Source organism: Chelonoidis abingdonii, chromosome 3 (assembly GCF_003597395.2).
Source record: "Chelonoidis abingdonii isolate Lonesome George chromosome 3, CheloAbing_2.0, whole genome shotgun sequence".
Lineage (NCBI taxonomy): Eukaryota > Metazoa > Chordata > Testudines > Testudinidae > Chelonoidis > Chelonoidis abingdonii.
In genome coordinates this window covers 175,285,301-175,407,542 of record NC_133771.1, presented here as the reverse complement: position 1 = coordinate 175,407,542, position 122,242 = coordinate 175,285,301, and the positions used below count along the sequence as shown (strand labels likewise).

Genomic DNA, 122,242 nt, shown 5'->3' with positions numbered 1-122,242 from the left:
CCCTCCCGGGACCCGGGCTCATGCCTGGCTCTCCCGGCTTCAAACAGTGCTCGGCCTGCCACCGGCCGATGCCAACGGGAGACCCCCACAATCGTTGCCTGAAGTGCCTGGGGGAGTCTTGCAAGGCAGAGAGCTGAGAACAGTGTCAGCTCCAAAAATCCACTCTCTCTATCACCCACACGCTCCCTGTCACACTCCACTCCACCCCTGTTTTGAAAAGCACGTTGCAGCCACTTGAACGCTGGGATAGCTGCCCACAATGCACCACTCCCAACAGCGCTGCAAATGCTGCAAATGTGGCCACACTGCAGCGGTGGTCGCTGTCAGTGTGGCCACACTGCAGCGCTTTCCCTACACAGCTGTATGAAGCCAGCTGTAACTCCCAGTGCTATACAAATGTAAATGTAGCCATACCCTAGGATATGACTAAGTTGGGAGGACACTGGCAGCATGATTTAGTGGCCAGCACACTAGCCTAAGATTCAAAAGACCTGGGTTCTCTTCCCCACTCAGCAGCTAGGTGATGCTGTTTCCACTCTCTGCACCTCCGTTTCCTGGTTGTAAAATAAGGATAACAATGCTAACCTCCTTTGTAAAACTCTTTGAGATCCACTGATGAAACATGCTATAAGAGAGCAAAGTATCATTATTACTGCCAGATTCTGACACCTTCCTCTGAAGCACCTGGTTCTCACTACTGTCAGAGACAGGATACTAGATGGGATGGACTTTGGGTCTGATTCAGCAAATATAGGAACTATCATAGTGTGTTACAGTGCAGGAAGTGATTTTGACAAGTTTACCTTTCCAAGGTATAATATTTTACTATAATACACAATTATTGTATGCCTGCTTCACATATGTACTAGCTTGTGCACCACATAGGTGGTCAATGCAAGTACATTCAGCAATGGTCTTTTTAGTCACCTGCAATCTTTAGCTAAAACAGATTTTGATCAGTTGGGAGCAGGTATTTAAAAAAAAAACAAAAAAATGTGCTCTCTGGGTTACTATACCCAGGGGTCTGTGAAGACAGGCTGGTCAGTTATGAAAAAGCTGGCTTCAAAAAAACCACACTGACACTCCCCTGTGCCTAATGTAAAGCTGTCAGCTGGCTTCGCACAGGTTCAGTTGAGTTCTAGGATTCTGAGAAAAGAATTTTGGCCAGCTTCAGAAGGCAGGCAGTGTTAGAGGGCCTGTATTAATTAAAATATAGCACCTTTAAAACAACTAGCATTCTTACCCAGCGGACATAAATGAATTACGAGCATTTCAGTCAGATGAAGTTTAGCAAGTTGGGGTTGTACAATCCCAGCAATTCTGGCAAAGAACAGAAATTAGATTCTATTGGCTGATTTCTGCATGAACAAAACAATTAAACCAACGTTTTCAGAAATGCCTATTAAGATTGACCCGTTAGAGCTGAAGACCCCTAACCTCTATTGACTTCAGTTGCAGATGTGGATGCTCTGCATTTAAAAAAAACACAAAACAATAAAAATCAGCCTTTAGATGTCTAAAGTTGAGCACTCAAGAACTGGGTCACCCAAAATTAGTTGCCACTTAAGATGTTTCAGCCAAAAATTTCTCAAGAGTTGTTTCTTGTTCTGCTCTTCTATAGCAATATTTCCCCATTTTGCTTAGAAGAGTGTTTTGAAAAGTCCATATGGGGAGAAGCCCTTCTGAATATGCATAAAGACTGAAGTTCACTCCTATGCTCTGGCTTGGAGTTTCATTTTGATCATCCTGAAATTTGCAAACATCCACATGGAATGGAAGGTAGCAACAGAGCATTTGGGAGCAGTAGCTCTGCATAACAGAAAACATGCAGAGCTTGGAAAGAAAAATAAAGCAATACTGCATACGCAAAGTGTATTTCATTTGGACCTATTGGTCTGCTAACTCATTTTCATGATGCTGCTTTGGTTCTGCTCATCAGCTCACCCATGCTTAACAAAACTTTTCAGGGCTCTGCTTTTCCAGAGTTGCAACTTCTGTAGTTATTTACATCTGGTCAACGTGAATGTAAAATTCTACTATATCAAAAGAAATGAGTTATGAGAAAAAGCTCCCCACCTCCATTATCGGTTCTTAAGATTAGCATTGTAAATGTAGGCCTTGTCTACACTGGCAAGTTTCTGCGCAGTAAAGCAGCTTTCTGCATTGTAACTCCTGAGGTGTACACACACTGCCAAGCCACTTAGTGCGCAGAAACTGTGCACTTGTAGTGCTGTAAAAAAAAAAAACAGCCCGAGAGGCGTACAGCTTTCTGCACCAGGGCTACAGCGCTGTGGTGCCAGGGTAGACATCCTGGTCGATTACAGCGCTGCAATTGGCCTCCTGGAGGTGTCCNAGCCACTTGAACGCTGGGATAGCTGCCCACAATGCACCACTCCCAACAGCGCTGCAAATGCTGCAAATGTGGCCACACTGCAGCGGTGGTCGCTGTCAGTGTGGCCACACTGCAGCGCTTTCCCTACACAGCTGTATGAAGCCAGCTGTAACTCCCAGTGCTATACAAATGTAAATGTAGCCATACCCTAGGATATGACTAAGTTGGGAGGACACTGGCAGCATGATTTAGTGGCCAGCACACTAGCCTAAGATTCAAAAGACCTGGGTTCTCTTCCCCACTCAGCAGCTAGGTGATGCTGTTTCCACTCTCTGCACCTCCGTTTCCTGGTTGTAAAATAAGGATAACAATGCTAACCTCCTTTGTAAAACTCTTTGAGATCCACTGATGAAACATGCTATAAGAGAGCAAAGTATCATTATTACTGCCAGATTCTGACACCTTCCTCTGAAGCACCTGGTTCTCACTACTGTCAGAGACAGGATACTAGATGGGATGGACTTTGGGTCTGATTCAGCAAATATAGGAACTATCATAGTGTGTTACAGTGCAGGAAGTGATTTTGACAAGTTTACCTTTCCAAGGTATAATATTTTACTATAATACACAATTATTGTATGCCTGCTTCACATATGTACTAGCTTGTGCACCACATAGGTGGTCAATGCAAGTACATTCAGCAATGGTCTTTTTAGTCACCTGCAATCTTTAGCTAAAACAGATTTTGATCAGTTGGGAGCAGGTATTTAAAAAAAAAACAAAAAAATGTGCTCTCTGGGTTACTATACCCAGGGGTCTGTGAAGACAGGCTGGTCAGTTATGAAAAAGCTGGCTTCAAAAAAACCACACTGACACTCCCCTGTGCCTAATGTAAAGCTGTCAGCTGGCTTCGCACAGGTTCAGTTGAGTTCTAGGATTCTGAGAAAAGAATTTTGGCCAGCTTCAGAAGGCAGGCAGTGTTAGAGGGCCTGTATTAATTAAAATATAGCACCTTTAAAACAACTAGCATTCTTACCCAGCGGACATAAATGAATTACGAGCATTTCAGTCAGATGAAGTTTAGCAAGTTGGGGTTGTACAATCCCAGCAATTCTGGCATAGAACAGAAATTAGATTCTATTGGCTGATTTCTGCATGAACAAAACAATTAAACCAACGTTTTCAGAAATGCCTATTAAGATTGACCCGTTAGAGCTGAAGACCCCTAACCTCTATTGACTTCAGTTGCAGATGTGGATGCTCTGCATTTAAAAAAAACACAAAACAATAAAAATCAGCCTTTAGATGTCTAAAGTTGAGCACTCAAGAACTGGGTCACCCAAAATTAGTTGCCACTTAAGATGTTTCAGCCAAAAATTTCTCAAGAGTTGTTTCTTGTTCTGCTCTTCTATAGCAATATTTCCCCATTTTGCTTAGAAGAGTGTTTTGAAAAGTCCATATGGGGAGAAGCCCTTCTGAATATGCATAAAGACTGAAGTTCACTCCTATGCTCTGGCTTGGAGTTTCATTTTGATCATCCTGAAATTTGCAAACATCCACATGGAATGGAAGGTAGCAACAGAGCATTTGGGAGCAGTAGCTCTGCATAACAGAAAACATGCAGAGCTTGGAAAGAAAAATAAAGCAATACTGCATACGCAAAGTGTATTTCATTTGGACCTATTGGTCTGCTAACTCATTTTCATGATGCTGCTTTGGTTCTGCTCATCAGCTCACCCATGCTTAACAAAACTTTTCAGGGCTCTGCTTTTCCAGAGTTGCAACTTCTGTAGTTATTTACATCTGGTCAACGTGAATGTAAAATTCTACTATATCAAAAGAAATGAGTTATGAGAAAAAGCTCCCCACCTCCATTATCGGTTCTTAAGATTAGCATTGTAAATGTAGGCCTTGTCTACACTGGCAAGTTTCTGCGCAGTAAAGCAGCTTTCTGCATTGTAACTCCTGAGGTGTACACACACTGCCAAGCCACTTAGTGCGCAGAAACTGTGCACTTGTAGTGCTGTAAAAAAAAAAAACAGCCCGAGAGGCGTACAGCTTTCTGCACCAGGGCTACAGCGCTGTGGTGCCAGGGTAGACATCCTGGTCGATTACAGCGCTGCAATTGGCCTCCTGGAGGTGTCCAACAATGCCTGTTCTTGTCTCTCTGGTCATCAGTTTGAACTCTACTGCCCTGCCCTCAGGTGACCAACCGTCATCCCTACCCCGTAAATTCCTTTGGAATTTTGAGTCTCCTTCCTGTTTGCTCGGTGATACATGCAGTGATCTCAGTGCATCTTTACAGGTGGCTATGCCTGCTCCATGCACCAGGTGATCCCCCACTTGGAGCAATGCCAAGCTGCTGGACCCAATCAGCATTTGGGTAGAGGAGGCTGTCCAATCCCAGCTGCACTCCAGCTGTTGGAATTAGGATACCTATACAGATTTCACATTGCATGACAGAAAGGGGCCACGATCGGGACAACATTGTTTCTGTAAAATGTTGCGTTTTGGCTTCACAGAGATGACCTTGGGACCCCTCCCTCTTTGTAATCACTGGCTGAACGGCTGCACAGAATTAGAATGTGGACACGAAGAACCAAGGAGGACTTTCTGCATGACGTTATGATGCACTCCGCAGCTGAAAAACAGGAATTGAAGGAGCGGTGGGACAGCAAGAAGAGGGACAGAAAGGAGAATGAAGCCACGGAGCAGCTCTTATAGAGCATCAAGTGGACATGCTCCAGGTGATACTAGCACTGCCAACCAAGCAGCTCTGTGCCCACCCTCCTATGCAGCCGCTGTTTCAAAACTCTTTTACACCCTCCCACCAGACACAGACAACACACTCTTATCAAACTCCTAGCTCCAGTCTGTACCCGCTGCATTCCACTCCTCCCTCCTCACAGTCCAGCCCTGCGCACTCCCAGTACCCACTGCACTCAACACCCATCCCTCCGCACTATAGCCCTGCTGAAGTACAGTACCTGCTGCACTGTACTCCAAAGGAGAAGGTTGGCTACAATCTCTGGCCATACACAAATCTTTAACAGTCCCGGGACCCCACTTCCTCCTGGAACCTTCTCTTCCCCCATCCCCGTCAGTGCTGATGTGTTTTTTGACTCTCTCCTCCAGTTGGTGTTTTTATAACAAAAATTGTGTTAGTTTGAAAGCAAATCTTTATTCTATTAACTGAAATCAAACAGAGCCCTGCAAAGCAACAGACAATTATCTTAAACCTTCATATTGCATCATCTACACCAATCACAATCAGCTCCTAGCATTACAAGCACGGCACTCCCAAGCATAGCAACAAATATTAATGGCTTTCAGCTTCAAATCTCTGCCTCAAGGAATACCTGATCCTTATGGCCCCCCACTTCGCCCCTCTAATAGCCCTGGTCTCTGGCTGTTCAAATTCAGCCTCCAGGCAAGGAGCCTCAGCAGTCCAGCCCTGAGTGAAGCTTTCACCCTTGCCTTCACAAATGCGTGTGTACAGCATGCAGCTATAAGCATAGGAATATTGTCATTGGCCAGGTCCAGCTTCCCATATAGGCAGCACCGGGGGCCTTTAGATGGTCAAATGATGGCCTTTAGATGGTCAAAAGCACACTCAACAGTCATTCTGCACTTTCTCAGCCTGTTGTTGAATGGCTCCTTGCTGCTGTCAAGGTGTCCCATGTATGGCTTCATAAGCCATGGCATTAAAGGCTAGGGGGGGATCTCCCAGGATCACAATGGGCATTTCGACTTCTCCGAGAGTGATCTTCTGGTTCAGGAAGAAAGTCTCTGGTTGCAGCTTCTTGAACAGGCCAGTGTTCCGAAAGAGATGTGTGCGTCATGCACCTTTCTGGACCAGCCTGCGACAGTGTCTGGGAAACACCCAACAGTTCGGGATCCATTCCTGCAGACTGAAGAGGCAGAGTGCACAGTACATAAAACATTGAAAGATAGCGCCAAATGAGGATGGAAATACAGAGATTGCTGGGATGCAAAGCAATGCATCACAGGGCACTGGGCAAGAACCCAGGATGCCCTGCGACCCCTTCCACCTTCCAACAACTCTTAGTGGCAGAACAGATGTTCTGTGGGATAGCTGCCCAGAGTGCACCGCTCCGAATACTGCTGCAAGTGCCGCAAGTGTGAACACTCTATTGTGCAGGCAACTACGAGTGTGAATACACAACAGCGGTTTCCCTTCAGCACTCTCTGAGCAGCACTGTAACTCTGCCACTGTAGACATACCCTTAAAATCTCCATACCCTTATCCTCTGCCCTCTAGTGCAGCACATGGCGCAATCCTGCTTTCATATAAGTCAATGAGTTTTAATTTTGGTAGGAGCAGGCCCACTGGTCTGCACAGCTCTTACTATGTTGTGATCTGCACCCCAGCTCTGTAGACTTTGTCACCCTCTTAGATCCTATGCTCAGCTCATCTTGGTCTGTGTTGCCCTCCTATGAGGCGCTCTCCCCGCATGCCCAAACCCCAATTTAGCATTCTCTCCTGAACGCACTCATCCCCTTTGCAGAAGTCTCCCCTTCTCAACCTGTGATCTATTCTTAACCCTTGGCTCCCTAGCTTTTCTCTCACCTTTGTCCAAGTCCTCTACCATCAGTCTCTGCTTAACTCCATACCCAGGGTTTCTCAAACTTCATTGCACCGTGACCCCCTTCTGACAACAAAAATTACTACACAACCCCTGGAGGAAGAACCAAAGTCTGAGCCCATCCCGAGTAGGGGGAGGCCAAAGCCTGAGCTATACGGCCCCTGAGCTGGGAGGCCAAAGCCAAAAGGCTTCAGCCCCAAGCAGAGGACTTGTAACCTGAGCCCCACCACAGGGTTGAATCCCTCAGGCTTCAGCTTCGACCCCAGGCAGAGGGGCTCAGGCTTTGGCCCCAGGTAGTGGAGTTCAGGCTTTGGGCTCCAGCAAGTCTAACCCAGCCCTGGTGATCCCATTAAAATGGGATTGCAACCACCTTGGGGGTCCCAAACCACAGTTTGAGACCCGCTGCCGTAGATGCAGGGATCTGTTTCCTCTAAAGCAAAACTCAACAGGCATCTAGACTATGTTTACTTGTGCAACTACTCACTTCACTGCTCCTCCCCTTCCTTCATCCTAGTCCTTCTGTGTCATACTTTGTATGCCCATCATCTATTAGAGTTTTCTCCTGGCCCCAAGCTGTGCAGAATTCATTCCCTGCAACCCTATGAAGATATCTTGCCTTCCACTTCAGCCCTACTCAGCTGCCTCCACTTTGCAGAGCTCCTGGGGTAGCCCATACTTCGAGCTAGAAGAGTAATTTCCAGCTCGAAGAAACATACCCATGCTAGCTCTGATGAACCAGCAGGCTAAAAATAGAAGCGTAGCTGTGGCAGCCCAGGGATAGACAGGCTAACTGCCCGAGTTCACACCTAGTGTCTTGGATGGAATCATATTCAAGCCTGCTAACCTCCCACCACTGCAAACACACTTCTATTTTTAGCATGCTGGCTGGATTAGAGCTAACTGAGCATATCTCTTGGAGCTCAAAATTATACTTTCAGCTCAAGGGGCACCATACCTTGGATGCACCCCTGCAGGCCCTGATTACATTCCTGTTCTATGCAGCTTGGCCTTGCTTAGCTCACCACCCTGCTCAGCTCTCATCTACTCTGTGGCATTGCCCCACTGCTGTGCACAACTCAGGCCCACTATCCTACTTTGTATGGCCTTCTTCACCCGCTTTCTTCCCCGGCTCCCAGCACAACCCTTCCCATGCATACAGTATACAGCACTCCCCATAGGTGTGGAATCCACCGGTGCTAGAGCACTCACAGAAAAAAATAGTGAGTGCTCCTCCCTCCCAGCACCACCAGCTAGCCCTGGATCAGCTGTTCAGTGGTGAGGAGGCACTCGTGGTGTGTGTGGAACGTGCTCAGGGGAGGGGGCGGAATGGGGCAGGAAGAGGTGAGGCAGAAAGAGGTGGGTAGAGCAGAAGTCGATCACCCCTGGGAAAACGAGAGTCAGCACCCGTAGCACTCCCCTGCCACATCACAGCACAGCTCTCAGCCTGGATCTCTGCTCCCCTCCAGGGCACAGCTCACAGCATGTAGCTCCCTTCCTCCCACCCCACCCCCAGGGCACAACTCACAGCATGTAGCTCTGTGACAATGTGGTTCTGGCGGGACCCAACTGAGATTGCCAATTCAGGATCAATTGCTCAAACAGGGCAGTCACAGCCTAAGGCTGAGTTCTTTCCATCTCTAAGGCAAACCAAACCAGCCAGACAAAAATGACTTTGGTTTCACCCCACTGGCCAACCACAAGTCACACAAGCAATTTCCTTAGACACTCCAGTCTCCCAGTATCACCACCAGTCCCACTTGTCCTGGGAAGAATGATTATGAAAACCCACACCCCAATAAAAGAAAACGGTTCTCTCGATCCCAAAGAATCAAGCCCCAGACCCAGGTCAATATGTTTATTAGAGAATATTTAAATAAGGATGATACACAGAGTTTGGCATGTCAGTCATTAGTCATCGGGGGCAACATACAGAGTATGGGGGGACGCTGGTATTTGGTTATGGGTTAGCATATAGTACATACAGTCTGTAATGTCCCCAATGCGGGTTTACGGTGGGTCGGTCAAAGTATAAGTGGGGAGCAGTGAGAGTACATGCGTCATCTAATGGTTTACACTATCAATGATTTAGAGCAAGCAGGCGGGTAATGGGGACAGGGTGGACCCTCACGAGGTGAATGTCAATCGGTGGATTAGGTCAGGGATGTAAGTTTAGTAGGGGGTTGTAAGGGTTTTCCCTCCCCGTGGTGCGTGGGAAGTCCACATCGATCACTCCTAGTACTGGCGGGTGGCCGGTATGTGTTCGTGTAGAGTCTGGACCACCGGATAGTGTCCGGACCAGTCAAACGTCTCACTGAAGTCGTGCATAAGCGACGCCACCCACAGCTAAGTACACATTGTTAAGGGTCCCAGGCGCTAAGCGCCCGACAGATCAGTGGGCGTCGGGTAAACTCAATAGCCCTTTGCCCGCAGGTGGTCAGTCAAAGGGGGCATTTTTTCGGTTTACGGGCTCTGGGCTTCCGCGGACGCCGGGTCCTCGTTCTCGAATGGCGATTCACGTCGCGAGGATGATCTTTTTCAGCTCAGTGTCCATGACGACGATATCTGGCGAGGGCTGTCGTGCCAGGGATGGTGCGGTTGACTGCAATCTCACCGAGGTTGTGGGGCGCATGGCCTTTTTCACTAGCGCGGCTCCTGCACGGCGTATGTGCGAGCTGCCAGGCTCTGGTGGGCTTGCGCTGCACAAGAGTGGGCAGGGTCTCGGGTGTACCGACAATTCCTGAGCGCTGTCCCAGGTTCCCGTGACGGATGGCTCCATCGAGGGACGCGTTTCAAGCTACGGGCGCGGGGTGTAATGAACGGCCAGTCGGTGAGCGCTGTGAATGCCCGCGGGGAGGAAGTGTTTCTGGAGTCACCTTGTGTCCCTCAAAGGCCTTGTACATCAGATCTACCACAAATCATGCTGGTGCCTCCTTAAATCTAAAGGTTTTTTCATAAGGAAAAAGGTAGAGATAGAGCTAATTGGTTAAATGGAATTAATTACATAACAGTAATGGCAAGTCTTAGGTCCAGGCTTGCAGCAGTAGGAGTAAGCAGGTTCAATCAAGTCTCAGGATACATCCCCAGCCGGGAGTTGGGTATCCAGTCCCTCTGTGTAGCAGCTTCAGCTACTGTTGGAGCAAGGCCCTCCAGAGGTAGAAGGGAATTGAAGACAAGTGGAGATGAGGCAAGCCTTATATAGCCGCTTTCAGGTGTAAGGACTTCTTTGTTCTTACTTGGAATTACAGCAAATGGAGTCTGCAGTCACCATGGGCAGTTCCTGTACACCCTGCTGATTCAAGGCGTATCTGCTCTCTCAATGGGTCTTGTGTACTGCATGTCCTTATGGCCATCAGCAGTTAGGCAGAGCTAACCCCACTCAGTCTGGGCTTTTTCCCAGAACTACAGCAAAATTGATACGACAGACGAACCATACATAACTTTAAACTACAACCATGAGCAGTACAGCTAATCATAACAGCAACCCTAACCTGGTCTTAGACACCTATATACCCCTTTCAATAAGATTGGTTTGTGCCACTACAGGACCTTGGTTCAAACCAAGGTTTCAGTTTATATGTTCCGTTTTATACTCATGACGTCACAAGCCCCCCACAACAACAGGCCTGTAACCCCCATCCCAGGTCCGTTCTCAGCCTGTAGCACCCACACGCCCGCCAGCTTCCAGCCTGTACCCCCCACCCCCAGGTTCACAGCTCTCAAACTGCATCAATACACCCGATCCCCCCCCTGTGCACCGTCTCAGCTTGGCAGCCCACTTTCCCCCACTGGGCACAGTACAGGCCTGTAGCTCCCATTCCTAACCCCTGAGGCAGGCAACCTTCACACTGACTTGCCCCATCACCGCAGACGCTCGAGGCCAGTAGCCCCCCAACCGCCAGGACTCCCTTAGCCTACATCACTCACACTTGATCCCGGCACACAGTTTGCAGCCTGTAAGTTCCCCACCCTCAACAGCTGTGCTGCCGCTCCCATTCCTCCTCAGGCCACAGCTTTGCAGCCTGTACCTCTGGGCACCCCTCCACAACCTGTGGCTCCCCATTCCTGCCTCAGGGCACAGCTTTGGCAGCCTGATAAGCTCCCATTCCCCTACAGCCTGTGGCTCCCCAATCCGGCTTCAGGGGACGATTTGCAGCCTGTAGCTCTGCAAATCAAACCCCTCAACAGCCACGGGGCAATGTGCTCCGCACGCAACATTCCTCTTCCTCAGCGGGCACAAGCTTGCACAGCCATGTGCTCCCCCACTTTCCGGCCTCAAGGGGAAGCTTGCAAAGCCTGTCGCTCCCCCACGAACCACACACCTGCGCGACAGCTCAAGAGCCTGTAAAACCGCCCACAAGGGCACAGCGTGCGTCTCAGCCTGCATCGACTTTCACTCCGCACCGTCCTCCCCCCCCCGCGCCCCGGCAACAGGCGGCTCGCAGCCTGTACGCTCCCCTCCAGCCCCAGCACAGCTCCCCTCGGTGCATAGCAGGGACCAGCCGCGACGCGCCCCCGTCGCCGCAGAGGCTGCTCTGGCACTACGCTCATTGCTCCCCCACTCCGATCCTCGCGCGGCCAGAGGCTAAGTAGTTCCCACCTCCCAGCAGGAGGGACAAGAGGCGGAAGCAGCTACTAGCCATGGCCATGAACCGCCGTCGCCGACCATAATCCTTCCGCCACTCCCCTGCCCCTCCTCCTCGGGATACATCCGGCCGGGCCGACGCGGAGGGATCCCGGGCCGTGGGCTGCGTAGGGGCCGGGCGGAGTGAGGTGGGGGGGGGAGAGTGTGAGGGGGCGGAGGCGCCGGCTGGAGCAGCAGGGGCGGGGAGGGGGTAACATGGCGGCTCCGTATTAACTTTCCCTCTCGTCAGGCAACGCCGCCGCCGCCGCTCCCTGCCCCGCCATGCCGGGCATGATGGAGAAGGGAGCCGAGTTCCTGGGGGGCAAGAGCCGGGTGGCCCCCAACGGTACCAAGAGCAGTAGCCCCGCCAACGGGCACTACTCGGAGCCGGAAAGCGGCGGCAGCGGCGACGAGCCCGGTACGAGCTGCGGACTCCCTGCAGGGCCTAGAGGAGCGGGGCGAGGCTGCTCCGGGGGAGGGGGCGGGGCGCAGCGCTGCTCCGGGCACGAGCGCTGTCGTCTGCGCCGGCCAGCGCGGGAGACTGCGCGTGTCGGACCTTTGCGCGCGTGCAGGTCGGGCGGCCGCGCGCGGTGCCTTGCCATGGCTCGCGTGTGCGCAGCGCATTAGGCAGCCAGCGCGTGCACCGCACTGCCCATGTGGGGCTGGGGTGGAGGAGCGCTGCCTGTGCGGAGCGTCTGCGGCGGACCGCTAGGATTCCCGTAAATAACTCCCACCCTCACTAAGTAATAGACCTTCATCCGTGGGGGGAGCGGTTTCTTATTTTGCATCGCTGTTGTAGGAGATGCGGTTGCAGGCTTTTTGAAGCGCAAGGGTAGCAAGCAGCAGCCCTTGAATTTGCAAAATTGTTGGTAGTCTCGGATTGAGTGCAGACCGCCTAGATCGCTGAATTTTCCAGTTTTCATTTAAATATCACCCCCCCTTCTCATCCTCCCGCCCTTTAAAGATAAAATCCCAGTAATGCATTTGTTTTCTCTTGCATCGCAGATGTAGGAATGCGGGTCGGAGCAGAATATCAAGCTCGAATCCCAGACTTTGATCCTGGTAAATAGCTTTTGTACTCTATAACCTGACATCTTGTTGCTGCTGTTTTGAAAACGGGGGGTTATATGATTTATAATAGAGAGGGATGCGTGTGTGTGTTTCACTTGAATACTGTGTGGGAGCATCGTATTTGCAAAGGTTAACGTGGATTTTTGGTTTTAGGCTTTGTGTTTGCTGTTTTATGTCAGCCACAAGAGCATTGCAGGGGCAGCTTCTGCTCTGTGTGACTGAGGGGGAGAAATGCATTGAGAGGGAGAAAGATGTGTTTAATTTACCAAGATTGGATGGCAGGGCTACAGACAAAGCATCAGTGTCTCTTCCCTCCCTCCTTCTCTTCCCCCCTCCCGCCCCATTATAGATAGGAGTTGAAGGTTACAAGAGGGAATGAAAATTTTTTTTGCTTTATAATGCTCTTAATGTGACCTCTATGGGGTGGGGTGGGAGGAGTTGCATCTTTGCAGAAACAGTGGATACCTTGTTCTAGCACCTCTAGAATGTAGACCCATTTTGCTGGGTTTTCAAGCACCTTGTTTTGTAAGGTGGAGTAGTTTCAATATCTGTACTGTTGCAGACTAGCTTCTCTTGCCCACACAGTGGGTGGGGGAAGAAAGGAGTACTGGCTAGGCACATACAGTCTGACATTCAGTCTTAATAAGCTGAACATCAAACACTTATTTTGTGTACATTTATAGTAGAGTAATAATGTATTAAATGCATCTGTCAGACCTGCTGTGGTGGTCACAGTGAAGCCTGTCTACTTTCCTGTTCTCCAAACAGGCTCCATTGGTGTCAGATGATTCCTGCCTGGAAGAGGATTGGGCCAGAGCTCCTCCCATGGTACCTCCCAAGTTGGAGCTTCTGTCGATGGGGACTAGTTGCCCTTAGCCTTGTTCTTGGGTCTGGAAGCAGTTTTGAAAATTATTTTGTCTTAGAAGTGGGTACATCACTTAGGAATTTGGGGGTTGTAAGGAGGTTTCCTCTGGAAACTAGTACCTTATTTCATACTTCAGGTTTCTGTTTTGTATTAATGAATAGTGTTATGGTTAAAGCTTATTATGTTTACATTAGTAAGTCTAAACATGTTTGTTTTAACAGGTAAAAATGATCACTCCTGACATGCAGTCTAGGCTTATTCTGCCTACAGGCTACCTAGAGAAGCAAAATGTTTAGCAATTGTTTTAATACTTTAAATACCTGGGTAGTGAAGAGAGAACATAGGACGTTCAATTCTGCAATTAAAATTTTTCTTTTAAACGCCATGTATGTTATGGATACATACAGTAGAATTGAAATTACCAGCATAAAATTAATTTGTATGTATTCAAGAGCTTATAATGGATGGGAGTCATTTTAGAAGTGATCTCTGAAAACAGTTTCTGTTGTGTAACTAGTGAAAAAACTAAATGTTACATATTTTGTAATTGTCTTTATAATCCAAAAATATAGCATTGCTTTTAGGATTGTGCGTACTCCTGCCTCTTATGCATAAGATCTAGAGGAAGGAACTTAAAGATTATCCGCTTAACAAAAATTTTTGTAAGTAGAAGTGTAATTCTCACTGTTTCTGAACTAGTAATGGAAATCTTTCTAAAATGTCTCTTGCATTGTCTTCTTGATATTAGTACTACAAAATTAAAGTTAAACTTGGAATGAATGCTCCCATGAATTGTAAGAAGAAACATCTACTACGTTAGTGAGGCTGTGTGTTAACGAAAGAGATGTTGCCTTGTAAGTCTCTCTGAACAATTGTTCTCCTTTCTGATCGGGTTTATGAGGCATCATTAGCTTGAAAGCCAGACATCATGCTGTAACAAAGCTGTGCGTGCTGTGGAGTGATCACGCTTTCTAAAAAGAGAAAAATCAACATTTTTGTTAATAGCAAATAAGATGACATACATTTTGTAATGCCTGTTAAAGTTAAATGTATATCTATTTTTAAATATAACACTACAGCTTTAAAGCTAAATGTCTCTCCTGATGTCTTTGGTCTTGGCATTAAGATATCTCTTATGAAGAGTATACTGAGGTGTTAAATGTTCTAATTAGGTGCGCTCCATTAGATTTTTATGTAGGTAGCCATCAAATTGAAATTTAAAATTTCATTCTATTAAAACAGTGAGAAAAATCAGTGACTGATTAAAACTGCCTATAAAGTCTAACGCCCAGTTTTGCCCTCTGATAGTTGTACATACAGAGCAAATGGATTTTGAATGCACGTGTGAGCAGTGAATCCTCAGCTTCATTTGATCAAATTAAAAAAAATATTACATTGTTGAAATTATTTCTGTTGAGCGAGTAGCTGTATTAAATGACAAAATATGTTAATTGTTAAAGTTGTGACACTCAGATAGTGGTAAACTAGATGTTAGGTATTATAATTGGATGGACTCCATTAGATCTTAAGTAGTTGTCATAAAATTCAGAGTTAGTACTGATGCTGTCCTGCCATTGTAGAACATGAAAAGGGGATTCTAGTTGAGAATAGAGCAGTATGAGGAGAGGTCAGTGTCAGAGAATTTTTTTTTAAATGTTCACATCCTTAATGTTGAAATAATCTATTGTGTGACCAAAGAAAACTACATGTATATTATCGTTAAATAGAACAGCTGGGGAGACATAATGTAGTTGTCACTTTAACACCTAAGTTACACAAGAATACCTCTCTAATAGGAATAAGAGAAATGTATTGGATGGGAGAAACAGTTTTGACAAAATAACTGGCCTAAATTCTGAAATTAGCCAATTATCAAAATAAATCTTTTTGATTTTCTTCTCCCCAACTGAACCAGATTTTGTCATCTCCTGCTGGTTTGTCACTGGAACTACTCATTCTGTTTCCTATGTCTTGTAAAACTGAAGTCTTTGTCCTTGTCCTACACACCCTCAATCCCATATCAAACAAGCCCCTATTTTTACTGATGTCCCACTGACACCATAGAAGTGTCAGTATCATGAAGCTGGTTTCTTTTCTAAATCTCATGGGCCCTTGGGTTCCTCCAGGAAGAGAAGATAAAGAAATTGCTGTGTTGGAAAATGGGTCATTATGTGATACATTCAATTGACTCATGAATTTCAAGGAAGAAAGGAGAGGACATGGGCAGCAGAGAAAGGTTTTGGTTGTATTTAGAATAGGGAGGGAGAAGGATGGTCCTGTGTCTGGCTTTTCTGCTAAATCTGATAGATTTAGATTTATTTGGAGTTCAGCAAGGCTTATAACCTGAACTTGATCCGTTTATTTTTGGAGCTTTCACAGGTGTGTCCAGAAGAGCCCCCTGTGGACTTTAAGATATTGCCTATCTTTTAAGGCCCTTTTATGGGTCTATCTTAGTATTCGTGGCCCTAATCACCCTTGTTTCAGAGATTCTCCTGTATCAGAACTGCTCTTCTTATGTTCTCCATCATATTCAGTACAAGCTCTTCAGAACAAGTTGTACTCAGCTTTTTTAAAATGTATTTCATCTCACATACTATACCTTCCCCCCCATGTTTCTCTGCCAGTTTTTCCAGAGATGCTTGCTTATTTATTTTTAAAATGTTCATTCTCCCTATCTCGGAGTGAAAGACCCACTCAAACCAAATAACCTGACTATGCTGAGAAATTGACTACATATGAAGTGCTGTTGAAGGCACAAAGTAAAATAGAAACAAATTTCTCTGTGCTTTCAGTTAGTTGTCTTTGGTGTATTTTTGAAGTTGACACATCCTTTTAATAGTATTATTCACTTCAAATCCAGGGTCTTCAGTTTTGTACCCATCATGTTTTCTCTGTGTGTCCTAAGTAATTGCTATTAACATTAATTCAAAATTAACAGGTGACATTCCAAATCTATAGTGCAATAACTTTAGCACACTAACAAATAGGAGGACTGATGAATTAAAGGCCATCTTCAGTTGGATGGAATCTTATTTTTGAAGTATTAACTACTGAGCAGCACTGACGTACATGGTGATGTACAATGCACAGTGCAACATACAGGCTCTACCAGAAGAAGCTTTCATTGAGGTTTTATTGGTTAACCTTTTACACTGAGAATTCTAGTATTTTTCAGCCCTACATAGTTCTCTGCCTAATCCTCCCTGGTCGATAGCTCATTTCCTTTCACATTTATTAGTTTCTAACTTCCCTAGTATTTCCATCTATTTGCCGCTACCTCTTATCAATAAGCAGAATGGAATGGCCGGTCAAAGGACATGCTGTCTTTTGAGCTGGAGTCCTTTTTCCTCAGCTAGCTTACTTTCATTCCAGTTCTCATGGAACACATTATTCCCCCTACATTGCATGTAAAGGGTCCTCTCCACATGGACTTCTCCCTCCTGTGCTGAAGGCAGTTGGGTCAGGTGCCTCTTCAGCATGGTCTTTCCCTGCACCCTCTCCCTTCCTGGATGCTGTGGCGAACTCTGCTTGGTTGAATTCAGGGAGTGAGTGGTCTTATATGGGAGGAGGGGGATTCACATCTGTCTATGAAAATTACCCGGAAAAGGTTACTGTTCGTGTGAAATCCATTCTGCAATGGAAAAACATCTCCCATTTTTAAAAGGGTCTGAGGGTTTGTCCCATAGAATATTCCAACCTTCCACCTATACAACCTTTAAAACCCCAACTTCTCTTCTCCCTCCCACCGCCAGACCCCAATCAGTCCCTTACAGGACACACTGCAGTGGCCTATCAGATCTAGGTTGCTCCTTCCTGCAGTAGAATATGTGGGTGATGGTAAAGAGGAAGGATTCCTTGTTTGTTTCATCCTTTCATCTGTGGGCTTTACTGTAGGAGGGAACAGTGTGATACCCTTTTAGGACATGAGGAGGGAATAGCAACATGGAAGTTGAGCCTAAATCTAACTGGCTTAACTCCTGGGAATGGGACGTAATGGAATTGTTGTTCATTCCATGGTCATTCCAAGTACAAAGCTTCTGGCAATAAATAAGATACTACTTTTATAGTATGAAAAATACTGAGTATTTTTAAAATTTAGCATGCCTTTTTAGTATTACTTGAATGATGTCTTGTTCAAGACTTATTTCTTGGTTCAGAATAAACTCTATAAATGCTGACTCTTATGTATGTATGCTCGACAAACAAAAATATTTGGCCATATATTGCATTGTTTTATAAGTAACCCAGGTGGACTCTGATATATTTTTTTTTCCCTAAATGGTTAAAAGTGTGGTTTAAGTTCAAAAAGTTGAAGCACCTTAAATTTCAGATACTTCTTTTTTTCAAACAACTTGGCTTTTTAAAATAATACTTTGAAAACTTCTCTGTCTCAATCTTTACAACTATCTCCCTATTTAGAGTGAGGTTTTAAAAAAGAAATCACTGAGTACAAGATAGGAAGTGCTCAGCTTTGAACTCAATTGACTTCTCCCTTGGAAAAATTAGTCCACTGCTGAGCACTCTTCAAGATAACACACAGAGCTCACTGTTTATATTTAAAAAATAAAAAAATCTAGTTCTGTTTTTCAGACTTATAAAATCATCTCTTTATTTACTACTTTTTGGATTTAATACTAGTTTTATATCTTTTCACTCTTTGCGTAGTGCTTTGAGGCTCTTGTATGAAAGATTATGTCAAAGTACAAATAACACTGCTGCAAGGGAGTTTCAAGGGAGGCTGTGGAATCCCTGACAGTGGAGGTCTTTTAAGGACAGGTTTTTGGACAGATACCTGTCAAGGATGGTCTAGGCTTACTTAGTCCTTCCTCAGTGTGGCGGGCTGAATTTGATGACCTCAGATTCAAGGTCCCTTCCAGACCTACGTTTTATAATTCTGTGATAACTTCAAGCTTTGAATATGTAATATCTGCTGATGTCCAGGACATTAATTACTTGATTTTGATGTCCATGTTGAACTTGAACATTCCAGAAACGTATTCTGGTAATCCTTTTATTTCATTGTCTTTAATTATCCTACATTCAAAAGTTCAGTTACTATTGCTGGCTCAAATTGACAAATATTTGACTTGTGCTGCAGGTGAAAGAGATGCATTTAATATATTTGCATAACTAATTGTGGTGCTACTGTATTCATATTAACCCGAAGTGGAATTCTTTCTTACAACCACTTTCTACTCTTTGTTTATAAGGAACTAACTTTTTTAAATAATGAAGTTATTTAAAATTAAACTTTTGCTTATCGTATTTTGATATAACATCTGTACCTTTCATTAGTCTGCAAAGACAGTACCAAATACAAAATGCTACAAATCTAAAGGAAGAAAACAGACTAAATAAGTACACATCCAGAAAACATTACTCTTATCTCTCCTCCAAAATGATCATTTTCCTACTAGCTAGAGATAATGCAAAAACAAAGGAAGGAATCTTTGGAGTAAGGAGGGGGGCGGCAGCCAATAGGTAACTTAAATAAATAACCCAGTAGCTAGTATCAGAAAGACAGCTGCTCGAGGAAAACTGTGGTTCTGTATAAAACCAGGGAGTGTCTACTCTAACTGCTGGGTAGACACTTGGCAGGAAAGGTGGTAATCAAGGCTTATATCATATATGGTTTTATTAACTCTGTGTAAGAATATAGTAGTCAATATATCTGTTCTCTTGCTCTGAGGGTCAAGCATCATCGAGCAGCTATGTTCTTGGTTGGGCTTCTTTAAAATAAAGAAGCTATGTTGAACATATGACAAATCAGACTAGTAACGTTGTCAGCGTCAAGGAAACTAACACACTTACTGCCTCCAGCTAGCTACACTAGGAACTAGCCCAACATGATGATCCCTAAACTCTGCATCCAATCCAACCCTGGCAAGCAGCTTTAATTGTCAAATTCTGGTAATTGGAGTCATCTCTAATATCCAGTTGTGAATGACAGTTGGATCACTTCAGTTGTGCTAGTCTTCTTATATGTGTAGGGAAATAACTGAATGCACTGTTCTTTAGGTCATATTAAGAAAAACTAAACAACTTTTCTTACAGGTGCTACAAAATATACTGATAAAGACAATGGAGGGATGCTTGTGTGGTCTCCATACCATAGTATTTCAGATGCCAAGTGTAAGTCCTCTTCTCCCAAGAAAATTGTACTCTATTAACTAGAACTGATTAATTGCTTCAGATGAACTGTCTACTTCTAATTTTTAGCACATAATTCCTCTTGCAGTGTGGGAAAATTGCATAAGTTATACTGTGTATGAAACAGACAACTGATGTGTGTTGTTCCCACCCCCTCCTCCCCAACCACTTATTTCTCATTCAGGGGATTTTTGGGGAAGGAAAGGTGGAATGTTTCTATCATCCAGTGATTGGGATGAAGGCTTTGATGTCTAATAAAGCCTTCAGACCTCTTGAAATGCATGTATTGTTACCACTGGTCTCTACAACATATATTCATAGTAGGGCAAAAGATGTAATCTTGAGAAATTTTCATTGTACAATTCCAGGAGAAAAGTTGTTGCTATGGAAGTCTGCATAGATGAGTTACCATGGAGGAAATGCAGTGGGGACCAATTCAAGGGGAAGACCTTATGCAGACATAGATACCTGTTGCCCTCTTACTGGAAAAGTAGCGCTTATTCTGTGTAATCACCTAAGAAGATAATCAAAATAAAGGAATTATTTTACTGGATCTGACCAGCAGTCAATCTTGTCCAGTATCTTGCCTCTAGCAGTATATGCTTCAGAGGAAGAAACCTTGCACGAGGCAGTTATGAGAACCTGACCCCAGAGAAAGTTTCCTCCTAATCACAGTAGTAACAAATTGACGTGTGCCCAAAAACGTGAGGGTTTAGATGCTTTCCAAATCTCTGGTTTTATCTTTTTAATATATGCAGCTATCACATTAAGATATTTTTGTTATCCATATAAATTTGTAATAATTTTTAAATATCACCTTCTGATTACAAGCAGTGTCTCTTTACTCTTCAGTTGTGAGGGTGGGTCAATTAATAATGGAGAATACAGTAACTCCTCACTTAATATTGTAGTTATGTTCCTGAAAAATGCTATTTTAAGCAAAATGATGTTACGTGAATCTAATTCATATGGGGAAATTGATGTAAATGAGGTGGATTAGGTCCCAGGGAAATTTTTGTTCACCAGACAAGAGAGAGGTGGTGGGGTCAGAGGGTGGGATATTTCATTTAGCTGTAAGGCATTTCCTAGGAACTAGCACTTGGCTGAGCCCTCAAGTGTTAACACGTTGTTAATGTAGCCTCACACGCTACAAGGCAGCACAAATGGAGGAAGGAGACACCTCATGGCAGAGAGAGACAGACACACACAGTGTCTGTATGTGTGTGAGGGAAAGAGACACGCATTGCCCCTTTAAGTATGCTGAACTCACTCTAAGTACACTGCCTTTTTAAGTAGATCAGCAAGTTGAGACAACAGCTGCTGCCAGCAAGTGCTCTTTGTACTGAGCTCTGTCATGTCGCCCCCCTGCCCCTGCGTCGCCCCCCACTCTGTGGTGATGGGGTACAGGAGCAGGGGGAAGGGGACACCCTGACATTAGCACTCCTTCTGCCCCTCCTGTGCACTGCAAGCAGAAGGCTCCCAGGAGCAGCTCTAAGGCAGAGGGCAAGAGCAGCACATGGCAGTAGGGGGAAGGACAGCTGAACTGCCCCGCAGTTGATAGCCTGCTGGGTGGCTTTCGCACTGGGAGCTTATGGGGGTGCTGCTAGACCACCCTGGTTCCAAGCCCCCACCAGTTAGCTCCAATGGGCTGCTCTTTCTGCAAGCAGAGGACAAAGCAGGCGGCTGCCAAACAACATTCTAAGGAGCATTGCACAACTTTAAACAAGCATGTTCTCTAATTGATCAAGTATGTAACAACAATACGTTAAGTGAGGACTTACTGTATTTAAGGTCAGTGACAGATACTTGGTCCAAGCATTTTGGCTAGACATAAGTAGAGCATAGCAGTTAAGTCACAAATTTACTGTTGGTCAGACTTTCATATATACACTTCTATTGATGATTGACTCCATGGATAGCTAAATATAATGCTGATAAATCAAAGGATTAAAAACTAAGGACCTGTGAGATTATGCAGCTGTAGCTGGGGAGGGGAGGGGAGGTGGAGTTTAGATTAGCTGACTGTTTAATATACGTTTAAAATAAAAGTTTTCACTTCTCTTTGAAATCTCCCAATTCTCCACTCTTTGAAAGTTCCCAGCGGTGAGATCTATGAAAGATCACTCGATCAACAAATCTCTGGTAATTAAGTAAATATTGTTAAAATTGACACAAGTATTTTAGTGGACACCATTATGTACAGTTTATTACTGTAGTGTCTACAATATAGGCACTGTACAAACATAGGAAAATAGTTTGTGCACTGCTTCAATTTTACACACTTCAAGAAACTTCACTGACTTCCATGGAACTGTTTGTAGTGTGTCAAGTTAAGCACATGCATAACCTTTTGCAAGTTCAGGTCCTGTGAAAACAATGTACAAAAGGTAGGAAAAAAGGATTGAAACATATAATCAGAACTTTGATATCAGTTATCCATAACTGCACCTCTGCTTTGCTTCCTTTAAGTGACTAACTTTTTGTAATTTTATAGCAGAACTAACACTTTCAGAGAAATTAATTCTGACATTGCTTTCTTACAGTGGATGAATATATTGCAATAGCAAAGGAAAAACATGGATACAATGTGGAACAGGTAAGTTCTATGAATGATTTTTAATGTGGCGTTTACTGTATGAGTATAACATAACTCACTTTTTTTTCATCTGGCTTCCATTAACTAAAGCGATCTCTCTTCAGGCATGGTAACAAGCACTACAGTTTTATGGATCTGCATACTGTTATGGTCTGGATTCTCTACAAAAGATCAAGCTCTTTATTTTCATGACATACTCAGCTTGTAATGCACAGTTTTGAAAGGTTTGGTGTGTTTTGGTACACTGGGCATGTCATGTAATTGTGTGTTTATGTAACTTAAACCTCCCCGATTTCTTAGGCAAGCAATTTTGGGTATGGACTTGTGCATTTTGGAATTAAGAATTTTTTAAAATATTTTTAAATGCTAACATTGATTCAATGCTCTCCATGTTGCAGAGGCATTTCAGGTAGTGGGGTGATACAAAAATAATTCAACTGGCATGTTTCAAAGCAAGAAAAACACTAACAAAGTTTCAAAACTTGCAGTGTTTGGAGGTTGTAGTTAAAGCTTGATTTTGGTTTTAGTACTCTAATCGCTAGCCCATGAAAAACAGTATAGGTAAATGTTGCTAGTTCACACTAATGACTAAGATCTGTAGCAAGTTTTGTATTTTAAAAATTACCAAGTGAATGAATACAGTAAATGTAAGAGTAACAGAAAACAAAAGTTCAGTTATTGATATACCTGTAAAACTTCCTGTTGTATAACCTTGTTTTGGGGAAGAGTAGGGCAAATAATAATGAAACCTTAGTAATGAGAACTCATTGCAGTTCTTAGCTATTTAAATCTGTATTGTTGGAAGGAGAGGCAGACAATGTTGTGGTGTCTAGAATGTGTACAGAAAAAGGGTAGCTTGTACTGTTTTTTCCAGTGCTCTTTAGGAAAAAGACACAGTGCTTGTGAGAAGGTCTGCATACACAAACTGCTGGTAGTTTGTGCTTACAGTGGAAAAATGTTGCACGGGCAAAGCTGGTAGATCCATTAAATCAAGGCATTGAGACTTGATGATGAGCTGTTATTGATCATATACACTGTGTATGAAACTAATTTAATCAGTTCTGTTTGAGTATTCCCCAAGTCCTGAACAAGCCTTGATGCAAAATCTATGAAGGTTTTTTTAGGGGTTGGGGGAGAAGTCTCCTGTTTGTTCTAGAGTCTTTATCAGAAATATAGAGTGATTACTTTCTATTTACACCCAGTAAAGATATTTATTTGAAGTTGTCTGTTTTATGTTGTATCATACGCAGCCATGGACAATGGAAATGCCCAACGCAAGCCAGACAGGGTGTTTTTTATTATTATTATTTTATTTTATTATTTGAGAGGAGGGGATTGTTAAAGGGACATTCAGGATGTATTCAGAGTTTCAAAATTGTATTTTATTTACTCGCTAGCCACCTTTTTAAAACTGCAAATACCTTGTCTCCCTAATGAATATTTTTACTGCATGTGCACATGCAGCAGGTGAGGGTAGAGGGCTGGGAAGCTTTCTGGTCAGTGAACAGCACAAATCTTTTTGTTTGAATGGGCTGGGAGTTGGGCCCAGGAAGGTCTGTAAAGAGCTACATGGTCTATATCTGTAGAGGGAGAAAGTAGGTCAGACTGTGAGCCTACCACTATTCTATACTAGCTAATTCATAGAATCATAGACTTTAAGGTCAGAAGGGACCATTATGATCATGTAGTCTGACCTCTTGCACGATGCAGATCACAGGATCTCACCCACCCACTCCTGTATCAGACCTGTGTCTGAGCCATTGAAGTCCTCCAAATCATGGTTTAAAGAGTTCAAGGTGCAGAGAATCTTCCAGCAAGTGACCCGTGCCCCATGCTACAGAGGAAGGCGAAAAACCCGCAGGGCTTCTGCCAATCTGCCCTGGAGGAAAATTCCTTCCTGACCCCAAGTATGGCGATCAGCTAAACCCTGAACATATGGGCAAGACTCACCAACTAGAAATCCCGGAAAGAATTATCTGTAGTAACTCAGATCCCACTCCATCTAACCTCGCATCACAAGCCATTGGGCCTATTTACCGCTAGTAGTCAAAGAAGAATTAATTGCCAAAATTAGGCTATCCCATTATACCATCCCCTCCATAAACTTATCAAACTTAGTCTTGAAGCTGGATATGTCTTTTGCCCCCACTACTCCCCTTGGTGATGCTGCCACACTGACCTCGAATTGACTAACTGGTCCAGGTATTGCAGCATGGATGGAATGCAAAAGTGCCCATCGTTCAAAGTATCTGTGAAGAGAATCTTATAAGCTGTATTACATAGGGACAATAGAAGAGAAGCTTAAGTTTGAATTTCTTTTGGTAGTGGGGGTTCTGATGTCAGATTCTTAGTCATATTTAATATAGGTTTTTTTAATGTAACTTTCTAAAGTGTGCTTTGAGCAAGTCAGCTGAAATCAAAAATGGATTATTTATTTTCAAAGGCACTTGGCATGTTGTTCTGGCATAAACATAACATTGAGAAGTCCCTTGCGGATCTCCCTAACTTCACTCCTTTCCCTGATGAATGGACAGTTGAGGATAAAGTCCTGTTTGAACAAGCTTTTAGTTTCCATGGGAAGAGCTTTCACAGGATCCAACAAATGGTAAGGTAATATTTCTGGTTATAAATATGTTTAGTCTGAAGGCTCCTATCAGAATAAAGCCCCATTGTGGTAAGTACCATGTAAACATATTCAAAGATAGGATTCCTATTCCAGAGAACTCTGTCTAAGAAACTTAAATTCAGTTTTTGCTTCTATATTATTCAGCCTTTTAGAGCTGTAAAACCTCTCAATTTATTTACAGAAGTGGCATGAGATTTTTTTGGTTAAAACATGAAATAGCTTTTTAAGTGGAAAAACATAAGTGTTTTCTCCTTTCTCTAAATGCATGGGAAATTAAGAAAGCATTCATATAAGGGTTATTGTAAGGTAATTATGCTTCAGCTACTAGTTTACATAGTTTGCATTTTTTAAATATTTGAACTAATTCTTCTAGCTTCCAGACAAGACTATTGCAAGCCTTGTAAAATATTACTATTCGTGGAAAAAAACTCGCTCTAGAACAAGCTTGATGGATCGACAGGCTCGAAAACTAGCCAATAGAAATAATCAAGGTGACAGGTGGGTTGAATATTTTTAAATAGTTAATTGCCCGAGAGTGAAGTTCTTTGTTTAGGTACAGATATGGCAGCATTTTTCTGACAATATGCTCAGCTCTAACCTGGATGGGCCATTTCTAAAGGTGAGAGTACCACTAGTTTAGATTTATGCCCTTTCAGCAGACAAACTGTATTTTAGTTGTGCTCTAGGAAGTAAACAGCTCTGTGGTGAATGGAGTAGCTGCACGGCAGATTGGTTAGCAAATTGTCTTGTGAAACAAATCCTATGAAACAAGACTTAGAAATTTTGGTTGGGGGTGGGATTAGGAGGGAAGGAATAGATAACTATAAACAACTACAAATTGCTGAAATGTCCAGTAATATTGTTTTACTGGCGTTCTGCAGTTTAAAGTACTGTGTTTTTAAACCTTTAAATAGCCTTAAATTTAAAAACAAATTTTAACATGCAATTATTATTCTAAAAAACAGTATTTACCATAAAAATGGAGGTCTGTTTAGTTTTTTATAGAAGTAAAAGTTCTAACTACATATCATCATAAGGAGGCAAGCCTTTTAAATAAAGTCAAAATAATTAGTGACCCTATTACTTAAGGACTACAAAATCAAATCCATTTGCTTTCAGTCTAGTTAGACTTTCCAGTTATTACAGACACACTGAACTTCCTGAGTGTGTGTTTTACTTTTCATTTTACCAGAAGTGCTATTGCCTAAACATCATAAACTTGAATCCAAATGTATCCAAGTCTTCCTGCTTAGTGTTTTTTCCAAGAGAAGAATAATTTTTTCCAACTGTTGTTGCTTTAATTATGGCAACATACACAAGCTTAACAAAAAAAAAATGCTTCCAGGGTGTACTATGTCTTAAAAAGAAATTCCAGAATAACTATAACTCTGGTCTCTGTGTGTGTCTTGTAACAGTATGACAATAACATTATTTAAATGTATGTAAACTGTGTAATTGTAGATAGTGTCAGCAAAAATAGTGGAATAACAGGCTAATAGGACCAAGTTTACTCATCTATTGTCTGTCCTCAGTGATGATGATGTGGAAGAGGCACATCCAATGGATGGAAACGATAGTGATTATGATCCCAAAAAAGAAACCAAAAAGGAGGTAACACTCTAATTACAATGAATGTTAGTAATTTTCCATGATGCCTTCTGTAAAGAGAATAACTTCCAACATGAAGTCCTCATATCATGTTTAAAATATAGAAGCTTTTGTTGCTTTTTGAATGAAGCTAACCTTTACTATTTCATTTGCTGAGACAATTTCAGTCTTATATGTAACATCCCTCTTTTTTGAGAGAGGAAGTAAAGAAATTGCTGATCAGCCAGTGAGAAGAAATTTCAAAGAATAGCTCAAGACTAATCAATAAGAGACACTTGTTTGGCTGGTCTGTCAAATACTCTTTCCAGTTTCTTACTGATGTTGAGTAATTGGTTATCAAGTACTTTGTGCATTAAAATACAAAGTGGTATTTCTCGAAGTGTGGCGTGTCCTCTTCATTCAAAGCAATGAGGATATATATATAATCTTTAATTTGTTTTAATACTTCTTTCTAGTAGAAATTATGGTGGATATGACCTTACTTCCTCCCTTTAAGAGGGAAGGAAATTCTTTGGTATCTGTAAAAATATCTTTAATCTTTAAAAACTTTACAGTCAGAAGTGTCGTGTCCCTTTACCTTCTGTTCTTGCAAATAAGACTCTAAAGGTTATTAAAACTGAAAATCTAGAGAAAAAACTATACATATTTACGCAACTTTGGGCATGGCTACACTTGCAGTTGTAGAGCGCTGGGAGTTAAACCAGCCTTCAGAGACTGTAGCAGGGAAAACGCTGCCGAGTGTTTACGCTCTCAGCTGAAGCGCACTGGTGTGGCCACATTAGCAGCTCTTGCAACGCCACAAAGAGCAGTGCATTGTGGTAGTTATCCCAGCATGCAAGTGGCTGCAGCGTGCTTTTCAAATGCGGGGAGTGGGGTGGAGTGTGTGGTGTGTATGTGGAGGAGGAGAGAGTGGTTTTTGGGGGGGCTGAGAGTGTGTCAGCATGTTGTCTTGTAAGTTCAGACAGCAGCAAACCTCCCTCCCCCCCCCCCCCTCTCCCGCCTCTCTCTCATCAAGCAAGCGCATTCCTTTCCTGGAGCCAGCTGTCAGAAACAAAGCTTTGAAAAGGGATGTCAACAGCATTCCCTTACAGCAGCCCTCAAAACAATGACAGATGGCAACTTGGCTTGCGAGGCCGATTATTGGACAGTTCAGAGGTCAGAGTGCGAAATGCAACACCTTTTTCAACTGGTGGTGGGTGCACAAACCATTATTCCACTCGACCAAGGTGGAGCTACAGCAAGCGCTGTAGCCATGAATCAAGAAGTACTCTGTGTGCCTTGCCAGTGTGAACGGGTGTGAGCTCGTGCACCTGGGGCTCCTTTATTTGCACTGTACCACAAGTGTAGCCATGCTTTGTATTGTGAGAGACCCAGCCAGTGGGTGCAGGAGTTGGAGAGGGCAAATACTGGTCACTGGGTGAGTAGTTTCTGTTCGCCCTGAGTGGACCAGAGCAGGGTCTGGCACTGGAAGTAGTCAGGAACTTGCTAGAACCAATTAATGCAGACATGCTGAATTAGACACCTGCAGCCATCAAAGGCAGGCTAATCAGGGCACTTGGGTTTAAAAGGAGCCTCTCTCCAGTTCAGATGGGAAGGAAGCCAAGGAGAGGAAGTGCGTGTGAGGAAGCTGGGAGAAGAAGACACACAGGAGCTAACTAAGACTGAAGAGGTGTAGCTGCTGGAGAACTAAGGAGTACAAAAAGCATATCAGACACCAGGAGGAAGGTCCGTGGTGAGGATAAAAGAAGGTGTTCGGTAGCGCCTTGGGAAGGGTAGCCCAGGGAGGTTATACGTTTGTTCAATACGCTGTTACTAGAGGCACATGGAAGCTGAAATCCATAGGGCCCTGAAGGCTGGAACCCAGAGTAGAGGGCGGGGCTGGGTTCCTCCCAAACCTCCCACTCCTGATCAGACACAGGAGGAATTGTCCAGACCTGTGGGGAAGATCACTGAGGTGAGCGAAATTGCCAATAAGCGGCAGACCTACCAAGGTAGAGGAGGAACCTTTGTCATGGTAGTAGTAAGTTTCCTAGTGCTAGCACATTTGGGTCTTCCATACCATAGGAGAGAGAAACATTTCTAAATCTTAGAAATTTGCCATGTTTATAAAAAAAAAAAAAAAAAAATGATTGTGTGTGTTGTGTGTGGGAGGAGAGAGAGAGAGAGAAATCACAAATTAGCAAGGGTCCTTTCAAAGACACTAAAGGAATAGCACTGCTAATTACAACTTCGTATACTCTGCCGAAAGAAACCTGGAACCTAGAATGGTCCCACGCGAATAGGGCATTGGACTGGAGTCCCAGAGATATGGATCCTAGTCTCAGTTTTGCCACGATCTGTGTGTCCTTCAACTGATTTTTTTTTTTTTTTTGGAATTGATATGGCACAAATCCAGCGGCGAGAGTCTTTCTCTGCCTCTCTTGTTCCTCCCGTCCTAATGGGGGAATGCTCTAATGTCCTAAGCACCCCAAAAAGAAGACAAGCTACTTTTAAAGAATTGCCCAATTTGCTTTAATGAATTACTGTATATGAACTATTAAATATGATACAGAATAAAACTAGAATCTAAAAATAGCTAACACGTTTGTAGAAGCTGGCCAGATAGACTAATAATTTTGTCAGAGCTAAATCAAGATTTATTTGTGGTCTGATGTTTCTGATTCTTACAGACCTTGACTTTCTAAGCAAAATTAAGCCAAGTAGTAAAATCCTATATTTTATAAAACAAAAATCATAATTTTGAGAGTAGTCTACAGGTAAGCTATGGCTGTTGCTTCAAAAATGAAAAGTAGAGTCATCAAAAGATGTATAGATCCTTTTTAAAAAACTCTGGCTTTGGTCTATTCTAAAGCGTATATCTATTACAAAATTTCCATGAGACCTCTAAGGTAGAATGAAACATCCTGTAGTGGAGAGAGGAAGGGACACAACATCACAACATAGGGTTTGTCTTCACTACTGGGGTAAATCAACCTAAATTACTCTACTCCAGTTAACTGAATAATGTAGTTAAAGTTGTCTGAGCCTAGGTCAACTTAGCACAGTGTCTTCACTGCACTGCATTGATGGGAGACACTCTCCCATTGACTTACCTTACTCTTCTTGGAGAGCTGGAGTACCAGGGTTGACTGGAGATTTAGCAGATCTTCATTACACCCAATAAATCGAGCATCTATCTCCCTAGTAGTGAAGACAAGCCCATAGAAATTTCAGGGAGAAATGTATACTAGAGTTAGATGGGAGGGGAGGAAGGGAAGGAATAAATACAGTGTGCAGATGGCAATATGGGATGGCAGAAAACTGGAAGGGAACAGTGATAGTCCTATAAATAATGAAGTAGGCAAGCGGATTTGAGATAGTGTTTTTCGTTTTTTCTTTTTTTGTCCCCGCTCCCCCTAAATCTGTGGAGCAATTCAGGAATTAATTTAATAATCTGTAACTAAGATCATAGAGAAGTGCAAGTATATATTAAACAACGTTAAAAAAACAGTCATTAGGTTGCAGAGTCAAGCACTCAAGTTAAGAGGTGCTGCCAGGAAGAAACCTTAATTTTTGCATTTCCTTGACTGCTTGGCTCTGTAGCTTTAACACCGGGTTCTTTTACCTTAGTTTTTTGCATATAATTATAGTTGGCTGATGGCACGGCTGATGCTTTCATAGACTTTCAGGCCAGAAGGGACCATCATGATTACCCAGTCACCTCCTGTGTATTGCAGGCCACAGAACCTCACTCACCCACCCCTATAATAGACCCGTAACCTCTGGCTGAGTTACTGAAGTCTTCAAATCATGATTTGAGGGATGTCAAGTTACAGAGAATCCACCATTTACACTAGTTTAAACCTGCAAGTGACCCCGGCCCATGCTGAGGAAAGCAAAAAAAACCCAACCCGGGTCATTGCTTTAGGCTTTTGGCTTTTGGAACATTTTCAGTCAAAATGATTCAGCTGTTCTAGAGAGTGAAGCTAGGGAGTATTACGTTGTGGGTTTTTGTTTTTTTAAAAAACATGGGCAAAGCAAACTTATTTAAAAAAAAAAAATTTAGGCGCAGATTTGTAAAGATATTTAAGTGTTGCTATGCTCAGTGTGATGAGATATAGACTCCTACATGCCTAACTCCCTTTTGAAAATGAGATTTAGGCTTTTAAATCAGTCTACCAGTGCTGAGCTCAGCAACACCTAAATACCTTTGAAAAATGTGGTCCTACATGCTCCTATGCGGCTAATGTTTTTTTGTTGCCCCTGTGAAATTCCATGCATATTTGGCAAAGTTATAAGCCTTTGAAAAACTGGACAGTTAAACTGAGTACTTATGCAGAGGCTCAGAGACTTGCTAGAACTAACAGCCAAAGAGTGTATCCTCAGTGAGCATGCTTGAACCTGTCTCTCAGCTTCTAATGCTGACCAGATTGCATGTGCACCAGCTCCACGGAGTGACTGAGCGTGCTTCAGCCCAGGGCTGTGGGCGCTCAGAGGCACTTTCCCTGTAGCGGCTGCTTCTGGCTGGGGCTGGGCACTGGAAATGAGAACACAGAAACATTCTTTCTCTTCTGTGCACTCGGTGACACACACATACATGGTAGCACTTGGGCAGCAAGGAGAAGGAATCCATCTGACTTCAATGCAAAGGGGACAAAAGTAGCACGAGAGAGGAAAAGGAATAGATGGGGGCAAGGAGACTAAGACTGGAGGGTGGGATGGGAAACGTGACTGGACAATGGAGGGGGAAGACAGACGGATGGACTGACTGCTTAGCTAAGCATGAGAACTGGGAGCTGGTGGGGGGTAGGCACTGAGATCTAACAAGGAACTGGTGTGTGGAGGGAGAATTGGAACTGGATGGACAAAGAGACTTGGATAAAGAGCCTGGGATGCAGAGGATTAAAACTGGCTAGGATCCTAGAGAAGGAAACTGGGAATGGGATCCAGTGTGGGAGGAGAGACAGATCAGTCAAGGATTCCAGAAGGTGCTGGCAATGGGACTGGGATGAGAAGCAGAAACTGGGGCCGGGTAGACAAGGAGAATGGGACTGGGACAAGGAGCCAGGGATGGGTGAAGTGGTCAGGCTTGGGGAGGAATGGGGCAAAAGTCTGTGTCCTCTAGAACATTCTTCCCCCCACCCCACAAAAAAAAAGGAACTCGAGTTTCTTGAATTTTACCAATCCTCTGTCAGCAAATTTCTGACAGTGGGTCTCATTCCCTTCTAGTGTTTGCTCACATACAGGTACTCCTGGGGGCATTCTGTGTCAAAACACTAAATTCTGCACACAATATTTTAAACTTCTGGAAATTTTATTTGTCAAACTAACACTACATAATCACACCAGTTTCAATTATTTTTAGGGCCGTTGATTAATCACAGTTAACTCACGTGATTAACTCAAAAATTCATCACGATTAATTGCAGTTTTAATTGCATTGTTAAACAATAGAGCACCAATTGAAATTTATTAAATATTTGTGGATGTTTTCTACATTTTCAAATATATTGATTTCAATTACAACACAGTTTATAAAGTAAACTGCTCACTTTTATATTATTACAGGTATTTGCACTGTAACAAAGGCAAACAAAAAAAAGTGTTTCAGTTCACCTCATGCAAGTACTGTAGTGCAATCTTTCTATCGTGAAAGTGCAACTTACAAATATAGATTTTTTTTCTCTTACATAATTGCACTAAAAACAAAAAAGTGTAATACTTTAGCACCTACAAGTCCACTTAGTCCTACTTCTTGTTCAGCCACTCACTAAGGCAAACAAGTTTGTTTACATTTACGGGAGATAATGCTGCTTGCTTCTTGTTTACAGTGGCACGTGAAAGTGAGAACAGGTGTTAGCATGGCACTTTTGTAGCCGTCATTGCAAGGTCTTTACGTGCCAGATAGGCTAAACATTCGTATGCCCCTTCATGCTTCAGCCACCATTCCAGAGAACACGCTTCCATGCTGATGACGCTCATTAGAAAAATAATGCATTAATTAAATTTGTGACTAAAGTCCTTGGGGGAGAATCATATGTTCCCTGCTCTATTTTACCTGCATTCTGCTCTATATATGTCATGTTATTGCAGTCCCAGATGACCCAGCACAAGTTTTAAGAACACTTTCACTGCAGATTTGACAAAACGCAAAGAAGGTACCAATGTGAGATTTCTAAAGATAGCTACATCATTCGAGTCAAAGTTTAAGAATCTGAAGTGCCTTCCAAAATCTGAGAGGGAAGATGTGTGGAGTATGCTTGCAGAAGTCTTAAAAGAGCAATACTCCGATGCAGAAACTACAGAACCTGAACCACCAAAAAAGAGAATCAACCTTCTGCTGGTGGTATTTGACTCAGATGATGAAAATGAACATGCGTCGGTCCGCACTGCTTTGGATTATAAATGAGCAGAATTCGTCATCAGCATGGACACATTCCTCTGGAATGATGATTGAAGCATGAAGGGACGTATGAATCTTTAGTGCATCTGGCATGTAAATATCGTGGCAACGCCGGCTACAACCGTGTCATGCAAACTCTTTTTTTTTCACTTTCAGGTGATGATGCTATCCACTTCTTATTTACAGTATCTCCTGCAAATTTAGACAAACTTTTGTCTGAATGATTGGCTGAACAAGAAGTAGGACTGAGTGGACTTTGTTTTTATTTTTGAGTGCAGTTATTTTTGTACATAATTCTACATATTTAATTTCGGCTTTCATGATAAAGAGATTGCATTACTTGTGTTAGGTGAATTGAAATACTATTTCTTTTGTATTTTACATTGCAAATATTTGTAATAAAAATAAATATAAAGTGAACACTGCACACTTTATATTCTGTGTTGTAAGTGAAATCAATATATTTGAAAATGTAGAAAACGTCCAAAACTATTTAAACAAATGGCATCCTATTGTTTAACAGTGCGATTACTTTTCTTAATTGTACGATTAATCACAATTAATGTTTTTAATCATTTGACAGCCCTAATTATTTTGGTAATTTATTTCAAAATACCTGTTAGCAAGTATGTCTGTAACAATACAGACATGCACATAAGTTCCCCCAGGAGTAGAGAGTTAAAGAAACCCTAGGGGGGAGGGATAGCTCAGTGGTTTGAACATTGGCCTGCTAAACCCAAGGTTGTGAGTTCAATCCTTGAGGGGGCCATTTGGGGATTGGTCCTGCTTTGAGCAGGGGGTTGGACTAGATGATCTCCTGAGGTCCCTTCCAACCCTAATGATCTATGATTCTAACAACCCAGTTCCTGTTTCTCTGCTCTCTTCCTTCCTCCCTCTCTCTCCCAAGCCTAGCTGAGGTGGCCAGATGCCCACAACCCCTCCTCCCCAAAGCCCAGCCGTGGCCTCTGCAGCTCAGACACCCACCCCCTCCTTCTCCAAGCCCAGGGATTCAGAGGAAGAAACTGTGTGATGCCCAGTCCTAGGTTTGCATGGAGTTTCCTGCATGCCACCCTCTCCTTCCCTCAGGGCATGCTGGGAACTGCAGCTGCTGGGAACCCTCTAGCTCCCTCCCTCTCCCCCCAGCAGTGTCTGTGTGAGCTGGGCTCTGCTGGTCCAGCAGCCCCTAGTGGCGGCCAGCAGTACTGCAGCCCATGTCTGAGGGAAAAGAAATTTTGCACATACGATGTTAATTTCTGCAAAATTCTGCATGTGCAGTGGCGCAGAATTCCCCCAGGAAGAATACAGGATGATGACCTATCACTATGGTCAGTTACTCAGTTAGCTTAGATGGCAGAGGTCTCTGTGATGGATCAGAAGGTTCCACCCTTGCTGATGAACCATGGGGTATCATTTTGGTAGAATTTTTATATTTTCAGTTTCTTTAAAACCTAGGAAATTGCAAACTATGTAAAAGAACATTATTAAAGTTGCAAAAGCCAAGCACTCACAAGTTAGGGAATGCCAGAATTAGGATTGCCCATGCAACCCTAATTCAGCGCTCTTGTGCATATGCATTGATAGACTTCAGCTGCGTGATCACATACTGTTTTTTCCACAGGTCCTCTGCCTCATTCCATCAGTGTGCCAGACGGACCTGCTTTGGAGATGAATCAGAGTTGTGTAGTAAAGAAGGCTGTTGTCTGTAGGACCCCTGCCTCATTTGTTGTAGAAACTGAAAAGTGTATATTGCATGAGTTGGGGGTTGCAGGATTAGAAAGGATAGTTTCATTATTAAGACAGTTGAATGCTGCCCTGGAGAATTGGATTCTGTTCCTGCCTCTGCCACACAGATCCTGTGTGATGCTGAGCAAATAACTTAAACCAAACTTTTCAGAGATGCTCCCTCATCATGTGTTCCTCATTTTCTGACTTCAGGCCCTGGACCCTGATTTGCAGATGTGCATTGACTGCATTATGAAGTCAATGGGAGCTGTATTAGAATATTTCAAGTGCTATAAAATGCAAAATATGGGAAAAAATCAGGTCCTAAGCATCTCAAATGGGTACCTGAAATTAATGGATTTTTTTTTTTTTTACTTTATGCCCCATCTGTAAAATGGAGATAACACCTCATCTTACAGGAATTTTGTAAAGATAAATTAATGTTTGTGAAGATCTTGAGTAGGATATATAGCCAAGACCTAATGTATATAAACTGTATATATGAGTACGTTAGAAAAGCTATAAGAAAATTAATTGTATTTGTAGTAAGAGTTGAATAGTATGTTGTAAATACAGCCTAGAACCACACACTGAACAATGGAGACAAAATCCTGTGGACTGAATGAAGCTGAGGTCCTGTAGGAGAAACAGTGATCATGTTATTAAAAGCTGTATCATAATACATACATACAAAGGGTGGAGGTGTGGGAATTAGGGTTGCACAGGCAAGCTTAATTCTGGCATTTGGCAGGGCTGTCCAGAAAACAGTTCAATTTCGAATAATTAAATGTTTCAAACTTTGTTCCTTCTGTATTAGAATGCATTCAGAGTAATTTGGGATGGAAAATCTTGTTCTCAGAGCAGAGGACTTGAACCTGGGCCCTAACCACCAGGCTGAAGAGTCTCTCTCTTTCTGTTTCATATTTTGAGCAGAGTCCTTTCTAGACTGAGAAATCTTCCGGTGAAACGTTTCCGTTTCAGCAAGACAGTATTTTGGATTGATTTTTTTTATTTATTTTTTTTTACCAGCTCTAATGCTTCACTTTGCAACCTTAAATTTTTTTTTAATGTAGAATATATAGAGACTAAGGAGCCTATATTTGTGTAAAGCATATTTTATAACTTGCACCTTTTTTTTTTAAAGCGTTAGAGGTTAGGAAACTCCATCCTTTTTCATAGTATGTATGCTAACATTTCTCTAACCCAGTTGAAAATACAGTTTTTGTAATGGAACCGTACTCTTTAGAGTTTGAAACAAATGTTAATATGTTAAAGGTTTGATGACAGACCTATCCAACAACTGGCTTGTGCGCATAACTCTAAGGCTTTACTGCCCTTTTTGAGTAGCTGTAGAAATGACCTCGTTTTCTCTTTTGTGTAAGTTGTTTGTAAAATATACTTGCATGGTATTCAAAAGTTGTGTACTTTAATCACCTACCTCTTCTAACTTTTTAAGGGCAATAATGAACAACCTGTTCAGACCAGTAAAATAGGGCTGGGTAGAAGAGAGTATCAGAGCTTACAGCATCGCCATCACTCGCAGCGTTCTAAATGTCGTCCGCCTAAGGGCATGTATCTGACCCAGGAAGATGTGGTAGCAGTTTCCTGTAGCCCCAATGCAGCCAACACAATTCTTAGACAGCTGGACATGGAGCTTATCTCATTGAAGCGCCAGGTACTTTGGGTCATCTGTCTTGTTTTGTTTGCTGTGAATTCCTGAGACTGTGTTCTCCTAATCCAGTGGTTCTCCACCTATTTACCATTGCAAGCTGCATATGCAGCTCTCTGTGTTATGTGGGCCACATCCACACTAATATATTATCAGTCTGTCCCTGAGGATGTCACATGGGCCACAGCTATATGCTGAATGGGCCACAGGTTGAGAATCATTGTCCTAATCCCTCTATGGGGTTTCTGAAATCATGTATACAAGTGTCTTGTTAAATTGATTGTTCCTATACTTGTTAATTCTACACTGGTAACAGGTTGGAAGTTAGAAAATAGCATGTTCTGTTTTAATGCTACCCTTGCCCACTATTGAGGATATAATTTTGTGGGGCTACCTGTTTTTAAAAACACATGTACATTTAATTCTTGTCAAGGGGTAATCCTCCCAACAGCTTCTTAATTTCTATGTTGGAGGGAAATAGAATTTTATGGTATTTTAACATCTTATCTGAGTTTAAACTGAGTAAAATCTAATGCAGGTGCAAGTGATCTGTTTATTTACCGTAAATTATAACTTTTTTAGTGTGTGTGTAGGATGGGGGAATCCTCAAAACGTTGGAAAAATCATGGATCAAAATACATTTCTGTTTAAAATGCTGTAAAGGTGCAAGTCTTTCTTTTGCCTAGATTGAGTGCAACAGAGTTTATCTCCATACTCAATGCCTTCCCATCCATTCAAGCCCTTGCATGCTGTCAAACCAGCCATGCAAATCCATTTTCTCATATACACTGCTACCTTGATATAATGCCACCCAATATAACACGAATTTGGATATAACGTGGTAAAGCAGTGACGGGGAGGGGGCGGGACTGCGCACTTCAGTGGATCAAAGCAAGTTCAATATAACACGGTTTCACCTATAACCTGGTAAGATTTTTTGGCTTCCAAGGACAGTATTCTGTCGAGGCAGAGGTGTATGTGTTCATCTGTTCATACATCAGCACATTTTAATTGGTTAATAGTGATGTGCAAGTGTGAGTTAGAAAGTACACCTTTGTAAACAAAAATTAATCTATAACTTTAATATGTCAAAATAATTCCAAAATGAACTATATCAGGAGATCATAACCTGAAGCCAACAAAACCGGTAAAAAGCAGTCTGCAACAAGAAAGTAACTAGAAATATCTCATCACTTTTTAGAGTTCTGTTGGGGAAGGAGAGAACCTAGTCTTCTGAGAAACAACTTATGTATAGAATTTCTCTCACTAAGTAAAAATGTAAAAGCAGCAAATGAAAAGATGTTTGTCGAATCCTGAAATATTTCTTACTCTATACAGACATGCAATTTTGTGAAAGTTAGCTTTTATCTTCCTCTTGGTTTGTCATAATCCTGGTGGACAAATTTTAACCAGCCTTTCAAAGAACTCTGTCTTAGTCGTCTGTCTCTCATTCACTCTCCAGGGTAAAATATGATTTGTCTGTGAAGCAGCAGTTAAAAGTAGAGAAGCATTAAACCATAATGTTTACTTCTGTAATTTAAGAGACATACTTGCAGCAATCCTAGTGGAACTGTTTGTATGAAGTGATCAGCTTTCTTTGTGGAGCTGATTAACTTTTTTTTTTTTTTTTTAAATAAAGGTTCAAAATGCTAAGCAAGTAAACAGTGCACTGAAACAAAAAATGGAAGGTGGAATTGAAGAATTCAAACCTCCTGAGGTAAATTAATATAATGTGCTAGAATGTGTGGCATTGCTCTTGGATTGGCGGGAAAATACATTAAAGTATAGTTTGAGTCATTTGCTGCTGCACAGTATTTGTGTTTCGGAGAACCAACATATTTACCAGTGCATGAATTTCAGTGTTCCATTCATGCAATGGTAAATATGTTGATTCTCTGGAGGAAGTGAGCAAAATATGCTTTTCTCAATCTTTTAAATGGGAGTGGGTAGAGGGACAATAGATGTAGTGAGGTTAGCATGATTATACATGAAGTTAGGGAGCTGGATCATGTGTTGTTACAAACCAGCTTTTCTGGTGCAACTGTCAGCTAATTAGTTTCTACTTTCACCAGCATGTCACAAGCATTGGGGTAGGGTTTTTTGTTTTTTCAATTACTGAAGCTACTCTTTTAATGGTGAGCAAATTGAAAATGCAAAATAATTTAGAAATTATTTTCTAATAATACAACTTAGTATTAAACAGTAAACTAATAAAATGTTTTTACCTTCATGAAGATGATGATTACTCTGTGACAATTGAGTCTTTGCAATTGAGTCTTATTGCAAACAGAGAAAACTATCAAAGAAGTTCAGGCATTAAAATGTTGTTATAATGACTTTCAGATATTTTACAGTGTGTTTGGAATGTGCTTTAATGACCTTAGTGTGCAATTTCTCTAATTTTAATAGTTGAATCAGAAAATCAATGCTCGTTGGACTACAGAAGAGCAGCTTCTTGCAGTACAAGGTATGTTACAAAAAAGTAGTAATGACTTATAACTATTAAAAATCTTGTGACCTGCAGATTTCTTCAAAATTGGGCCTGTGCCCTTTTTCTGCTTTATGTATAAAGAAAACCAGAGAAAATGCTTTGTTTTCCTTTCAGGTAGCTGGGGAGGGAGGTTGCTCATTTCCCCCCTCCCCCCTTAGAAATTTTGGGAATATAAAGTCTCTGGCTTTGTTAGAAGACCAATGGAACACACATGATTTTTGTTCTTGTTGTAAGCTCTTTCTTTAATTGAAGGGATGTGAGTGCTATATACTCTACATTGAGTAGATTCAGAATTTAGTCACTGAAGTTAAATGGGTGTTAATTTTTTTTTTTTAAAGCCTACTGGTGTTATAAGCAGTCTGACTAAAAATCCCTTTTCTTAATATATAAATTACACCATCACAAGACACTAACTCTTCCTCCTGGTCTTCTAGCCTAAACAGACATGAAATAAAGTAGGAAACAAGTAGGGAAAAATATTTTTCAGGCTGCCTTTATACATCCAAAAAGAAGCAAAAAGGCAGAAGCCCATTTCTTTCGTTTGCAGGTCACCTTTAACTAGGCATGAAGAGACAAGATACAGTCTTCCCATCCAACATCCTGCTGTGAAAGTTTGAGGCTGGAGACAGATGCTGTACTAACACATTTTCTTAGTGGCTAGCAGTGCACTTTACCAACAGGATATTGGGTACAGTTAACATGCAATAATCTCTTATCTAATGAAAACTCTCAGATTGTTATCTTGTTAAAACAGTGCACTGCACAGTCCAGTAAAAGCATTCAGATGGAAATATAAGCGTAAAAATGAAACTCAATGTATTAACTTCAAAGTATGATAAGTTGCATCTCTTGTTTTTTCTGATACTATACATCAGCTCAATATTACTTCAGTGAAGTAATCGAGCTAGTTCTCTACATCAGTGGTTCTCAAGCTTTTTTTTTTTCTTTTCCCCACGGACCACTTGTAGATTGCTGAGGGTCTCAGTGGATCACTTAATGATTTTTCCAAATGTTGTTTGTACCGTTGGCTAACTGTTGTAAAGTGCTTTGGATAAAAGCGCTATATTACAAAACCCCCTTAATAATAATTGTTTTTTGTTCTGCAAATAAAAGCACACAATTCATATTTTAATATCAGTAGTCTTACCTTTCTAATGCGATGAATGTTCTCTCCCCTGCTGCGGCAGCCCCCTGGCTAGGAAGGATGGGGGTCTCCCCTGCTGCGGCAGCCACTGAGCTGGAGCTGTGAAGGAAGCGGGGGGTCTCTCCCCAGCAGCTGCAGCCCTGGAGCTGGGGAAAGTCACCTCTTTGGCCCTGTATGTCCCAAATTCCCCCCACCCCGTCTTCTCACCCCACTGTCCCTTCCCACATCCCTTCTACTCCCCCCAAGGCCACCACCTTGCCTTATATTTGCGTCCTCTCCAGAGTCCAGGCACCTAATTAGTGGAGCCACACCTGCATGACTCCACTTACTAGGTGGGTGGCCCGTCATTTTTTTATGTGCTATGGCCCAGGCGTGCACCTTAGAGGGAACTATCCATGGACCACCTTAATGGAAGTGGTCCGCAGACCACAGGTTGAGAACCTCTGCTCTACGTTGTTTATCAGCATTAAAATAATACTTAGAATAATTAGTATAACTTGCCCCATGTTTTGTTAGAATATCCTAATGTATAAGTTACTGAACATTCAGTATTTGATAACTTAGTATTCTGACTCTACTTCCAAAGTTAGGATTCCTTCAGAAGTTGAATGGTCTTTATTTCTTTTATACGCAACCAGTAAATTGTTATAGTGCTTTCTAGTACAGAATTGGTTATTTTGAGTAAGTCCTCGTATTTTTTTGGTGAACATAGTTTTGAAAAGGCTGAGAGAAAACGCAGCTTTGTTCTTGCTCGGTCATTTTTCATACAATTTGGTCTGCAAAAACTTAAACGACTGTTTGCAAGTACATAGCTCATTACATTTGATGGAGCATAATGGGGGCATGACACTAACTTTCTGAAATCAAATTGCTGGAAGTACATAAACTACTAGACCTATTCCATGCTTAGGAAATACGACCCAAATAAGATCACTGCAATCTCTCTCTCTGAATGTTTGACTCTGTATATTGCAGCGGTCCGCAAACTGTGGGGCATGCCCCTTAGGTGGGGCATGTGGCAGGGCCCAGGCTAGCTCTTACGGGGGACGAGGAGGGAGCGCCACCCAGCTCTGTCCCAGATGCAGCTGAGTGCCCATCTGCAGGCCCTCTCACCCCTATTCCCGTTCCACCCCCAGCTCCGCTGTCAGCCCAAGCTCCATACCTACACAGCTGTACAGTTAATGGAGTGGGGATGCGGAAGGATTCCATTACTGGTCGGGGGGCATGACGGGAAGAGATAAGGCACCACTGGCATGTTGGCTCTGGGACTACTGGGGGAATTCTGTGCAAGAGCAGAATTCATCTCCCCTGCACATTTTACTCTTTCCCTGCAGAATAATTGATTCACACGCCGCTTCCAGGCAGTGGTCCTGAACAGGCCGTCTGATTTGGGCATCAGGAGCAGCCAGGGAAGATGTAAATCACCGCCTCAGGGAGTGGGACTGGCCATGTGTACAAGACTCTGTCCCTCTCGCTTGCTATCACGATGTGCCTGGAGCCAGAAGGGGGCAGGCCTGGGGACACCTGGCTGGTAGCTTCTACCATGCACCAGACTCCAGCTGCTAGTCCTGCCGGGGGACAAGACTTATTCTTCCCCTGCACCGGCTGCTCCTGGGGCCAGGTCCAACCCAGCCCCAGGAACCTCCCCCGACTGCAGGAAGCTCCACACATGCACCCCACCCCCTGCTTCTTTCCCCCATTGCTCCCCAGCTGCGGGGGAAGAGGTCACTGTACAGCAAGCTGCTCCCCCATCTGCCCAACCCCCATGCATCTAGACCCTCCACCCACCCTGCCAAGCCCCATCCCACTGAGCTGCACTCCCAGCCGCCCTTCACCTGGATCCCCGTGCTGAGCCCCATTTCCCCTGCACCTTGACCTTCCAGTGAGCCCATGTGCATCCAAATCCCCCCAACACACACACCTGGACTTGGACCTCCCACCAAGCCACCCACACCCAAATTGCCCCACACAGAATCCGCTCACCCCACACCTGGATCCTCCCACACTAAGCCCCTCCACACTTGGAGCCTGCTGGGATAAGTCTGCTTGCCCCACACCTGGATCATGTGGCAGGGCTGGGCTTGCATGTGAGACTCTGTCCCTCTTGCTTGCTATTGGCATGAAGGGGCAAGGTCCCAGGGTGTTTCTGGGTCAGGCCTTGCGCTTGTGCTGTGTCAGGGTCGGGTGCAGTCTCACTGCTGATTCTGTGTCCCAAAGGGGGCAGGGGACTGCAGAGTGATCCCCCACCTCTGTGCAGCCAGTGGCCTGTGCTTCCCACTGCATGCTGGAACCTCCACTCCCATTGCCCTTCTAATCTATTGTCTGCAATAATTTCAGTTCTAGTCCAGTGACTGTACGGTGATATGCTGAGTACTACTTAGCCATGCCATTCACTAAGGCCCCAATCTGGCAAAGCGTTAGTTTTAATGGGGATACTCAGGTGCTGAACTCTAGGCACACATTTAAGTGCTGTGCCAGATCATGGCTTAACTTCACTCCTAAGGATATGCTGCCTTTTAGAGTATGTCCTCACAGCAAAGAAAAGCGCCCAGCTGGCCCATGCCAGCCACTTGGGCTCGCGGGGCTTGGGCTGCTGGGCTGTTCCATTGCTGTGTAGACTTCCGGACTGGGGTTAGAGCTTCTACTTTTTGAGCTTCATTTTATAAGACTAGGCAAATTATCAAGCTTAATCAGTTTCCTGGGCGGAGAGGTGGAAAGCTTTAGGAAATAACTTAAGGTAGTGTTTGAAACTTGACTATGTAATGAGTAGTCTGTGCACCAGTTCACCATTACATGACCTGGCAAGTTGATAGTCTCTTTCAAGATAAATGTGTGCTTTGTCAGTATATTAGGTTTTCTATGTCTTCCAATGAAGATTTAAGAGTGCTGTACTGAAGTCTTGTATATATCAATCTCAGTAACACTATTGGATATTTACTAGTATGCTAAAAGGAATCTGAAAGGAACCTGAACCTCAGTGGTCAAATGAGAGAAATGCATTTTGTTTTGTTATCCTTTTGTTCACTTAATGAATTCTGCAAATTGGTAAATAAGTCACAGTGGGTCTTCTAATCATCTGTGTGGGCTAGGGCTAATCTGTACTAGAAGCACTACGTCTGCGCAGTTGCAGCATGTCTGATCAAGGTGCTTTATGCCGACGGAGAATTCTCCCTTTGGCATAATAAATCCACCTCCGCAAGAGGCGGTAGCTATATTGGTGGGAGAATCTCTCCCACTGACATAGACTCATAGACTTTAAGGTCAGAAGGGACCATTATGATCATATAGTCTGACCTCCTGCACAATGCAGGCCACAGAATGTCACCTACCCCCCCTGTAACAAACCCCTAACCTATGTCTGAGTTATTGAAGTCCTGAAACTGTGGTTTGAAGACCTCAAGCTGAAGGGAGTCCTCCAGCAAATGACCCCTGCCCCATGCTGCAGAGGAAGGCAAAAAACCTCCAGGGCCTCTGCTAATCTGCCCTGGAGGAAAATTTCTTCCCAATCCCAAATATGGCGATCAGTTAAACACTGAGCATGTGAGCAAGACTCACCAGCCAGCACCCAGGAAAGAATTCTCTATAGTACTCCAGATCCCACACCGATCTAACATCTCCTTCAATAAGGAACTACCAGACCCACGGGCATTGACATATACGCTGCTGAAATCAAAAGAGTCATTCTGCCGCTGAAGTTATATGTAGTTACCTTACGTCTGGTCTAATAACTTAGGGCTTGTCCGCATGCATAGCATCCACCCTCCGTGAACTATCATTGGCTAGCTCTTTTAAAGTCAGATATGTCTTTTGCTCCCCACCTACCTTTCTCTGGCGCCCTTGGAAGGCTGTTCCAAAACTTCAACCCTCTAATGGTTGCCTTCATCTATTTAAGTCTAACTCTCCTAGTTGTCCGTTTATATCCTGGTTCCTCTTGTTATTGTGTCACATTCGGTACTAGCTGCCTATATACTTTCCTCCTTTGATATTATCCCCTCTGATATATTTATAAAGACATTCTATATCCCCTCAAACTTTCTTTTGGTTAGGCTAACGCATTAGCTCTATGAGTGCTTTTAGAGTGTCCTTTCCATAAGAAGTTTTTCCATCCTCGGATTCATCGCTGAAGTATAGCTTTTCGCCTGGCCACTTCTGAACCTGTGTCTCCCCCATTTGTTTGCCAGAGGGATCATCCTTATCTTAACCAACATGGGAGACCTCAAGATACTCGCCACACACAGGTATTGCAGATAAAGTTTCCAAGTGCCTATAATAAATCTACAACAAATCCGCGTTATCTTTACGTGCTGGAAATACACAGGTCGCCTGAGAGCATGCCTAAACAATGCATAGTTTTTTTAAAATAACGACATCTGATTTACAACCTTGGCTGTGCTCGATAGTCCGATCGCTGTGATCAAGCAACTAACCATAGCTCCGAGGCCCGTTCCCTCCGCTGTACTCTGCCAACCTCGAGAATGGTGAATCCACGGAGACCCACGACACCCTCACTGGCTGATTAGACTAAATTTCTTTCTTGTGGTTATTAAATGCACAGGCGGCCAAATTGTTTCAGGTGACCGCTTTTCCGGCTGACATTCTCCTTCACATACTACTAACTCCTCTTCCCATCCTTAGTTTACTTCACCAATTACATCGGGCTGCCCGCATCTAAATAACAGCAGTCCAGTTTACAAAGTCCATCTCCATGTACGGAGTTCCTTGCCTGATACATATTTCACTGCGGGTCCTTTCGCTGGATGAAGTGTCAGCAATTACCCACGTACAATTCAGACTTTTGTGAATCGCAACTTGATTAGCACATTCCCCTCCGTCCCATTGTGGTTGGGAGTAGGTTGTGCCAAGCTCAGTAAAAAGAAGTTAAAGTTGATGGGAGTGAGGTTCCTGTCGAGCTTTTGGATCATGAACACTGACTTTAACCTGGGGAACTGCGCAACACTAAGGAGCCTACCCTTCCAGCCTGACAGTTGACCTCAGTGTGCCACGACACGTAGGAGCTCACCTTGTAACCAGACACAAGTTCCTATTTCTGTACCTTCAGTCACGACTCCCTTTCATATGTATGCCCATAGGTCGGCCTTTATTTGTGACCTTTTTTCACCACCCTTCCAAGTTTAAGTAATAATTCACCACAGTGAACCAGTGATCAAATGCTTACTGGACAATGACGAAAATCCGAATCATATTCGGTTCACGCTAGCCAGTTGTTCCATATTTGTCTAAAAGGAATCTGCTAATTACTCAATAGCCTGGGAAGTTACTGCTGATGATGGACCCTCTGGGTCTTCTCATAAGACCCAGAGGTAAAAGTCATTGATAATGGTTGTGAGCCATCGATCCTACTAACTTTTTAGTAAGAACCTTTGTACATGTTTGGTATGGTTCCAAATCACCGAAATGATTCGACCGTCCTCAACATCGTCCTTAACTTTTCCTTCAAATCTTTTTTTTTCCCCAAGTCACTCATACCTGCTAGACAGATGTCAAACAGGCCTAGTTAGCGATCCCATTTTCCCTCTTTGTTAAAAATGGAACTATTTAGCAATTCTCCATCTTACGGTACACTCGAGTTATTGATTCATTAAAATTCTTGCTAATCGATGCAATTCATATGCGAGTTCCTTATATATCTTGGATGAAGATTATCTGGGCCCTCCGATTTTGTCCCATTAAGCTGTTGAGTTTCGCTTCTACTTCAATGTGGTAATAGCTACCTCCATATCCTCATTCCCATTGTCATCCTTCCATTATCCTAAGCCTCATTAGCCTATAAGACTGAGCAAAGTATTATTTAGATATTGGGCATGCCTAGGTTATCTTAACCTCCATTCCACCTCAGTGTTTAGCGGTCCACTTTCTTTCTTTGTTTCTTCTTATTTATATGGCATAGAACTTTTACTATTGTTTTAATTCCTTGCAGATCCAACCTACATGGCTTTTAGCCTTGTTCCTCACTTCATCCCCCCTACATGTTCTGATGACCTCAACATAGAGGTAGCGTTTCCTTGCTAATCCTCCGCGTCCACTCCTTGTAGGCTTTCTGCTTTTTCTTAATCACCTTTTTGAGATGCTTGCTCATCCAGCTTGGTCTATAACTCCTGCCTATGATTTTTTCCACCCCTTTCTTGGGATGCAGGCTTCTGATAGTTTCTGCAACTTTGACTTGAAGTAATTCCAGGCCTCCTCCACCTTTAGATCCACAAGTTCTTCGGTCCGATCCACTTCCATAGCACTGTCCACGCTGGCGCTTAAGTAGCTGTAACTTATGTTGCTCAGGAGGGTGGCGTATTCACACCCCTGAGCGATATAAGTTATGCTGAAGTAAGTGATAGTGTGGACCTGGCCTTAGTGAAGCTCTCCTGTTATGCCCTGTCTATTATGACAGGCAAAAGACGAGTACTGGAGGGAGCATGCTTTGAAAAGGTGTAGCTAGATATCACTCCCTCTCATCTCCTGCCATTGTCAGTGCACAGAGCAAATGGTTGTCTCTCTTGCCTAGACTTATCCTCTTTAGAAACACTACTGCTCCCTCTTGCACACTGTGACTCCTTGCAGCCAGATCTCTCTCCTCTCCTCCTCCTTCTCCTCCCCTGCCACCTGCAGATCTCTATGTGGGGAGCAGGAGCTTACTAGTACATATGTGCAGAACCAGCCATAATTTTATTTGACTCTTAATGGCTAAAACTGAAGCTTCAACTTAGCTTCAACTGTAGTTAAACTACTTATTGGCACTGACTTTTCTCTTGTACATTCACTCCAGCGAACAAGACACTGCATATTAGAAGCACTTATTCAAAAAGAAAAGTAGAAAGAGCAAAGTTATATCATTTTTTATCAAGTTACTAAGAGCATATATTTCAGATTTTCTAATTTGAAACTCTCCTTCTGTATTCTTTACTTCACCTTTCTGAAATAAGACATTACATCTGGCATATAATTTTCTGCTATTGGGGGAGAAAATGCATGTCCTTTAAGTATTTTAATGGATTCTGAATGGGTAAAGTCATCAGCAGTTTTCCACATTACATAAGTCAAATCTTATTTTGCTCATGACATGAAAGGTTCTCGAGCAGAAAGCAAAAATCATATAACTGCCTCCAGTTTATGGATTACTGCAGAGTAATTTTTATCCCAGGCTATAAAATACAAGCAGGTCTGTCTCTGGAGACTGAAAGGTACAAAACTCTTGGACTCTTTGGGTATCAAAAATATCATTTTTAGTACAGTAGCTAAAAGCAAAGCTCCAGAGTGCAGGAGAACATGAGGATTTTCCCCTTGAGAACAGGAAAGAGGAGAAACTTCAGGGTTATCATTAATGTATTAAAAGGAGAAAGACTCAAATATCTTTGTTTTTAAGAAAATGGAAACTGAATTGAGGGCGAACTGGTAAACTTCAATATGTCTCTTTGAGATGACCTGATTCAGGTATTTAAAATACATGTATTTTGTTTATTTGATCGACTATTCCTTGATAACTGACATCAAGGTTACAGATGGAGTTTTTCAGTGCTAGTATATTGCGTTGAGAGAGAGAAGCACACAGTGCCAGCCTTAATGTGTTTGAATGGGCAAGTAAATTTTTTCCACAAAATCGGGTATAACTAACTTTTTTTATGCCAAAAGCAGTTTTAGGATTTTGGGGAGGATGAGAAATAAGTTGAGGCACTCCCAAATCAAACTGACTGATATAAAAATGAATGAAAGGGAGAAGAGTTAACTATTTGTCAAAGTTAGACTCAGGACTCGCAGTTTGTCAGACCACTCTGTTTTATTAGCACAGCGCTCTGCTAATAACATCCAGATAATGTGAATACCATGCAAGACACAAACTATCTTATTTATACAAATAAAAGGGCGAGCACTTAGCAAGATAACAAAGGAAGCAGAATCTGATATGCATGCCTAGCCCAGGTAAACTTATCTTATTTCCTTACTTAACTATTACCGATCTTCTGTTAATGTTTCGCCATTAGCACCCTTGTTTATGCCTAATGTTTCTTTTCCTGGCACTTGTATTTCAGCATTTCTTATTTCTGCTTCAAGGTACATACAACATTTCTTTAATCCATTCTTATTTTTACAATGTAATTCATTCTACTTTCACATATTCATAGACTCCCACTGCAGGAGAATTGGGTCTCAGCTGCTTTTGCTGAAAGCTATTTTGCCAACACTTTTTTTTTTTTTAGGGCAGTTGTTCCAAATAAGCCCAGTGAATATCTGCCAATTTGTCCTATATTCAGAGGGCTGTTCCCCCATTTCATAAATAGCTAAATGACAGGCTATTAGCCTGTTCCCCTTAGGGCACAAAGGAAGTGTCAGAGCCAGGATTAGAATTCTAGTGTCCTGGCTCTGCCTTGTGCTGAGACTCATGCTATTGAACTCTGCTGCTCCTTTCAGTCAGATACCACGTGGGTTCTTGGGAAAAGTGCTGGCTTAGCATGCAGCTAGCTGCGGGAAGCCTACAAAGAAGACTTGTAACCATCAGTTAAAGGTCACAAAGTACTGTTCTCTCCCCCTTCAAAATATGAAATGTTCTATTTCACACATCAGAGACCAGCCCTGTGTGGCTGTAGAGAGGGCCCTATCAATTACCAGGATCTTTAGAAAAATTGGTGACAAACCCTAACCCTAGTGAATAATTTCCTTGCAAAGATAGCCTTGAAACAATAAGAGTCAGTGTGTCTTCTGGGAATTTTTTTTGGTTAGTTTGTTTGTTTATTCTAAATGGAAGCTACAGTCTACCTTCTAATGGAGAGGTCCTTAAAATTAAAGTGAGCCCTTAGCTATAGGCCCGAAAACCCATATTTGTATACATACTTCACAAATAGCTGTGCTTGATTGATCCTTCACAGGTGTATTATTTACTTTTGCCTTTCAGGTGTACGCAAATATGGTAAAGATTTTCAAGCTATTGCAGATGTAATTGGCAACAAGACTGTTGGCCAAGTGAAGAACTTCTTTGTAAACTACAGGCGTCGGTTTAACTTAGAGGAGGTGTTGCAGGAATGGGAAGCTGAACAAGGAACCCTGGCTTCTAATGGTGATGCTTCTACTTTAGGGGAGGACACAAAAAATACTTCTAATGTGCCATCAGGAAAGAGCACTGATGAAGATGAGGAGGTGTGTTTTGTGTATCACTTATTAGTAAGCATGAGTTGAGGAATAGCACTTAATTCAGTGAAATATAATGTAAGGTTAATCTGATTGTGATACACTAGTGTACTTAAAGGCCTGATTTTGATCTTATAAGCTTCATTGGGAACAGGATTGGGCCTCTAATAGTGAATTTCTTATGACTGTATTTAATGTGTTTAAAAAAAAAAAAGTAGATTGTTTCATCAATATTCTATTTTTAGTTCCACTGTTCAGCAGTTTAGAAATTAAAATGCTCAGTAACTTTTGTTTTTTCAGTGTCAAAAAAAGCTTGTGCTTTCTATATAGTGGATACCGGCAACCCAAACTGCATTTTGTTCTGGACAGGATGGCTCTCTTTACATAACATTTTGTCTTTGTGTAGGGACAAGCCACGCAGATCACTCAGTGTTTAGGCCCTTCGCCTCTTGCACAGGCATCTGCTCCAGCAGCCCCTGTAGCAACTTTGAACCAGCCTCCTCCATTACTTCGTCCAACGCTTCCGGCTGCTCCTGCTCTCCATCGTCAGCCTCCGCCACTTCAGCAACAGGCTCGATTTATTCAGCCAAGACCAACCCTAAACCAGCCCCCCCCACCACTCATCCGCCCAGCTAATTCTATGCCTCCTCGTCTAAATCCAAGACCGGTATTATCCACAGTCAGTGGCCAACAGCCACCCTCACTTATTGGAATTCAGACAGAATCACAGTCCACTCTGCACTAAAGAAGTGAAATAGGTCAGAACTATTGTAACTCCTTCGATTAAAATTTTATCAATGTCCACTTTTCTCAAATAATGAAGGGGAGAAAAGAGCAAGCCTTCCAAGGGATTGTGAAGCAGTTTTACACAGAGAAGCAAGCTAATAATCTTAGCAGCGGAACCACGTGAACAACTATCTATATAAAAGAATCTTCTGTGCAGAAGACTTGTACAGCAAAACAATGCCTACAGTTCAGCCCTTATCCATATGAATAACTGTCGAAGGAAGCTAATCTCTTAAGCAAATAAATGTTCTGTGCACCAAGATTTTGTTTAATTGATTTTTTTACTCTATTTATTTTATTAAAGTTCTTTATATTGAAACATCTTAGTACAGGAATGCAAAGAGTCTGGCAGATTTAGGAACTGTGACAACTCCTTAACTGACAGTAGAAATTAATGGGGGGGGGGTTATTTTTTTTGTTTTCCTATGTTAGGAGTGCAAGAATTAATAGTTTGCAGTTCAGATATACAACAGAAGTATTTCATGCACTTTTAAACTACAGACTTTTTTATAGCTTTCTCAAAACAGACATTACTTTCTTTTTAAAAAGATACTTACTTCTTTTGAAAGAATAATCTGAAGATCTGCTCAGCTATTGTACCAAACATGTTAAATCTAGCAGTGTGTGTTCAAATCATATAAACCCTCTGATACTAGGCATCTGATTTTCCTAGTGCAAAATTCTAGGAAGTGGATGTGCCAGCAACTTCCAGGTCCAAGGAGATGATGAAAAATACCATTAATGACCATTGTTGTAATGTGGCTACTCCGCTTATTACACTTACAGTTGAAGTACAGTGGTTTTTAATCCCTTTGTTAATGGTCATATCTAGAGTTACTCTATATTATTGCTCTTTAACTAAAATACTGGTCATGCCAATTAGCAGGGAATGTGTCTTCAAATGTTGTGATGGTAGGACTACGTGAAACAACCTTATTTCAGAGAAGGCTTAATGGTTATCTGAGCTTTCCCTTCCCCCATCTGGGTTTGGTTTTTTTAATTTGTATTAAATCAAATACAAAACAATTAAATAGTAATGCAGGTCTGCATTTGGTGTTTATTGATCCTTCTAAAAAATTTTGGTTAGGCGTTGGGGGACTTCACTGGAGAAACTAAATTGTCCCAATTATCTGAAATTATAATTTTGCGTCTTTAGTGACAGAAAGGTAAAATGTGAAGTTGTAAGTTTGTCAGCTCTCCTAAAAAACCTAGGCCAGAAACTTGGGTAAGGGAGTGTTTAAAGTTACTGTTTGTTTGGGAGCCAGTGTGGACTGGGTCAAGCTATGGAAAAGTGTTTGCTTGCTTTTAAACACTGTGTCCTGCACCCATATTGACCACCACTCTGTTCTAGAAGCTCTTTTAGCTGGAACAATGTTTGAATATTTTAAGTATAATTCCATAACTCTCTGTTCTTGGCTTAACACAGACTGGGCCTTAAAAATAAACTGGATCTTCAGTTTGAAATTGGAATTCACAATCCTCAGTCTTCTACAGATTCAGTGGTTCAACTGTCCTGATGTTTTACGGTTTAACAGTTTTGCTGAAATCTTGTATCTGTGCAAAGGGAAGTTCTTGTAGAAGCCTTTTATCTACTACGTTTGTAAGTTAAATATTAAAATCAGACATCTAGCCTTAATTACATTAAAAACACTTTCCAGAAATGGTAAACTTAGGAGACTTTGTTTTTTGAAACATCTGTCTCTGCTAATGTTCTTAGCTCTGAGTACAAAAGTCCCTTTTGAGGGTTTTCTTTCACACCAAAATTAGAGTCCCAGCCACCACATGGACATTAGATAGTGGTTGTTCCAGAAGGAAAAGCAGCATTGTAAAACAAACTATGAAGAGTTCTTTGTGATCGTCGGAACTTTTTGTCTGGGGGGTCAAAAGGGCCCCTCAAACAACTACATGAAGTCTGGCTGACCTTCAGACTTTTAGGCTGACAAGAATCCTGTCTTGTGCATTTTGACATAACTGTTTAAATAAATATCTAATTTTAATTGTTACCTAAGTAGAATGCATCTTTCAGTATTTTTTTAAGTATTGATATCAAGTCTCCCTGGTGTGTGTACTGTACCTTTGCTAATTTTTGTCTTGTCTATTGTCAATAGAATTTCAGTATGCAAAATGTTGAGTGTTGCAGTACAGTTGGACACCACTGATTGCTATCAACTGTTCAGTACATTGTAATTCAATTTAATCCTGTTTAAATATTCTGTCCCTAGGCAAAGGTGCTGTATTTGGGGGGGCAAGGGTATAGTGTACTTTAGTTTACGTACACTGTGGCACACAGTAGGGAAACTAGCAGTTGTTGTACTAAACAAATATGTACATAGCAATGTCCTTTTTATTGTGTGCTTTGCAGAATATGTGCATACAGTTTGCACGTCTCGTTTTGGGGTGGAGGGTTGTTTTTTAAACAGTGTTTTTGCCTGGAAGAGTGATATGCTTGCTGCTTAATCAAAGGATTAAAGTTTTAAAGGAATCTGTGTCTTCTATTTTTATGTACCTTGTAATGGTCTGAAATTTTAGGGCCCTTATACTGTGATTATCTTCTGAATTCACTTATATTTTTTTAATAATTAGAAATAAAATTATACAATGGTGTTAATTTCAGTGGAGATTTTGTTTTTGCTATACCACTAATCTCCTGGTTTTGTCTTTTTATAACTACTTTAGGAAATGAACTCAACTAATTTTCAGGTGGTCTTAATTTTGTCACGTTTAAGAAATATAAAATGATTGCACACTTATTAAGTTTGACAGAGAAAGTGAATTGTACATTGTTCAGAACAATATAACTTTACAGCTCTTCTTTTGTACTGTTTATTTTCAGTTAATAAAGAAATGTAAACAGCAACTATTCAAAATGAATGGCAAAATTAAAAGTGCAAGGTATGATCTGGACAAAGTGTTTCTAGGTTCAAGAATCTGATTCATAGAAATGGAATATAGAGGCACACACAGTTCCAGTCTTAGTTGTTCAGCTTTAAATGACATTGATTATGAATTGGAACATTACCTTTTGGTACCATAAAGGAAGTGTATGTAGCACTTATAAGACAGTCCCCACTTGGAAGAATTTACAATCCATATAAAGTAAAACATGGAGCAACTGTTAAGTTTTGGGGGAGGCTAGATGGACCTAGTGACATTGCGACTGTAAGAGGGACTCTTGGAAAAGTGTGGCTTGCGTATAAAATTGACTGGTATGGGCTTGTGTGTCTTGCCTGCAAAGGAGAGGAAGCAGCTTGAAAGAAGGTGTGAAGCTCAGAGCAAGGAATGAAGGGAGTAATAAGAGGAATGGCTTGTGCTTGCAATAAGGAAGAGACTGTTGGAAAGGCAAGGATCTTCAAAATGTGTTAAACTGGAAAGCCAGTGAAGGGATTTGAAGGATTGCTCTGGAGTCTTTGTAAAAAATTAATCAAGGTCAAATAGCCCTTTAAAAGAAATCACTAGTGTGCAAAACAAGCATTTTATTGTTTTAATGTAAAAATTGGGTAACTTTAGTAAATGTAGTTAGATTACAAATTCTGCAGAGTCATACTGAGACTGAAAGTTGGTAAGAGTAAGAGCTGAATCCTTCTGGTTTGTGAAAGTAGTTCCAGGAGGTCATGATAAAGACATTTGTCTTAAGACAGCAGGACAGTAAGTGAAGGGTAATGGACAAACGTAAGCTCAATACGATATGGTTTTGCTAAAATTATATCCACTGGTACAAATTAATATGAATCTTGGCTTTTTTCTAGAGAAGAATAGGAAGCCACGCTTAAGTGCTTTACAAGGAATTCTATTGAAGGGATGTTTTTGAAGTGCATGGAAGTTACTTGCACAGCTCTTTGGACACTATCAGAGTTGTCTAAAATTGAACCTGCCTTTTAAAAAAAACACCATTATTGTCTTCTGTTGTGTTCTCTACTAAATGTTCCTTTAAATTAAGGAAGCTTTTGATGGAAGCCCTTTTGAAGAGCTTGCTTCCTCAGTACCATTCTCCACCAGCAAGGATGCCTGACTTCAGATTGCTAAAGTCATTTTCAATGTTTTGGATCCTTTTGGATGCCTTAAAACTCACTTCAGTCTTTGAAGGGGAATCAACTTGGTCTGATGGTGCTTTTCCATTGCTGTGTACTATTATCTTGTCTTTCATTCAAAGCTGTCAGGGTGTTTAACAAATATTAAAGCTATGTATGTATGCTGGGTGCACTTCATCATTGAAAAACAGCCACTTCTGGGATAAAAGTGAACATTATCTAAACAGCACATAGCAAAAGTAGAGTAGTAGTGGATTTGATTTAATTAGGAAATTCCATCTGGCATCATTTCTGTATCATTCTATTTATCAAGACATTTTGTGAAGTGGGTTGGGTGTCTGACTAGGTAGTATACTAGACTGCTTTCTGTATAAAATCAGAGTCGTTTCATGCTGCCACTGTTTAGCATTACTGGGGGGGGGTGTTCCATGTACCCAGTTGCATTTTGGAAATGGGTGATATTTTCTACTGCTTACATTTATTTCATAAGATTACTTGAAATTTTGGCTGGTGTCTTTAGTGATTTAACAGGTGTGTAATTTTTACATGGGCGTAGGACCTCCACGGGACTGTGAATAAAGTTAAATCATGTTTAAGCGTTTGCAGAAGTGGGGCCTTAACCAACCCCCACTCATGCAACTGTATAATTTAAGATCATTGTCTTTAGAGCTGAAAGATACGTGACAGTTGTTTCTCACCCCGCCCAGCTCTGCCCGCCGACGTACAGCATGAGCTGTTACCGCACCTGCCGCGTGGGGTGATGCCGGACGCTTAGCGCGTACAGAGGTGCTTGGCTTTTCCCTGCACCCTCCAGGGGTTGTGGGGCTTAATCCGTCCATGCAGCGACAGCGCTTTGAGCACCTCTGGCGGACGAGGCTAGAGACGAGCTAGAGCTCGCGGGGTGGGAGTGGGGAACAAAGCCACCATGCGCCCTTTTCAGGAGATTGCTTATTAAACGCGGCCTGGACCCTACAAACCCCTCCGCGCTGCATGGCCCGCCCCTCCCCGGGAGAGCTGAGCCCCGCGAGGGCTCAGGCAGAGGCGCGATGTCCCTTTCTTTCCCAAGCTCCCGAGGCAGCAGGGTGCGCAGTTGCCGTGAAACCGAAAGCAGCGTGTAGCAGCCAACGCTTCCCTTCGCCGCGCCCTGCGCTGCGCTGCCTTCTCCCCGCGGACGGGGCTGGACTGTGGCTGCGGAGCCGCCGCGGCTGGCGGGAAAGTTTGTGGAGCCGGACCCGGCTGCTGCCGCCCACAGCAAAGCTCCCCGCTGCCGGTGAGTAGCGCGCCAGCTGGCTCAGGCGTGCGGGGGTGGGAAGGGCATGAGCCCTGCAGCTTTGCTGGGGGGGCCTCGGGCGCGCAGAGAACAAAGCCCAGCTGCATTGACAGCTCTAGCCTCCACCCCACGTGCGAGGCGAGCTCCCTGCACCCGCGGTGTCAGGGCGCCAGCGATCCAGCTGCAGAGGCGGCGGCCTGAGCTGCCTGCCAGGGGCTGCCTCTGTGCTGCTCGCTCTCGTGCGGGGCTTGGGCTGAGCCGTTGTGGGGCTTTGTGTCTGGCTCCACTGCTAGCCGAAGCCCGACCCTGCTCTCGGAGGCAGGCGCAGCGCACCGGAGCCAGGAAATGCAAGAGTTCAGCTTCTCCTAGCAACGCTCCCGCGCCCGCCTGCTGCGGGGTGTGCGCCTTCGGGGCGATCCTGGCTGGGAACGCCTTGGGGGGCCACCGGCGCAGCCCTTCCACGCCTCGGAGTCCCGCTGTAAGTTGCCGCGCGCGTGGGCTGCACCGTCTTTGCAGAACTGGCCTTTTGCGTGCTTGGAAGTACCCGTTATTTCTTCTTCCCTATAATCATGCTGTGCGTTGTCCCGGCTAGCGCTCCCCTAATACCCGGCAGCAGGTGCTCCGTCTGCTGGCGGGGAATACAGGCCGGAAATGCAGCTGTTACCGGAATATCTGAGCCATACAAAACTGGGAACCTTTTGAACTTATTGTAAAGTCAACTCTCGTACCATTCTGTTGTTTTAAAAAAATCGTTCTAGTAATGTTTATGCCTACTTACTTTCTGGTAGGGCTCAAGGCTCTCTGAAGGAGTGAATTAGGGTCAGGGTTTCTGGGTTGAGACAGCCCAAGGTGGATACAGGGCCCTTCCGTTTAGATTAAATTAACACACACGTGCACCCTTTTTTAAGTAAGCAAAATTTACCTTGCAACAATATTCACTGTCTCCTGTTTTGCGGTGTGTCCTAACAGCTGCCAAAGCAGCAGCTTCCTATTGGATTGTCAGTCATTCTTTAATATAGCTAAGACACTAAATGCTCTCTAAAACACCTTTTAAAGTGCTTTCCTCTTTTCTTATTAATTTAGAGGTAGCACTTACGATGCTTTGTAATTTTCTTTTTAGTGTGAGAAGTAAACTTAAAAAACTTGAACACAGATAATGCACTATACAGTTCTTTTATCTTCTCCCTTGTTGTGTTTATAAGGCCTTCATCACAACAGTATATGCTTTCCTTTTTATTTATAAAAGCATAAATAAGCACCCACTTCTTGTGTTAAATTAGGGCACCTAACATCATTAATTTCTCTTATCTCCCTAATGAATACATACCAGCCAACAAAACAGAAGATCCCCAGGGCAGGTATAATACCTTCCCTTTAATACTTAGTATGCCTCCTTCCCCCCTAATACCCAACACTAAAAATCACCCACATTTTCCATGTCTTGAAGGTTAACACATCTGGCTTCTGGCAGATGAGGGGAGCAGAGCAAACTGGAAAGTGGAGGAACTCTCTTGACAAATGCCATTTTAGCAGCTCTGAGTTTTTCAGATTGTAGAGAATCTGCATTGTATCATGCAATGGGGGAGGTGGTTGTACTTGATTAAAGATATGCAAGGGATGTGTTTACTTGTGAGGCACAAGGCTTTGATCAAGTAAAGTACAGTCAGCCATCTGAGAACTGGCAGAGAGGAGCGCTGAAGCTGATTCTGCCTTGATTTTCGTTCATTTGGCTGATGCTTCCTGGCATCAGCCAGTACAGTTTTTCCTTTCATAAGTTCCTCTTATGCATGGCGTGAATGAAAGGTTGCAGTGCTTTATTTACTAAGAAATAATTCTGTCAAGGTATTCAGGTCAGTGGGGGGCTCTAGGCTGGGAACAATAGTATACACTTGTATTTTTAAACTATTCTATTTGAAGGTCTAAGAGCAACAGCACTGTACAAAAATTAAGAAATAAGCAGAAAACTTCACCTGTTCCATCACTTTATGGTACTGGAGGTATTGACCTAGATAAATATCTTGTTTGTATTTATTTATTTTTTGCCTGTGGACTTCACTGAACAGTTCCTCTATGATTTGAGCTGATTAGAATCCTTAGTAGGGTGACCAAACTGCAAATGTGAAAAATTGGGTCAGGGGGCGGGGGAGTAATAGGAGCCTAGATAAGAAAAAGACCCAAAAATCAGGACTGTCCCTATAATATCTGGACATATGGTCTAATCGTTAGTGGGGCACATGGTATGTTGACTCTGAAATGATCCCTAGAGCAACTGATCTCTCTGTCCATGGTGGACTTAAAAACAGAAGATGAAAAGAATTATCCAGTGTTGAGAGTAGAGAAGTAGGCAGATCTGGGTCTGTTCTGAGTTTTACTACCTACTGACTGGATGACCGTTGCAAATAATTTAGGCACATTGACCCCAGTCCTGCAAAGACTTAGGCTACGTCTACACTGCACGATTAATTCGAAGTAGTTTAAACCGATATTACAAAACCGATGTTATAAAATCGGGTTTGCGCATCCACAGTGCAATCACAAAATCGATTGCTTGCGTCCCTGGTCCAAGGCTACCATCGATTTAAGGAGCGGTGCACTGTGGGTAGCTGTTCCTCAGCTATCCCATAGTTCCCACTTCGTGTGAGAGCACAGTGCCTGATGGGGCAGAAAACATTGCCCCGAGTGGTGCTGGGTACAGCCACCCCCCTCCTTTGTGAAGGCAGCAGACAACCCTTTGGCGCCTTTTTCGTAGAGTGCATTGAGCAAACGCCATAGCACAGCAATCTTTCCTTTTTTTTCACTTGGTGGGGGGGGGGGAAATAAACTGAGGAGCTGTTCCCTGAACCACGCCAGACACTGTGTTTGAACCTACAGACATTTGGAGCTCAGCCAAGAATGGAAATAATTTTCAGAGACTGCTGTGGACTGTGGATAGCGGGAGTCCTCAGTACCCCCCCCTCCCTTCATGAGCGTCCATTTGAACGTCATGTGAACGGATACAGCGTTAAATCGGTATATCGGCCATTAAACCGTTTTAAAGTCGCAGTGTAGACCTGGCCTTAGGCACATGCTGAATTCTGTGCAATGTGGGCCCAGTTAACTTCATGGAGACAGCTCATAATGTGTTAAGTTAAATATATGCTTAAGGTTTTTTCCTTGTGTGTGTTTGTGTTCTTTACCTCACTGGGGTGCTGTAAGATTAAGTTCATTAATTGTAAATTGCATTGAGATCACTTAGCAGAAGGTAGTGTAGAAATGCAAAATAGAGCTGTTATGCAAAAACCCCTAGTGACTACATAAACCACAAGGAGAAGAGCAACCTACAAACGTTTCATCCAGTGCAGTCATTATAAAATACAAACACCCCGTCATATTGCATTTTTTCAGTTTTTGCTATTTTGGGACATATTCTGGTTTAAGATACGAAGTTACCCATGTTAAATCTGGGATAACTGGACTTGTGCTTACAGAGCCAGGATATGGCCCTTAATAATATATCAAAGAATAATAAATTATAAGCTATTGTTTACTATTCCCTTTATTTTAAGAGCAGCCAATCTTCGGTGTCACCATTGCCGCCAATAGTGATTTCAGATGGTCACTGAAAATCACTTTTGCGTTCAGACATTTGATAGTCTGTTATTGCTAAGAGTTTAATCTGCATTTTCTTAATCACATCAGACATAGTGATGTGACTGAATAAAAAGAGAGCTCATGAAGGAGGAGAATGATCTGAGTGCTATTAATAATGTAATTTAGCACGGGAGGAGGGCAACCTTTTGTGGGAGTGAATTAAGATAAGAGTTTAACTTTATTGTAATAATTCAGATGAATAAGCTGAGTTGATTCTGGGGTTTCTATTCACATGCTGATTAAAATTTTTATTAAAGTTAATGTTTAAAGTCAAATTTATACAAGAGGGAAGGTACTGTACCTCTGGGATCAGGCTTGAGTTATGAGGGATTACAAGTATCGGTTACAAGGTTTGGGAAATACATACATAGCACATAACCAGCATAGACCCAGAGTGGGGTGCGGGAGATTTTAAAACATCAGTGGATAAGTGGGCTTGGGTACGCCACCCATAGAATGTGTTTAGAGTCCAAGTCAGTATTGGTGTAGTGAATAAGTGCATGGGTGAGATGCATCCCTTGGTTCATCAGGGAAGGAAGTGGATTGTTTCCCTGGCTGGTGATCTCGATTACTCGACTGGTACTGATGGTATTTAGTACATTCAGAACAAATCAAATTGCCAAGAGTGGTGAAAATTTAAAAACAAAAATCTTTTAGGTCCTTGCACTGGATGGTGATGGGCAAGTCCGTTGAAGCCCTGTATAGTAACTGTCAGTGAGTCAATAGGCAGATTATTATAGCCCATCACTAAGACCCCAGTCCTACAAAAAATGCAGTGGTCGACTCATCTGTTTGGAAAAGTCAGACCTTATTTTGGCCCTAATGCACTTCCATTTAAGAACTTTTTTAAAAAAAGAACTAGTATTCTGACCTTTCTTTATCTCTCATCTTTCTTTTCTTCTTTCTCTCTTCCTGCCACTTGTCTATGGCCTACCCTGCGGGGTCGATGTAAGATACATAACTTCAGCTATGGGAATACCATAGCTGAAGACAACATATCTTATTTCGACTTACTTCCCATCCTCACGGCGCGAGATCAATGGCCGTGGCTCCCCCATCGACTCCGCTACCGCCGCTCGCTCTGGTGACGTTCCGGAGTCAACGGGAGCGCATTCGGGGATCGATATATCGCGTCTAGACAAGACACAATATATCGATCCCCAATAAATCGATAGCTACCCGCCAATCCGGCGGGTAGTCTGGACGTACCCTGTGTGTTGCCTCTGTCCCAGTACACTCTCCCTTCTCTGTTTCCTACCACATTTCCTTTCACTCTCTCTCATTATCCCTTTCCTGTCTGTCTTTTTCTCACTTACCTTCATCCTTTCCCCAGATACTTAAAGTAAATAATCCTTTGCCATCCTTTACTGTTTCCTTCCTCCTTTCTCTTGGAGGGTCTGCAAAATACTTCTAGCTGCAGCAGAAATTGGAAAGGGGCACCTGAACAATAGCATGAAACTAGTGATTTCTTTTCACTTGCAGAGTGAAATTGACTAAAATTGTGAGGCATCCTTGTGTCACCTTAGAGATTAATAAATCAAAAAAATTAGTTAATCTCTAAGGTGCCACAAGGACTCCGCGGTGTTTGTTGTTTTTTTTTGCTGATACAGACTAACATGGCTTCCTACCCCTCTGAAACCTGACTAAAAGTGGGATTTTAGTCCATCTCAACTTCTCTTTTCAGGGCTTTCCCCAAAGCTTTCCTAGAAGCAGATGACATTTTCTGGTGCTGTGCTCACATAAAATTATCTTTTCCTCCAAGCGCTATCTCATGCAAATGAAATAAAGTAGGAGTAGCACTTCCTTCTACAGCTACCAGACTTTTGTGGAAAATCCATATAACAGCAGTTATTCTGACCTCCACAAATGCAAAGGTTGCATATGCTCAACATATCAGTCACGATAAGTCCTGAGGGCAGATGTCATTTGTAAAGATGTAGGAGAGGAAATCAAAGTCCCAAACCTACAAACCCTTAATTATGCTAGTAGTCTTAGGCCTTGTCTGTACGCAAGGTGCACCAGTTTAATTGTCCGAATGAAGCAAGGCCCTATGCTAAAACTTGATGGCATTTCTGTCTGTTTGCTTGTATGCAGCACGATAACTTTTGACCACTCAATCTGATCCATTCCAAATTTCAGGAAACATTCTAGGAATCAGTGGGCAGAAACTTGTTGATTTAGGTGAAAATCAGAATTCTGGAAAGAGATAGAGGACAAGAAAGTGGAGTCCCTTGGATCTGGTTAGCAGATCCAACAGTTTCAACCATCTCTATAACTGTAGATCAAAGAACTGGTTGATAGCAGCCATTAACAACTTTCAGCATAACAGCCTCATCTCAGCTCTGCCCAGTCTCCCAGTGAAATAAATTTGTTAGTCTCTAAGGTGCCACAAGTACTCCTGTTCTTTTTGCGGATACAGACTAACACGGCTGCTGCTCTGAAACTTGAAAATGTTGACACCCTGACTTATCTCCCACATAGAAAGAAATAATAAGAATGTTAGGGAAAAAGAAGGGCATGGGGGAACAAGAAGGCACCCAGAGCCCCTGTTGGTGGGAGGGGAAAAATGAGAATAATGGAATGTGGCAGAAAGAATGTGGGGGAGGAAGGTGGACACGCAGAGACCCTGTGTGACCCAAAGGTCCCTATTGTTTGTAAACAGCTCTCATCTCAAACCTGACAAACTTACTACATCAAATGCAAAAGGTAACACGTAAGGTCTCTATTGAAAGATTGCAATTCATTTACGTTCATAATTGTAGAATGATCTGTGTGCAGGTAGTTTTGAAGGAATAATGAAACTATATTGAAGTTTATACTCTTAGGGTCCTAAAGTTAAAAGGAGTCACAAGGGAGTAATATGGGAGTGATGATCTGTTCATGCAGGAGGGAGTTGCCACCCCGCCCTGGTTAGCCAGTGATGTAATGCAAGGCTCTGTTGCCCCATCCCAGAACTGGCAATGGAAAACTATCAAAGACAACTGAAAACAATCAAAACCACCTGGAGGTAAAAAAGGAATATTATATCAATTGGAGGAATTGTCCAGTCTATGAATAAAGACAAAAGACCATTACAGTATATCTTAGTGGGGAGAGGCATGCTAGATCCAATCACTGAAGAGACATCTTGCCGAATCTGGGTTTTTGTCATGAAATAATTGGATTGTGGTTCCTGTGAAGCCACCTAACTCTGCAACAGACTGCATGTGTGGGAGGGGCTGGGGGTGGGAACTTATTTTTAGATAGGAAAAGTAACTATTAATAAGTATAGGCCCAAGTTTGTTGTTTATGATCTTCTTTTGTTTGGTAACCATTTCTTTCTATCACACTCTCTTGTTTGTAGTGCAGTTTCTCTGCTTGCTTAAATCTTTTGTTTCATTACAAGTGTTGTGTGGTTTACAGGACCAGCAGTTCAAGGTAAAACTGATAAACTGGGATACACTGCTCCGTTGGAGGCAGAGGATCTGGGATTTCTGGGAATAGCCGGTGTCAGGGGCTGGATATCACAGGGGAATGGTTCAAGGGGACTTGGGGACCAGGGTGCATCTATTGTTACGGCAAAAACACGGCTGGCATAGCCCAGAGGAGAGCGTGTGAGTGGCTGAAAGGTTGGTGGTGGCAGAGGGTATAAAGGTATCTCTCAATCCTGGGTTCCCTGAGAACTGTCACACCTTGGCATGAGGGAAGAGTGGTAGAGTTTCAGGAAGTCACTGAAATAGAGGGGGTTGGGAGGGTAGTACAAAGGAAGCTCGGGGTGGGGGAGAATGGAAGGATGAAAGTAGCCCCCAATGTATCCATTTAGCTTGGCAGACAGAAGCAACAAAGTGGGTGATCAACTAGTTCAGTGGTTTTCAAACTTTCTTTTCTGGGCACCCAATTGAATAAAATTGTTGCTGTTGCTGGCCGCTTCCAGGGCGCAGCGCGGAGTTGGGCAGCACCGCCAGCAGGATTTTTAACATCCCGATCGTTGGTGCTGACCAGAGCAACCCAGTGCCTTACATGCCGCGACCTAGTCCTGAGTCACAACTCGAACTTTGAAAAACGTTGATCTAATTTAAATCTGTTTCTAAACCAATTTAGTTAAACTGGTGCAAACACCAGTACAGTTGCTCTTCTTTTGGTGGAGTTGACTTAAGTTGAATTGAAAAGTCTGGTTTAAACCAAAATAAGACTATCCACACAGCCTTTTGCACAGATGTAACAAAATCCATTTAAAATAGCATCGTAAATTAAACGGGTGGCAATTTCTCATGTTGACACACCCTTATTCACTTGACATGAGTGGCACTACCTGTGTGAGTAAGGACTGCTTGTGTAAGGAAATGCAAGAGTAGGCCCTTCGTTCTGTTTACATCTTTACAAATGCCATATTTCCTTGTGACCAAAGAATTGTCAAATCAGTTACAGCTCCATTGAAACTGGTAGCATTTTAATGAAAACTATAAATGCTCAGCAAGAAAAAATGTGAAAAGGGGTATTTCTAAGCTTATGTTTCTCCAGAGACAATCATGCTGCAGTGGGTAGGGTTGTATTATTTCAGTCACTGCAGCAGAAGTTTAAAGGAGGAATATTCTTAAATGGTTTGCCTTTTTGTCCTAACATTTTCTGTGTTTGTTGTTTTCTTTGCAGAGGTGATCTTTGCAAAGCTAGTCTTGGGGGATTTCCACTGCCTTGCTGTTTAAAACCTACCATAGTGTTGTTTTAACCACAGACAATCTCACTTTCTGTTCAGGAACAGTCAGTTTTCAGGTACAGTTCTTTCAAAATAAATGTTGTAACAGTTGGCAATAGACTAATAATGGCACTTATATTTACCATCTTCAAAGCACTCTTCAAACATTAACTAATTTTAAACCTGATGTTTAAATAACATGTGGATTTATTAATGTAAAGCTTTAGGATTTGACAGGGGTTGAGAATGATTTTGTAGTTTAACTTTACAAATTCACATCAGATTATGTTGTTGCCAGAAGAGGCATCAAGACATACATGGGCATGGAAATTTAAAAGTGATTGTAGAAAAGGAAAGGCTTAATTACTAAATTTCACCATATTATAGTTTGAGCAAGAAAGGTGACTCTTACCATATCAGTGTTCTTTTTCATAAAGTTAATGTGGTACTCTACACACTTGAAATGCTGTTGTAGGAAAACTGAAGTGTTTTAATGAGTGACTGGATTACTGTGTATTAAGTGCAGTACCAATTTTACTTGGCTTATAGCTCTTGAGTGCTACCTTTTTATAGTTACAACTATTATTAGGTGTTAAGGACAAAATTATTTTTCCATAGTTAAAAACAGTACGTTTAAGACTAACGCTGTCCACGTTATTGCCAAATATAGCAATGCAGATATACTACAGAGAACTCCTTGTACAGTAGAAACGTACTAATTAACATTAATGATTGGGAGATCCATGATAAATCAGCCAACATTACAAATAAGCAAGTCAGCAGAAAAATACAAACTCAAAGCTACTGCAGCACAAAAAGTCCTGTTTGGGGTTTTTTTTACATTTATAGTTTTAATTATTAGATACACCTCCACCTCAATATAACGCTGTCCTCGGGAGCCAAAAAATCTTACCCCATTATAGGTGAAACTGCATTATATCAAACTTGCTTTGATCCACCAGAGTGCGCAGCCTCTGCCCCTTCCCCACCTCCCGAGCACTGCTTTACCACATTCTATCCAAATTCGTGTTATGTCGGGGTAGAGGTGTATATGTACACACCATGGTGTGCTTTGTAAAAAAAATAGAGAAGTCTTAGTCTTATGGGATCTCACTACAATACTTGCCTGTTAAATCTTCACAAAGAAGTAGAGCGAGACTGCAGGGTATTAATGAGAAATTGGGTTTGAGGATTAGCAAACTGATAATTAGCAGGGTTTTACTGTGAATTTATAATAAGGTGACAGGTTTCAGAGTGGCAGCTGTGTTAGTGTGTATCAGCAAAAACAATGAAGAGTCCTTGTGGCACCTTAGAGACTAATGAATTTATGCCCAAATAAATTTGTTAGTCTCTAAGGTGTCCCAAGGACTCCTTGTTTTTTTTTTTTTTATAATGTGACATTTGAATTCAGGTTGGATAAAAATCAGTTATTTACAAAGCTAATTGAATTTGGTTTTGTGCTTTCTGCAGCAGCATCCCCCGTGGATCTTCAAGCTAGTATCCAATCAGGAATTATTACTGTTAGAAGTATTAGCCCCTGCATGCCAACTGTGGCTACTGTTGTGTGGCCAGTGGCAGAACAGCTCATGAGGACTGTACAGGTAGGTGGAATAGGAGCCAGCCCTCCAATGCAATGAGGGTCTGCTTCCTCGTGGAGCCTCAGGATTGAGAAGCTACCCAGCAAACATCCAGAATCCTTTCCTCCCCTATGGGAAGCACTCCACAGGGTTGTGGGGATCCATGGATGTGGATTGCATTGCCAGGGCTTAAAATATATACTCCTAATATGTGGTAGGCCAGCTGTTACTTTCAGGTGATTCAGTATAATCTGCCATATCTTTAATCTGTATTTAATATATGCAGTAGGCCTTTAACCCGTTTTACATTTCCATACACTGTGATATAATTCAGCACTCTCTTGTCCCCCCCACCCCTCCAATGCAATTACTGCATGTCAGGGCTCCATATTACCAGTAAATCGCATTGCTGGATACTTAATTATATAGCCCAATAATAGAGTCAGTTGGACCACCTTGCTCATCAGGCAGTTTGAGTGGATAATTTAATGAATATTTCCTTCATGTTCCTCTCCCCACACCTCCACTGCAGTGAGTTGATCTTAGACCTCTAACCTATACTGGATTTTGCAGGACATTTTGGCTGGATCAGATTCCTGTCCTAGTGTAGCACAATGGAAGACAGTTTTCTGAGGGAGAGACAGAGAGGTTCTGTTTGCTCTGCCACATACTCTGGAGCCAAAGACATACTAAGTTGGGAGCCAGCAGACCATGAGTTTAAACTTTATACCTTATGACTGTTGTTTATACTTCCATATAGCCCTTACTGCTGAGCAATGTCTTATACCCCAACCCTAAAAGGCAGTCATGATTTAGCCTCCCATTTTATGGAGAAGGGAGTTGAGCATAAAACCCAGGTCTCTATTATGGAAGGCTCAACTCTTATACACTGAGCCGCACCGCCTTTCAGAGTGAATGTACCAAATAATGAGCTTTGGTTATCTTATCTCTAATCATTACAGCATTCTCCTGTCTTGGAGCTAAGGCTTGAAACCAGGATTCCTGATCTCTAATATTCTACTGCTGTCTAGTGAAGAGTTGTGCAATACTGGCAAGGTGTGTTCCAAGTCCCGCTCTAGTGGCTGGTTCCCAGAGAGGTTAACAGTTACTTTTGTAGCTCAAGTGGTAGAGTCTGTGCTGGGAATCTGAAGATCTATGATTCAGATCTAGCTGATGACCCATACAGGCAGACTTAGTGGTTGCATGTGATTGAATTTGTTCCTTTTTTTTTTTTTTTTCAGTTTTCTTTTTAAAATGTATTTAATTCACTTACTGAGAGAACACATTGAAAACTAGTTTTATAGTTGAAAACGTGTCATTGATAGTGCACACAATATAGGAATTCCACACTTTGGCCATTTGTCACATATTTTGGTTGCTGGCATAGGCGCCGACAAAAAAAATTAGTGGATGCTTAGCACCCACAATCAGCCAAACTCCCCCCTCCCCGCCAGCACTTCCCACCCACAGCCCCACTGATCAGCTCCTTCTCTTGCCTCTCACTGCCTCCTGCATGCCATGGAACAGCTGTTCAGCAGCATGCAGGAGGTGCTGGGAGGGAGGGGGAGAAGTGGGCAGGGGTGGGAAGAGATATGGTGGGACCTTGGGGAAAGGGGCAGGTCCGGGGGCAGAGCAGAACAGGAAGAGGTGGGGTGGGGGCTCGGAGGAAGGGGTGGAGTGGGGGCAAGCCTGGGGTGGGGTGGGGGGCATCGAGCACCCCCCAGGTAGAGAGGAAGTCGGTGCCATTTGAAGATTGAGAGAAATGGTTGACCTGTTTCAATAATTTGTTGGCATGATGGCAACATTCTAGGGAGTAGTATCATCCTGATTGACTCATACCATGTTCCACTCAGGTCCTACTGCATGTTCTGCATATATGTATGAACAAACAATTTAGATTATACATGGCCCATATAAATGGAAGATGCATAGCCTCATTTGGTCTGGTGCTAGTTAAGGGGAAATTGCCCTGATTTAGGACAATTTATTTTTTTTGTACTGAAAACTTCCCATAGTAGATTTTTTTCAAAACTGTGTGGCTTAAGGATTTATGAGAGTGAGAAACCTATTGTAAACTAGCATCTGCATACAGAAAGCTATTTTTTATGCAGTGTGTTTATCCTGTCTTTGATGAGGTTGGCTTTTATTATGGTGGCATGGGTGTGGGTTGCTGAAGTAAAAAGCAGAGGTGACAGTGAGCACCTCTTTATTGTGTTGCTACCAAGATCTAGTTCTTGTGAAGCTGTGTGATTACTTCAAATGTGGGACGTGGGCTTTGTGACGACTATTTAAACCCATTTTTGTAATGTAGGGTCAAAATTAATTATTTAATACAATCAAATCCCTTTTTTGTATTTAGGTTTACTGTGGATGTAGAGGTTTAATTTCTTTTACATTTTTGTAGTGACAATGTGAAAGTCTATTTACAGATATGTTTTGTGTCTATTTCCCTTCTGGCACAAATGTGTCTTATATTATCCACCCCCAACTAATATTTTTAAAATATTCTGGAGGGGGGGGTGCATGCGCGCATTGTAATAGTAAAGAATGTTCCTTTGCATATTTAGCTGTTTGACATGCAAAAGTTAAAGCATACAGTACCTACTGTGTTGGTCAGACGTCAGTTTAAGCAGGAAGTTGATTCAGTTAACCCATAGAGCTCATTATATTGCAAAAATTACTTTTTCCTTTGCCTGTTTTGCTTTGCTTTTGTGAGTTGAAAGAACACAGGCATCAAATGCTTGAAGCCGGAAGTGGAATTACAGTGTCTGCACCCTAGTTTCCTGTGTCTAGAGTGAGTTACACAGGACATACACATTCATATTCAGGCATCGTGTTTATTTGTAATGGTTCAGATCATATCATCTTGGATGTTCTGTAGCAACAGGCTTGTTTACACAGTAGTAATGCATAGCTACACTGCTAAACTAGTCACACTGGGCTAAATTCACCACTGATGTAAATAGGTGCAGCTCAGTGACTTGTACCAGTAGTGAATTTGGCCTTAATAGCTCAATTCAGCAGTGTGAACCCATGGTCTTTTTGAGCTGGGCAAGACCTGGAATGCTACAGGTGCTGACTCCATTGATGGTCTACTTCTCTATTGAAAGATTAGTTTGTAATAGAAACCTGGACTAGAAAATACAAACCTATTGGACAAGGAATTGCAGTCATGTGCTCCACATCTCCTTGTCCTCATCACTACGTGCTGAACCTGTGAAGGCCACAGCTAGCTCCCCTTTCCATCCCCTAGAAGGGAGGCAGATAGGAAACTTGGCCTTTAAATGATCCTATATGTGCTTTGACTGCATTGGATCAAGAAGACTTCTTAGCTGAGATTTCTGATGGCAGACTTGCATATAGAAAGTACTTCATTGAAAGTACTCCTCCCTGCACACTTGGACTTCTTTAATTTTCTGTAAACAAGCAAGCATTGCTGAAATGGAGGAGAAGCCTTCATGAAGAAAAGAGCTGTGTGAGGGGGGTGAATATAGTCTTAGTAGGAGCTGTCCGCCACGGGAAGCGAGACGAGCGTTGCAGGAAGTGCGACTACTCCAACGAGACCCTGCCCCACGTCTTGTGCAGCTGCAAGCCCCACGCCAGAGCCTGGCAGCTGTGCCACAACGCCATCCGGAACCACCTCGTGAAAGCTATTGCACCACACCTGGGGAAGATCTCCGTGAACTGTGTGATCCCCGGTACTGACAGCCAGCTACGACCTGACATAGTCGTCACCAACGAGACCAAGAAAAAAATCATCGTCGTTGATGTCATGGTCTCATTTTAGAACAGGACCCCAGCATTTTGCAAAGCCTGAGCTCGTAAGCTGGAAAAGTACACCCCCCTGGCCAACACCTGAGAGTGAAAGGCTCCGAAGTGCAGATGGATGCCCTGATCGTCGGAGCTCTGGGCGTCTGGGACCCCTCCAATGAGCGTGTGCTGTGGACCTGCGGGATCGGTCGATGCTACACACAGCTCATGCGATGCCTCATGGTCTCAGACACCATCCGATGGTCCAGGGACATCTACAACAAGCACATCACTGGCCACCGACAGTACCAGGATTCGTGAGCTAGAGTGACACCGTTCTTCGACTACGAGAAAGGGACCAAGAGACTTTCTCCATTGGATCATATGAACTGGAACCATTAACTCTCTGAACATTAAATCTCACCAAATGAATGTCAGTCCATCCTCATCATCATCATCCACTTCTTATACTCCACACCCGAACATAGCCACTTTATGAACTTTATGCCCTCATATCTCAATGTCTGTACTTTGACCAATCAACCTTTTACCTCCAATCAGGGATATTGCAGATTATGTATTCCTTATGCCACCTGATTTTAAACCAAACTTTGCACCCTCAATAATCTGTATGTTATTCCCTGATAACCAGAAACTTCTGTGCTTAAACTCTGTACCGTTCACTTTTTTTAACATCACCTTAATAAAAATTTTACCTTACTAAAAGTAACAATCTTCAGATCTTATGTGTGCATCTTAAAAATGCCTGAGGAAGGGAATATGTTAATTCCAGCAAAGTAGTTGGAAGCTATTGGTGAAATAAAAGAATGCATTTCAGAAGGAGATAGAGACTAGTGTTGTTGAATTAATTAGCAAAGAGATTTATGAACGAGGTTTTGGATTTGACTTTGGATCACAATTGCATTTCTAGTTAAATGTATTCTCTCAGGGTTTTATTGGTAAAGTCAGGCTTGTGATATTCTCTTATCATTGATTTGTGTGTATATGTGTTGACGTTACTGGATGCGACATAACTACTGGTAGCGCATATGGGAAGAATTTATCTTGTTGTTTGATATTGTCTCCATGTAAGTCTAGGTGAAGGAACTTTGTTTCAGGAGCATATGTGAGGGATTGAAGATGGTGAAATTTACGTTCTGGATGTGTTCAGAAAAAAAGAGGTGTGGGCTCTGATCTGGATGTGTTCAGAAAAAAAGAGGTGTGGTACTGGGAACTCCACAATCCTAATCTCAGTTCTGACATTGACTCCTATGGCCATTAGGCAAATTGCCTAGGCCAAAATTTTTAAAAGTGTCCATTAATTTTCAGTGCTTTAAATGCTTTTAAAATATTCATTCTGAGACACTGGGGCCTGGTTTTTGTCTCAAATGCCCACTGACTTCAGTCAAATTGTGAGTACCTGTCATTTCTAAAAATTGGATCCTAGGTGTTGCAACTGAGGTCCAACAAATTAGTGGAGGCATTTGATAATTTGGACCTTAGTCTCTCTGCCTCGATTTTTTCCACCTGTAATTTGAGGCTATTAACACCTCTGACTCATGGGTGTTATTAAAATGACTTCATTAGTGTTGGTAGAGCACACTGAGTATGAAAAGCGCTATGTAGGTGCTAGGCATTGTAATAACCTTGTACTACAGAGTCATCCTCATCTCCACTGACAGCTTACCTTCAGTATCCAGAAAGATAATAAAGCAAATAATTAATCAGTTTGCAAGCATCTGGAAGATAAGGTGATAAGTAACAGTCAGCATGGATTTGTCAAGAATAAATCATGTGAAACCAACCTAATAGCTTTCATTTACAGGGTAACCAGCCTTGTGGATGGGGGGGAAGCAGTAGATGTGGTATATCTTGACTTCAGTAAAACTTTTGATACTGTCTTGCATGACCTCATAAACAAAGTAGGGAAATACAGTCTCAATGGAGCTACTATAAGGTGGGTGCATAACTGGTTGGAAAACCATTCCCAGAGAGTAATCATCAGTGGTTCACAGTCAAGCTGGAAGGGCATATAGAGTGGGGTCCCACAGGGATCAGTTCTGGGTCTGATTCTATTTAATATTTTCATCAATGATTTAGATAATGGCATAGAGAGTACACTTATAACATTTTGTGGACAATACCAAGATGGGAGGGGTTTCAGGTACTTTGGAGAATAGTATTAAATTCAAAATGATCTGGACAAACTGGAGAAATGATGTGAAAAAAAAATAGGCTGAAATTCAATAAGGACAAATGCAAAGTACTCCATTTAGGAAGGAACAATAAGTTTCACACATACGAAATGGGAAATTACTGCCTAGGAAGGAGTACTGCAGAAAGGGGTCTGGGGGTCATAGTATATCACATGTTAAATATGACTGAACAGTATAACACTGTTGCAAAAAAAGCAAACATCATTCTGTGATGTATTAGCAGGAGTGTTGTCAGCAAGACATGAGAACTAATTCTTCTGCTCTATTCCACTCTGATTAGGCCTCAACTGGAGTATTGTGTCCAGTTTTGAGAACCACATTTCAGGAAAGATGTGGACAAATCAGAGAGAGTCTGAAGAGAAGCAACAAAAATGATTTAAAGGTCTAGAAAATATGACCTATGGGAAAAGATGGGGGGAAAAAATTGGGTTTGTTTAGTCTGGAGAAGAGACAACTGAGAGGGGACTTGATAACAGTTTTCAAGTACATAAAAGGCTTTTACGAGAAGAAGGGGGGGGAATTATTCTTCTTAACCTCTGAGGATAAGACAAGAAGGAAGCAATGGGCTTAAATTGCAGCAAGTTCAGTTTAGGGTGGACACTAGGAAAAACTTCCTAAGTATCAGGGTAATTAAGCACTGTAGTAAATTGCCTAGGGAGGTTATGGAATCTCCATGATTGGCGATTTTTAAGAGCAGCTTAGACGAAAACCTGTTAGGGATGGTCTAGATCAGTGGTCTCCAAACTTTTTTGATCGCGCACCCCTATCAGTAAAAAATTTTTGAGCAGCACCTCCTGCTGCACCAACTCTACCATTTTTGCCAAAACAAACAAAAGAAAAAGTCACTCGGACTCCCGCCCAAACTGCCAAAGCGCAAAAAAGAAAGAAAAAGCCGCTCGGACTCTTGCCTGAACTGCCAAAGCAGCAGCAACAACAACAGAAAGCGGCTCAGACTCCCGCCCGACAAAGAAGCGCTCCTCCTGATGCGCAGCCCCAAGGATCCTCTTGCCACGCACCCCACTTTGGAGACCACTGGTCTAGATAATACTGAGTCCTGCCGTGAGTGTAGGGGGCTGGACTAGATGACCTCTCGAGGTCCCTTCCATTCAATGTTACATAGAGAGGTTTAGGAATAGCTGTGGCTGTAACTCCAGTGTGTTTTCATGACACCGGTTATATTCATTCTGTAGGCTTTCTGTTTCAAGCCTTGACCTTTCTCTCTTGAGTGTATTTACCAATAACTTTATTGGCTGGAAGCTATTCTTCTATTCACAGTTCTGTGCTAAGGTTTATTTGTTGTTAAACTGTACCATGCAGGAGACCTCTGGCTATTTTTGCTTAGAGACTTCTTGTTGTGTTTTTTTTGTTGATTATTTTTAGTTTGGTTAACATTTTTCTTATTTAATTTGATGAGATGAGTGGACTGTAATGCCTGCATGTTGGATCATTTCCTGTGTTAGCTGTAAATATCTCTTACTTCAGGGGGTTTCAAATGTTTAGAGACTTCCATATGAGGAAAAATTGAAAAGATTAGTTTAGAGCAGTAAAAGCAGCAAAGAGTCCTGTGTTACCTTATAGACTAACAGACGTATTGGAGCATGAGCTTTTGTGGGTGAGTACCCACTTCATCGGATGCATGTGCAGTGTTTCTCAACTTTTCCAGGCCACCACTTATTTTAAGTGTTTAAAAAAAAAAAAAAAAAAAAGAAATCACATTTGCTATAAAAGCAGGAAAAAATGTCAGTTACTATATTTGACCTAACAAACTTAGAAGGTTGTGGCCACCCCAGATTTATTTTTGAAATGTTATTTTCCTGGTGTGTAGGAAATGTGATAAATTTTTCAGCCCCTTGCTTTCCTTTCATTGCCTCAGCTCTGGATAGCAGGGCTCAGGTTACAGGCCCCCTGCCCGGGGCACTAGGGCTCAGGCGGGCTCAGGCCTCAGTCCCTAGTCCTGGGTTCATGTAGTAATTTTTGTTGTCAGATGGGGGTCACGGTGCAGTGAAGTTTGAGAACCCCTGCCGTACACTAAAGCTTTATGCTTGTGTAGTGTTATTAGGGCGTATATCCCCTGTGGGTTGCAGCCATTATATGATGCCTGATTGGAGACACTTATGTAAGTCTGACATTCCACCTAAATGAAGGCAAAGAGGCTGAGATGAATTTGGCACTTTAAATGTAATGTAAAAATCAGAAGTAGGACACTGACCTGTGAAGAGAATGAAAATGTTTATCATGAAATTCATTTTTTTTTTAATCTCACACTCTTATTTGCCTTTAACATTATATTTTAAACTTTTGGTTAATTTTATCTATTGAACCTGACCTGGAAAGTGGTATGGTAGTGTCTCCATTTTCTATAATAGTATAGCCACAGTAGAGGGGCTTCTCGGGTCAGAATTATGTTCCAGAATTGAACACATCAGTAGTGGTATATTATTTATTGCACTAGTCAAATTATTAGAGATTATGTTTTGGGTCCAGTTCTACCCCCCACTGAAGTGAATGAAAAGACTCCCAATGGTTTTATAGGATCTAGATTCAGCCCTTTAAGAGCTGCTTGTGCCAGTAAGAATTTCATGAACACTCAAAAGAACAGCGAAAATACACAAAATATATCTGAACAGAAAGTGGTTAAAGGGTAGGTGATAACTGTGGAAGAGAAATAATGTGCCACAATACAGCCATAAAAAGGAATCCTGCCAACGAGATATGATAGAAGTAGGGCTGTTGATTAGTCACAGTTAACTCACATGATTAACTCAAATAATTAATTGTAATTAAAAAAATTAATTGCAGTTTTAACCGCACTGTTAAACAATAGAATATCAATTGAAATTTATTACATATTTCTGGATTTTTTCTATATTTTCAAATATATTTATTTCAGTTACAACACAGAATACAAGTGTACAGTGCTCACTTTACATTATTATTTTTATTCCAAATATTTAAAACAATGTAAAACTTCAGAGCCTACAAGTTCACTCAGTCCTACTTCTTGTTCAGCCAGTCGCTAGCACGAATAAAGTTGTTTACATTTACGAGAGATAATGCTGCCCACTTCTTATTTACAATATCACCTGAAAATGAGAACAGGCATTCGCATAGCACTGTTGTAGTAGGCATTGCAAGGTATTTACATGGCAGACATGCTAACCATTTGTATACCCCTTGATCTTTCACCGCCATTCCAGAAGACATCCTTCCATGCTGATGATGCTCGTTAAAAAAAATCACGCATTAATGAAATTTGTGAATTAACTCCTTGGTGGAGAATTGTATGTCTCCTGTTTTGTGTTATCTGCATTCTGCCGTATATTTCATGTTATTCATATATTCAGATGTTGACCCAGCACAAGTTGTTTGTTTCAAGAACACTTTTACTGCAGATTTGACAAAACACAAAGAAGGTGCCAGTGTGAAACTTCTAAGGATAGATACAGCACTTGACCCAAGGTTTAAGAATCTGAAGTGCCGTCCAAAATCTGACACAGATGAGGTGTGGAGCATGATTTCAGAAGTCTTAAAAGAGCAACACTCTGAGGTGGAAACTACAGAATCCGAACCACTAAAAAAAGAAAATCAACCTTCTGTTGGCGGCATCTGACTCAGATGATGAAAATGAACGTGCGTTGGACCATGCTGCTTTGGATCGTTGTTTAGCAGAACCCGTCATCCGCGTGGACGCATGTCCTCTGTAATGGTGGTTGAAGTATGAAGGGACATAGGAATCTTTAACACATCTGGCATGTAAATATCTTGCAACACCAGCTACCACAATGCCATGTGAATGCCTGTTCTCACTTTCAGGTGACACTGTAAACAAGAAGAGGCAGCATTATCTCCCGTAAATGTAAACAAATTTGTTTGTTTGAGCAATTGGCTGAACAAGAAGTAGGACTGAATAAACTTGTAGGCTCTAAACTTTTACGTTGTTTTATTTTTGAGTGGCGTTATTTTTTGTACATAATTCTACATTTTTAAGTTCAACTGTCATGACAAAGAGATTGCAGTACAGTACTTATATTAGGTGAATTGGAAAAAAAAATTTCTTTTGGTTTTTTTGCAGTGCAAATATTTGTAGTGAAAAATAAATATAAAGTGAGCACTGCACACTTTGTATTTTGTGTTGTAATTGAAATCAATATATTTGAAAATCTAGAAAACATCAAAAAACATTTAAATAAATGGTATTCTATTATTGTTTAACAGCATGATTAATCATGGTTAATTTTGGAATTGCTTGACAGCCCTGGACAGCACCTAAGATCTTGGCTGAGTTTCTTACACACTGATATACAGTAAGATAACTTATATATCGGTGTTGCCCTAAAGACAGTGCTGTAAAAGAAAAGTAAACACTTTAATTACCTTACCATAAACCATGTTTGCATGAGTTCATTGTACTTTAGCTATGAGTAAGGAAGAAGATGAAAAATGACCAACAGTGTGTGTTGTGAGTGAACTTGTAACTTAAATGTTGGTTAATATGACAGGTGTTCTGCTACTACACACATCCCATAACTAAATGTATTTAATTAGGTTAACATCACTAAGTAAACTTCTCTGTTGGTCAGTAAACAGCAACATGAGCAGAAAATAAATAAATTCTTATGTATGTTGAGTCTCAAGGAATGAAAATTACACTGGTTCAAGGGTAAGGATTTGCTATTATCAGTCCTAGACCCACTGAAAAAAAGTACTGCTAGACTGAGGGACCTGTGACAGATTTAAGGTCTGATTTTTTTTCTTTGTGAACCATTTAGGTTGGAAATTAATGGTGTATCTATTTCAAACCCTGCAAGACAGAGAGAAAAAAAATGCAGTTACTATTCTGATTTGCAATCTTGCTTTTCTCCCTACTTCTTTTCAGACATGACTAATACAGTTGTTAACATACAAATAACTAAAGTAAGATTTTGAAAAATAGAATTCTAGCTTTCTGGTGTAAATCGGTGATCAATCAGAAGGAGAAGATTGGTCCCCAAGTCTTTGACCTCTGTCAAATCTGTACTTATGGTTAAATCATCATTCTTTCTTCCAGGTGCTGTGAACCATGGTGAGACATTACTCTTTTTGAACTAGTTTAAATGAATTATTAAAGCTGTGTGGGCTCAAATCCAAGGCATTTTTATTACTGTATGTAGAGTTTTGCTGTCTGGGACTTGCAGGACCAAGTTATGCCTAATTGAAGTCTGTTGTAGTTTTGTTTGAGTAAGGATTGCAGGATCTAGCAATGAGAACTAGGGAAAAGTAACATCCTTTCTGTTGGGGAGAAATTTTCAGACCGTGAACCTCTTCACAATCATAAACATTGGTACTAGCTCTGAAATAAATTATTCATCATTCTGGAGTGCCTTGATATTTTTTTGTACTGCTGTCTAGTAACTGATTCTGCATTCACATCTGAAATCTGTATTGAAGTCTATGGCAAGAGAATGAGTACAAAAGCATGCTAATGTTCATCTTGCATAATCATAAAGGTACTTAAACTGAAACTCTTTGACCTTGACTTTCCAGTACAGCTTCCATGGCCTCTGAAGAACTTACTGGTCTCTCAAACAGCTTCATACGCCAGAATTCCACCAGTGGCATTTCTCTAGACTTTGAACCTGACGCTGACTACCACTTCGTTGAAACCTTAGAAGAACGGTACAAATGTGCCTATTGCCACTTAGTCCTTCACAATCCTCACCAGACAGGATGTGGTCACAGATTTTGCCAGCATTGTATTATTTCTCTGAGGTAAGAACAATACAGTTCTCTCTTCCCTCTAAAAAATAATTCCCCCCTAACAATTAACAATAGTCAACATCTTCCGAAAGTCAACAGCAAATGCCATAACGGTATTAAAGGACTTACTCCAAAGCCTGTGGAAGTCAGCAGAAAAATTCATTTACTTCATTGGGCTTGTGCTCAGTAACAGACCTCATAACAAATCATATGAGATGATGCTATGCGTGTGTAAAAGTATGTAGTCTCTGTTGGTGTAGCACAGAGGTGGGCAAACTACGGCCCACGCACCACGTCCGGTCCGTAGGACCGTCCAGCCTGGCCCTTGAGCTCCAGCTGGGGAGGCTAGCCCCCAGCCCCTCCCCAGCTGTCCCCACACCCCCACAGTCTTAGCTTGCCGCGCTGCTAGTGCTGTGCCTGCTGTTCCTGCCAGGCAGTGCAGTGGCATGGCTGGCTCTGGCCAGGTGGTGGGGCTGTGAGCTCCTGCTGCTCTGAGCAGCATAGTAAGTGTGAGTGGGTGGTGGGGTTGGATAAGAGGCAGGAGGTCCTGGGGGGCAGTCAGAAGACAGGGAGCAGGGGCGGTTGGATGGGGGGGGTAGTCAGGGGATAGGGATCAGGGGGCATTGGATAGGCATGCGATTCCTGGGGGGGGGGGGCTGTCAGGGTGCGGGGTTGTGGATAGTAGTCAGGGGACAGGGAGCAGGGGGGTTGGATGGAGGTGGGTCCCGGGTGGCGGTTAGGGGCGGGGGTCCCGGGAAGGGTTGGTTAGGGGACAAGGAGCAGGGGAGATTGGATGGGTCAGGAGTTCTGAGGGGAACAGTCAGGGGGTGGGAAGTGGGAGGGAGCGGATATGGGCGGGAAGCAGTCTGTTTGGGGAGGCACAACCTTCCCTACTTGACCCACCATACAGTTTCGCAATGCTGACATGGCCCTTGGGCCACAAAGTTTACCCACCCTAGTATAGCAGGTTGGCAATGTTGGCCTGAAACTCTCCAGTCTGGTAGTAGGTGTTGATCAGGCTATCGGAAGGCTTAAGTTAGTTCTGCTGGCTCACAGAGGCTGGCAGCTTGCTACCCCTCTGAGGCGTTCTCTAAATATAAAAGTTATATTGATCTAATTAAATTGGTTTAGAAATTGATGTGTGTACGCAGAAGAGGGAGGTGGATCAGTTTACCTCAGATTCTGTATCGATTTAACAAATCTGTTTAACTCTTGTGTGTAGACAAGACCTCAGCTATTTGGGAGACTGGAAAGAATCTAGGGGGTGAGTGAGTCTTGAGGTACGCAACCCTAGGAGTGGTCAAACCCACACAGTTGGATTGAGCTGAACTTTATACTTTTATTCTGGTTAATTTCTCTGTTATAATAAAACCAAACCCCAGGAAAGGAAGAAGTTTGGACTCTACTCAGTGTGTGGACAGTATTTGAAAGCAGACTGGGAATAGCGCCTATTCCTATTGGACTAAAGGTCCATATGTCTCAAGATACAATCTGCCATTTGGGGATCAAGGAGTTGTACGTGTGTGTGTGTCTGTGTCTGGGTTTGCTTTTTTTAAAAAAAGGTCCCTAGTACATGTTGTATTGGTGGTGGTGAGGAACATGAGGTCTTTCTGGCAATTGCAAACAAAGTAAATCATGTTGTGGGTCTGATGCAGTTGTTTTCAGATAAAATTTTTGAGCTTTTATGCTATAGAATATGACAAGTCAGAGACCATCCAGCAGAGTGATTGAATGGGCATAAAACTCCTGTCTGTCACCATAATATCAAGGTGCCTGTTGTTGTTTGCGTTAAACAAACAATCGTTTATATTGATGGTTAGACTGATCCCACTCTCACTTGCACTGGTGTGACTCCGTTGACTTTAATGGAGTTATAGCATTATAAATCTAATACGAGATCAGAATCAGTCCGATCCTGCAGTCAGCTCACAGAGGTGAAAGGGTCTATTGACTTCATGGGGGCTCATCACAGGTCAAAGAGGTTCGTTCACCCACACAGATCTAATTGCACAGTGAGGATACATTGATATATGGTCCTTATATAACTGAAGGTTGGAGTTGGCCAAGTAGGCTTCACTGAAACTTTGATGCACAGATAGATGTCAGTATCTTTAAATATACTTTTTAATGTTTCGTATTTGGTTCTTTCTCTTTTGGATTGTCACTCCTTGGATAATATGTCATTAAGTTTTTTTTCTTTCTTGCCCTTTCATTTTAGTATTTCTGATAACTTGTTGAGTAGTTCAGGACATTTAAAAGGTTTCAAGCATGAAAGGGAAGGCATTGCTTGAGTTAGGCAAAGGATAATAATCCTTTCACCTACACTGTGAGGTTTTTCCCAAATACAACATCATTTGCCAGCAATATATAGTCATGGGGTAATAAAATCATGTTAATTAAAACCAGATTTATTAATAAGGGGATAATTTTTTCTCATACTAAATGCAATTCCTACTTAATCTGAGGGTAGAACATGGCTTTATAATTCTTAGCACAATACATTTTCAAAGTGTTATTCAAACATTTAATCCCCATATGCAGTATTAAAAATTAGCAAGGTGCATTATGGGGCTTTTCCCACTTTGTCTGAAGCATCTGATGTTGGCCACTAGGATAATGAAGCTGATGAACCAATGGTTTGAATCAGTATGGCCAAGCCTATGTAGAAGGAACTAAGCATTTTGTGAATTAACATTTTTTTGCCTTTTTGTTTCTTTATTTAGAGAATTGAATACAGTACCTACCTGTCCTGTAGACAAAGAAACAATAAAAGTGCAGGAGGTAAGAAAAGGAATAATTCTGGTAACTGTGATTGCTTGGACATTCAGCCTATAGGGGGAAGGGTCTGCAATAGAAGAGTAAGTTAAAGTAGGGACAAAGGCAGCTCTCAGCCTTTAAATTAACAAGGGCACTGCCACCTTCATCTCTGGAAACAATGTGCAAGGAAGCTCTGTATTTGGTGATGTTTTGTTGGTGAAATAAGACACTAATGCCTTATAGCTGGAGCTTTTACCTTACACTTCACTGAATTATTTCAAGATAAAGTTATTTTAGTACTTTGTATTGGGAGTCCTGCCTGAAACTCAGTGGTATGTGGCCTATACCCACGGATTTGGTGGACTCATAAGATGTCTCTGGTCTTGAAGTGTATTTACAGCAGAGAATAGGTTGCTTATTCTTTTAATTCCTCCTCCTGTTCTGGTTATTTAACAGTATTTAGTTTTAACATCATCTGCCACCTTGCCTATTTTCAGTATAACTCATTAATCCTGCACATTTCGTTTTTGTTGGTATTCTGTTTTGTAGGCAAGGTCACACAATGGCTATTTTTTAAGCTACATCCTCTTTGGAATATATTTTTGTCCCAGAGTGGGAGCATGAGCCTTCCCTGTACCCATGTGTTTCTGCCAGGGTGCATTCACATCCCCCACCCAGCAAGGAACTTGGGTATCAGGTTGTGCCCGTCATTCCGCATGTTAAGGATGTTGTAGGTATTTCACCCACCATTTTATTCAGTGGATTCACCTTCCTTTTACTGTGTGCACGAATTGTGGTGGCAACAGTAACACAAAAGAAAGATTTGGGGCCATTAATACAATAGTAATACTTTGTGCTTGTTATAGTGCTTCTCATTTGAAGATCTTAAAAAAAGGCTGACAGTCTGCTCTGAGCTTAATTTGGCTTTCATCCAACAAGTGGAAGATGCTTATGAGCAATGCATTGTATCCCCTCCTCCCAGAAGCTAAAAGCATCACCTCTACAACAGCTTCAGCCCAATGCAGGTCCTAGAATGAAAGATCAAGGTTAGCCTCAATCCCAGGTTTCCAAAGCTGCAATACGATAGGTAGCTCAATGCATAATCCATGTAGTCAGCCTGTTTTTATTTCATGTTCAAAGCATCTCACTGTTGTTCTTAGTCTCCTGATATTGTCAGTGATTTCCTTTTACTGCTGCTATTCTCAGTATATGTTTTCAGCATGACATTGTTTGGAACCACACTAGCAGCTGGAGTGGACGCCTCTCATTTAAAAGATTTCTTGTGGTAGGTTGCTGTCCTTTGTGTTCTTAGTGATGCAAGTTCGTAAATTTTGTGAATGTGGGTTGCTTCCTTTGCAGGTGTTCAAAGACAATTGCTGTAAAAGAGAAGTTCTCAACTTGCAAGTGTTTTGCAAAAATTTTCCTGAATGCAATTCAAAAATAACTCTGGGACGATATCAGGTTAGTATTAAAGTATCTTTATACATATTGGCCCAAATTCTGACGTCTTTAGTCAGTCAAAACTTTGACTTGTCATAAATTAATTTGCTCTTTCCCCTTTAAACTGTTGTCATTAGGTTTCAGAGTTATTATAGCATTGAGATTACTGTAACTAGAGTTTGGCCTAAGTACATACGTCTTGATTTGACCTATTCGGTGTACTACTATATGTAAATGTGAAACTCAAATACTAAGCCAAACCTGTTGTAGTTGTAAGTCCACATCCATTATATTTTAAATAATTGGCTTAATAAGGACTCCTGTTAACACACATCCTTTCTCTTTGTGACAATGTCTGTCTTTCAGCTGACTCAGTAAGACAGTACTACATTGGGCCACATTCAGAAGGTTTTCTCTGCTCCTAGGAGAGTGAAAAACAGTAATTTTGTTAAAAAGAAAGTGAAAATTCTGTAGAAACTGAGAGAAAGGAGACTCAAGCATATAGATGCCATGGTGATGGACAATCTATGAGAACCTAGAGAAAGAAGTATTGCTGCTGCTTGCCAACATAAATTGTTTCAGTTTGGTTCATGTTTGAGATATTAACTGGACAAGGAGTGGAAATCAAAGCAAAGAGTCTCTGAATTTTCAGAACTTTCTCTGAGTTTAATTATGAGCGCCATTACTGGGAAAGTGTAGTTTTGATTTTCTTTAAATAAACCTATGTAGTGTCTTAATATCTCTAGCAGGCACTTTGGTATTTAAGGGCACAATTAACCATAATTCTAGCCTATTCAATGCATTCTACACTCGTGATTTTTAAAATATGATGGTGTTTTGTTGTTGCATGGCATAGGATCACCTGCAGCAATGCTTATTTGAAAGTGTTCTGTGCATTAATGGTGAATGTCGTGATCAAATTCTTCGGAAAGATTTAAAAGATCACCTAAGTCTGCACTGTAAATTTCGAGAAGAAATATGCCAGTACTGTAATCAATATGTGGTTTCAATTAATTTAAAGGTAAGATTGCGAAAGATTTCCTAAAAGTTCAGCTGTTTAAATTACTGTGAAAAAAGTTCCAAAGTTGCTGTGAGGTTTTATGCGTATGAAACAAAATTCATGTAAGTATCTGAATGACATATAATACATGTATTTTATAACAATATTGATAACTGTAGGTACAAAGTTGGATTGAGTTCCGCATACATCTGTTCCTTTTAAATTACTTTTTAAAAACAATTAATATTTTTAAAAATATTTTAATATTTATATTACTGACAAATTAGTAAAAAAAATTTTGTGCGCATGCTGAAGCCAGTGGGCCAAATTTATCTTTTCAGTCCGTGGAATTACACAAAGGACAAATTTGGCCTCAAATGTCTAAATCTGTTTTTTGAATATTTCAGCCGAAATGATTTAGTTGTTTCCGAGATCAAAGCAAGGGAAAAGTATGTTGTTTTGCTCATATTAAAAAATTCTGGCAGTATTTCCTTTGAGAGGACCTAGGATGCTATGCATGTTTTTGAGGGTTGAATTAAGGTTGCACATGCAACTTTTAATTCTGGCATTTCCTAATTATTTAAAGCTTGATTTTTGCAACCATAATGTTATTTTAACGTTGGCGGGGGGGATTGGTGTGTTTGTAATTATTTTCTGAATGCCAGCAATGTGTGTGTTGATGTAAGTATGTGCTACTGTGCGGAATATGTATCTTGCCTATTCCTACTTGCATGCACTGTCTGATCTTAAAAAAGAAATGAGTTATTCATGTATAACAAGTCTGGTATATAAGCCAGTCCTAATCAATCTTTCCCCCACCTCCCTCAGAACCATGAGAAAAATGAGTGTCCTGATTTTCCTGTGCCTTGTCTCCACAAATGTTCTCAGATCATTCTGAAAAAGGAGGTATTATTTGTTTTTTCACTAACTGTAAGTTGGCAAATTGTATCATTTTGTGAAAACTAGAACTTGCATTGTAGGCCTCACTGGTCCACATTTGGTATGAATTTGCCTCATTTCTCTAGATACTACTTTTGTTTGTTCCTAAAATCGATACATGACCTCATCAAAGCATATCATAGGAATGTGCTGTACTTTGCAGAGCTTTTGCACATTGCATTATTGTAAACCATCTGTCTCGTTTGTTGACACTGATTAATCAGTCTCCATTGTATGTGATAAATGGTATCTTAACATCACTTTTTGGCCTTTTTGCACCCCGTATGCAGGAATTTAGGTTCAGTGAATGTATTATTCAATAATTTTATCACTACCTATTTGTTTTGTTAATACTTGCAGATGGATAAACACTTGTCTGTGTGTCCTGAGGCAGAAGTAGATTGTCCCTATAAACAATATGGCTGTCCTGTACAGGTACTGTAATCTAGACCTCCATTTGTACTATGATTGCAGTTTGCCTCCAAAAGCACTAAAGGCTGGTAGCCTAAGGAACTATTTTTCTGTTCTCTTACAGTACCTTTCAATGTGACTTAAGGTATCAAACTAAGCGGTTGGAGCTGTTCATCTGTTTTTGAAGCATGCAAAGAAACATTTAACCACTTGCCCCAATAGAAATTTCTATTAACAACTTTGTTTATCTGCCTTTATTTTTTTTTACCCTCCTGCCCCCAGATTAAAAGAGGAAAGCTTGCAGAACATGAGAACGCTGCTCTGAGGGAACACATGCTGCAAATTTTAGACAAGAATTCCAAATTGGAAGAACAGGTAATGAACATGTGTAATGAACACACTTCAACAGAGTGGTTAACTGTTAAAATTCAAGTCCAGGTTGCACATGTGTTGGGATTGGCCCAGCCTCTTCTTTAAAGAATATTAAGATTTTCGTCCCACATTGTTCAACCCAGTCAGAAACCCTTTCCAGTGAAGCCAGTAAGCTTCTCAAACTTCATTGCACTGTGACCCCCTTCTGACAACAAAAATTATTATATGACCTTGGCGGGGGGTGGAGCCCTGACATCCCGGGTAGGAGGGCCAAAGCCAAAGTTGCACCACCCAAGGGCTTCAGCCCCAGATAGGGAGCCTGTAACCTGAGGCCTGCCACCCAAGGGTGAAGCCCTGGGCAGTGGGGCTTTGGCCCCGGGCCCCAAGAAGTCTAATGCCAGCCTTGGCAATCCCATTAAAATGAGGTCGCAACCCATTTTGGGGTCCTGACCCACAGTTTGAGAACCACTGAGTTAGATTGAACCCCCACCCCTGCACAGCACCCTTGTGTATTCACTGCCACCACTCTCCTTGCTGTTCTTCACTCCACACTTTCCCTTTGGGGGAAAGGGCTGAGGACAGGGCATCCTAAGTTTTGTCTAGGGGTTCCATCGGAGACTGGCCGGGGGGTGGCAAAGATGCAGGTTCAAGGTGCCCTGGGGATTCTCAGGCCATGCCCTGTTTACGGGCAGCACCACCCACTGTCTGCAGCCCCTTTCCTCCCAGTGGAGAGGAAGTTGCAGCCACCCTGGAATGCACAGCAGCCAGCTGCTCTCTACCCCCAAGAGATGTTCCACTGTTTGGGACCCAGCACCTGGGGTTTGTATCAGCAGAAGCAGATATAAAAATTGGAATGAATTCAGACCAATGTCTGTGTTTATTTAAAAACAAAAGCTCAAAAACAGTAAATGATTCTGAATTCTACAATGTGTTTGGAGTATTTGAAGCCAGTGCTTCCCCCTAACTCATCTGTTACACTGACTAGGTACCAATAATTTTAGTGCAATGCATTTTTAATCCATCCTCACACAGTTTGGTTCTCTGTCCCCCTCTAGTGGCTAGGTCTCCTACAGCATTTGAACTAAAAAAATCTGGTTCTTTAGCTAAGCCAGGGGTCAGCAACCTTTCAGAAGTGGTGTGCTGAGTCTTCATTTATTCACTGTGATGTAAGGTTTTGTGTGCCAGTAATACATTTTAACGTTTTTAGAAGGTCTCTTTCTATAAGCCTATAATATATAACTAAACCATTGTTGTATGCAAAGTAAATAAGGTTTTTTAAAATGTTTAAGAAGCTTCATTTAAAATTAAATTAAAATGCAGAGTCCCCCTGACCGGTGAGCAGGACCCGGACAGTGTGAATGCCACTGAAAATCAGCTCACGTGCCGCCTTTGGCACGCGAGCCATAGGTTGCCTACCCCTGAGCTAAGTCAATAAAAGCTCATGGTTTTTACACACAGGCAGGGATTCCATCCCCACCACTGCCCCATCCAGGGATTTTGGGTTAACGTTTTGAAATAGGAAAATAGTTGCTATCTAGCTATGTTGGTGCAGTCACATCAATAAACCTTTCCTGGTGTATCTATATAGGTTCCATACGTTTTAATCTATTTCCTGGATGCTTTGGTTAGTCTTGACTTTTCACTCTTCATTTTTCTACTGTTTAGATATCTGACCTATATAAGAGTTTGGAATTTAAAGAGATTAAAATCCAACAGCTAGCAGACACAGTTAAAAAGTGTGAAAAGGATTTCAGACAGTTTGCACAGCTGCTTGGTAAAAACAGCAATTTGATGGTAAACACCCAGGTGAGACATTTACATTATCTTTCTGACACATTGCTTTTTTATTGCCTGGAATACAGTTATCCAGCAATAGTTGTAATTGATGCCAGGACAATAGCAAACACCAGTGTTCAAAGCCATTTGTTGCGTGAATTTGGATTAATCTCTGGAGTGAACTGTGCACCATATATGGATTTAAACCACTATTGTTTTTTAAATATAATGCATACAGCCTTCCCATTATAACTAATATGGGAGTTCCATGGGAGTTCGGTCAGAGTAAGACATGCTGAATAGGACTCATAGGGCCAGTTTTCAATTTCAGTTATGCTGGTGTAAATTAGAGTAATCAAATCAGTTGAAATGAAAGTAATAAATGGTGAATGGTAATGAATTAGAAATTGATTCTTAGTGAATGAATGTTGAATTAATCATGAGGAAACATTTGAAGGATTCCAAAGGCAAACAAGGATACTCTTGAATGTAATATGTAGTCAATATTGCTATTGTACAAAGACATTTTTAAATCTGAAATGATTAATTTTATTAATGTGTGTTCATTTCCCTACTCCTGCATTAAACTTGAAGACTCTTGCCAGTCATATTGATAAATCTGCATGGCTGGAAACACAAGTGAGGCAGCTAATACAAATGTCAAACCAGCAGCAAAGTAAATTTGACCTGATGCCACTGCTGGAGACTATTGAAAATATAAAGCAGAAGATTGCCTTTATGGAGACATATGATCAGCGTTTAGGTATGCTCCGATTTTTTTGTTTTGTATTTTTTGAGTAAAAACTGGTGTTACTAGAGGTTGTGATGTTGTTTATCAGTTTGGATCACTTCCCCATCAACTTGTTTGCACACATTAGCTTGATGAGGCTCTTCAAGATGAACATCAGTCTTAACGAAAAGCTTAACCAAAACTGTGTTGTTGTTTCTGTGATAAATCTCCTTGATATTCATGGATGACAGGTAAACCTTTGCAATAACTTGCACTGAATTGCACCCTCTGTCCACCCTTCTTTTACAACCAGAGTTCTTGGAGCACAGCCCTTTGGGTGAAAATGTTTGTAACTGCGGTGGCAGTTAACTTCACTGTAGGATTATTACACTTTTTGATATTATAGGATTCTGAAGTTAAAAACATTTGTCTGAGTGTGTCAGGATAAATTTACTACAGGAAGATTACACTTTTTGATAACTTCTACTGTACTTATGTTATGCTGCTATTCGTTACCCTGTTTCCTTAAATTCCAGTGGCTGCTTTTGTTATCGTAGTTGTTAGGTCAGATTCAGGAAATTTATGTACAACAGTGTTCTATGTAAGCTGCTTTTGTGGTGCAGCCTGTAATGCTCTGCTATTGTAGGACACATGGGGCTTGGTTCTCCTTTCATTTCTATGGTGTTACTCCTCACTCTCACCTGTGAGCTCAGAATTAGGCCCCATAGTGTCAGGTTATTTTTCCTGCTACAACTTGAAAACACTAGCATAAATTATTAGAATAATCAGTGGCACTCACTGTGCTGGAGAATGCAAAAAACACTTATGTCAAAGATGACGCTCCATTCTTGAAAGCTGTGAATTTAACTGACCTAGAGGAATTATGAAAAGTACCTGGAACACACCTGTTTTAATTATAAAGAAATGCTTTTTGAATAAATGACTAGAACACAGATGTATGTTTCAGACAGATCTGAACCAAAACCTCGTATAGCTAAACACACCCAAACTTGAAGGAAGTTGGGATCCAAATCCAAAGTTTGCATCTCTGTCACATATCTAAGATGCATGTGTGTCTGCAGTCTTCAAACGGGAGTCTTTTGTGCTGGAATTAAGAGGATTCTCTTGACTCAAAGTATGTTAATAGCAGCAGACTCACTGAAATGGCCAGTGCCACAAAGATAATTGTTTTGTGTAATTCCTCTGATTCCCCAGTTATTTCTAAACGCTGGGCTCTAGCCACTTAGTTATTACTGTCCCCTGGTCTGTAATTCACTTTGTCTCAATGACATTTTTCCCTAACTGGATGTTTCATGTGTCTTTCTTCCCCAGTTGTTTTGGAAGGCCAGTTCACCGAACATGATGTCCACATCAGTATTCACAAAGCACAGCTCAATAAAAATGAAGAGCGGTTTAAGCTTTTGGAGGGCACATGTTACAATGGAAAACTAATCTGGAAAATCATGGACTACAAGATGAAGAAAAAAGAAGCCATGGAAGGCCGCATTGTCTCTATATTCAGCCAGCCTTTTTATACCAGCCGCTGTGGGTACAGGTTATGTGCAAGAGCATATCTGAATGGGGATGGCTCAGGAAAAGGGACGCATATCTCCCTATACTTCGTAGTGATGAGAGGGGAGTTTGATTCGTTGCTACCATGGCCTTTCAAGCAAAAAGTTACACTTATGCTTCTGGACCAAAGTGGGAAAAAAAATCACATTGTGGAAGTCTTCAGAGCCGACCCTAACAGCAGCAGTTTCAAAAGGCCAGATGGAGAGATGAATATTGCCTCTGGATGCCCAAGGTTTGTGGCGCACGCTGTGCTGGAGAACGCCAAGAACACTTATGTCAAAGATGACACTTTGTTCATGAAAGTTGTTGTGGATTTAACTGACCTAGAGGAATTATGAAGTACCTGGAAGACATGACTGTTTTAATGACAAAGAAATGCTTTCTCTCGGTGACGATTGGCCAACCTCATACAACGGTGAATTGCCACTCGTCCAACCATATTTTTGACTGCATAATAGCTGCTGAGTTGCCAGAGCACCACGCTTGCTTTCTTTTTCATTTTTTCAATACTATATTTAGGGGATCTATAAGTCCAGTTTGACGGTGTGAACCAGATCAATGTATTCAAACCAGTATTTTGACTCTGTTCAATATATTTTGGGAGTGAATGCTTGGCTCACATCTCAAGATGGCATTTTATGAGGAAACTACTGTAGGCTCTTTGGAACCCGGGCAAGTTTGTGGTTCCAGTCTCTTATAAACATTGATAGTGCTCCCATCATAGTGGTGTCTAGGTGCATTTCTTGTGGTTTTGTGAGGGAATCATTTCAACACTGCCTGAATATGAAGAGATGAATCCTGATCCCAGCAGCACCCTGCCTTTAAAAAACCGAGGGAGAAAAGGTGAGCCAGGCAGAAAAAACCTAGCCAGGAATTTCAGAGCTCCTAGTTATTGGAAAGTCTGGATGAAGATGTCTTATAGTTCTGGCCTGCTTACTCAGCTGTGCTGAGCACCCACAAATCCCAGTGAGGTCATTAGTGTCCCCTATGTTCCTGCTTGGTGCTTCGGGCCAGATCCCGATTTGTGATGAGCATCCCCAGTCCCCATTAGAAGTCAGTGAAAGCTGCTGGTGCTTATTGCCTCCCAAGATATGGTCATTATTGGGGTTCTCAGCCCATCTACTAACCTACAAGAGTAGCAGACCAGTTGAGTCCACTGCTGGAAGGCAGGGGCAAAAGCTCTAAAACTTTTGCTCCTCTGCTGCCTGTGGAGTATTTTTTTTGTGTGGCTTAGCAGCCGTGCAGTGGCTCAGAACTTTGGAAAACTGCACTTGAAGGGTTCCTGCTAACATGCAGCATTCCCCAAAGACAAAGAAAAGAGGATGTATGTGGGGAAGCATTGCTTTAAATTAGGGCTGTTGGTTAATCACAGTTAACTCATGCAATTAACTCAAAAAAATTAATTGTGATTAAAAAAATTAATCACCATAAATCGCAGTTTTAATCGCACTGTTAAACAATAGAATACCAATTAAAATTTATTAAATATGTTGGATGTTTTTCTAAATTCTAAAATATATTGATTTCAATTACAACACAGTAGACTGCTCACTGTATATTGTTTATTACAAATATTTGCACTGTAACAATGGCAAACAAAAGAAAGTGTTTTTCAATTCACCTCATACAAGTACTGTAGTGCAATCTCTCTATCGTGAAAGTACAACTTACATATATAGATTTTTTTTTTTGTTACATAACTGCACTAAAACCAAAAAAAGTGTAATACTTCAGAGCCTATAAGTCCACCCAGTCCTACTTCTTGTTCAGCCATTCACTAAGACAAACAAGTTTGTTTACATTTACGGGAGATAATGCTGCCCGCTTCTTGTTTACAATGTCATCTGAAAGTGAGAACAGGCGTTCACATGGCACTTCTGTAGCTGGCATTGCAAGGTATTTACGTGCCAGATAGGCTAAACATTCGTATGCCCCTTCAGGCTTCAGCCACCATTCCAGAGGACATGTTTCGATGCTGATAATGCTCGTTAAAAAAAATGTGTTAATTTAAATTTGTGACTGAACTTCTTGGGGGAGAATTGTATGTCTCCTGCTTTGTGTTACCTGCATTCTGCCATATATTTCATGTTATAGCAGTTTCGGATGATGACCTAGCACATTTATTTTAAGAACACTTTTTTACTGCAGATTTGACAGATCACAAAGAAGGTACCAATGTGAGATTTCTAAGGATAGATACAGCACTTGACCCAAGGTTTAAGAATCTGAATTGCCTTCCAAAATCTGAGAGGGATGAGGTATGGAGCATGCTTTCAGAAGTCTTAAAAGAGCAACACTCCAATGCGGAAACTACAGAACCCAAACCAACAAAAAAGAAAATCAAACTTCTGCTGGTGGCTTTTGACTCACATGATAAAAATGAACATGCGTCAGTCCACACTGCTTTGGATTATCATCGAGCAGAACCCGTCATCAGCCTGCACACGTGTCCTCTGAAATGGTAGTTGAAGCATGAAGGGACATATGAATCTTTAGTGCACCTGGCATGTAAATATCTTGCGACGCCGGCTACAACAGTGCCATGCAAACATGGTGAACAAGAAGCGGGCACCATTATCTAATGTAAACAAACTTGTTTCTCTGAGTGATTGGCTAAACAAATAGGACTGAGTGGACTTGCAGGCTCTAAACTTTTAGATTGTTTTATTTTTGAATGTAATTATTTTTTGTACTTTATTCTACATTTCTAAGATCAACTTTTATGATAAAGAGATTGCACTAAAGTACTTTGTATTAGGTGAATTGAAAAATACTATTTCTTTTGTACAGTGCAAATATTTGTAATCAAAAATAAATATAAAATGAACACTGTACACTTTGTATTCTGTATTGTAATTGAAATCAATATATTGGAAAATGTGGAAAACATCAAAAATATTTAAATTGTATTCTATTATTGTTTAACTGCTCGATTAATCGTGCAATTAATTGTGATTGTTTTAATCACTTGACAGTCCTATTTTAAATAATGAGCTTTTCAGAAGTGCTCCATGCACAGCAGCCCTCAAACGGAATTGCTGAGCACGTCTGGAAGTCTGACTACTTCATTTATTAGTATTGATATTACCATAGAGCTTGGGGCTGTTGTCACGGAGCAGGACCCCCGCTGTGCTAGGTGCTGTACAAACACAGAATATAAAGCCTGTGTCTGCCCCAAAGAGCTCACAATCTAGGGGGCCTAACTGGGAGCTGAGGTCTCATGAAAATCCAGCCCCAACTGTGGGTACTCTGCACTTTAGGAATTTGACCATTTCTTTCAGGCTTTGTTTTGCAGCTCAGATGAAGTGGGATAGCTGGGAATTTTGCTCTGAGTTCCCTCTCCATTGCAGGTGAATGTATGCCTGGGTATAGGTTTTAGGGAGAAACTGGCTGCGTAAACAAGCCAAGTTCAGACACTGCGGATTACAGGAACAACTATTAAGGAGGGAGTGGGGACAAGTGCATGTGTGCCTTGCAAAAGCTTTATGGACACTTTTAAGAAGGCTCTCATTGTGCATCCATAATCATTTTATGGGTACACGTAATAGAATTTAGATGTCCATCTTCACTTGCAAATCAGATAGCTAGATATGGAAATGTAATTAGTTGCTTCTGCAGCCCAACAGTGGGGACAAACTTAGAGGCTCTTCTGAAAAGGCAGCAAGACATCAGGAAGAATTTGGAGTAAGCTTGTGGCAAGAGGACAGAAACCAAAGTGGAACAAAGACTTTAGGGAACTAGGCAGGAAAAGGACAAGAATGAATAAAATCACAAATGTGCCCTGACATTTCATATGAAAATCTTAATATAGGCTGAATGCTGTAGCTTTAGGTAATTGGCATAAAACATGATATTTTTGCCTTCATTGTCTTAGATGAAATTTCCAGACTGGTAGAAATTTAACTTCCAGTGTTCTCAGATGGATTATGAGACATGGTCCAGATAGGCATATTGTTAAAATTGGAAAGTTCTCCCTACATGCTGCTACATTTCCACATCTTAGTGGTATATTTCTATTTCAATGCTACTGTGGTACTGTGCCACTATATACTGGGCCACTGTGGGGATTATAGATGTTCCCAGGGACTGATGCTATGGGCCAAATTCTGTTATCTGTTGTACAACTGCAGTTCTCACTGAGTTTAATAGCTGTTGCACCTGTACTAGAGAGCAGAATTTGATCTTAAATATTTAATACTTTGTTTTGAAAAGAATGGACGTGTGTTTAAAAAGGTGCAGCATGCTAGAACTTTGTGACTCAACAGGGTGCATTAAAGTGGGTCTAATGTTAGTGTAAAAAAAAAAATCAACATCTGTGCTGTAACTTTCAAAATGATGTAATATGAATAATGACTACTAGGATTGATGGAAGTGATACCTACCACCTGTTTCCATAAAACTCCTAGAATGTTAGTAGTAAAATACAGAAAAGTATTATAGAACTCAGAGAGATGGGAGGATGGGAGGGCATGTTCTGGACTTGAGCAAGTCACTTAACTCCCTCAGCCTGTATTTCCCCAGCTGTAAAATGGGGATAATACTTGCATCACAGGGGTGTTAGAACTAATTAGAAGATGTTTGTGCAGTGCTTTGAGCATGCAAAGCACTAAGTATTATTAGAACTCCATTTCAAATGGTTAGAGTAGGTGATGGTTTTGTGATGTTGACAAATGTTTAGTGTGTTCTTGGACAGATCTTGAAGCATGTTAAACCTTCATCCAATTCATAATGCAATCTCTCATTCTCTAATTGTTGACTATATTTACTTTTTTGCCATGAATATAGTTTTTTAAAATAATTTAAAGAAATATATGCTGAAGCACAAGCAACCCATTTTGGGTTTATGGTAACAGCTTCCTTTTTAAAGCACCTTTTATAAAGCATTTGCTCAGTGAATTACATTTTTAAGGGTGATCGCATTTTAATCAACTTATTTATAAAAGCAGTTGAGAGTTGGGATTTTGTTTTTTCAGATGTTTTTACTTCTTATAATGTGGAGTTTAGATATCATCCCGTTCCTAGTAAGCAAAAATTGTTGCATAGCATAGATGTTATAGAAAAGACAAGTTGTAACTTGCATGGAAAACACCAAAAACTTTTCAGTGCGAATGTATATTTAACCTAATGAGTATACGATATTTCTGCAACGACGTGGTATGTTTTTAATGTATTTATTGACCTGTTTTTAGCCTTTTTGGATAACTCTTTACTAATATATTGTGATTTTTCTATCCCATTGTCATACCTGTACCAGTAAAATATGTAAAAAATAAACTGAACTTCACCATCCTTCTAAAGTGGTTGTGGCGTTAACAATACTTCAGGCAGAATTTTTAAACAGTTTTTACAGAAGAGAATGGGATACTGGGTAGCTATTTGCATCCCAGAGTTTTTGCTATGGACCCAAGAAAGGACACTCCTTTGTATTACAAAGAAAATGAAAAGCACCTTATTTATGTAAGGGTCTTTCGTATTTTAACATCCTAAAGCAGCTGCACATACCAGTTTATAATTCACTACACTACACTGCTGCCAACACTCAAGATTTAGTCAGGGGTCTATAGTACAAGTCATGGACAGATCCCAGGCCATGAATTTTGGTTTACTGTCGGTGACCTGTCCATGACTTTTTTTGAAAATACCCGTAACTAAAACATAGCCTTAGTTATGATGGTAAGAACATAAGAATGGCCAAACTGGATCAGACCAATGGTCCATCTAGTGCAGCATCATGTCTTCCAACAGCAGCCAATGTCAGCTGCTTCAGAGGGAATGAACAGAACACGGCAATTATCGAGCAGTCCATCCCCTGTTGTAAAGTCCTAGCTTCTGGCCATCAGATGCTATGGGACATCTAGAGCTAATAGCTATTGCTGAGCCTGTCCTCATGAACATGGTAGGATTATCTAAGTAACTTCACTGTTGTACTGTGCCAGCTTCTTGCTTGGCTATGGGAACAGTAAAGTTCACACCTGAATTGCCAGGCTGGAGACAAAAGGTGTTGGGCCCTTTCCCAATACAAGAACTAAAGTTTGTCCCCTTTTCTTTCCTGTGGGAGAGAATCCCCATCAAGCTCAGTTCTATGATTGGGAATGTAAGTCTTGCCCAAGTGTAAGAAAGCAGATCCTCAAGGTATCTGTGAGAGGCAGGTATGTCAGCTCAGGGCAACTGCACTGGTATTCAGCCTCTGTGATCCAGCAAGGTCACCTATTATAGGCTTCCAGCTCCCCAGTCATCTCCTCTCTTGGATGGAGATATGGGTCTCTTCCCTCTTCTGCCCAGGGTATTTTCAGGTTATACAGTCCCTTGAATAAACTCTCATATTCTCAGCAAGACAGGCTGCCCAAGCAGGCTTCTTTTGCCTTCTCTCCAGAGACTGTACACCATGTAATTGCCAATCATATAGGTCACAACCCAGCTCTTTCTGAGCAAGACCACTTCATTCTTAAGGTAAATGCATAAGGAAAACACTAAAAAAATAGAAGAATCTACACAGATGCTAAGAGGCTAACCAGAGGTGACCCCTAACACCAACATGGGCTCTGGCAGGTGAGCAGTCCTTCAAAATCCCACACAAGGGTTTTCCTGTGGTTTTGAGTTCATAACACACTTTTGAGCAGAACAAGAATCCGCATGACTTTGAGTCATTTATCCAGCTTGGGCCTTTGAAGAGACTGTGAATGGGTAATCACCCAGACAATGGTTTTATGCTCAAGACAGAATGCAAAAGGTGAGTGGTGAGTCCTTTGCATTCCCCTCATCCCAAATATTTCCTGGGAAATCCATTTCACGTGTATTATCCCAAGAAGTCCTTTTAAGTTCCTAATACTTCAAACTGTTGCATTAGTCATGTTCCTAGGAAAGTTGCACATAATTCCACAATAATGTATTAGCAATTGCATTTTAATACAATGGACAACTTCTAAAATACTTACAGAATTAAGTTAAATCTCATTGAATTAAGGTTTGTCTGGGTTTTTGTGTTGTATGTCAGAGGAGGTAAAACCCATTCAAACTGGGGCTACATTCACCATTCTAAACAGCTCCCGCTCCCCTTACTATGGCTCTAAATATGGAGCATTCAATGATGCCAACTGCCTGGCCAGACGCGGAAGAACCTGACAGCTGCTTTAAAAAAACCCTCTAAGGTAAAATGGGATTGGAATAGCCCTTGTATCATGACTTTTATCTTTAGAAGTCTCAATACTGTATACATAGCCACGTAAGCTGCAGACATGTGGACTGCAACGTTAGAACAGAAAACTAGGTTTGTGCCCCTATTAGGATATTTTAGTGTCAGTGGCAATCAGTGGATATAAAGTATGTTATTTGATTACTCTGTGTAAATTCATCAGAAAAAATTTAGACCTGCTGTGAGCAGCCACAGTGACAAACTGTTGTGTAAGGTAATTGAGTAGAAAGTGGATTAAAAATGGGTGTGTGGTAAAGAAACAAGGTAACTGTCCAATTTGGCACGCAATGCGTTTTGCCAAGGAATGTAATTACATGCATAGGAGGAAGTGCAGCAGGAAACGCAACTAACATCTGTATACAAGAAAGGGTGGGGCTTGCTTTATAGCCAGGCTCCCAGAGATCAGATTTTTACTGGTGTCAGGAAACGTCACTTTCACTTCTGGCGCACAAACACTGCCACTCCGGATCATCCACGTGCGCAGCCAAAGGCAGAAGCGAGAAGTTAGGGCGCCTAAAGGCTGCTGATAACGTGTCGATGCTGGTCACAAAGCTTAACCTCAGCGGCGAGTGTCGCTGCCTAGCAATCGCGGCCTGCCCTCGCCGCCGTGAACATGTACCTAGGTGAAAACGGGGGGAGGCGCCGGATTAAAAACAAACGTGGGACTGGAGACTCCCGGCCACTGCGAAAGGAGCTCAGCTGACGCACACGCGCCGCAGCGGGCTGGCCACAAATAGGATACGAACCTACATGTTCATTTGCATACGGCGCGCGCCCGTTGATTTACCCTTATTAGCTTCTGACAAAGAGGCCGCGCGGAACCTGGCAGCCGTGACCCCGCCCCCTGCGTTGGCGTGGCCCCCTGCAGCTGCTCTGCTGGGCGGGGGCTGGCCGCACGCACCACGTGCGAGGTAAGCGCGGGGGGGAGAGGGTCCGCACACAGGCTGTCCCATTGGGAGACACACCACTGCTCTGCACTCAGGCCCGTCCCCCACGGATCTCCCGGATGTAGCCCCTATTCCCTTCCGGTCGGGTCAGCCTTGTGCTTCCGGGTAACGGGGACGCTGGCCGCTGAGGTGGGGGATCTGAGGCGGGACCTGGGCCTTGGTAAGTGCTGGGCGCGGCGCAGCGCTGGCGCCTGGGAAGCAGCGTCTCCTTCCCCTCTCCCTGGCCGGTGTCTGCTCCCCTTCTCCCGGCCCCTCCCGCGCGGCGCTATGCCGCCCGCCCCGCCCAGCGGCGGGCCCGCTCGATACCCGCTGCGGCCGGTGGCTTCCCGCGGGAGCTCCCTGCTGGCCGCCCACAGGGAGAGGGAGCGAGGCGCGGAGCTGTCCCCGGGCCGCGGCCGTGGCAGAAGCTCCCCCAGGTACATCTCGGCGGGGGGGGGTTCACTTGCCCGCCCTGCTCTGGCTGGAACCTCTGTGGCACCGCCACCGCCCCCCCCCCCAGGTGTTCAAAACGCCTGATCCAGGCCCCGCAACATCACGCGGTTGGCTTAAAAACCGTGAGATGTAGCGAGACCGCCGGCCTGCTGGAGCAATCTGTGCAGTGGGGCTGGTGTGAGCCAGGGACCCGAGCTGTAAACCCCGCGTAGGATAGAAACCGCCCCCGTCAGGCGTGTTGCGGCGTCCCTAGTTCCAGCCCCTGTGGATAACGTGGGGCAGGGGCTTCTCTGCTGCCTTCTGCTCTCCGCAGCCTCAGAGGGCGCTTGGGGCCGTGGTTTTCTCTACCGCCCTAAGCAGCAGAAACTTGCTTTTTTAATGGAAGCTGAGATTCTCCTGTAATAACCTGACTCCCCGAGCTGGGGTTTTAAGTAAAACACCAAATATTGCTAGAGTTGGCCACATGGTGGTTCTGCATATCACTGACTTGCTCACTAATCGAGAGGTGGTTGATAAGCTTCTTCAAGTGCTGATCTTTGAAGGACAATCTTTGCCCTAACAATAAGGGATTGAAAGGGAGATGTATATCCCCCCGCAAAGCTAATCTTGCTGACTCCGCTTGCCTTTAGTCGTTACTCTCAAACACCAAGGCTCACAGTTGTAACCCGCACAGTGTGATGCTGTGCATAATAGCATGTGTTGGGTTAAGCACATTTTTAACTTTCAGAAGTCATCTCAGAAATCCATGTACATGTGCACCTGCAGCTGCAAATTAACTTGCACTGTGTATTAGGTTGCCTAGCAAAAAAGAGTATTTTGACTTCCTTTTGGTTTTCTGATATTTTTCAGGATTGCACTTGTACATATGCAACTGTATTCAGTCTTTTGAATAAAATTTATAATAAATGCTGAACATCATAATCTTCTTAGTGCCATGGCACCAAATTTTATGGTTAAAAACTGAGGAAAATGAAAGATTTTACCGTAGGTTCATTTTTTGGATGTGAAATGTTTAACTTAGCCTGATTGTGCCTGTGTTTTTTAATGTGTGTAAGATTATTCATGCTGTGATCCTTCTGGCATTAATCACCTGATGCAGAGAGTAGTTTTAATGCAGAATTAATTTGTTGCCATTGTCTTATATTGTGATCATAGCAGTTTTTCTCCTTTTGAGATTTTTTAAATGATTTTAATTTGCATGAGATTTTAATTTATTTCTATAAAGTTGCATTTAAATGATGTTATCAACATCTTGCATTGTTTCCTCATCCCTTCGAAGTCTTCGAGAATTTAAATGGATTAAATAAATTTCCAAGTCTATCTCCTTGTAGCACTGTCTAAAAAGTTTACATGACATAATCATTCACTTACAGTATTCATATATATGTCCTTTTGAAAAGTAGGTAAGTATTAGCCTCATTTTATATTTTGCAGACACCACAGACCTGTCTACACAGGGTTTTAGTCCACAGTAACTTTACTTAGTGTGCATTCAAGTGACTTGTATCCATACAACACAATTCTTCAAAGTATACTAATTGCCCATGTTCTGCAATTCACTCTGAAAATGTATTAAATTCATTGTGTATTGAGTTAGTATGGACTAATGTATATGTGTGTGCTCCACCCATTTCCACTAGCTTGACAGTCTGCAAACTGCTACCCCATATTGCTTTGCGTGATGCCAGGACAGGTTTGTCTCTTTACCTGTGTGCCGTCCACTGCTCTGAGGTCATGTTGACTGGATATCACATAGCATGGATGTTTTGCTGTAATCTCGTACCATCTTAAGAGCCGAACACTAAGTACTAATGACCTGCACTAAAACAGCTATGAATGGAATCATAGAAGTATAGGACTGGAAGGGACCTCAGTAGCTCACCTAGTCCAGTCCCCTGTGTGATGGGTTACTCTCTCCTCACACTCTGGGGTGCCACCTGATGTACTAGTGTACCATTGAGCCTGCCTGTTCCACCAGCCTGGGCTCCCTTACACTGTTCTGCTGAGACAGGCCCCCAAGTCCCCTCCAGCACACACACAGGTAGGGACACACCCAGCTGCAGAAAGACACAGACACTGAAATCAGCTCTGCATGGGAAGGTTTCAGCTAAGGAATTGCCCAGCACTTAAGTGCACACCCCCTCTAAAGTATAAACCCAAAATTATATTGTCTTGCGCTGCACAGAGAACTATACAGCGAAAGCTCATGAAACTCATCCCCTCCCTCAATGTGGAGGAAGCACAGCTCTTTCCTCCCCTTCCACCTCCGTTATGAATTCCACAAACTCGTTTTAGAGAAAACAAAAACAAGTTTATCAACTACAAAAGATAGATTTTAAGTGATTATAAGGGATAGCAAACAGATCAAAGCAGATTACTGAGCAAATAAAACAAACTAACTAAGCTTAATACAGTAAAGCAAGGGTCGGCAACCTTTCAGAAGTGGTGTACCGAGTCTTCATTTATTTACTCATTTAAAGTTTCGTGTGCCAGTAATGCATTTTAATGTTTTTAGAAGGTCTCTTTCTATAAGTGTAGAATATATAATTCTTGTACGTAAAGTAAATAAGGTTTTTAAAATGTTTAAGAAGCTTCATTTAAAATTAAATTAAAATGTAGAGCCCGTGGACTAGTGACCAGGACCTGGGCGATACGAGTGCCTCTGAAAACCAGCTTGTGTGCCGCCTTCGGCACCTGTGCCATAAGTTGCCTACCGCTGCACTAAAAAAACTGGTTACAAGTAGTAATTTCTCACATAGGCATTTCTTTCACAAGGTAGACACCTTTTTCAGCCTGGGCTCAACCCACTCCCCCCGTCCTTGTTTCTTAGATGTTTTCAGCACTCATCCTGAGTGGGTATTCAGTGAGGAATGAACACTGATTAAGTCACTCCCCTGTCTTAAATAGGTTTTACATATGGCAGGAACCCTTTGTTTGCCACTGAGGTTCCCACACCCCTCAAAGGAAAAATATTGGTATTCTATGATGGAGTCCAGTACCATGATCACATGACCCTGCAGTGTCAAAGCAGCCATGAGTCAGAAGCCATTTGTTGCATCCCAAGCAGCTTCTCAGGAAGAAGGGAGTTTAGCATCTTGGAAGTCCTCTTGTTCTCCCTAATGGCCCATTCAGACTGATTGCATTCTGTCTCATGGGCATTCCCCAGGTGTAAGCCCACTTGTAATTTGTTACATAGTCAATATTCCTAACTTCAGATACATAGATGCATACAAATAGGATAATCATATTCAGTACATCATAACCTTTCCAATGATACACCCATCTTGCATAAAATACATCTTAGATATGCTATAATCATATTATAACAATATTTCTATGAAGAATATGGGGTGTAGTGTCACACCCTGCACTCAAGGTAGGACTAAGTAATAACTAGACCACCTGTCAGGAATGTTCTTAAAAATCTCCGATAACACAGATTCCACAATCTCCCTGGCAATTTGTTACAGTGCTTAATTACCCTGAGAGTTAGAAAGTTTTTCCTAGTGTCCAGCCTAAACCTCCATTGCTCCAATTTCTGCTCATTGCTTCTTGTCCTATTCTCAGAGGTTAAGGAGAACAATTTTTCTCCCTGTTCTTGTAGCAACCTTTAATGTACTTGAAAACTGTTATCCTGTCCCCCCTCCCTCCCAAGTCTTCTCTTCTCCAGACTAAACAAACACAGTTTTTTCAGTCTTACTCATAGGTTATATTTTTTTGTTCCCCTCTTCTGGACTTTTTGTTCTCCTTCTCTGGACTTTCTCCAATTTGTCCACATCTTTCCTGAAATTTGGCACCCAGAACGCGACACAATACTCCAGGTTAAACCTAATCACTGTGGAATAGCGTGGAAGAATTATATCTCATGAGAATTATATCTCATGTCTTGTTTACAACCCTCCTGCTGAAACATCCCAGAATGATTCCCTTCTCCCCCCCCTTTTTTTTCCCCCACAGCGTTACATTGTTAACTCCGATTTAGCTTGTGATCCACTATAACCCCCAGATCTCTTTTTTCCTAGACAGTCATTTCCCATTCTGTGTGTAATTGATTGTTCCTTCCTAAGTGGAATACAATGCATTTGTCCTTATTGAATTTCATCCTGTTTACTTCAGACCATTTCTCCAGTTTGTCCAGATCAATTTGAATTTTAATTCTCTTCACTTGTAACTGCTTTCAGCGTGGTGTCATTCACAAACTTTGTAAATGTACTCTCTATGCCATTATCTAAATCAGTAATACTCAGACTGAGGCGCTCGCAAGCAGCAAGTGGCTGTGTCTCCCCTGAGGCTCTTTGCAGCACATGATATTAAAACACTCTGATTTAATTATTAACCAGTCACGATGCTTTTACTATGCTATTAACCGATTTGTAGTTGATAAAAATAAGTATACATTTTGCAATGAGAGTACAGTAAATGAAACAGTGAATTCACACTATATGGCTCTTCTGGGTAATATTGATCATTGGTTTTCTCCTTAACCACTGAGCTCTGAGTATCACTGATTTAAATCATTTGTGAGGATATTGACTAGAACTGGACCCAGGACTGATCCCTATGGGCAGGGATTTGGAGCAATCAAATTTTTGAATTGCTCTGTTCTGCCTTCACTCCAGCTCCAGGCAAAAACCTACTGGTCCGCGCTCCAGCTCCGGGCTCCACTCTAAAGCCTTGCATGTGGGACCCCACTCAATATGCCCTTCCAGCTTGACTATGAACCACTGGTGACTACTCTATGGGAACAGTTTTCCACCTTATAGTAGCACCATCTAGACTATGGCTACACTTGCAGCTGTACAGCGCTGGGAGTTAAATCTGTCTTCATACAGCTGAGCAGGGAAAACGCTGCAGTCCGTCCACACTGACAGCTGACAGTGCACTGTCCTGGCCACATTTGCAACGTCTGCAGCGGCATTGGGAGTGGTGCATTATGGGCAGCTATCTCAGCGTTCAAGTGGCTGCCATGTGCTTTTCAAAAGGGGGGGTGGGGTGGAGTGTGACGGGGAGCGTGGGGGGAGAGAGAGTGGATTTTTGGAGCTGACACTCTGTCAGCAGCTGCCTTGCAAGTTCCAACCCACTCCCCCAACCCCTCTCACTCACTGAAAGCAAACAGCAGCTGATAAGCAGCCTCCCTGAAACGGACCCCCACGCTCCCTCCCTCCTGTGTGCTGTGCTGCTTCTCTCCTCAAGTCCCCTCCCTTCCCCCTCTCTTCAAGCAAACATTAGCTGTGGGCGTTCCAAAGGGAGCCTGCCTGCCTCTGCTCATTCACAGCAAACAGTAGCTGTGTTTGTTTTTTTTGATAAGCAGCTTCGGGACCCCGGAGTTCACAACAAAACAAAGAGAATAATCTTTACTTAAAAGAATTATGGGAAACTTCTGGAGGTCAGTTACAGCGTACTAAGATTATTTCTTGTTTACACTGGCACCCTTGCTCTGCAGCAGCGCTATACTCCTTATTCCTCTCGCGGAGGTGGAATACAAGCAGTGCTGTAGCCAGGGAGATACAGCACTGTATGTGCCTTACCAGTGTGGATGGGGAGTGAGTTACAGCACTATAAAGCCACCAACAGCGCTGTAACTCTCAAATGTAACCAAGGCCTTAGTCTATATTTCCCTAGCTTGTTTATGGGAATTAAGTAGGAGTAAACTGTACAAAAATGAACCACTTCATGTTCTTATGAATTAATTTCAAATTTAAAGATCTCTTAATGTAAACTGCTTTAAAATCAGAATGCACTAGAAAGTGGAAAACCATGAGTTTAAAACGAAACAATTTTGTGTATGTCAGATGCGAATTTTAGAGTATAGATTCTGTATGTTAGAATCATAGAATTTAAAGATGGAAAAGACCTATTAGATCATCCAGGTCATCTTCCTGCTGATGTAAGATTGTGCTGTAGGGAACATTTTCTTGTGTTATCCATGGATGTTAAAGGTAACATGGCACTTTTCGGTGAGAGAGAGAGTTTTCCCTATTATCCTAGTCAAAATTCCCCCTATCTATGCCATTGTTCAGCAATATGATATATACTGTCTGCTGAGTGCTCCACACCAAAGGTGGATGCATTTGAGTGGTCTTGTGTTGTATTTAGCGTATGAAGCCCTTTGTGGTGAGGCTTCTGACTAGAAGCCAGTATATAGTGTGGTTTTTTTAATTATGTACAAACTTAAATGTCTGCAAAATTGGTTTTAAAATGTGCTTTGAACAGCGACGTGCGTGTAGTTTCACAGAATTTTTCTGATTTAATCAAGGTACAACAGTCTTAACTTACATACGTATATACATTAGTGTGTATGATATGAATATAAAAGTGGTGAGTATGAATGCAATTTTTGTGTGACGTATGTACATATACATCCATACATACAGTACTTGGGATTTTTTTTGTGTAGTTCCCAGCATAGCAAGATTAGACCCTACACCAGGGGTAGACAACCTATGGCACACATGCCAAAGGTGGCACGTGAGCTGATTTTCAGTGGCACTCACTGCTTGGGTCCTGGCCAGTGGTCCAGGGGACTCTGCATTTTAAATTAATTTTAAATGAAGCTTCTTAAAAATTTTTAAAATCTTATTTACTTTACGTACAACAATAGTTTAGTTCTATATTATAGACTTACAGAAAGAGATCTTCTAAAAATGTTAACATGTATTACTGGCATGCGAAACCTTAGATTAGAGTGAATAAATGAAGACTTGGCACACCACTTCTGAAAGGTTGCTGTCCTTTGCCCTACACCCATGTTTCGTCCTGGTGTAGTTTGATATTTATCTTTCTTCCTCCATCTAAATAATAGGAATTGATCATGGAAACGTTCCCTGATCTCAGCTACCATTGTACATGTATGTTTCAAAGAAAGCCTTTTTGGTGATATTCATATCTATTTCTTTTCACTAGATATGGATAACAGACGTGATGAGAAATGTGGAACGCCATGCGCTACATCACAAGAAGAGATGAAAGTCAGAGGTGGGAGTCATGAAATCAAACTCTAGTCTAGGACAATAGCTGCTGCAGAAAGACTCTTATTATTTGTATGCTATGCTTTGCGTGAGAAAAAATGTTTGATTGCATTGCTTGGCGTTGTCATTAGCTAACTTATGTTGGAAATGACAGAAGGCAAGGGCAGTGGTTTTGTTTTGTTTTTTTAATGGCTTCACCAAATCTTGTCTTAAAATTTAATTTCTGTAAAAATGTGCCTTCAAAGCTTAAGTTGTTAGCTTGGGTGTTGTCACTATTTGAAACCTAATGAACCAGGCCTTATATTCTCCTAAGGGAAAGACAAGAGAAAGCGAAAACGCAGCAGAAGCAGATCATCATCCATTTCATCAGCATCATCTGCTAGTACTACTACTGCATCCTCCTCGTCCTCTTCATCAAGATCTTCCTCTTCTTCAAGCAGCAGAAGCAGTTCAAGTGGCAGAGGTAAGTTGCCATTGCTGCCCTTGAGTGTGTATTTACTCATTCTGACAGTGCTGCTACACGTGTTTGAAACTTGCTTGAAGTGTAGCTTAATTACCAGGAAATGACTGTACAAGTTAGTGCACAACCTTTGCTGTCTTTGTTTCTTGAGGCTGTTTTCATGTAACCACTTCCTGTAGCTACTCAAGCGCCTCTTTACACAGTGCATGTGCTGTCATTTAAATTAACAAATCAAAATGAGAAATAAAAAATTCTTTTCACTCCAAGCAACAAGTAAGATCTCAAATTACATTGTGTACATTTAAAATATTTTAAAACAAAACAAATGAAATTTGTTTCTACTTTGTCTGCCTGTCCAGACCAAAGTTAGTTTTTTGATTTAATCTGAATTTTGGGCTCAGTCCTACAAACGCTTAAAGGTGTGACATTTACTCATAGGATTAGTCCCACTGAAGTCAATGGGACTGCACTCATGATTAAAGTTGTGGCTCGAAAGTTTGTCTATCTGTCCAATAAAATATATTACCTCGTCCCCTTTGTCTTTATGATTAAGTTAAGCAGATATGTAAATATTCTTTGACTAGGTGTCCCTATCGATGCTCCATTTTAGGTGTCTGTGTGCTTTCAATCAGAGATCTTTGGTAGTAATGTCTGTGGGGTACACATTTGCATCATGTACATCCCCATGCTCCAATCCGAGAGCATATAGAGGAGGGTGGACCCGCCACTGTTCCAGTTCCTTCTCAACAACTGCAACTAGAAATGCAGCATTGCGGTATCCGTTAGCTTCAAAGTTTTAGCTAGCTGACTTATTTTAGTCTTACTTCTTTTAATATTTTTTATTAATTTCCCAAACATGGTGTGTGCTTTTGGGGTCCCCCCTCAGCCCCTCCACACCTGACGTTGGCTTCTCCTTGTCTTCCACCTTCTCTGTTGTGGGGTATGCCCAAAATCTCAGGTTGAAAACCCTGCCAGACCTGTAATAGGTCTTTTTGCCTTAGTGATGGACATTCCAGCTGTCTTAGAGTCGCATGTTCCATCTAAGTGCAAGGTCTGCACTGGTTTTAAGAGCAGGTCTAGGAATCTGAGGGACAACAGGCTCAATCTTCTCCCCATGAAGCATTCCTTGAGACCTGCTACCACTTCAGGCCCCCTTGTATTTTGGCCTCAGACAACCTGAGTGCCCTGGCAACTTTCACAGCTCTGACTCCAACAAGCGGAGACCTGGGAACAGCTTCGGAGGGTCTAAGAAGAGGGAGAAGTCGCTACCTGATTTCGGGGACAAGTATACTTTGCATTTGGTCTGGGTACTGCTGTGGTTCCTACATCCTCAAAGATTATCTGCAGCATGGTGCTCTCTGAGAAATCTCTCAGCAAACAGCCTCACTAGACACTGACACGGGTACCCGTCTCAGAGTCCTCCAGTCACTAGGGACTCCATGAAGAAACTGTCTTTGACCGTGGCCCACTTCTACAGGTAATGGGCGAAAGGACCATATGGATCATCCAGCTGTACCATCCCTGGTAACATCAGCTTCATCCTAGCCAGCCACATGGTGCTATACTTTGTTGATACCAGCTAGTTTCCTTTTGCAAGAGGATCTTTGAGTGTTGGAAGAACCTGAATCGCATCTACTGATCTGTATGAAGAGAGAGCTTCTGAAAGTACTGATGTATAGCTCCCTTGCCCCAGAGTGTCACCACACCTGTAGGCCTTGTCTACATTACATAGTTCTGTCATCAAAAGGCAGCTTTCATCGGCAAAATGATGGTGTACACGTGGCAATGCTCTTCCCGCCGATTTTAACTCTCCTGCTACGCCACTGACATAAAACCACCTTGACAAGAGTCATAGAGCTTTTTGTGATGAAGTTAGAGCAATGCAGTGCCAGTGTGGACACTGCACTTGCTTATGTTGTCCTAATAGGTCTCCAGGAGGTGTCCCACAAAGATCAGCAGTTTGAACTTTGCCAACCTGCAGATCTGCAGGCATGTGCCCCTCTCCCTTTTAAAGCCTCAGGAATTTTTGAAATTCCTGTTCCTGTTTACTCGGCATGGACAGCTCACATAGCAAATGCACAGCTGACCATGCTGATTTTCTGCAGCAAATGCACTCCTGCCCTGGAGTACGCTGGAGTTGCTGGGTTTGGGGGGCAAGGAGGCTGAGCAGTCACAACTCCACTCCAGCTGTAGGAACTTTGATACCTACGGGCAGATTGCTCATGGCACACAGGAGAAGGGGCACAAAAAGGACATGCAGCAGTGCCATGCTAAGATCAAGGAGCTGAGGCAGGTGTACCAGAAGGCAAGGGAGGCAACCGTCGCTCTGGTGTGGCGCTGAAGACATGCCACTTCTACCAGGAGCTGCACGCTATCCTCAGTGGTGACCCTGCCTCCACCACCAAGAGTCCCTTGAATACGTTTGGGGGAAGGGGGGGGTGTCTGGAGGCAGCAGCCAGCAGAGTCAACCCTGGGGATAAAGTGATGGACAAGGAAGTGAAGCTAAAAAAGGATGTGAGACCTGCGACAGGGTCAGCCGATGGCCTGGCGAGTCGAGCCAGGACCTCCTTTTTGACTCTGGAGGAGTCTAGCCAGTCCGAGCACTCCGTCTGTGGCATGCCTGACGCAGGAAAGGGGAGCTCTGGTAAGTACTCATTTTGCTTTGATACTGCATGGTGACAGGAGGTTGAGCTCTGCTTTATTTTGTTACATGATGAAAGTGGGATAAGGGATAGAAATTAACAACACTAGGTACTCTTTGCATCTGCTTCTCATTACCCTGTGCAGCTATGCAGTGGGGGCCCTGCGGAAGAGTTTAATGCACACCAGGATGTCCTGGGAATCCTCCATAGTGATTTCTAGGAGACTTTCCTGGCAGTACTCTGCAATCCTCTGCCAAAGATTCCTCGGCAGAACTGCTTTGTTTCTTCCCCCGCTGTAGGAAACTTAACTGCCGATTGGCGTGGCAACTTCTCCAGGAACCAAAGCAAGCCACAGGCGAGCAGCATACGGACCCGGTCAGAAGCTGCATGCATGCAGGAGATGCACCCTTGCATCCTTGGTTACTCTCAGGAATGAGAGATCAGCTTTGATCACCCCTGCCTGTGAAAAATAGTGCCAGTATTCAGAGTAGTGTTCCTAGGCTCTTGTAGTGATACCCTTTGTTCCATCTTGCCCCTTCCGTCTCCCTCCCTTCCAGGCCAAACTCACCATGTTTTGGGCTCTCGCTGTGCTGTGTGCTTGCTAAGGGAAAGTGAGAAAGAGGTGTAAGTAACTGTTATGATTCAAGGTTGTGAGTGCACTCACGATACTACGTCTGTTTTTCTTTTCCTTCTGCAGATATGCCCTTGAGGGCCACCTCCTACGCACCGGCGGAGCGCCTCCATCAGATAAGGAGGCGAACCAGAAGGAGTAAGGAGGACATATTTAGAGAACTGCTGCAATCAACTGATGCTGCAGACAGCGAGAGCAGAGCATGGAGAGAGACGATCAATGAAAAACTTAGAATGGATAGCCAGGAGAGGAGACGGGGGCAAGAGCGGATGATAAAGCTGATGGAGGACCAAACAGAAATGCTGAGGTCGCTGATTACTCTGCAGGCAGAGCACATCCGTGCTCAACTTCCCCTGTAGCCTGTACAGAATTGCATTCCATGCCATCCCCGAACTCCCCACACACATTCCTTGCATGTTCCCAGCCCATCGCAGTACCCCTTGCCCTTGACTCCTAGGGATACGTTTCATAATGACAACTGGACTTGCTCATAGCTGTGAGAGCCTCATTTGAGACAGTACTCCTCAGGGTCATGTCCCATGTAGGAAATGGAAATCTGTGTATTGCTGTTTAATAAAAATGTAGACTTAGAAATAAAAAGAAAATTTTTGTGTCCTGCACACAGTAGTTGCTGCTAAAATTCATATACAGTGGCAATCGTCATATTTGCAGACTACAATAAGGGCTTTGGCAGCAATCAGTACAAGGGTCATTCAAGGCAGCAAGTAAACAATGCCTGGCTGAATGCATTAAAGAAACATGTTACTAGGGCTCATTATCAAAATGCTGCTTCAAAGCCTCCATGATTCAAGCAGCCCCCTGTTGAGCTCCTCTAATAGTCCTGGTATCTAGCCACTCAAAATGAGCTACCAGACAATCTACCTAAATGCTCCACCCCAGGGTAACTTTCCCTGTTAGCTCTGCTTATGTTATGCAGAGCACAGCAGGCTGCTATGACGATGAGAATGTTTTCCTCATTGAGATCTAACCTGCCAAAAGGGCAGCACCTTTAATCTCCCAACAGCACATTCAGTGGTTATTCTGAACCTGTTGAAGTGTTCCTTGCTGCTCTCAAGGTTTCCAGTGTAAGGCTTCTTGAGCCACAGGAGTAAGGGGTAGGCTGGGTCTCCCAGGATCACTGTGGGCACTATCAACGTCCCTTATTGGAATCTTCTGGTCTGGAAAGAAAGTCCCTGCTTGCAGCTTTCAATACAGGCCAGAGTTCCTGAAGATGCATGTATCAGCCACCTTCCCTGACCACCCTGCGTTGATATCAGTGAAACTACCCCTGTGATGGACCAGCACGTGCAATACTGTAGAGAAGTAGCCCTTTCTGTTGGTATGATCTCACAAGATGGTCTAGAGCCGAAATTGGGTATGCGTGGCATTTATCACCCCGCCGCAGTTAGGGAATCCCATTCCTGCAAAACCGTCCACTATTTCCCAAACATTGCCCAGAGTCTCAGTATTGGGCTACAGACCAGCCATAGAAATTTTGACATCTATGAGCAGATTGCCAGGGGGACGCAGGACAAGGGATAAGACAGGAATCAGCAGCAGTGTTTTGTGAAAGTAAAGGAGCTGCATCAGGCATATCAGAAGGCCAGGGAGACCAACAATCGATCTGGTGCCACAGACCTGCAGTTTTTACAAAGAGCTACGGGTTGTATCTTGGGGAGATCTCATCACGACCTCACACACCACCATGGATTTCTCGGAGAAGCTCGAGTCTCAGGCCACTGCCATGAACACTGAGGAGGAGGGTAGGGGCTGTGACCAAGGGTTCCAGCTATGTTGTGAGCCAGCCCCTGCTTGAGAGACTGCTGCAGTCCACTCAGTCAAGCACAGGTGAGCCTGATGCAGGGGAAGGAACCTCAGGTAAGTGTGTACATTTATTTCCCATTACAGTGGCACCCCCAGTTTATCAGGAGACAGCTATTTACTTTTCATTAATTTACTCAGACTAGAAGAGGTAGACGTGCAACAATGAGAGGTAGAATTATTTGTTTTTCATTCCCCTCTTTTGGCAGGGGATGGGGGGGACACGTAGCGCAGTTTGTGTATGCAGGGATGTCCCTTGAATCCTGAGAGATCTTGGTGAAACTTTTGTAGTGGTATTCTGCAATCTGCTGCCAGAGGTTTCTAGAGGTGGCAGCCTTATTTGTTCCTCCATAGTTGGACAAGTTCCTGTGCCAGTTAGTGATAACTTTGTCAGGTACTATTGCAGTACACAGGCTAGCAGCGTACAGGCAAGGGCAGATTCAGAATACCAGCAGCAGCTGTGCTGTCTGTGGCTTTGTCACCCTCAGGAGTGAGAACAGCTAAAATCGCCACTGCTTGTGGAAAACGGTGCTAGTCTTCAGAGCCATTGACCTATACTCCCATACAGCTTCATGCAACCAAACAATTCCCTCCTCATTTCCCTTACCCCTGCTAGGCCATACTCCCTGTGGCTGGTGCTCTGAGTGCTCCCAAACAGAAGTGTCACTAAGTGTTTAAAACCTTAGGGGAGCGAGGGGAAGGGAGTTCTGAATTTTAATTTGTGCTTTTATGACTATACTGACATATAAACCCTGTATTTTGTCTGCTGCTACTGCTGTTGTGGCCTTGAGGGGTTCCCTCCACACCCGCAAAATGCCTGAGCCAAATGATGAGAAAGAGAAGGACTCAGGATGACATATTCAGTAAGACCCTGCAAGCCAGGGCTGCACTGGGCCATGAAGAGAGGGCTTGGAGGGCAAATATCATACACTTTATGGAGAGGGAAAATGCTGACAGGCAAAAGGCCAAGGAGGCCCATGAGAAAATGACTAGGGAGAAACAGGTGCTGTAGACTCTTGTGGACCTCCAAGTTCAAGAATCCTAGGCTTGCCTTCCTTTGCAGTCCATAGAGAACTGCAGCATAGCAGTCCACATGGCATTGGGGCCGCATCTCTGCTCCACACTGCGGGGACAGCAAGGACACTCACAGCTTCATGTACATGAACAATGGCTCTCATAGTGAGAGTGTGTAGCTAAAATGCACATAAATATTCCTTCCTGTTCTTAACACTCTATGCTATTTTTATTAAGGTTTTAATGTATTTACTTGTACAGGATTTTTAAAAAAGATTTTCGTTAGTCAATAAAACTCTTGTTTGAAAACGATTTATCTTTATTAGTTCCCAACTGATGCTGCATAATGGCTGGTGGCAGTGAAAGTAGTTTTACTGTACACTCATACGCAACCCCTTGACTCAGTGACACGGTGTAATAAGCATACAGCAAGCATCTCACCATTTGTAAGTGCATTGTCAATGTTCTGTTCACAGCTGTGCAGCAAGCACCACACAGTTGCTAACAGGATCGTAAACAGCAGGGCCAGGTAGACATGGTACACCGCAACCCAGTGCTGTGACTTACAAGTGTTCACAGCCTCCCTAAGCTGTATAACTCTATGTTGATCTCTTCTGATAGTCTTCGTGTCTGGCTATTCAAACTCAGCAGACACCATTCCACCTCCGCTCTCCACGCCTGCAGCATCTTTTCCCCCTTTGCCTCTCAGATATAATGTAGGATACAGCAGCCAGCTATAACTATTGAGACATGTTTCTCACTGTGAGATCCAGTCTAGTGACTGAAGGAACGCTGGCATCATTTTATCTACCAAAAGCATATTTAACTGGCATTCTGCACCTGCTGAGCCGGTAGTTGAATCTTTGGTGCTGTCAGAGTGGCTGGTGTATGGCTTCATGAGCCAGGGAAGTAAGGGATTGGCTGGGTCATCCAGGATGACTATTGGCATTTCAGCATCGCCAATGGTCATCCAGTGGTCAGGAAGGAAAGTCCCTGCTTGTAGTTTTCTGAACAGTCCTGTGTTTTTAACAATATAAGAGTCTTGTATCTTCCCTGACCAGCCAACATCATCCATGAAACATCCCTTGTGATCCACCAGCACTTTCATAACTGTAGACAAATAGCCCTTTCAGTTGATGTATTCTGTGGTAAGGTGGCCTGGTGCCAAAATAGGGATATGTGTGCTGTCTGTCTTTCTGTCGTAGTTTGGGAACTCTGTTGCTGCAAATCTATCCACTATGTCCTACACGTTGCCAAGAGTCACAGTCCTGCTTATCAAGAGATGATTAATAGCCCTGCACATTTGCATGACAATGGACCCCACAGTGAATTTTCCAACTCCAAAATGACTTTCCACTGACTAGTAGCAATCTGGTGTTGAAGGTTTGCACAGTGCAATCCCCACTTGCTTTTCCACTGGGGGTGCAGCTCTCATTTTGATGTACCTGCGTTGAAGGCTGAGGCAAGCTCAGCGTGCAGATTCAGGGATGTGGCCTTGTGCAGCTGAATGTTCTGCGGCTGCTGCTCATCATCCTAAGCCTTCATTATGATGCAGTCCCACCAGTCTGTGCTCGTTTCTTAGACCCAGAAGCAGCACTCTGCTGTTCGCACCTGTTCCATGAATGCTACCAACAATCTTGAATGGATTCTCACTATGTCCCATGGGTAATCTACCCTCCAGGAAATCGTCACATTCCAAGCAGCTCTGCAAATACCAGAGGATTGTGCATCTTGTGCTTGCAATGCCTATGACAATAGTGCAGAGCTGTGCAGGCTCCATGCATCTGTCAGAGAGGGCGAACAGCAACAAGTCCCATGGGGGTTTGTGGGATTCTCAAGATAGGTGTGAAAATTATGGGATGGAGATGTCATTATGGGATGGAGAAAACTGCTTGATGGGAACTTGATACTGCAGTCCCAGTCATGCCCTTGTGCCACTTATTTCTGCCTCCCCATGCATTGCCAAAACTTCTTCAAAGACAGTGCACTAAACGGTGTCAAGTTGCACACTGGGATACCTACTCATGGTGCACTGTACTCTACATTGAAACAAGCACTCCCAGTGAGTATGTACACTGCCAACTATACACTAAGTGCGGTGGCTTTATGCTGATGTAACTTTGAGGTGGCAAAAGTCTGTAGTGTAGACGTGCATAAAGAGTTTAATGGCACCTATAGGACTCCATGTCTTCCTGCCTCTTTTACAAGGAATTTCACCTTGGGACCTTGTGACTGGGTGTACCTACCCTGCACCAGCCCCACAAGGGTTAATTGTGCTTTGCAGGCTGAGGAAGCTGTGCCCTTCTGACTCTGCTGGGCATGCGCAGTCTGGAGGCAGAGTATAAAAAGAAGCAGCCCAACTCAGTCTGAGCAGGCTGCTGAAAGGGGAGGATGTGCAGACTGCAGGCTCTCTCCAGGGAGCTGCTACAGATTCTGACTATAAGCCATGGCATGCATAGTTCCAGATGGACTCCAGGCTGCCTGATGAGCCCAGGGAAGAGATTGTCAGCAGGAGGTACTCCACCCGAGGACCCCAGAGACCAAGGGGAAACGTGCAGCATTGCCACGGGAGAAAAGATAGGATGCAGTGTAGGGGACTTAGACTCTTCTCCAGTGAGTGAACCAGGGAACCAGTCAGCATGTTTTGGAAGGATTCCTGCTGACAGGGTCCTGGGCTGGGACTCAGAGGAGCAGCGAGGGTCTGAATCCCCCTGCTCTGGGCGCCACCCCCACTCGCCTGAGTGGTACCCTACTTCCCCAGCGGACCAATAGGCCACACAATCCCGATTGTTAGGTGGGCTACTCTTGACTCTGGCCGTTGGGCCATGCTGCCCTGGAAAGAAGGGCTGCTTTATTGACACTGGCCGCTAGGCCATACTTCCACATTTGATAGGGTGATGAATGAGGGATCTAACTGGCTGCTAATACAGTTCTTTGCCCTTCTCGCCATACGTGACCCGGCACCCGTGACTGGGTGTACCTACCTCACAAGACCTGTAATGAGCACTGAGCTCACAGTGGTGTCTGACAATCTGCTAAGCAAGGATGGCACCCGTATAACTTCCCAGCCACAGGTGTTGCCTGAAGTGACCCTGGTGCTGTGGCTAGTATTCAAAGAGGCTATGCCACCGGAGCAGTTAGAGCACAGCTGCATCTGTACTTGGAAGAGCTGTTTGGTGATGACCTGGGGAAGCAGCCCCCTACAGAACCTGCAGCAGAGCAAGTGCCAGAGCCTACTGAGTTTCTGTTGCCATGTTTGCTGCTGTTACTGTATGGATGGGAGGGATTTCCAGTTTATGGCCCTATGAAGTTATTAATATAAGCCAGGGGTTTAGTATGCCTGTGTTCATTGTGGAACCCACACCATTCCCCTAACATCCTCCACCCTCCTTTCCTCCAGCACCATGTGGGTTTCAAAATGAGCCCCACAAAATGAGGAAGAAAAGTTAAGCTGTTATCCTGAAACAGAGACCAGTTACTTGCTGATTGTTACAAGTATAGGTTGGGGCTCCACAAATAGCCTCATGTATCCCTCTTGTGAAATACAACAGAGCTTATAAATAGACCAAACCTGTACTGGCCTGGACTGTCTGTAAACGGAGTCTCAAAAAACCCTGGCTGTTCATACAAAACCAGAGTGTGTATTTAGTTCATAGCTGCCTTAAATATGAATCCAAATTACAGCGGAGGATGGCTGTCTTTCTGTGGTAGGAGTCCCTGTGACTGGCGATCAGCCAGATCTGTTCATGGACACAGGGTGCTTGTAAGGAGGCATATGACATCTCTGTGCTAAATCAGCATCTTCTTTATGAGGAATTTTCACTCATTACTGACGTGACAAATGTGAACTTCTCATGGAGTAGGAACTCCAGATGGTTACGTTCCAGGGTGGGGCGTGCCTATTAGGGCTACCTCTGTAACTCCCGAGCCCCCTCTGTAACACTTCCTGGAGGTACCCAAGGTTGTAAGACATCTCGCAACCACCTGGCATTAGCACGAGGAAGCCTTGTCTGTGCCTGGTGGAGGTCAGTTCCCTAACACCACCAGCCTTTGGCAACACAAGCACTGCCTTCCAAGCCTCCACAGGCCCTACTCTCTGTCGACAGGTTACTGATAGGCACGCTCCAAACCCAAGGCCTCCGAACATCTGCATATTGGGTCCAGCCCCTGTTCCACTGGACCCCCTAAGGAACAATACACCACAGCTTACCAGTTACACTGTAGAACCCAGCTCCACTTAACACCCAGCGCTCAGATTTGTTTATAGAGAAAGCTAGTATTGGTGTATTTAACAAAGAACCAATTCAAATGATTAGAAGCAGGAATATTGGAAACAAAGTGTTCCATATGAAATAAAACTATAATGGGCATATTAGAGCCCAAATTTAACTAATAAGACACTGTCATGTTATAAGAACAAAAGCTCAATCAAGGCAATGAACACTGACATATGAAACAAACAAATGTAACCTGTGTATACATCCACTCCTGTCCAGTTGTGACCTGCACATATAAAATGCACCAGAAAGGCCAAGGACGACAGAGGGACAGGGGACACCCAGAAATAGTTGTCTGTGTCATTTAGCAGCATGCATCTTCCACTGTTTTGGCACTGAGTTTGGTTATTGTGATGTACATTTTGTTTGCTGCTAGTCAGTCTTTCTGGTTCTTACTTTGGTACCTAATAACTACATGTTTAAAATAAAGTGTTGAATTTGCACACAAGACTACAGTAGTAAGTTTTATTATATGTAGTGTTAAAGGTGGCATAAACTTTAATAAATGTCATCCCATATCCATTCTCAATAAACCACAGCAGAGGCTTGCCTGCTGCTTCTGGGCCGCATGTCAGCTTGTAAGTTCATAACACTTCACACCAGGCTGCATTCCTGATGCCTCCAATCCTGGACCAGAACCATCTACACTCCAACAAGCACAACCACTCCAAACAGATGTCTATCCCTCTGAGAGTTCTCAGCCCTGTCAATTGGTGGAAGGATCCCCACAAGGTTGGCATGGGAGTCCCATTTTTGTGTTCACCACCCACAAAGACCATCACCACAGACACCTCCCTAGTGAGCTGGGGAGCTTATCTCCAGAACCTCATGAAATAAGGCAGATGGACACCTCAGGAGTGTTCTCTTCCCATCAATCAGAGCAGTTCGGTAGGTATGCATCTACTTTCTACCCAAGATCAAGGATCACTTGGTCAGAGTCATCATGAACAGCAGAGTGTCCATGTGCTACACAAACCTCTAAGGAAGAGCAAGATCCCAGTCCTTGTGCACAGAGGCAATACAAACTTTGGAACTGATGCGTAACCCACCAAATTGACATACCATCCGCATATCTGCCTGGTCTGCACAACACCATAGCAAACACACTGATCAGACGTTTTTGCTAGGACCAGGAATGGGAACTGGGTGATCCAATCCAATGAAAGATTTTTCTTGCCTGGGGATTCCCAGGGATAGACCTCTTTCCAACACTGTTCAATACAGCATACCAGGAGTTCTGTTCCAGGGGAGGATGTAGCTGCAACTCTTTAGGAGATGCCTCCCTCACCTCACCCATTGGCCTGGAACTCTGTTCTGTGCCTCTCGCCTAATACAATTGTGCCTGAAGTTCCCAAACAAAGTAAAGCAAGAGAAAGCAGTAATCATCCCCTGAGCACCAACCTGGCTGAGGCACATATGGTTCCTGGACCCGATCTGCCTGCCTCTGTGGCTACCTCTTTGCTTGCCTCTGACCACAGACCTACTGACCCAAGGACTGGGCACAGTAGTCACCCCAGTCTATCCATACTACATTTCAAGGCCTGGTTCCTTGATGGCCCTTGGGCATAGCAGAGTGTTCTTTCAAAGTACAGAATGTGCTGTTTGAATAGTAGAAAACCCTCCACAAAAAAGACTTACTTGCAAAAGTCGAAACAGTTCTATTCCTGGTGCGCCCAGCAGGTATTATCACCCTCTGAGTCACACTTCACTCACTGAGTTTAAAAACCCTGAGTTTGTCACTGAGCTCCATCAACGTCCACCTGGCTGCTACTACAGTTTTTCACTTACCTGTTTCGGGGTTTTCAGTATTCGTGCACCCTGTGACTTCAACATTCAACTTTAACCAACCTATTTCCTCACAACAGAGACCCTACTCCACCATGGGACCTTAATCTAGTTCTCAACACTTCAGGAAACCACCCTTCAAGCTCATAGCGAGTTCTCTCATATGTAAAATGAGGATAATCCCACCCTCTCACTTCACAGAGATGCCAAACTATTAATGTTTGCAAAGCACTAAGATACTGTGGTGATTAGTGCCATAGAAAAGCCCAGGAGGAAATTAATTCTGTCTTCAGAGCAGGATTTGAATAGTATGGAGTAAACAAAGCCTAAGGCCACACGTTGAACAAGGATAACACAAAATAATGCATCACTGCCCATTAATTGAGAACTGTCCCTCCTGTGCACTGAATGAGTCAGGGGTCCTGTGGAAAAAATAATGTAATTATATAATTAAGGTCTGTATTAATGCACAGAGGGTCCAAAATGCTGGTATTTCTTAACTTTTGAGTGCTTTCCACTGCAGCGTTAACAATCTTTTAATACAGACTTTTTAAGTACTAGTCTAAAGAAGTTATAGAGCTAATTGCTTAATTTTAGTCATTATAATCTGGTCTCTGGACTATCAGCTTGGCAATCCCTTACACAAAGTCAAAATTTTTCAGAACTCTCCTACATATACTGGAAAAATAAAAATAAAAAAATGTATCCATGATAACAGCAAGGCCATATAATTTGTGTGTGTGTTGAGCGGTTGACAGAATACTTGACTTTGAAGGGGAAGGGAGGGGGGAGTGTGGAAGCGAAATTGTCTTTGCTTTAGATTGTAATAAAATTTTCCATGACACATGACCCGGTAACTGTATTTTGTAACCACTGGGAGTCATATACTCATCCGTTGAGAAACACTGATCTAGATATTATGTTGGATAGGTTCATAATTTGCGACAGTAGCTGCAGAAACAGATAGTGTTTGTTTGAAATAATATAAATATATTGATGAAAGTAATCACTGGAGGTGAAGTACAGATTTGTAATGTCAATATTCTACCACAAGGTGGCAGCAAACTGAGTTTGTGTTTTGCGTCATTTTGTGTCAAGGTTCACATATTTTAGCCAAACTTAAGTATTCTTTTCTTAGTCACACTTGCAACACTGTCCCTTTCCTGCTGTACTCATTTCAATGTTTTATATATAAAATAACCCATATTTTAAAATTTGTAAATTATAGACTCTTTTTTTTTTCTTAGATTCTCCCAAGTCTAAATCAAAGAAAAGGAAAAAAGAAAAACGCAACAAAAAGGTAAATATTTGCTGACAGAAATAAATAGCAATCCAGGCAAAAAAATTTAAATGTTACTGTATTCTGATGTGATTAAAACTCACCTGGGAATCAAAATAAGGAACATAATTGTTCATTTAAAAGGAGCCATTTCTGTGGTGATATTAAATGAATTGAAATTAAAATGTACAAATTGACTGTTTCAGAGGAAAAATTAAATGGAGCTTCTTCTAATAGTGTCTGGAATAGGTGCAAGTAGAATTTAAGGCACTCTTTGGGAGGAATTGGGGACCCTGGCATGAGTTCTGTTACTGACCTGCTGCCTCTGTCTATGCAATCACTGCATTACCGGTATGAAACTTCTTGTTAAACACCTTGGGGACCTTGTGTGACTGGTGCTATATAAAACAGCATCCAATTCTATTGTGGTAGCTTTGCTGCAATAAAAATGCCATAATGGGATTATGAGTGAAGACAGTTGCATTTACATTTCTGTAACCAGCTCCATCATTTGGCAGCACAGAAAGGAATGAATTCACCATTATGTTTAGAAATGTATTAGCTTCAGTTCCACCGAATGTTTGTGGACATCAGAAACAAATGATAACTTTTTGAAAGTAATGTGGAACAGACTACAGATTTTTCTAAATTCTGTTTAAGCTTAATAAGCTTGTTGTGTCCCTCAAGAAAATATAAGCAGGTTAGATATAATAATGTAATCTGCATTTTGTTATTGTCATATACTTTTTATTTCTATCACTTTCTGCTCAGGGATTTCAGATATTTAGTGAGGCAGGGAGGACCAGACCCCCCCAGAAACAGGGTCAGGGAACCTACCGCCACTTCTGTTTCCTGGGATCATGGGGGTCGCTAGGCCTTAACAAACATCAGCCTCTTTGCTGCCCCCCCCCCCCTTAATTACATCTCCCAGAGTTGGTCCAGGCGTGGGGAGCTATGGCAAATGTGACTTCCAGGACAGTTGCAGGAAATTTGTGAGTTCATACATATTTGGGTTGGGTTTTTTTCTCTTGTGCTTCTGTGAGAAGTATGAGCTTTGCATATGTGTCTTGTACTTGTAGAAGAGGAAGAAAGAGAACAAGCTGAAGAAAAAGAAAGAGAAGAAAAAAAAGAGAGAGAAATCAGGGCCTGTCCAGCTTTCTAAGGTACATGTGCTGGCATCTGTTTCATAGTGCTCTGTTACGCTCCCGTTCCTCCCCATGCACAAGTGTTTATGAAATAAAAGGCCCACCAGAAAATGGAGTACAGCATGCCTAGCTTCTGCGCCCCACGAGAGGGAAGTTAGTGTCTGTTCCCTGCATGATAATAAAATGTGCTTATTAATATAACGTTATTTAGAAAAGTGTGAGCATATTTTTATTCTTTGAAATGTATCACAGTGTGTGATCTCGTTTTAGTACCTTAAAGACAAAAAGAAGACCGAAAACTACAGTATGATAACAGGAAAAAAAATTAAGATGAAAATAAAGAAGAGTAAAAAGGATAAAGAGGTAAATGGCTGAAAATGATCTGTATGTCCGAAAAGACGGAGTACAGGGTTTTTTTATATAATCCCAGATCACTTGCATTGTGTAGATGAGCTGATTGTACTTTTAAGAGCTTTAAATTGAGTGCAATTTTTTATGTAGTTATGGGGTTACCAGAGAGAGACTAAATTTTAGTCCCTTGGGCATAAAATAATTGTATGATGTGTGCATGGGCTATTGTGATATTCAGACATGTAAAGGGTGCCAATCTAACTTAAGTAAGAAGCCCTGAGTTCGCTACAGTGTTCTCGTAACCAGTTCATGGTTTTCTCCACTGGTGTGATTTATAGTTGGTTTTACTTTTAACTCTTCTATGAAAGAGGGAGTACTGCCACCTTTCCAGTGTCTTGGGCTTCTACATTTGGGCCTGGTCTACACTGAGGGGGGGCGCGAGCTCAGTCAATCTAAAAACGAAAATAGCGTAGTTGAAGTCGACGTACTTAGAACTACTTACCGTGGTGTCTTCACTGCGATAAGTCAATGCTGATGCTCCTCTGCCTACACTTCTCACTCCGGTGGAGTAGCGGAGTCGATAGAAGAGTACTCGGCGGTCGATTTATCTTGTCTTCATTAGACACGATAAATCAACCCCCGCTGGATCGATCTTTCCAGAGGTAAGTGTAGACATACCCTTGGCTGTGTTCCTTGCCCCCATTTTCTTGACCTGTGTGAGGCTAGTCATCGCTGTGCAGGTGTCGAATGGGAGAAAAGGGGATGGTACTCCACACACTCTTTCCCCACAGCTCCAGAACTGCTGGATCATTCTGTTAAGACGGTCAGCTGTGAAATAGTTAAATTTTGACAGTTAAATGGAGGCTTGAGAGTCACAACCCAAATTATATTTCCACACTTCTCAGCAGTGCCCCTTGTTTGTCTGCAGTCTGAGAGACACCAATCAGCAGGTATTCAGTTTGGCTAGCCAGTGCAATTGAATTTGTTTGGCTAACTGTTCAATGATCACTGCTCAGGTTATAGTTGATATATTACACTGACCATTTTGAGGTTAGATTTAGTCAAAAATATATTGTTTGGCTATTGTTGCCCTCAAGCCATGCTGAATCTGACTTGATTTTGCCACTTTTATCCTAAGAATCAAACTGCCTGATGTCTAGATGATGGTACTTCGTAGTTCCTTATCTGATTATTTATAGTGGCTATGATACCTACTGTTGAGGAGGTCAATACATTTGTGCCACTTGTTCAAACAATTTAGTATTTGCAATAACGGTTTTGTTCATAAAATTACTCTTTATAACATAGGTGTTGCTACTTTCAGAAAAACAGAGTGAAACCTGTATAAAGGACAGGGGCGGCTCCAGGCACCAGCGCTCCAAGCGCATGCCTGGGGCGGCAAGCCACTGGGGGCACTCTTCCGGTCGCCGCTGGGGCGGCAGGCAGGATGCCTTCGGTAGCTTGGCTGCGGAGGGTCCGCTGAAGCCGCGGGTCCAGCGGACCCTCTGTGCTTGGGGCGGCAAAATGTCTAGAGCCACCCTTGATAAAGGACCACCCTTAGAAGGCATCCTGAGGCTGCATATCTGGCCTGATTCTTCAGTGCTTTGCACCCAGTATAGCCATATTTATCATGCAACACGGGATCATGATGTCCAGCCATCTGGATTTGGTAACAGTTGACATCCACTTTACACAGGTGTAAATTACTACCCAGAATGCAAAGCCGTGGAGTATCAGGCCCATTGAGTACTATTCTGTGTCTGTGAGAAAACTACTTTTCACTGATGTTCTGTCTCCCTTGAGTGGTCCTTTAAGTTTCTGTGTAATGGAAATGTACACTTCCAAGCTGACTTCTTAACACATTAAATTGTTTACCAAACAAACGAGTGATTTATAAGAACTGCTTTTCTAATCCACAGAGAGACCGAAACCGTGCTGAACTCCTCGATTTCCTAAACTCTGCCTTGTAATGGAAAGAGTGCCGAGCAAGGACTTGTAAATCTCCCAGGCCAACCAGTCATCCTGCCTAGCAAAACACAAAGGAAACTCAGGGAAAAGGGCACCATTTGTGACAAGACCAGACTCTTGTGCTGTGAAGACAATCAGTGTCCTTTGCAACTGGCAAAATGAAGACTTACTGCAAAGTTGTTTATTAATATCCACGTCCCCCTTTTGAGATCCTAAAGTAATAGCCAAATTGCAATGTTGTATGAGTGCTTAAAATGTGTTGCTGATGATGATCTGAAGTGAAATGACATTATTGTACTTCAGCGTATCAAATACATCCCAGAGCTGCATGCAGAGCATACTCATAATTTCAAATGTCTTTAACATTTGTGATAGCTGAAACTTAGCAGAGTACTAGAAGAAATAGGTGTTTCTGTATATATCTTTCTTAGTAGTGATTTTATTTGTTCTAATGACCACGATGTCTCTTCGTGAATAGTACATCTACAGAAATGAATATCTTTTTTAACAATCGTCTTCAATATATTGCTTTCTCAAAAAGTTTGAGACTCGAGCCTTCTCACGGGTGTTTATTACCATTTGTCAAAGCTTGGTAATAAATTTATAATTAAAATATTCTAGAGTAATAAAAACATTAGCTGAATATTTTTATTCAGAACCAGAAGCAGAAAGGACTCCTCCTTTGGCGCAGATCAGTTATGTGTTGAACACTAGTGCGCACACTTCTGATGTCTAGATTGCTACACATTCTGACTTCTAATCACTCTTATGGGTGCCCAGGCTTCAGGGAGAGAGGCCCCAGTGTACGTTGCAACAGTGCTAAGAGCAATTGACTTCAGCAGGAGATTCACATGTAGAATGATCATACGATACATGGGTCCTAGTTCATACACACAGGCAAAAACAGTTGGGGCTGAGTTTGAACAAGGGGACCACGGTATGTGACGTGTGAAGAATCACAGCAGGGTGCCAAGGAGACTTTGTGAAACTTTCATACAATCCAGAAGCCAGTTTTATAAAGTGTTTGATGTTAAAAATGTGTATATGGATTCTAATAACTAGAGTATTATGATTTAACAAAGCACTTATGTCCATCCCCATTCAGAATAGTACTTAAGTGGGGTGCTTAGTCCCATTGGCTTCAGTGGGGTTTAAGGACATGCTTAAATGCTGTCCTGTACTGGGGCCTAGGGAGGCAGACTGGGGATGAGGAAATCTAGGTTCTGTTCCTTGGTCTACCACTGACCTGTCACTTAATCGCTTTTCATTTTCCTATTGGTAGAACGGGAGTGATAACATTTATCTGTGTAAAGTGCTTTGACTCCCGTGGATGAAAAGTACTGGTGAAGTGCAAAGTAGTATGGAGTAGCACTAACCTCTTGGTCATTAAAGTTGAAACTGGCTTTTCATTATAATCCTGATTTCCATCCCATTCCCATAAGAAACCAGTGTCCCTGCAGTTTCACAGGCACATTGTATGGAAGGCTAGAATTGCTCTGGGAAGTATCAGGGGAAAACAGAATTTTAAATTAAAGAGCTGTTTTTGAAACTCCCCAGTGGGTTGACTTTTTGCAAAAAACTAGTTTTCGGCTTCACGTATCTCCAGAATGGCTTGGCCTACAAACTCCGTCTTTGTCTTGTCTTGTCAGCCC

General features: G+C 42.4%; 2 protein-coding genes across 10 annotated transcripts; both read left to right on the top strand.

Moving 5' to 3' along the window:
- The first annotated feature begins 11,681 nt into the window (after positions 1 to 11,681).
- Positions 11,682 to 52,284, top strand: RCOR3 (REST corepressor 3). 7 transcript variants are annotated; one of them, XR_012655620.1, is made up of 13 exons: positions 11,687 to 11,978; positions 12,566 to 12,622; positions 19,551 to 19,628; positions 22,190 to 22,242; positions 24,686 to 24,847; positions 25,242 to 25,366; positions 26,401 to 26,479; positions 36,037 to 36,255; positions 37,889 to 37,966; positions 38,659 to 38,716; positions 39,288 to 39,428; positions 48,784 to 49,025; positions 49,423 to 52,284. XR_012655620.1 is itself a non-coding variant. In XM_032762962.2 (12 exons), exons 1-12 carry the CDS (start codon positions 11,843 to 11,845, stop codon positions 49,759 to 49,761), a joined length of 1,626 nt encoding a protein of 541 aa, XP_032618853.1. In that variant the 5' UTR covers positions 11,682 to 11,842; the 3' UTR covers positions 49,762 to 52,284. The 7 variants fall into 7 exon arrangements, 6 of the variants coding, with proteins under 6 accessions (XP_032618853.1, XP_032618857.1, XP_074920449.1 ...); XM_032762962.2 differs by lacking the exon at positions 39,288 to 39,428 and having other exon boundaries at positions 11,682 to 11,978; XM_075064348.1 differs by lacking the exons at positions 11,687 to 11,978; positions 39,288 to 39,428 and adding an exon at positions 12,104 to 12,279.
- Positions 52,285 to 54,611: 2,327 nt separating this feature from the next.
- On the top strand, positions 54,612 to 92,975 carry TRAF5 (TNF receptor associated factor 5). 3 transcript variants are annotated; one of them, XM_075064347.1, is made up of 13 exons: positions 54,612 to 55,100; positions 63,360 to 63,479; positions 64,873 to 65,003; positions 76,469 to 76,693; positions 79,405 to 79,462; positions 80,798 to 80,899; positions 81,735 to 81,899; positions 82,707 to 82,784; positions 83,178 to 83,252; positions 83,511 to 83,603; positions 85,266 to 85,406; positions 85,971 to 86,139; positions 87,439 to 92,975. In XM_075064347.1, exons 4-13 carry the CDS (start codon positions 76,479 to 76,481, stop codon positions 88,014 to 88,016), a joined length of 1,674 nt encoding a protein of 557 aa, XP_074920448.1. In that variant the 5' UTR covers positions 54,612 to 55,100; positions 63,360 to 63,479; positions 64,873 to 65,003; positions 76,469 to 76,478; the 3' UTR covers positions 88,017 to 92,975. The 3 variants fall into 3 exon arrangements, with proteins under 3 accessions (XP_074920448.1, XP_032618870.1, XP_032618871.1); XM_032762979.2 differs by lacking the exons at positions 63,360 to 63,479; positions 64,873 to 65,003 and having other exon boundaries at positions 55,019 to 55,100; XM_032762980.2 differs by lacking the exons at positions 63,360 to 63,479; positions 64,873 to 65,003; positions 81,735 to 81,899 and having other exon boundaries at positions 55,019 to 55,100.
- Positions 92,976 to 122,242: the final 29,267 nt, after the last annotated feature.

Bases quoted from the DNA above. Each gene is read 5' to 3' on its own strand.
- RCOR3 (XM_032762962.2), top strand. From the start codon at position 11,843: ATGCCGGGCATGATGGAGAAGGGAGCCGAGTTCCTGGGGGGCAAGAGC. The intron at 11,979-12,565 runs GTACGAGCTGCG...CTTGCATCGCAG, and splicing joins CGGCAGCGGCGACGAGCCCG to ATGTAGGAATGCGGGTCGGA. The intron at 19,629-22,189 runs GTAAGTCCTCTT...GCTTTCTTACAG, and splicing joins TAGTATTTCAGATGCCAAGT to TGGATGAATATATTGCAATA.
- TRAF5 (XM_075064347.1), top strand. From the start codon at position 76,479: ATGGCCTCTGAAGAACTTACTGGTCTCTCAAACAGCTTCATACGCCAG. The intron at 82,785-83,177 runs GTATTATTTGTT...TAATACTTGCAG, and splicing joins AGATCATTCTGAAAAAGGAG to ATGGATAAACACTTGTCTGT. The intron at 85,407-85,970 runs GTGAGACATTTA...TTAAACTTGAAG, and splicing joins ATTTGATGGTAAACACCCAG to ACTCTTGCCAGTCATATTGA.